At 39.5% G+C, this 140,117-nt stretch overlaps 2 protein-coding genes and 1 long non-coding RNA gene across 6 annotated transcripts; 2 read left to right on the forward strand and 1 right to left on the reverse strand.

Annotated features, from left to right (window-relative positions):
- Positions 1 to 894: 894 nt before the first annotated feature.
- SNX9 (sorting nexin 9) lies at positions 895 to 59,811 on the forward strand. 4 transcript variants are annotated; one of them, XM_068184685.1, is made up of 18 exons: positions 895 to 1,230; positions 19,449 to 19,535; positions 21,353 to 21,427; positions 22,537 to 22,659; positions 33,806 to 33,989; positions 34,763 to 34,916; positions 36,332 to 36,416; positions 37,135 to 37,260; positions 37,544 to 37,661; positions 40,493 to 40,623; positions 42,061 to 42,164; positions 44,456 to 44,559; positions 47,260 to 47,337; positions 52,486 to 52,562; positions 53,543 to 53,632; positions 55,018 to 55,132; positions 56,406 to 56,497; positions 57,792 to 59,811. In XM_068184685.1, exons 1-18 carry the CDS (start codon positions 1,219 to 1,221, stop codon positions 57,837 to 57,839), a joined length of 1,803 nt encoding a protein of 600 aa, XP_068040786.1. In that variant the 5' UTR covers positions 895 to 1,218; the 3' UTR covers positions 57,840 to 59,811. The 4 variants fall into 4 exon arrangements, with proteins under 4 accessions (XP_068040786.1, XP_068040784.1, XP_068040785.1 ...); XM_068184683.1 differs by lacking the exon at positions 895 to 1,230 and adding an exon at positions 7,997 to 8,050; XM_068184684.1 differs by lacking the exon at positions 895 to 1,230 and adding an exon at positions 7,997 to 8,050 and having other exon boundaries at positions 34,766 to 34,916.
- On the reverse strand, positions 37,777 to 39,552 carry LOC137469926 (uncharacterized). Its single transcript, XR_010996797.1, has 2 exons — positions 39,092 to 39,552; positions 37,777 to 39,024 (listed from the first exon to the last, which is right to left on the reverse strand). It is a non-coding gene; the product is annotated as an uncharacterized lncRNA (long non-coding RNA).
- A 13,944-nt stretch (positions 59,812 to 73,755) lies between the features above and the next one.
- SYNJ2 (synaptojanin 2) lies at positions 73,756 to 139,248 on the forward strand. Its single transcript, XM_068184702.1, has 27 exons — positions 73,756 to 74,301; positions 83,399 to 83,485; positions 91,570 to 91,840; positions 94,237 to 94,462; positions 102,745 to 102,828; positions 104,609 to 104,670; positions 107,425 to 107,521; positions 110,518 to 110,690; positions 111,125 to 111,206; positions 111,435 to 111,584; positions 111,679 to 111,844; positions 113,658 to 113,849; positions 115,940 to 116,024; positions 117,250 to 117,390; positions 120,355 to 120,547; positions 122,223 to 122,381; positions 122,598 to 122,754; positions 124,691 to 124,808; positions 126,595 to 126,813; positions 128,030 to 128,108; positions 129,472 to 129,640; positions 130,045 to 130,194; positions 132,788 to 132,922; positions 133,934 to 134,046; positions 134,758 to 134,866; positions 136,140 to 136,342; positions 138,099 to 139,248. Exons 1-27 carry the CDS (start codon positions 74,181 to 74,183, stop codon positions 138,879 to 138,881), a joined length of 4,524 nt encoding a protein of 1,507 aa, XP_068040803.1. The 5' UTR covers positions 73,756 to 74,180; the 3' UTR covers positions 138,882 to 139,248.
- The last annotated feature ends 869 nt before the right edge of the window (positions 139,249 to 140,117 follow it).

A 140,117-nucleotide genomic window follows, 5' to 3' on the forward strand; every position in this document is an offset into this window, starting at 1 on the left:
AGCCAGCTTCCTCTTATTTCCTCATCCTCACTTTCCATGGAAACTATTTCACAGGTCCAACTAGGAAAATGTTTTCCAATGTAAAAAACCCAACCCAACATGTGAATGTATTTTTCTCTTTTAATAAAGCTCTCACCGAGAAACTATACCAATAGCAGAAAAAAAGCTTGTAATTCTATGGGCAAGGAAATATAGATGTAGACTTCTATGCAGTTTCCCTACAGCTCATCTGGCTCCTAGGGCCCTCCCTGGCATCCCTGGTGATTACACTGTGTATTTCCTTCCACAGAAAGGAAGTCTCCTGATTGCAGGCCAACCACTAGAAATGGTGGTGCAGCTAAAGAAGCTGCACTTTTTGGATGGTGCAGTACCTTGCATGATCGCTGCCACCTTATTTCCAAATTCCCTTTGTTTTAGCCTCCCATCTCATCTCTCCTGCAGGCTGGAAGTCAAGTGAGGTCGCAGGTATTTTTTATGAGATAGTCATGGAGTGCCCAACAGGAACACTACCGACCTTGAGCAGCTAGATCCTTGGTGCTTTTTGCTGCTGCTGCTAACTGCTGTACACCAAGGCCCGGTGTACAGGTCAGGGACGACGTACACCGGCCTGGCAGCCGTGGATGGAGCCTGGCCGAGGGAAAAATTGCCTTCCTTGCTGTATGGTTGCTTTGAAATTTCCGTTCAAAGGCACCCGAGGGGCACATAACGCCTTCCTGAAGGCTCTCTCCCCCACGAGCGAGAATTTGAGGCCAAACTGACTACAAATCAAAGCCCTTGAGGGCATGGGGGGTGGGCGAGGTCGGCCCGCCCGCCCGTCCCCCCTATCGCCCCCGGGACCGGCCGGGGCGGCTTCCCCGGGGATCACCGCAGCGCAGCGGGTGCCTCCCTCCCCCGGCCCTGACGGAAAGGCTGCGGGCAAACAGCCCCGCCAGTGCCCCCGGGTGCCGAGCCGAGCCGGCGGAAAGGGCGGCCGAGGCGGGGGCATCGCGGCGCGGCCACATCAGCCCCCGCCTGCCCAGCGCCGGCGCTTGGCTGCTGAGCCGCGCAGCGGCCCCCAGGAGGCGGCGGCGGCCGGGGACGCTGAGGAGGAGCTGCCTGCGCGGCCCAGCGGCTGCGGCGGGCGGGCCGGGCACACCGACCGACCGACCGACCGAGCAGCCGCGGCACGGAGAGAGGAAGAGAGGGCAGAGCGGCAGCGCAGCCCGCGCCGGCAGCGCCATGGCCACCAAGGTGAGCAGCGCCCGGGGGTCGGGAGGCGGCGCCGGGGCGCTCTCTGCGCCAGCGGGCCCGGCTGGGCGGGCGGGGGTCCCGGGCGGACGGGCTGCGTGCCGGGGGTCGGGGGGGCCGGTCCCTCCCCGGACCCGGCCGCCGGCCGCGGGACGGACGGAGAGAGCGCCGCGCTCGGGCCTCGGCGCCGCTGCTCGGCTCCTGCACGGGGCTCGCGGGGCAGCGGCGACTCCGGGGCGGGGGAAAGTTGTTTTTCTGCTGTGTCTGTGCCCCTCCGTCCCCACTCCTCGGCGGAGCGATCGTAGGGTCGAAGAGCCGCCAGAGGCCGAGGGTACTGCTCCTGCAGCCCGGGCGCCCCTTGCCCCGCTTCCACCGAGCCCGGGAGCGGCGGGGCGCTGGGACAGGCCTCGGCCACCGGCGGGCCCGGCCGTCCCAGCCCGGCTGTCCCGGCCCGCTCAGCCCCCGCCGCCCCGGCGCGTCAGGGCAGCTGATGCTGACCCCCTCGGTGGCATCCGGGGGCGGCTGTGCCGTGACTCTGGTGGGAGCCCAGAGTCTGCACTGCGCGACCTCTTAATAAGTAAGCTGTGATTTTACACGCGAAAAAAAAAAAAAAAAAAAAAAAAAACAAACCAAAACCAACAGCAACAAAAAAAAGAAAGACAGGAAGTTAAATTGTTTTGTTCAGTTCTTCAACAGTATCTGCTGCTAATACAACTGTCAAAATTAGCTCATCCTATCTGAAAGCGTCCTCTTTCTAAATAAGCAATATTTGTTTACTATACTGGTTGATGAAAGCATCTCTGCTTGTGTAGGTGTGAGTTAACATGCACCAGCAACTCATCTGTGACTTGTCTAAGTATCTCAGGAAGACTTTTTTGGTATTTGAAGTATTACTTTGAGTCACCTGATTCCATTAGCTTGGCCAGCAGTTGAAAAAACTTCCTTTCACTGAGGCGGTTCTCATACAGTGCACTATTTATGTTGCTCTTCTCAGCGCTGAAGAAATTCCGCATCTTGAATGTGTCAGATTTAATGTATAAGTAGCTGTCTCTGTAACTATGTAAATTCATGGTGGTTCATGTTTGGATAAACTTTTTCCGAAGAACCGAGAACTTGATTTTAGGTGTCAAAATCACTTAGGCAGTTTAAAAATACAGTGAATATAGTCAATATAGTGAAATTTATGTTTCTGTTGAGCTTTTAGAATATTGTTGATAAACTTGGTTTTTACATTGGTGGGTTCCAGTAATTCATGGGATGTGTGTATGAATATTTTTTACTCAATCTAATGATTGTAGGTGGCAAGAAAATTACTTCTGGTGTGCATATACTACATAATACACAGTATGTTAGGCAGATACTATACTAAACCAGTGTACTGTTTCTCAGCTCACTTTGACGTGCGGTGTCCTCATGGGATCCTGTGTTCTGTGCCGAACATACGATCCATTTTATTCATACATTTGGAAACTGTCACTTTGTTTTTCTTTAAATATTTTTTGGAAACATTATGGCCTCAGATGGAAGGGCGTATAATTTCTGACTTCCTAATCCAGACTGGCTTAAAATCAGGTGGTGCAATTTTTTCATTCTACACATTGCAAGTTATGGTAATGTACTTTGACTTGAAGGCTAAAATTGGTAAGTGGTAGTCAGGAAAGAGTTGGTATTTTATTGCTATTATTTTGTTATGCTGGTAACTCTGAGCAGTTCTGAAGAGAAGCTTACTTTTTTTTCTGTGAGCTCTACCCACGAGATGGGTCCCTCTCTGCAAACTGCCCTATTTTGGATTGAGCTTTGTTCACGATGTGCGAACATCACCTATGGTAAAGGATATATTGTCTTTTTGAGCAGTGTAAGGGAGTAACTGGCTGAAAAAACAGTTTTTAGGAGCTCAGCCAACTAACCAGTCACCATTTCATTTGGAAAGTAAATTTCGTTTTTTAAATTGTAAACAAATTTCTCACCTTCTGCTTGTGCTCCTTCACAAATTGCCTTTTTTGAAAGAAATATGCAAGGTGTATTTGTATTTTATGTGAAATGTTAACAAAACTAAAATGTAGTTGTCTGGAGTATGAATTTTTGAACTTCAATGGTGTCAAATCCTATATAGCTGCTAAGGGTGACTGACAGTCTGGCCCGGCCTGTGCTGCATGGGCTGTTAGCACTTCCTGAATTGATTCCTGTTTAAACTAGGATATACTTTCCAAGGAAATCTGGGAGCAAATTCAGTCTTGATTTGAATGCTTTCAATGATGGAAAATCTAGTCTGTCTTTTTTGTTGTTTTTAAACCATATCTCTTGCTGTTGATGCTGCTTTCTTTTGAGTCTGAACTTGCTCAGCATCTGCTTTCAGATTTATCATTTTCTCTACAAGATTTACAAGTGCTTGAATCAAGGTGTTAGATTTCGTGAGGATGGAGGACGCAAATAGGGGTTTCTTCCAGAGTTAGCTTGTGATCCTTGGCCAGTTTTCTTCCTCCCACTTTGATGAACCACAGCAATTAAATTCCTAGAGTTTTCATGTATGAAGATGTAGTAAACCATTGTGTAATGTACTGGCTCTTCTCTGTATCATCCAAAATCAATACATTTCTTATTGAAGCAATAAAAGCTTTTAGGAGAAAGGACTACTATTTTCATACCAAGAAGCCTTTACTGATGCTTTCCTAGCATATTTGTTAGCTGGCAACTTGGTAGGGAGTGTTTTGTCCGAACAGGTGGGGTGGCTGTCGGCCTTAAGCACTCTGAAGGCTGTGGAGGCTGTGTCTGATGAGAGCTAAATTAGCAGTGGCCATTGCTCCTTGTCCTTTCTTGCTCCTCATCCCATGCTGTATGTACATCCCAGGAGTCTACTCCAACACTTGTCAGGCCTGTTTTTAAGATACAATAAGTTGCTGAAATAGCAAAAATATTCACTGAATGGATACAGTGGCATCATTTCTTCAGTTCTAGGTAGTTGCAGTAGTTGAAAGTTTGCTCAGGGCTGATACAGAAGGTTGGGTGGGGTGGTATGGTTGGGAGCGGGAGACTTTCATGGAGAAGGGTGAAAATATAAATGGGAAATGGAAGATCTGAGGCTTCTAGAGGCAGTTCTTCTGTTGGCTAGGTCCTTACTGTAGCTTGGCTGTGGATTTTGTAGGTTGCTCAAGGTTATGTGCTCTAAAAACTGAAACAAATGTTAAACCCTATCAAAATAAGAAAAAAAAGAAGGTTGTTTAGGAGACTTCTAGAGTTTCACAGCAATTTAACTGAACCTGACTTTAGAGGTAAAACAATTTCACATTAAGAACAGGTGATATAAGCTAGATACTTTTATTTTGTATGTTTCCTTCTGAAACAGAGTTAACCTTACTAATTCCTTGTTTTTAACTGTGTAACAAATGATGTCAGAAAGTGCCTGAGCCTAAAAAATTTTGAAAACTTAATCACAAGGAAGATGCAGTTTGGTAAATGTTTCTGTCTTAGGTGCTTACAAAAGCCACAGATGAGATTGTTATTCTTCTGTTTGTTCCTTCGTGGTTTCTTTGGCCTTTCCTATTCTTTCCCCACTAGAGTTTGCCAAGTCCCAGCTTTACTCATGTCCTTTCTTTTGTTTTTGAGCTTCATTGAATAGGGAGAGCTAGAAATGTCAGGAAGCACTATGCTGGCTTTTAAACAACATTCTCCCTACCTTAGTCTATTTTTAAACTTATTTATTATTTTAAAATGCAGGCAAGTCCTTTTCAAGAAAAGGCTGATGTTTTGCCATTTGTTAAGCCCTGATTTCAGAAGGAAGTGAGAGAACTGGATAGGCTATGGGCAAGACAGTTCTTCCAGTTCTTCTGGAACCTGTGCTGCTAACATGTGGTGAGAGTTTTAATTTAGAAGTTGAAACTAGCAGCTGATTTACTGGTGTAACATTGTTGATATTGGACATTGCTTTCCCAAGAGAGGTTTTTCATAAGGCAGTTGTTGATAAGCTTTGTGAAGTTTGGTCCCTCTTGCTGTCAATACCAAAAGGTTTTTTTCATTGTAACTTTTTTTCTTTATAGCTTTAGGGTCACTTATATCCCACCATTATGTTCTTGATTGTTCAATGGTTTGTGTACTTTGAGGACGCATTTATCTGGTTCTGTTTTCAGGACTGGGCCTTTTTTTGTGGGAGGAAGTCCTTTAAGATGAAAGCTTAGACTAAATATTCTGTACTTTAAAGAAGATACAACTTAACAGTACTTCTAAACAAGGAAATGCTTCAAGGCTTTCTGGTCCATCTAATCATGTTGGATTTTCTCTTTTAATCTCACTGGCCAGGTATAGTTGAATTCAGCATGGTTCTTGTAGTTGTGGTGAGGGAAGGTCATGATTTACATACGAAAATTTCAGGTAGGGAAAGGTAACAACACATTAGACTTAAAGATTATTATCCTTAAGTGTGTGTCCTTCCTCTCATCTTTCTTTTTCATTCTCTATTACTCTCAGGAGTGTAAGGCTTCCCAAAGAAATCCCACATTTTCCTTTATACTACCACTTGAGTTTGTTGGAAACAATTCTTTGTTCTGATTTGCAGCTGGGAATTGAAGCACTCCTCTGTCTTAAACCCTCCAAAATACCCAGACTTTGTGTTCTGTTAATTTACATTCTGCATTGTCCCAGCTTTGGAAGTAGACTCCTTTCGTAAATCTCATCTTAAGGGAAGATTCAGTTAAAAAAATCTTAACACATCTGTGAGCTGGGATGATCCTCTTCTATGCAGATCATGTCATAATCCATTCAACATGTTCCATTATTTAAATTCAGCAAAACAAGACATAATACAAAACATGAGATCACAGAAGATCTGTGTATGTAGGTTGTGATGGAACCAAATTATTAGGTGAAGTAATGATTTTGATTTTACAGTCTAATGATGTGAAATGTTGTTTGGGTCTTTTAGGCTAGTATTAACTAGATGTGGGGATACTTCCTGGGGCTTTTTGATTATTTTAGTTTGGTGATTTGTTTTTTAAGGTGCAACAAGATGACTAGAGAAGGGCAAAATGTTTGGTGATACAGATTCCTGACCTATTGGAGGAATGAGGTGTTAGGATGAGCATAAGAACTGATACAGTTATTTTATGAAGACACAGGTTTTCTGTTCTTTTGTCTTTCTGTCCAGACTTATGGTCCTTTAAAGGTTCAATGATGTTACATTGCTGCAATTGCCAGTTCAAGGTTTCTCATTTCTGTGCTGGAGAGCTGGTAAGTTTCTGTGTGATGCTGTGCTTGAGTAATGAGTCCTCTGACTCAGTTTTTCAAAGTTATTTTGAGCACCTAGGCAGAGTCATCAGAGACACATTACCAGAGGTCATCATTTAAAAAACATGATTACAGCAGCCAAAGAGAAGGAAGTCTGGTATCAGATGTCATAAGCTACACCTGGTTTATAGATTCAGAGTTTCAGGTTTTCACTCTGAAAAATACCAATATATTTGTAATACCAGTATATTCCTCCGTATATTGGTATTACTTCAGCAATAAGGCTTTACAGTTAACTGTAGCTTCGTAAGAAGGTTTATTTTACTGCATTCTTTCAAGGTTTTCCTCTGACTTATCTTCCTCCTCAGATTTTCAGGTCTTGAAAAAAGTCCTAGAAGAGTGTGAATATTCAGTAAACCTCTCCTTATTTGATTAGGGCATCTCGCAAATTTCAGAGTTGACAGAGATCACCAAGGCAAAAATAATTTGAGAATTTTGGGGTTCAAATATGTGGGTTCCCTCCTGTATTAAATTTACAAGCATTTGTAACATTTACGGTGTTGGAAACAGTCTTGCAAAACATTTTAAAAGCAGGTAATGGTGAAGAGACTGTAAAATAGTGGGAGTGATTTGTTTCAACCAGCCCTGCAGTAGGACAAATGAGCATTTAGATATCTAGAATTATTTTAAGTAAATATCTATTGCAGTGTTCAGCATTTAAAGCTAAACCTCTTCTATTTCAAAGTGTGTTTCACAATTACAATTTCTCAGAATTCACTTTACACTTCTTGGAGGGCTGAAAATCAGAGCATGTGCTTTTATTTTCTTTAGTTGTATTCCTGCTTTCTCAGCAGTTTATGACTGGAAAGGAGCTTCCCAAGTAACAGAAAGTTCAAACAACAGAGCAATCTTGTAGTAGTCCAATGAGCAAAACTCAAGTGCTTCTGAAGAAAGAGGAAAAAAAATCATATTGCTTACTGGAAAATTTAACGTAAATTATGAGCATTATCACTTTCTTTCCGAAACATTATTTATCTTTGAGCTTTGTATGAATAAGAAACCTCTGTCAACAATATAAAAAAAGAAGATATTTAAGACCAGAATCATTTAACTTTGGCAGATAGTCCTCTGTGAGACCCACAGTAAGGGGAGAAGGGCACAAGGAACAGCTCTTCCTGTAGAGAGCTGCTGTTATGCAGCCTGGCCCAGCTGGTGTGTAGTTGTGAGGAGACATTTGGGACATGGTATGGTATGAAGGGCACATGAGCCATCCTGGGCACTGCTGGTAACAGGATGTGTGCTCATGAAGTGTGCTGGGTGAAGTCAAACCAGCGACTCTGTGTGTGAACATGTTTTTTGTGGGTAAAAGCTCTATTTCCTCCTGTATTTTAGAGCAGCTCTTCCCCCAGGCCCTGCCCTTTAAAGGAAGCCACTGTATAGGAGGGGTTTCCAATGTGCAAAATAGGTGGCTGGAAGGAGGAGGAGGTGGTGAGAAGAGGGGCAGTGCAGCTTGTGGAAGGTCTCTGGGGAATCCAAGCAAAACAGCTGCTTCTGGGGAGAGGCAGCCATGTCTGGCCTGGGGTTTCTGCAAGTGGGACTTGCTCAGGTGAAATCGTTCAGTCCACTCCTGTAAAAAAGTAGGGACTGGTGAAGAACTGGTTGATGGGTCTTATTTCTTATGACTTGCTATTGAGTTACTGACTTCTGCTCTGAGTTGCCATCTGCTCCTCCTTGGCAAGGGAACTGTTGTGCTTTTATTTTGTGTATTCATATGGTATCTCTGTTTAAACACAGTAGGTTTTGGACTTGCTTTTCTTTTCCCAGCCTTCTGAGACTGCAGTTCTCAATGTTCAGAGCAAAAATTAGTTGTCATCTCAATTCAAGCAAAGTGTTTGCTTTCCTGTTGATAGAACAAAAGGGCTAATTTGCAAGAACAGCTATAAAAATTCTCTTAGAGTAGCTTTAAACTGTATGTCCCTTCTGTGTGATGAGCTTGGGTTTTTTTTTTTTCCTCTATGGCGATTATGTAAGTGGTTTCCAGACGAAAGACAATCGATAGAAGGCTATTACATTTATTGTTTTTTCTGGTTCTTATTTAAATTCAAGTATTGCCTGAAGAGCCTATACAATGCATCTTTCTGCAGCAGTAAGGCGATGACTGATGAGGTGCTTCACTTCACCTTATAGCTTCATCAGATTTGAGAGTGAAGCTTAAATGTTTTATTTCCTCCTCTTTTTTGAGGGGGTCAAGGTTTAATTCAGTAACTGAATATTGCAATTACATATGATAATATAACATAATTAGTGCTTACCTAGTGACAGCACACTTCTTTCAGCAGTACTGTAATTTCCTTCCTTAATAACCCTATATTTTTCTTCTGAAAATGATTGCTTGTGGAGTACAAAATTAAACATCTTCCTTGCTGCAAATAACTAGACCACAGTCTTGGATGTTTGTATGAAGGTTGTTGAATTACAATTTTTTTATCAACAGCTCTGTCACATTCTGTCAAGCTGCCAAATTTTCTAGTAATTCATAAGGAAGCAGAAATTCTAACTTTCTTTTCAGACTTCTTTGATGCTTTCTGTCACTGTAAATATTGCTGGTACAAGAAAAATTTGTGAGGTGTTCTGTCAAATTTTTAATGTTGCATGACTTAATCCAGTTCTGTAATTAATTGCATCTCTTGGTGGTTTTTTTGTTTTTTTTTTTTGTTTTTTTTTTTTTTTATTAAATGCATCTGTCCAGGCATTCTTTTTCTTCTTTTTTTAACTCTTTGTCTTCAAGTGGGATATGCCTACACTGCTAGTGTGCACATTGCATTATATTGCAGGTCATTAATGTCCAGTTCAAATTCTGAGTGTTCTCTGGCCAGGTCTAATCACTCAGCTTTGCTTATTTGAGCTGCCATTTATCATGAAATAAAGTTTGTAACCTTACAGGGTCTTGTACTTTTCTGCACTACCAATAGAAAAGCCTAAAGTAGCTGTAGGCTTGGATACTTTAGAATCCAAAAAATGTGAACCTTGCCCATTTCTCGAGTAAAGAAGCTTTACCTGATAAAATGGCATTTTTGTTGGTGTAACAGTTTCCTCACTTGTGTTCATAAAATAAAAATAAAGATAGGCTTTTACAAAGTAGTGTTTCTAATAAGAACTAAGAGATAACAAAACATTAGCATATTGATTAATGTTGGTTACTCAAGTAATAGAGAACTTAGCAGAATTCCATGTGGAGAGCTAATCCTGCTGCGTTTCAGATTCCTTCCCAACTGCTTGCCGTGAGCATGCTATTCAGCACGTGTTTTCCTATTAATATTTACCAGTATTTGGGACTTCAGAGTAGTACAGCTATTCCATTCTGTATTTTACAGATGAAGTTTATTTGAAGTAGCATCATTTTAACATTCACTTGGTTTGCTTTGCCAGTTATTCATTTGCTTCTAGAGAGGCCTGTGCATGTGGTACATTGCAATCCACAATGTGTAATAGTGTGCTGAGTCTGAAAGGGCTTGAAGTTTGCTAGATAACCTTAGCAAAACTTTGTGCCTCTCCAATTATTAGGTAATTACAATTTTTTTCTAATCTCTGCTCTCTTAGAGGCAGCACTATTGTGTGACTACAAGCTGTCTTAATGAGTAGGTCACAATGTGGCAATTTTTCTGATGAATGCTGCTGTTTTTTTCTGAAGCCTTCACATCTAACTGGCTTTGTTCTTTGGGGACAGAACTGTGAGGGAGCAACAGTTATGGCCCTAAAATTTCAGGCAAACATCAGGGGACTTGGCACAGCAGGCTTCTGAAACATGCCATTAAATATTGGTTCAGCAAACAGTTGCAAGTTTTGCAGTTTGATTTCAGGGATACAGCAATGATTAATCTAAGCAGAGATTTTAATCACACTTGAGATAAATGCATCCTGCCTGACATCCATAAATACAAACCCATGCTGTACTTGCTGCATTTATTACTTGCTGTAGTCGTGGTAAAACTGGAATTAATGTTCTCAAATGCGGAATTGTTGAGTCCCCAGTTTATCCGAAGATCTGGAAAAGGTTGGTATTCAGAAAGGAAAACATAGGGAAGGCTGGGCACTTGGAACAGTGCGGTAAATTGATTCTGAAAAAGGTCTGATATCACTGGAGCTCCTCACTCATGGTAGAAGTTGCAGTACATTTTTAACTGAAAACTAGTTTATAAGTAATGTTTTAAACAAGAAAAAAGCTTTTCAGCTTTACCCAACTGAAATCTCAGATGTGATTCAGGGGAGTATCTGAGTCAGTGTTTGGAAATATCTCTAAATCACATGGGTGTCTTGAATGTATTTCTGCAACTGAATTTCCCTTGCTTTAGTATTGCTTGGGTGCATGGAGATCCTATTCTTGGGTCTGACAATACTCCATAAATATGTCAGTATGAACACACTAAAATGTAACCAAGCACTTCTTTTAGTAGCGCATGGTAGTTATTCTGAAAATATGCTGCTTTTTTAAACTGCTGAACTGCTTATAGATAATTCTCAGACTTTAATATTTTTAAGCACTGCTATAAATCTGGAAAACCTCATAGTTTTTCTTTACTTTTTTCATGCTCTGTGGTACAGTTATCTACCCACCTGGCTTATAACTGCATGGAAAGAAGCTGTAAGTTGTTTTAACGCCTTATGATTTTAATATCTGTTTTACTCTAACACTTTTAAGAGATCTTAGTCATATAACCATTTTAGACCTTGTTCTGCATTAATGACTTTTAGTCCCAGATGCTTGATTTGAACAAGAAGTTTCCTGTGTAGGAATTCACTTGAATGAAAGTTCTTGGTGTGCATTCTGTCTGTAATGCAGGCCAGGAGCGCATTTCTCTGGGCTTTGGGATGTGACGATGTTTGCTGACAGGTAGACAGCTGTAAAGAAGCTCATGTTCTGTGAATCAAAAGTAAAATATGTAATGAGTGGGACTAGCCTGAACTGAGTTCAGGTGGTCTTTCATGACCAAAAAATTATTTTCAGCAAGACAGTGAAGTCTTGTGTGGTAGATCTGAGGAGTTAATCTGTCCTCACTGAGGAGAGCCCAAGTTGCTGAAGTGGCTAGTAAGCTGTTGTCTTTATTACTACAGGAAACATTTCCAAGTCTCTTTAAAATTTGCCTAGACACTTCTTTCTTACTTCCATTCTAATTCTAGAAGTGCCAGTGGTTTAAACCACATGCATGTTGCTGGGAATTGAGTATTGCCTTCCAGTCCCTTACCCCATAAATGTTTCAGACTTCGTGTTTTGTACATTTTGTAAACTCTTCATATTTTGTTGTCAATTCCAGTATAAGATAGACCTTTTAATCCAGTATTAAACACCTGCCTGAAATATTGTGGGCACATGCAGTTTTGCATCTGTCTGCAAGCATGTTTTACTAGTGGGAAGAAATTACACAAGTCCTTGTTTCTTAGATTTTGTCTGTGTTTAATTTACTTCTAATATGCTTACAGTCAGTACTGTTGACTTCAAATTATTAGCTGCGGGCTAGTGAACTTATTTTAGAGTTGAAAAATTGCCCAGAGGAAAGTGAGCTAGCGAGTCAAGAGACATTTTTAATGTGAATTTAAAGAGTAATGTGAGGATCCAGAAGTTAGAGCTGGTGAGGTAACTTGGACTAATGATACCTGAATATTGTGACCTCTCTTCATCCAGAAGTGGAGTTCTTTGCTGAACTTAGTTTTACTTTTTGGATGAGTTTGCTTTAACTCTGATGTTGCTAAAAGCAAAAAAATCGTATTGAAAAGAAATGTAATACTAAAGGGACGTTTTAATTAAACAAGTGAATTTAATTTTTTGCTTATAGTTTAACAAAATCATCATATAAAATGTTCCAGTTTCTTCAAGCTAGTTTTCTAGGCAGATGTTGAGCACATACACAAGAAGTGATGCCTAGCACAATACAAGCAATATACATTTTCTCCAGTTACTCTATATTAGTTAAAAAGATAAATATTGGTATCTTCTTCACAATAAATCTTTATCACTTTAAAGGCAGTTGCTAGTATAATGGATAATCTCTTGAATTCCTAAGGTACTGTTTCTGTAGGAGACAGTGTCCCTTGTGTCCTCTTATTCTTCTATTGCCAATTTTTTGTTTGTTTCTTGTCTCTTAAGAAAGCCTGTGAGAGGAACATGTAGACATTTCTTTACCACAGGCAGGACAGAGAGTAGCTGCTTCTCCAGGCTGAGAGTCATAGCACTTGAGGAGCCACTTGATATTTCTGCATAGGCTATCCATATGCACACTTTGCCTTGCAGTCTCATAGAGTTTGACAGAGGGACTAAAATGAAAAGGCATTTTTTGTCAAATCATAGCCCCAGATGTTTTCTTTATTTGTAGTGTAAATGTTTTTTATATTTTCAAGGCCAGGATGGATGGGGCTTTGAGCAGCCTGGTCTAGTGGAAGGTGTCCCTGCCCATGGCAGGGTTGTTGAAACAAGATGATCTTTAAGTTTAGTCTGACCCAAACCATTCTATGATTCTGTGATTCAATGCTGCAGATGATGCAGTGAAAATCTCTTCGGACTTGGAGCACTTAGCCTTTGAACAAGCTTAGATTTCAGGCTAAAGGGTAGGGAAATTATTAAATCTACTAAATGTTAGGCACTGTTGGAAGAAAAGGGGTGTCCTCAGTCCTCTGAGGTGGGAAAGACATGAAGGGCTCCTGTCTGTATTCCTGTATTCTCACTGTTTTTCTCAGCATTTTGGACACCAGCCCTTTTTTAAATTTCTTGCAGAATTCCCTATAATATCCACAGAGGGATTTAGCATGTGTTTTGATCTATGGAGAGTTTTTTCAAAGATACATTGATTAAAACATGGCAGCTTAAGTAGTCTGTTTGTGAATGGTGACACTAAACAATGGCTAAGCTGTCATTTAGATCCATGCCTACCCTGTGTCTTCTCCAGAGATTCACTGGCACAGTGAAGACAGCAAGGGGTTTAAGGCTTCTGCTTCAGCTGATAACAAGTCAGATGGCTTGCACTTATTCTAAGCAGTAAAATACCTAAAAACCAGTAGTCTTTTACAGACAGTAATCACGGGGCCAGTTGCTGTGAAATACTAGTACAGGAAAGAAAATGTAAAAATAGTTTTAAGTTAATTGTTTTTTGTGTGGAAGAATATTGCCACTCTTTAGATTAAATGCTTCATTTTAAACCATTCTTTAGGAAGCAATCAAAATATACCGCTAATTTCTTAAGTGATGTATTTGCAGCTAGGTTTTTGTCTTTATTATTTTCTTTCTGCTTTCTTAATTTCTCCAGTCCTGAGATCCCAACCTGTATCCCAGCTATGCTATTTCTGTTTTGTTCTCTTAGAACTTCCCTTTAGAATGAATATTTTATTTCTAAAAACAATATATGTGGGGAAAAGTAATTCTGAAAAAAAAAAAAAACTAATGAAAGAAACCTCACAAAAAATGTACTAAAAACCAAAAACCAAGCTCACATCCAAAAAGCTTTTAGAAGATAACTAATAAAATGAAGTCTGATAAGAAATAAATGCATTTTCCTCTTCTGTGCTTCCAGGTGTGAGCAACATACTGTTTATCAGTATTTCACAAGCAGTGGATTTCAAAGGCTTACTAGACCTACTGAAGAATATTTGTACTAACTGAAGCAGTTTTTGTAGCAAGCTGTTCTGAAATTTATTCATACCAGATGTGTTACTGGAGTTACTTGAGGTGATCAAAAGCCCTTTGTTGTTCATCCCAGCTAAAAGCTTAGGCTGCTGTCCTAGAAGAAAAGTTCAAGTCTTCTCACTGGCACGGGCATTTAAAATGTGAGGACTTTGACTTGTTTAGAGCCAATATTAATGATTAACTTCTCTTTATTAAAAAAAAAAAAAAAAAAAAAAAAAAAAAAAAACCAAACAAACAAAAAACAAACTTTTTTTTGGCATTCTGCCAGGCTTCCCAAATTATGGTTTCTGCTCTTCCAGTGGATGCATGTTTCAGAGAAACCCGCACTTATCTGCCTCATATACTTCCCAAAAGAGAAATCCAGAATTTGATCCTCTTTCTGTCAATATGGGAACTGCTGCCACCAGCATGAGATGTTGCCATCTTGCTGCTGTGATACAGCAGTTGTATTTCTGACACTGGCACCAAGCAATTTAAACCTGTGAATCCCTGTCTCTTGACAAGAGCAGTGCAGGGTGGCTGAAGCCCTGAACTGCTGAAGCGCCAACTGTGAAGAGAAATGTGTGCAGTCATGGGAATTTCATGCTATGAAACGTCTATGGGTATTTCCGTTGTGCTATCTGCCACTGCCAGCTGACCAAGAAAAGCAGTTGTGGTACAAGTTTCCTAAATTGTAACACATGGTTGAAACAGATGAATCTACGGTGTAACACTAGATCTCCTAATACAAATGAAGCCCTATGCGTAGGGAAAGTGTTTTCAAAGCTGTGTCCAATTTTTTGGTGCTTCTCTAATTTTTGTGCTATAAAGCATACTTAGATGCAGAACTGTTGCATCGCAGTCAGGAAGTCCAGCATTACAAAAACATTTTGTTTCAGAAGTATGAACTTAAAGAAAAAACAGTAGTCATTCTATGTGGGTAGTTGATCATTCATCTCAAGGAAGGCTGAGCCAGGGAAGATGTTGTAAAAGCTGCTCTGAGCACAGCTGATGTGCATTAGCTGTTAGCCTGTCTGCTTATGGCTGGTGAGGAATACACAGGGGCTTTCACTGTCCTTCTCCATGACAGAGCTACCCTGCTGCAGCTGAGCTGTAATGCAGGCAAGTTTGGCACTGCGCACATCAGGATTATTCAGTTCCGGGGTAAGGTGCTTTTCCATCTGAGCCTAGGCTTGAATGAAATATCTTGGAAAAGGCAGAAAGATCCTTCTCATGACAAATAGGGGTTTCTGTTGCTTTATCATCTCTTTCAAGATTTTGGGGGGCATCCAGCAGGAGCCAATGGATCAGAATATCTGCAGAGATCTTGGATATTCATCTAGTAATTTAGTGAAACAACAGTGCAACCTTTCATTGGAAACTTATTTTAATGACTTTTCCTAGTCAACTTCCTTCTCACTTCATTTATGCTAAAGAGTCTTAACCCTGACAGGTAAAGTTGCATAGTCTTAGGTTTGCTTTTAGAAATAAATTGGCAAATACTCTCAGTTTTTTTGTTGTTGGGTTTCTTTTCCTTTTGGTTTTTAATATTATGGAAAGAAGAGGGAAGCACTCAACTCAAAAGTAATGGAAGAAAGTGAAGTCTGCTCCAGGCCTGCAGAGGAATAATATTTCACGAATCTAGATACTGCTTTTCAGTGGGGGAATCTTTGGTGTTTTAATATTCCTAGGCATGATTTTATCATAATTCTAAAAAGGCAGTAATAATTATTGATTGCAATTGCTCAATGTTGGGAGGCTTCACACTGTAGTAAGTCAGTAAATCTATAAATTGGGAAACTACAGTCCAGTTGTGTATCTACAGCAGGTAGAACAAGCTCCAAAAAATGCTGATATAACACTGAGAATTGCCAGTTTCCTTTTTATTTCCTTTATTACAATCTAAATTTCTACATCCATACTGCAGAAAAGCTAATTTTCCTTTAACTCTTACTGGTTTCCCCCATCTTGGACTTGTAGACAAAACTGCTGGCTCCCTGTCATTCTGGAGAAACTGCAGTATCTGCCAGAGGTGCAGACATGCAGGGGATCAGAGACACCTTTCCCTCTTGCCATGGGCTGTGGCAAGGTTCTGCTTAATCTGTGCCAGGCTTTCCTCACATGAAGGGAGCATGAGATGAAGGTCAGGATCCAAACTCCCAGTGGAGATGCTCTGTTGCCACCTGAGCAAAGGGAAGCAGTAGCTTACAGTACAAGACCCAGGCCTGCTCTCAGGTCAATGAAATCAGTTAAAGCTTTTTGGATTAGCAGGTTGTTTTTTTTTTTTTTTTTCAAAGCAGGGTTGTTTTTTTTTTTTGACAAAATAACTTCAGGATCCAGAACCATTTGTATCTTGGAGCAGAGGTGGTGGTGGGAGAGGGGAGATATACATACAACCAGTAGATGAAATTAATTTTCTTATAGCTAATAGATTTGTTAATGGTTCTTTCTTCTTTTGCATGTTTGCAGTAATCTGTAAATTGAAGCAGTGGCCTTGATTCCACTAACAAAATATTTTAATTTCTGAAGTTCCTGTAGTTCTTGGACTGTTTGATCCTTTTGTATATGATCAGAAGTAAATATGAAACACAACGGTTACTGTAAGAATTTTTTTTTTTTTCTAAGCTGTGTTTTGAAAAAGTTCTCTTTGTGGTGTTCATTAATCTGGACTGATCCAGATTAATGATCTGGAATTCATCAGACATTCCCATTTTATGAATATTCAGAATGTCCCTAAGCTTAGCTCTAATATTCAGTGTGTGTATTGGAGTGCCAAGAAGCTAAAATCCTTTTCTTGTGAAATGCTTTTGTTCCATGCCCACTTGCAATTTTGCATGAGTTGCAAAGGTAGATAGAACTTTTAAGTTGTATCTGCTACTTGGACACAATATTTATGGTCAGTAAGAAGGAAAAAGCTTATTGAAAAGTCAAACCATTTTCCATTTTGTAGTATTTTGGAACTGATTGTCAGAAGTTTAAATAAGTTGGGGCTGATGTGTCTGCCCAGGGAAAGCCTAGGGGGTTTTCCATTGTTAACTGTACACTTAGTAGTTGGGGCAAAAACATTTAGTCACTTAGTTTTAATTTGGAATTGGTTGAGTTTATAAACTCAACAGTAGGAGGGTAGTGTTAAAGCTTACTTGCCAGAACTTCTTAAGGTCTCCATTTCCAGCCTAGGCAAGTGAGCCTAGAAATGCCAGTGAAATGGAGAGTACTGGCAGAAAAAGATGAGGAATGTATTTGAAATGTCAATATACAGACCAGATTTCAGATGTACCTCAAATTATTAATGCTCTATAATAATCCAGTTCTGTAGCATTGCATTTTTTTAAAAATTTGTTTTTCAGTTTCTTCAACCGTAGTTAGCAAGGTTTGTTTGTAATTTTTTCCCCTGTTTTCTACTTTTTCTAACTTTTGAAACAGGCATCCAGAGCAGGCCAATAAGTGGACTTCAGCATAATGACTTTATTAAATTCTATGTATTTCTTGTTTTTTCTTTCTCTCCAAGCTGAATACTTCCATTTTTTTTTTCTGAATAACTTTAATTTCACTGCTGTATCTGGCGAATCTAGTATTTGCATCTGTTCTTTTATTAGACAGAAATACATTTTATCTTTCCAGTCTAGTCATCACTGGGGATGTTTTGCTAGTTTGTCTGAAGGCTGATAAAATCTGTCTGTTGCCTTTTTTTCTGGGAAATTCTCATCATTCCTGTGAATAGAAGCAAGAATTTAATACTATGGTGTATTACTTGAAAAAGGCTAAGAATACTCCCTGGTTAAGGAAGCTCCTTTCCCCATGATTCAGATGCCCAGCATCTGAGTGCTGTTAAATTGACTTGCAGAAAGTGGATAAATTTTGGCAACCTGCTGTAAAAAGGACATGTTCAACACTTCTAGCTACTACTGCTGAGGGAAGAGCTCTGGAGAGTGGTGCTTTTTATACCCCTGCTTAAAATGTTCTTGTATTTCTAAAGGTGTGCTGCTTCTCTTCAGTTCATTTTTCATGAAAGTGAGGCAGCTTATTCTTATATTTCCATGGAGGCCAGATGTGCTGCTGGAAAGAAAGCAGACAGTGTTATTATTGAACACAGTTTTTGCCTCTTTATCTCTGTTTTGCATGGCATAGTCTGAAAGTGCTGAAAGGCTTCATTCTAAGGAAAAGGTTTTCATGCAAGGGAGCATTCAGAGTGCTTAGGACACATGGTTTTCTGCAATGTTGTGATGATCTAGTGGAGAAGACCAAGTGTTTGATTTGTTGTGCACATGGTTTGGGATTAGATTTGACAGCTGAACAGCTGAAACTTGTGTGTTTTTTCTCAGCTCTGTTTTTATTTACACTGAAGTAAAGTATCTTTTGACCAGCCAGAAGTATTTCCACATGATACTCATGAAATTAAAATGTGGGGGTGGGAAGTTCTGTTTTCCTCTGGTTTTCTGTAAGAAGTTGTGTCTGGGTGAGGATTATAACAACCTGCAGTTTTGAGACAGGCAAGACTTGGCGGTGAATGTCTGTCTTTCAGTATTTTTTTTCCTATCACATGGCTTACTTTCAACAGAAATTATTTTATTGTCTCCTTTGACAGACAATTTTACTTTTTGTTTAGTTTTTTTTTCTTCCCCTCGCCCTCCCAAGTACAAGAAGGAAATCATTGCTCTATATTGAATGATGTTATTAGTAAAACCAAACGTTTCAAAAATTTATTTATGTAGTGTAATAGCAGTCAGTGCACAGCAAAGCCTTTGACATCTAAACACTTAAAACTTAAATTTTTTTTGGTTTTCCCTCCCTCCTCATGCCAGATATAACAAACCTAGTCTCACTGCTTGTTTCTGCATTTGCATAGTTCTTCCCATATAGTCTCAAAACATAATTTTACGTATTACATTTTATGCACAGCAGTGGTTACTTACATCTGCAGTTACCTGCTTTCCTTTTTCTGAATTGCTTGCTCTGTGAACTACTTCCCTTTATACAAATTGGAGTTGGAATATGTCTTGTATAAAACAAATAAAAAAAAAATTTTTGCTAAAGTTAGAAACCTTACCTTCTTCCCCTGGAAAACATTGTACGTATAGTTCTGGACATGACAGAGAACAACCAGTCTTAAATCCTTGTGGTAGATTACCTCCAATAAGCTCCACATGAGAATTTTATCTTTTAAAGTTGTTGTTACTGTTGAGTTTGCAGTTCAAATCTAGGAGATGTCAGCTTCCTATGTGCTGAGTTGCTCTTTGTACATTCAGCCTTACCCCGTTTGCTGTTTCTGTAAGTTAATTTGTGCTGATGCTTTCTTATTGAAACCTTCTACATAAGCTGGAAACCTCACTGTTACATTCTTTTCCACATACAGGCTCGTGTTATGTATGATTTTGCTGCTGAGCCTGGAAACAATGAGCTGACGGTCAGTGAAGGTGAGATCATCACAATCACCAACCCGGTAAGAAAACTGAGATGGAATTTGCTTCAGTGCACTTTCCTGACCTAGTTCTATCAACAGATGGAAGGAAAATGGTGCTGGTGACAGCTGAAAGCCCTGGCTACCCTTCCCTGAAGAATAAGCAAAAAAGCAGAATACAAAGAATTTTCTAATAATCTTTTGGAAACCAATGTAGTGTTTTGGAGGATGGGGCCTTCTCAAACTGTGCCCACACACTTAAGAATGTGCTCAGCTTTGTTTTCTTCCAAACAGAGCTGAGAGACAAGTAAGAGGAAGGACCTAATGGTGGTGATTGCCTTTACATCTGAATGCTTTGTCTATTTTTGTGTGCCGAATAGTGCACATTTTGTGCGTATGTAATCTTTCAGGTGCTTGCCACTTGCATTTAAATGTGACATCCAGCTCACGTCTAGGTTTTGAGTTTCTTAATCAATGACTTCAGCATTCCAAGTTTGGTAAAGAACTCACAACAAAAATTTTTTACTGAATTTTTGTGTCCTTTCATAATTCAAGAAATATGGACAAGGTGTAGGGAAGAAGTGGTGACAATACTATCACAATGCTATCAGGGCGTTGTTAAATGAATAGAACTTTTTGGCACTGACATTTGATTTATGTCCACATTTTGAATTTCAGTGTACTTTAATTGTCCTATGTAATTCTTACCCTTGGTAACAAGGTATTAATTGATTCTGCTTTGAATTTTGTGTAATGATATGGCTTAGTGAATAGACTTGCCTTGTAAAACAAACAAAAACCACCTGATCATGAAGCAAGGTCTTATTTATCCATTTGTATAAAACACATGGATTCTGTAGAATAAACTTAATTCTTTGAAGATCCTAGTCATGTGTAATCCTGATAATTTTTAGTTCCACTGATCTTAAATACTTGAGGCAAATATTTAATATCATCAATTAAAAAGCAAATTAAGAAAACCTAAAATTTAACAATCTCTGTCTAGCCTATGTGTCTCAAATTTTCATCTATGAGCTAGCTTGACATGTAGCTATGTATTCCCTAAACAGGTTGATTTAAAACAGAGCTGGCTTATTCCAGATAATGTTTCCTGGAATTAACTTAGCTTAACTGCAGATGTCTACAGAGCTTATGTAGTGTATGTAGAATGTGTGTTTAAAAAACCCCAAACATTATCATGATGTCCCACTGAGATCAGAGCTGAACTGTTGCTAGTTCTTTCTAAATTAATAGTGTAAGACTGCTTCTGAAAAGAAATGTGAAGTGGAAAGAATGAGTCCAGTTCTTACATGGCATGTGGCTCTTTTAATCTTGAGAATAGCCTTAGCATTTCTGTGGGTGATAGCTCTCACTCATCACATGTCTCTGCACCTTCAATAAATGAAGTAGAGATTTTACAGATATCACCAACAGTTTTATTCTTTGAGTCTTGTTTCTTTATAGTCTGCCGATTAAAATTAATTCATTGAAACAGACATACTAATAGCTGTGTTTATATGCAGTCTGTGGCCAGGCAGTTGATTGTGGTTTCATAAATGATCAAAAGTGCTGAAAAATTAATTATTTTCCCCTTCATGCTTGTTAAAATCTGAAGTCCAGAGTAGCTGTGTAAAACCAGCACAGTCTGCATTGTGTTTAAATGGGTATCTGCTGGTTCAGCAGCTTTGAGCGAGTTTGTTCAGTTTCACAGTCATAGCTGTGTTTTGAGCATTGACAGCAAGACAGTGCTTCCTGCTGAGCATTTGACATTTGACAGCAAGACAGTGCTTCCTGCTGAGCTATATGAAGCATGTTGTAGGATCCATCTAGCAAAATTATTTCTATATTATTTCTTTTAGGATGTTGGTGGAGGCTGGTTAGAAGGAAAAAACAGCCAAGGCGAGAGAGGACTTGTTCCAACAGATTATGTTGAGGTAAGTGACTACACTGTTCAGCACTAAGAAAGCAGAACTGCTGAAAAGGCCATCCTCTGGTTTGCTGACCAGACTGAAATACTCAAACAGAAAGCTTGGAATATATAATCTTGTTTTAGCTGGCTTTGGACACCAGTACAAAAATGCCATCCAAAACTCCTGAGCTTCTTAGTGGTTTACCAAGAAATGCAACAGTAAGCTGTCTATAGTAAATACAGCTGATCTGCAGAACATGAGTTGTTTTGAATCCGCTTTGGTTTCGGGGGTCTCATAATCCAAGAATTGGGGCTTTTTTTCTGTCTGAAGATAGAAATATGGAAGTGAAATGAGTAATGCAAGTTTGCACTAGTGTTGCTGTGGCAGACTTGATGCATGCTCATAAATCTGGAATGGAGCCACATTTCTGGGGCTCAGGATGTGGGTTACCAAATCCAGGGACTACTCAGCTTTTCTTCTTACTGAGACCCTCTGTTGTCTCTTCAGTGTGTGTTGTTCTGATTGTTGTTTAAAGACCAGTGGTATAGTTTTGGGGGTGGCATGGGATCGCAGTACAAAGACTGCAATCTCATTCACTCTTGGATGGCCCAGTGTCTGCATGTGTGCAGGTTGCTGCTTAGGTGGGTGAATACCTTGGCTGTAATTCCTGCAGCCTCTTACGGCATGTGTCTCTCTTCCTTCAGCAGTGCTGTATTTATTTAAAAAAAAAAAAAAATGGGGAGGAGGGGAAGGAAAAGCGGGATCATGCTGGCTCACATGACCTTCTGTTTTTGCTTTAGTTGGTTAGGTCCTGGTCTGGTAGCTTTTGGCTTTCTCCAGGTACTTACATTAACAACCTTTAATCTCTAAGCAATTTATAGATAGGTGTTCACTGCCACAACAGTCTTGTATGTTGTAGTTGTAAGGCAACCTAGTTCCATCTGGTGTGGAAGTAAATGCTCCAGAGTATCATGTCAGTTTCTTGTAAAAAATTCAAGTGAATTTGAATTTAAAAAGGTTATATGCAAACATCTTAAAGTGTAGTGATATGAGTGTTAGGGTGATTGTATATGACAAAGCATAATTTGGATAATTGAAGAATGAAAAATTATTCTCAACCTTTTCCATTTCAGATTATAACCGAAGGTGCAAAAGATGGCGTTAGCTGTGGTAACTCATTAGCTGATCAGGCCTTTTTTGATTCCCTTTCTTCAAATACAGCTCAGACCAACTCTGGTGCCAAAAGCAGTAATCAGGTATGTCTTGTGGTTTTTCAGGCACTGTGGGCATGGAAACTTTTATTGACATAATTGCTTGCTGTACTTTTTTGGTGAACTTTCATGAAAGTACTAATTAAAGTAACTGTGTTTTCATTAGGGAACACTTTTGTTGAATATTAATGATGTGTGTGACTGCTCAGATACTGTCACTGCTGGAAAATTTAGTAGTCTTAACCCTTTCAGAAATGGAGCATTTTTATTCTTTCCAGTCTGCAATGATATAAATCCCTAACTACTTCAGTCTCTGTAAGTGTAAATGCACTCTTAGCAAATTTATTTTATTTTCAAGCTACTTCTTTTAGTATGCTAACTTTATTAAGGAATGAGAGTTTTCTTTTTTGATATCTTATACAATTAGGGGATCTATACATCAGCAGCCAGAGTGAATGGATATATTTCGTTCTTCGAATTTGAATAAGAGTAGTTTCTTGGATTAAAAACGATGAAGCAAATTCATGCATTGTCAGCTGGAGAAGAGGCTGACTTTGGGTTTGCTGCAAAAATATTTTTGTTCCACTATTCATAGCTTTTTGTCTGGTGCACCAGTTCATTAAGCAGCAAATACTTAGTTCCAGGTTAGGTATCTGAGGACACATTATCTTAAACACAAGCAGTTTATTATGGTCTGCAGACCGGCGCATGTAGGAAGTTAAACAATTTGAAGTCCATAGGTCAACAAAAGAACAAAATCTGCTTTTTTTCCAACAGCAGCATGCAAAGGTCTTTTGTGTTGAAAAGTAAATGCTTTACTTATGGTAACAGCTGGGGGGACACACCTGGTTTGTAGGTCAGTTAAATAGCAGTTATTAGTTTTCTTAATTGCACCACAGGACTTTGACATGAAGTGAGTTATTTTGAAAAGTCTACATGAGACATTTTTGCATGACAGTGAACGTAACTATTCATTGACTATAGTGTGTTTGATTTGGGCTCCCTTGTAGTCAGCTGGATAATGCCAAGATTGTTATTCCGCGATTGTGTGTCCTCACTAGAGGACTCCAAACCTCACTGTGACTGTCTCAAATGTTTCAATGTTTATTTTTTTAATTGATACCCAGTTAATATGTGAGGCTAAAAGCAGAACTCATTAAATGCCTCATGAGTTTTTCATGTCAGACTGAGCCAAAAGTTTTGATTATAGGTTAGTTTTGCCTCAGTAAAAATTGCAGTAGTTTGAGTGCAAAATGGGGAACCTCTTTTCTTCCTTGCTGTCTGTTACCCTTGCCCCATGTTTTTCCTGCTGTAGTGTTTCTAGCAAAACTTTGTGTCTGAGAAGGCTTGAGATATTTGCAGCAGCTATTTGCTGCCAAATCAGAGAATACTGTTTCTCAGAGGAGAAACAAAACTTAATTTGATCTAGGAAGAATTACTTACTAATCTAATACACAGAATATTTTGAATGGGAATAGAGGTATCTGTCAGATCTTGTTCTGTTCTTAACACATAGTGCTTGTGCTTCGAGAAGAGAAGAAAAAAGGTCTTGACTGTGCAGAGGGAAAGATTAAAATAAAGTTATCTGCTATATTCTAAATAATAGAGAATTACTCTGGCAATCTAGTCTTGGAAGTTGCATTTCTAGAGGAGTGAAAAGCTTGAAAATGTAGTCACTTTACACTGTAGTTTACACAAGGTCAACAGTGTACTGTCCCTGTATACAGATTGCAGGGTTTTTCATAGATTTTGGAAAAGAGTAACTTCATGAAAACAGCTTGTCACATTTGCATCAGTGTCCTACTCTTAGAAGTATCCTGTTCCTCTCAGTTATCCTTCAAATGCTGTGTGAGATAGATGGGAGGACCACTGTACTGTAGTGCATTATGGTAAAACTATACTACTGGCATGGAGAGAGAGAGAGAGAGGAGGACAGTGTGCACCTGGACGTAGTCAAGGCCATGCAAGATGCAGAGGAAGCATATTTCATCAGGCTGGTGTCTTTAGGTCCTCAGTTTTTATGGTTTTTTCATAGGAGGAACCATTCTGTTGTGTGTTCAGGGTTTTATATCAAAAGTTATTTTCATTTTCTCAAGTCTTATTTTTCTTGAACTGAGTTCAATAACTCCTAGTTGGTTATATGCATTTTCTAGAAAACTGCAGATCTTGATTTCTTCTGACATATATCTGGTAGTTTTTTCTAGTGGATTATTGCTAATGGGATTTTAATTTGTATACTAAGCAGTCTGGAAGCAGTTCTGGCTTCCACTTTTGACTGTTAGGCCTTTCTCCCAGATCAGAGACCTCTCTAGTGCAGGCATTTTCTCCTTACAAAAATCCTATGGCTAATTGTCTTCTTAATTAAGAAATTCTGTCTGTTCATTCTTAGATTGGTTAGAGTTGCATGCATATATATATCTATAGATCTATCTATATATACATATATATCTTAAAGTAAGTTACCTGTAGACTCTATTGGTATTGGAATAATAATGGCACTGAAATGAATATAAATTTTGTCAGGTTAAGCCAAGTGAACCTAAAAAATAGAGTGAACAAAAAGATCATCATTTTTGATGTAAAATGCATCATGTGTTTTTCTTTTATAGTATTTCTTTGATGCTGAGTTTATTCCAGAGGCTGTAGCAGTAGAGGATATTCTCTTTCACACTTCTAGATAGTGCTTCTTAGTGCAGTTGACAAAGAGGTTATTATCTTGGTGGCATTTGGAGCCTTCATAATTTACGTATGTATGGAAATACAATCATTAATGTAAAATTCATTCTGAGTTGTCTCTTCCAGCTGGGTTGATTTGGGGTTTTTTGTGGTGGTCAAGATTAGTGCTTTTCTAGTTAAGGATGTATTTGCCTTTATTTTGTTGGTGTTTCAGGTTCAGAGACTGCTGTTTTAACACCAATGATCTCTCTTCCCCTATTCGCAACCACAGCTTGTGGTATTTTTTCATTTCTCTAACCTAAAATGCTTTGAAAGTTGTGAACAAGCAGCAGCTCTCTGTTAATTATAGTGTTTATCTGAATTATTTAGATTTTGTTACAACTGTATTGGCCCAAGCTAGTTCTTTCTGTTGAGAAGTTAAAACACTCTCTGTACAGTAATTTCATTAGTGGTCCATAAGCAGACTGTATGTACAACTTGCCATAATCTAGTCCAGCTGTTTATAGCCTTTGTAACCTGCAGCCTTGAACATAGGATAGAAATGCTATAAATGTTAGTATCCTGTACATTTTAGTTTGTATGGTTTCTCCTCCCTTCCTTCTAGAGCTCAGTGTAGCCTTTTTTCTTTCTTCTCCCTTCCCTGCAGAATAGAAAGCTAGTATTAGAAATGTAAAAATGAAAATAAATTGGACTACTGCCTGTCTGTTTCAGGGTGGAAGTGGATCACAGCTACATTGACGTAAGAGCTGTAGATGTGGCTTCCCTATATTGAAGATACAAAAATAGTTCTTGTACCAAACTGTATGTTGCGTTTGTAGAGGAGTTTGTTCCCTTTTCTTGACACTGATTCTCTAATCACTGCCATAGTTCTTGATGAAGATGACTGTACAGTTCTTCTTAGTTTGGGGTAGAATAAGTATCCTGAGAGTTCGCATTTTTGTGAATTGCACATTGTTCCATTGATTCGTATTGACCCTAGAGAATCTTCATGTTTTGTGTCTCCAGTAGAGCAGCAAGGCCTCATGAATAGGTACAGGAAACATTTAACAGAACCTCTCATGTTTGTATTGCTTTATCCAGTGGTAAGAGTGCCATCAGTTGGGATAGTTTCTCTCGCAGAAGAAAAGTGAGATAAATGGACTCTTATGCGTGCAAAACCCTTCCCTTCCGAAAGCTGTGGGACTTATGTGTAGGCAGGATGAATAAGAAGTTAGTGAAAACACTTAGTTTGATATCCAGGAGCTAAGGCAACTCAAGTTACCTGGTATGTAGACATAAGTTGTTGAACATGCCTAAGGAGACCACTAAAAAAGCTATTTCCAAAGTTTTACTTCATATCTTTCAGGCTTTTTGCAATGAAGTGCTGGAAAGGCAAATTGTCATGCTAAATTTGCATACCATAACTCTCACTTCCCCTCCCTGAATTGCTGTGAGATGCAATAAATGCTAAGATTGAAGAAAATAAATATAGTGCTTTTATTAAGAGTGCAGTATTCTACTTATGTGGAAATTCTGACATGCATGTTATTAAATTCTTGTAACAGCATTTCTGTTCTCTGATGAATCTGTGTGTGTAGTGAAGGAGAAGTATCATCACAGGAAATGTAACTCACTTGTACTTGACTGGGTCCAGTTTGTCTTGTTAAACCAGTATGCTAAATTATCATATAAAATATGCAGATAGGTTCACCAAGGGAGTTACAATTACAATTGTAACTTCTAGTTCCTGTTACAGATAATGACACTATAAAATCCACTATTGCTGCATGTGAATTGAAAGCAGCTTTATCCCCTCCACCACCTCAGTCACAATATTGCATTCAGACTGGTAACAGGAATTTGTGACCAGCTCTCATTTAAGCAAAGTACAAGGCAATGGCTTCTCTGCAGTACTGAAAACAGTGGCTTGCTTGCTTTGAAATGAATCACATTTACATATTAAAAAATAACCATCAACATATAACAGTGATTTTATCAATTCCAATTATAGAGTTGTGTTGAGCTTTTTTGTGGATGACCCAGTGGAATGCAAAGGTTTAGGCAGGAAGTTGTTAAACTGCTGTAATACTGTGATCACTCATCTCCTTCATCTACACCTGTACCCTCAGGCAAAATATTACTATTGAAATATTTTTCCACAATTTACAGTGTTGGTATGATTTTTTCCTTGTCCAATTCACAGAATTTTGGAATGGGTCAGGTTGGAAGGGACCTCCCAGCTCAAGCAGGGTCATCTTAGAGCACATGGTACTGCATTGCGTTCAGTTGTTGGCTATCTCCAGTGATGAAAACTCCACAACCTCTCTGGGCAGCCTGTTCCGGTGCATGGTCACTCACACAGTAAAGAAATTTTTCCTGATACTCAGGTGGAACTTCCTGTGCATCAGTTTCTGTCTGTTGCTCCTTGCCCTATTGCCTGGCACCACTGAACAGAGCCTGGACCCATCCTCTTGACAACCTCCCTTCAGATACTTATGGACATTGATGAGGTCCCCTCAGTCATCTCTTCTCAAGGCTGAACAGGTCAAGCTCCCTCAGCCTTTCTTCATAAGAGAGATGCTCCAGTCCCTTAATCAGCTTTGTAGCCCTCCTTTGTATCTCCTCCAAGGGCTCCATGTCTCTCTTTTGCGGAGAAGCCCAGAGATGGACACAGCTCTCCAGATGAGGCCTCACCAGGGCTGAGCAGAGGGGCAGGATCACCTCCCTCAACCTGCTGGCAACGCTCTTCCTAAAGCACCCAGGATGCCATTGACCACCTTGGCCACTAGGACCCACTGCTGGCTCATGGACAGCTTGTTGTCCACCAGGACCTCCAGGTCCCTCTCTGCAGAGCTGCTTCCCACCAGGTCAATCCCCAGCCTGTAATGGTGTCTGGGTTTCTGCTAACCTGCACACTTACAGTGCCATGTGGCACACATGTGTTGCACAGTCCCCTGCACCACAGCAGGGGGCTTACTGCAATATGCAGTTTCCTTCCTGAGTTGTTTTTTAATTATTATTTGGGGTTTTTTGGTTTGGGTGTTTTTGTTTTGTTTTGTTTTTGGGTTTTTTTGCTCACCAAGCTCTTCTTTTAAAGTAGAATCATGGGCATTTGTAATTGAAAGTGATAAAATGAAAATACCCAGTAATACTCTTCAATTCCTCAAAAAAAAAAAAAAAAAGACAACTAAGGATGCCCCTCTCCTCTGTTTCCAAACAAAAATAGAGTGCTTTTCCCAAAAAGGAAGGATAAAACCTTGTTTAATCTTTGTAGCCGGATCCTGGGATGTCTAGATGACACTAGACAACATCAAAGAGGAACAGGGAGTCTTTCTTCTCTTTCTGGCATTGCTGTGATTACTACTTAGAAGACTATCTGAAATTTCTCATCTGTGTTTCAATAAGAAACCATTAAGAATTGAAATCAGCTTAAGAGAAGACAAGGATATAAAGAAGTGACTTGATTGCCATTTACCTGTGCAGGTGTGAGTAACAAAAACAGAAGCCCAAGAGAGCTCCATTGAATAAATTATACTGGATTTTTGGTGTCTGAAAGTTGAAACTTTAATTAAAAAAAATAATTTCCTTGAAGCATTCAGGGTGACAATAGATGTGTTTTCCCTCCCCTCATCCTATCACTCAGTATTCTTTGCTCAAGTCTAGATTATGTATCTTTCTAAAACATCATTCCATACTTCAAAGATGGATTTTTTTGTGCTGAATCAGGAGATGATAGACGGAAATCCTGTGCCTGCACTGTGTACAAGCAATGTAGCCCCTAGTCCAGTTTGGTTGTGAATAACCTTGTAGGTAAGGAAATGGGATTTGAAACAGGAAAAAAACAAATAACAAATGGCTCTGCTCACGGTACTATCTCAGTTTGTCCACTGGTGGTTTGGATTTATTTCCTGCTGACAACACCGAGTGTCCAGTGGGTGTGTCTGGGCTTTGTCTTGTTTGTGGGCTGGCAAAGCCCAGCTCTGCTGCAGTTATGCAGGGGGCAGTGGGATTGGTAGTGGAGGTGTTGGACGATGGTTTCCTCAGGAAGGAAGTGAGAAGACAGGAGTGGCTGAGGGACAAATGGGTTCCTAGGACAGCATTACTACAGCTTCCTTGCCAGCTGCTTTTGGAGGTCATGTTGCTTTCAAGTATTTATCTGTGGGAACATTCTAGTATCTAAGTCCATAAAGTTGGTTATTCCTTAAAATCTAGCCTATCTTCATTTTTGCTTTTCCTAGAGTATTTCTTTAAGGATGTTTATGTTGTGCTATAGAAACGAGGCCTTCCTTCAGAAGTGGAAGAAATGCCCTGGACTACAATGCTCTACCAAGAAGAAAGCTTAGCCATAAAATATTGTAGGTATGGCAGCTGCTTCAGTTATCTGCTAATATGCACACTTCTTCTGTCTTAAACAGCACAAAGAATGCAGTTCTGTGATTGCTGCAGAGTAGGCTTTTAGCCCTGCATCTTTCTTCATGGAGAAAACACTTAATTTTTAAGGTATCTGTTTATATACTCAGGTGTTTGGGTTTTTTTTTTAATGTATCTATCAGAGACTGTTATCCAAAGAACTTAGGTTTAGTCTAATGTCTGAGTATGTTTAAGACTTTGTTTCCATGCAGGTAACTAAGGCAGCTATAAAACTGGAGAGGTATGTTCATTCCTGTGAGCTATTCAGCTGAGTCACCTTGACTTTTCTTCTTTCTTCTGCCATTGCTTCTGTGCTATCTGTCTCTTTTAAACTCCTCTTCAAGAGCATAACACTTCTCATTGCAGCTTTGGCTGTCCTGAACTTCCCTTGATCTGATCAGGCTTACTTTTGCTACTCACTGCTCCAGCATGGCTTCTGTCTGAGTAGATTTCAAGATGTATTTCTTACAGTTGGAGGTCTTTATTTTTGATGGCACAGTTAACCTAGGTCTTTGTGGGGACTTAAATTAGTCTTACAATCTGAACATTGTGTTTATTTTGGCTTTTGTCCTTTCAGCAGTAGAATGGATCTATTTGTCCATCAGGGGCATGCATTAATATGATGAAGGAGTCTGCCAGAAACAAATTAGATGGCCAGGAGATGAAATAAAGATTTTTAGCCAGGGCAGAGAGACACCTCAGTGCCTTATCTGAGCTTTACTGTCTATAGCTTGGAATTCTCTGGAAAATAGCAAATATGTCACTTCTCCCATTTAATTCATGATTCATTTGGTAAAGATACTGACATTCCACTTCCAAGCTGAGGATTTTTCTGTTGTGGTGGAATTTTTTTCTCATTCAACTATTATAAGACCTTTAAAAACATACTAGGCTTCTCTCCCCATCCTCCAGGCCCCACCAGGAATGATCTGTTTCTGTAGTGAGTTTCAGTCTGCCCTTAGTGGAATCCTCTTAGAGCATTCAGTAAAGGTTCCCTCTGTTGTCAGTTCCTAACATAGCCCTTTTGTCTTGTTTTTGTCCTAGGACAGTAGGAGTGAGTAAGTCCCTATTAGTCTACAAAAGGGTGAATCAGCTGCCTTTTAGGAGTTTATCCTTGAATTTAATCTCAGTGTACTTGTTTGATGTTACCTTGGGGAGCAAGGAGATGGAATGTTTCATTTGAAGGCTGATCAATTTCTTAGTTGGGGGGTGTGGCATTTATTTTTGTGTACATTTGGGAAGGCTTGAATACTTGGATATTAGGTGTATTGTATCAAATTATATTGACTAAATATCAGTTTCTTGCAAGGGCTCTTTACCTTTCGTGTGATGACTAAGGAGATCAGAGGATTATCAATTTCAGTTATGGAAAACTAAAGCTGTAAGAACATGGCTTGATGCAAAATACTTGAGGTTTAATTATGGTTTATTCAACCAGAGCTAGGCCACAGAAATGGCTTCTTGTATGAAGATTGTCAGCTGTGAGATCCACAGAACTGCTCACTAGGGCTGAGATGACCTTTTTAATAACTGCTATGTCTTTAGTTGGTCCTCCATGATGCTCTAGGACCTTGAGGATGGCAGACCTGATTCCTGAGCCCTTCTCCAGGTTTATTGGTTGTTGACTGCCACTTAGGAACGTCCACAGTGTGTGTACATTCAGGAAAACATTTCAAGAAAGTTGAAGAGAGTCCTGTAAGTGCTCTTTGAAATTTGTTTTATCTATAGATTGCTAAGCCATCTCTTACTCTCTTCCCCGTGCTTCAGAAAGAAATGGGGACCCTTTGACTGAAAGGAACAGAGGGAAGAATACCATATTCCACCCCTTTTATAGCATATAGGTGATACACCTAGGGGTAAGAGCTTACCCCACACCTTTCTTGGACACTTCAGAAGTAGATTTTTCTGGTTTGAAGAGTGGTTTCTTGTAGGTACATGGAGATAAGACATCTGGGAGCACAATTTAAGTAATACATTTCCCTCTGCCGTACAGCATCTTTGTATATCAGCATTTGTCTGTGATTGTGATGATTGCTCTTGACAGTCATTCTTTAGTAGTGTCAATATTATTGCCTTCCTCTTTTTTACAGCAGATTTTAAGGTTTCTTCACCATTTACTCATGTACCAGATTTCTTATGAACTACTACAGAAAAGAGGAAAACTTTACTCAGTCTTTTGGTGATCATGCCACTTCTGGACTTTCATTTGCTAGTGATCAGCAAAACATATATTGCAGAAGTGTAGGAATATTAATATTATGCAAACTAGTCTTTTCTAGGTGCTCCAAGTTATGTTTGAAGCAAGCATGTTTTCCCATGTGGTTGCGCCCCAGCCCTGTGTGTTTTCATTTAGCCAGGAATGAACTCTGGCTAATGCAGTGCGTGGTTATTGCTCTTTACATAAACTCATACCAGGTGAAGATAGGAAGAGAGCAGACTGGTATAAGTTATCTTTGCAATTTGCTCAAAGTAGCACTGGGTATCAGCTATCCAAGACTATTGGTCCCCCAGGGAGTAATGTTCTTGCATCAGTTTCATCCTCAAAAACAAAAAAAGTTCCCAAGCTATCACTATACAAGCTTTCCACGTAATCTCTCTACCTCTCTCAATTCCTGGAGACCCACTGACACTTGTGAGTCTTGTGAATGGTGATTTTTCTCCCCAGCCTGGGGACTTAGTCTTAATTTCCAGATCCTGTAAGAAATTGTGAACCTAAATATATAAAGGTGTTATGTAATAACATAATTTTTGAGTCTTTATGATTTGATAGTGTCTATGAAATCTGACTGCCAGATGACTTTATTTGAGGAAAAATTGAAGGGAGACTTTTTAAGTAGAATGTCAAAATTAAAATGGGAGGAGAGAATATTTAGTGGAGAAAATTGGGATGTGGAGTAGCTGTACCTTTTTTGTGTAAGACATTATGCAACATTTTTGCAGATAATAATTTAGTTTTTAGTGGGAGTTTTATTAATTTTCCTGTATTGGCAAGTGTTCTAAGATACATGTAAATGTTGTAGTCTAATAGTAATTAATTTATATAAGGCACTTCTTTTATTTGCTTCTTCATGGTAAAAATCATGCTCTAGCATCAGTAGGATTTGAGACTTCTTTTTACAAAACTCAGTTTCTCCCTCTGCTGAACAAGACAAGCCTTCTCAGCTTTGTTTACTTTCCTTCCTCTTCTCTTTCTTCCTCCTACACTTCGGGTGTGTGGGTTTCGATATGTGTGTGGTTTTTTTCTTTCTGCAGCAAGTCTCTGCACTAAGTGTCTGGAGTAGACTACACTTAACTAGTCACTGCTTTTTCAAAGTGTACTGTTAAAATCAAGGAGATGAGCAGGATGCTAAGCTATTAAGCCAAGAAGAACTTGCCAAATGCAGCAGTTAGAGACGTCTGCTCCACACTCTTTCCCTGAGGTTTCCTCCTCCACAACAGCATTAGCAGAAGGGGGTGTGTGAGTGCCTTCACCACAAGCTTATACTGAGAAAGTGAGTCTACAGGGAGATACCAGACTATTCCCTGGCAGATGTCTGTTTTCTTCCCTCATCTTCACTGTGAATGAGTTAAACTCTGACAGGGAAGCTCATCAGGTTAGGCTTTAACTCCCCACCACTCCCTGCCACTGGTGTGGGTGGGCAATTTATTATTTGCTTTTAGTAAAGCCACTAATATGAGTTTGATAAAATAAGTATTTGCAAAAACCTAATTCTTGACTTCCGAGTTCTGGTTTTAAATGTGCTAATTAGCACATGGCTTTAGGTAATTGATAGTTCACAAGTACCATACTTAATAAGGTGTCAGTGCAAAATAATTACCATGGGTGAGATTGCTTCCTAATGCTGTTGCAACAAATAATTTAGTTACCCTGAGGAGAAGCAGTCTTATTAGTATGTATTGGTGTCACATTGCTGGAAAGCTGATCAGTTCTTCCAAGTGCTTGCTGCATGCAAGAGCTGTGTAGCTGGAAATGCAAGATTTGGCAGCTGCTTCTAAATCAAACAAGTGAAGTGCTGAATGCAAACTCAGCCTACCAGCAGGAGAGGAAAGACTTCAAGATGAAAGTACGTGGTTGTTGTTAATTTCTTCAGCAATCCTTCTTTACTTTTGTCTTCATACAATGTAGGCAAGCATTGCCAATGATCCTTGGTCCAGCTGGAATGTTGGGAAGTCTGGGAACTGGGATAATGGAAATGCTGTTGACAGCTGGGCAATGAAACCAGAAAGTGCACCTGGCCAGAGAAACAGCGCTTCAAATAACTGGGAGGCAGCAGCAGCATTTGGTCATCCACAGGCATATCAAGGACCAGGTGTGCTAATAATGCTTTTTTCCTTAATAAATTAGAGTAGGTGGACAGTAGAGGTAAGAATTATTTAATATTTCATAACTATAGACCAAAGCTTGTTTAAAAAACAAAACCAAACCAGTTTCCTAATAGCACATTGCCATGTGGGTAAGCTGGACACTAAAATAATAGGGTTTTAAAAATTAAATAAATTTTTAAAAAAATTGGTTCCACGGTAACAAACACCTCAAACTTTTATGGAAATCCGACAAACCAAAGTCTTGTGCGCACGTGATCTATTCTCAGGCATGTTGTTCAGCTTGCATAACTGGAACTTTTAAAACCCCTTGAATTTGTGCTTTCAGGCCTTTGAAGGAATAGTCTCTTAAATCCTTATTTTTAAGAATTGACTACCTTTTCAGAATGCTTCTCTACCTTTTTGTAGTAACAGCCTAAATTAAGGGGAGAACCCATAACTGGGGAATGCTAATTTGGAGTCTATAAATATAGAACACAGTTAAGTTCATCTTAACACACCATCATCTCTTCTTTAATTTTTATTTTCTTTTTTATTTCCCATCTCCCTCAGTGGATTTCTAGTGCACTGCTTTGCAGGTTGTATTTGATGGAGATAGTGCTAATTGAGGAGGAATCGTAAAATAGAAGGCTGAAAGAGATTTTAATATATTTACCTGGTTGATTATTTATATGTGAATGCTGAAGTACCTGCTTCTGCCTTTGAAGAGAAATTATGTAACTTTCTCCTTTCCTGTCTCCTGATCCCTCCTGTACTTCAGCAGCTGCTGATGACGATGACTGGGATGATGACTGGGATGACCCAAAATCAACTTCACCATCTTACCTTGGTTACAAGGAGACTGAGGCATCAGAGGCTGGGGGGGTCCAGCGTGGAAATTCTCGTGCAGCTGCTATGAAGTTACCACTTAACAAGTAATGGAAAATGCAGGGGAAATGTGTATATATTGAAGAAATTTGTCAAGATGTGTAAATTCAACATCCTTGAAATAAGCAATGTAAATATTACAGTTTTGGGGCAGAAGAGAAGGTGGATTTGTAGTTCAGCATACTCCTTAAGCAAGCAGAGGACACAGATCCCTGAAAGCTTGAAAGTACATGACAAAGCCATATAATTTTTTGAGGTGTCATACAGACAGATGACATTATCATGTGCCTGAGCTTCAAGTCTTTAAAATTTGACTATGTTTGACAGTTTGTTCTTAATGAAATTCAAAGGTGGTGGATGACTTGTCCAGACAGTAGAAACTGATCAGAGATGCTGCCCCAGAGTTCTTGAGCAATCTGAGTTTCTAGTGGGGAAAAGTTCTGTTCTACTGTGTTTGTGAATCATCCAAGTTGATTCTTGACCCACAGAAAGTTTGATTTTATAGATAAAAATCTTACAGTAGCATCAAGCTTTGTCAGGGTTATACTAGCATTGTCTCAGGTTGCAGCTTAATGTTTGTTTATTCTAAAACTGCTGTTATTCTGAGAGTTAGTGTGTGATAATCTCTGAGTGGATGAAAGAAGAGTGGAAAAGGATTGTAGAATAATGGTTCCTTAGGTATCTAACTAAAATCACCTGTCTCTGCATGACTAGTTAATTTTGTTCATCAGTGGGTTTTTATGTCCAGTGTTGCATGAATACCTGTACATCATTGTTTACTTGTTGCAAACTCACAAAAATACCTTTTTAAGAGATTTTTTTTGTCTGTGGTGTAAGTCCTGCTATATTTCTCATGTTTCTGCAAGCAGGCTGGCAATACTGCAAGGGCTAATTATCTTCCTAATTAGAAAGAGGACCACTATTTGCTTTTTATAAAATACAAGGCATTTTGTAAGACTTTTAGAATATTATAGTGATTGATTGGCTTTCCTTTAATTGGTGGATAAATTATTTAAGATAACATGTTTAGAAGCACTTGATAGATCTTCTGTTTATCATTCTTTCAGATGATTGAATTCTTGTAATTTGAAATCTTAGTTGCATGAGCATCTGTGTGTGTGTGGTGTTTCCAGAGAGGGTGGGGCTGCAGAGGAGTGATAGATGTTACTTTGTGTCCTCCTGTTATGTTTGCTATGATGGTCAGCAGAGCAGGAATAGCCACTTTGCTCTGCAAGAAGGAGCCTATTGCACATACAGACACACAAGACATACACAAAAAACCTGGATGTCAGCAACCAAAACTTTTCTGCTTTTTTCAGTGCAAAATGGTGATTGTTACAGTAATTCACATAAACTATTTTCTATACTTGAGAAATACTTAGGGTTTTTTCCCTGTAATGGCAGGTAGTTCTGCATATGTCAAAGGAAGGAGAATTAACTTATCACTTCATTTTATTGTTAGGTTTCCTGGATTTGCAAAACCTGGAATGGAACAGTATCTGTTGGCAAAGCAGCTAGCAAAACCCAAAGAAAAAATTCCCATAATTGTAAGTTGGGGTTGTGTATAATTTTTCTGTGTGGGTGGTAGGGTTTTTATTGGTTTTCTTTTTTCGGTTGCTTGGGGTTGGTTGGTTGGTTGGCTGGGTTTTATAATCCTCTTCACCTTTCCCTTTTTTCTCAATTGAACTTTTATCCTCAAGGTTGTTGTATATATTTGGGTCAGAAGAAACTGGTAGTGAACACATAATTAGAAATAGAACTGTCATAATAAAAATCATAAGTATGATGATGATTATTATTTTCAGTACTTTTTTCCTCATACTGTATCTGCATTACTTGTGATGAACATATGCCTTTTTGGGATTGGGATGCAGAGCAAATGCATTACATTGCCTATTCGTTAGCTAGATAGTTACATGTAGGAGCTACATTTGTAGAGGTTTGCAATATTCAGTCCTGATGGTCAGGTAATTTTCTGATCTGAAAACCAAACTCTTCTGTCTATGTGCTGTTCTAGCAAAATGTGGTTGAAACAGCCCTAGAATTCACCATTCCTTTGTTATTTTGGAAAAATTGTAAAATACACAAGATAAAGTCAACTGTGGCCTTTTGTCCCTGATTGCAAGAAGCGTCTCTGTTTCCAGACTCTCAGCCTCTCACTGAAATCAATGGAAGCTCTCAAGTGAAGAGAGAAGATATTTGTCTCCTTGTTTGCAACTGGTGCAAGATGATGTATTTAAAGATAATATTTGCAATTTCTTACAGATTGGTGATTATGGCCCAATGTGGGTATATCCTACCTCTACATTTGACTGTGTGGTGGCAGATCCCAAAAAAGGTTCTAAAATGTATGGTCTCAAGAGCTACATTGAGTATCAGCTGACCTGCACTGTAAGTTTATCTGAAATAGGATCTTTTGTCTCGCAAATATGTGTCATTTGTACATATAAATAGAAATTGTGTGACTTGGTAAGAGCATTGTAAGAGTAAGTGGTTGTTGTCATATTTTTATACCCCAAAGATTTGCTTTTTCTAGAATTTCAAGCTCTTCTGTATTAAGGCTCTAATTAATAAATTTTATTTACATTCCATGTGGTTACCATTCTGATCATGCTTGTTTCATGTGACTGTGTGTGGATGCCTGTCGAAGTTCAGAGTTGTGTTTCTCTTACAGAACACTAATCGGTCTGTCAACCACAGATACAAGCACTTTGATTGGTTGTATGAGCGGCTCCTGGTTAAATTTGGATTAGCCATTCCAATCCCTTCTCTTCCAGACAAGCAAGTAACAGGTAATTATTCCCAGTTCTGAATTCATGGAATGGGAAATAAGGAATCAGATTTTTATAAAGTTCAGGTGTTTCTTACTGTTTGTTTTTCCCATTATTTTTAAAGAAGGTGACAAAGAAACCCCAAACTTTCTCAACTCATAACTTATGATGGGTTATTATGACTGATTGCTAATAACAGATCAATACTAGGAGAATCACTTCAAAACTCAGGTTCAATTATCTAGTCTAGTGATTTAAAAAAAGGTAATTAAAAGCAAAACAAATCCCCCTAGTTACTACGTGACATAATAATTACTATTGGAGAGAAGAGATAGCTACTTATATTCTGTATTTGCTGATTGGCTGGGCAAATGTTTTTGCATGGAGTTTTTTTTGAGGGTTGGGGAGGGACGTGCATTGTGTTTGGTTTTGTTTGGGTTTTTGTCTTTTGCATTTGATATGTTATGTTGCAGGAGCTTTGACACAAAGTTCCCAGAGGAAAGGGAGCATCCCCTGACTGGTTGGGATGGGGATTTTTTGCTTCCAAGTGAAATGTTGCAGCTGTTTCTCCTCTTGCTTGATTTCACACTTGATTTAGAAAGCATCTTTCATTCAAATAGTGTTCTGCTCTGTTGATGTTAGTTCAGCTTGACCAAACTTTCTGAAGCTTGTGGAAATCTTTTGTTCTGACTTCAAGAAAAGTGGGATTAGGTCCTTTAAATGCATTTAAGTTTAGTCATTGAAACAGAGTATGACAATGCATATGCATTTTCAGTAGTCTCTGGCTTCTTTTCTACAAGTATAGGCTAAGAGTGCATGTGGAGGAAAGAATGGACACCTGTATAGGAGGAAAATGCATTACTTTAGCCCATTTCCACTTGTATGTTTTCTGGTAAGATTATGCAAGCATTTAAGATAAATAGCCAAAACCAAACATACAAGCATCGGCATGTTGCCAACCACGTGGCCGTGGGCATCACTCAAAATGCAGCAGCTCTGCTGTGTTTGAAGAAAGCTAAGCATTGATGAAGTTGCTGGGATAAATGCCGAGGAAACTGAAAAGTGAGGAAGTGACTTCTTCCCCTTAGCCTCGTGTTTAGAATTGACCAGCATTTTTATTAAATGTGTGCATGTCTGTTAACAGGAAACCAGAAGACATGATGGGGTCCCTAGATTTCATTGCAACTATATCTTAAAAGACCCAAGAGTCTGGCATCACATCTTGGCAAAATCCATTGCCTGTGAATTTCTGTCTTCTGGAATCTGTGGGATAGAATACCTTGCCCCATGCAAAAAAATAATAATTAAAAAAAAAGCGTGTCTCTTTTTGTGAAACATGAAAAAACTGGAAAAAGGGTGCTTATCTTTCACTGTGTTTAGGAGACTTCTTTCTGAAGACTGTCTGCAAAAGCATTTCTGTCAATTTGTCTTGACAGAACAAGACTGTGGACTGACTTTGTCAGGATCCTGGTTTTAATGATATACTGGTTATGATATGCTTAATGATCACCATGTAACTTCCAGCTGCTGCTGTTCTGGTGTTCTGCACTCCTTGCAGGAATGCTGTGGAGATTTCTGTATGGATTAAAAATGAAGCAAAGGATTACTGAAGGATATAGAATGTCTCTTCCATAGTGTTTGATTTTTTTTTTTTGCTAATTTGCAGGAAAAATACCCATACACACAGTTCATTTTTCATTAGTTCTGTTACTTACCTGCTAGTTTTGCTAGTTTCCATATTTGTAAAAAAACTAAAAACCCAAAAAAACCAAAACCCAAACCACAAAAACCTCAACTTTGTAGATCTGCTGCCATAGTAACTATGCAGTAGAATTATTTTGAAACACTACATGCGTTCAAGGCTTGTCATCTGCGCTGCTATGGAAATCAGAAGAGTTGGGTGCTGGAGGAATCTCTCTTTCCTTACTAATCCCGTTTACTGTATGCAATAGAAGTCTGATGTCATGTATTTTTTTTTAAATTAGAAAGGATTCTCTCAAAAAGACAGTTTCTACTAGAACTAAAAGGTTCTTATGAATACGCAGTGATGATGCATGACTGGTTTAAGAAAAAATGGTTACTTATTTAGTTTGTATTAAAAATATCTTAAATACCAAAAAAATCAGTTACAGTCTTACGTTTGTGTATATTCTAACCAGTTTATATATATGATGTATTGCTATTTTTTGATTATTTTTTCCCAGTTTACCTATATGGAAGAATGTTTAAAGGAGGGACTGCTTTTTAAATCTGTGATTTGTATTTGAGTAATTTCAAATATTTTTGAGCAATCCAATTTCAATGTTTTTTGACCAGTTTAATTTCAGTGCTTTGTTAGCTTGTACAAGGCAACTTGGAAGGTACTTCCTTTTTCTTTAATGTTTTTGAACCTCATATTAACCAAGACTTTACTAAACTGTACCAGAATAATACTTGCCTTCCAAGCCTGTGCCTGGCTTTTCTCTTGGGTCATCTGAATACCTAATTTTTCGGTCCAAAAGTATATTAGTTTTTTCAAAAGAAAAGTTTTTGAATTGTGAGTGGGTATTAGGTTTTTTTAGTATTTTGGATGTATCTTAAAAAGGATGAGAAGTCTTGATCAGTAATCAATATACTGTAATTTAAGGTTCTTTTGGTTTGTTAGCATAATGGGCCATTTATTTACAAGTTGGACTCAGTAATTCTTGTGAGTCCATTCCAACTCAGGATTCTGTGATTGTTGTAAGTTCTGAGTCATTAAATTGTTAATAACTCACCAGATGAATCACAGGTTGTTTCAATTTAAATTTTAACAAAAGGAATTTGAAGGTACTAGCCTGTAAATGTAACAATTGTTGTTCAATGTGTAACAGGGCGCTTTGAAGAAGAATTTATCAAAATGCGCATGGAGAGGCTGCAAGCTTGGATGACGAGAATGTGTCGCCATCCTGTTGTCTCAGAAAGTGAAGTTTTCCAGCAATTTCTCAATTTCCGAGATGAGAAGGTAGGAAATGAAATAAAGTTCACACACAGGCTGAGACTGAGGAATTGCTGTCCCCCCACACTTCCCCTTCAAACCAAGAGTTCAGCGCTGTAGCTGCCCCACTGTGGGCAGTAGTGCCAGGCTGGAAACTGCTGGGATTCCTAGCTCAGCTGATTGATCAAAACAAGGCATAAAATTGTTCTGGTAAAATGCTACACACCATTCCCACACAGTTGTGCTCTTCAAAGTAACCTTGATACCTGTCTTTCAACGGACAGATTTTATCCTCCAGCAGAATAGGAGCATATATAAAACTCTTTTGGCTGTTGCCCTGCTCTGTCTCTGCTGGATTTAGTAATCACTGTGATTATCTGAGTGGTGCTGCTCTGCTAATAAAAGCTACTTCATAGCAGATCTAGGTTGTGCCTGATCCTGTATTATATTTAAAAACATCCCCCTGCCCCCATCCCCATCCCTCAAAACCACAGTTTTTCACTGAAATGGGTTGTAATAGCACTATGTTGCAGCCTTACCTGATATAAGCAGTCATTTTTTATTCACACACACTTTATTATGCTTTTTTAAAAAGAGGTTTTAACATCTTCAGTAAATGATAAATAAAGTAAGTAAACCTTTAGTAAATAATGGTTTCTTCATGATTGAGCTCCAGTTCTGATACTAATTAGGAAATAAACAGAAAAACTCTGCTACTTTCTCCTCAAGATATTCATACTTCTAAATACACATAGAATTTGCTGAAAAAGTAAATTATCCGGTCTGGTCTTAAAAGTTTCCAGGGTTCAAGTCTGCTGTAACTAAGGTCACAGCTGACCAGTTTTGAGTCAGAGCTTGAACTACCAACATACTTCTAACCAGAATTATTCTGTGATTCCTAACCAGAATTATTCTGTATAAGTAGAGGCTTAATAACACAGTAAATACTAGTCCTGGTGAAATGCTAGTTGGATGGTTAGTGGAGAGTTGTATAATTCTGCCAGCTAGTCAGCACTTCTTAGTTTCTTATTTATAGATGTGTAAACAGAACAGATGTTGCAATACCTAGGGAATTTTTAACCACTAAGAACGTAGTATGATAATTGCATTGTAGTTTCATGATCTTCTTGAGTAGCTTCTGATATGAGACTTATCCTATGTGTGCAGACAGCTGAATATAATTGTTCTTACACTGTATGTCAGTAATACACAAGAAGGGTCTGTTGACCCCAGAATTTAGATAACAAAGTGCACAAAGGAGGAGAGGGAGAACTTTGGGAAACTGCAAAAAGCCTTGGCTCTTCTGAAGATTTAATTTCTTAATGAAAGGTTTTAATTCAGGGGTGGTGTGTTGATTAACAGTTCTAAACATTTAATTCACTCCTTAAGCACATGCCTTTAAAGATGGATGAGTGGTGGTCAAATGTTGTGTCTCTCTTTTATTTTTTTTTTTTCCTTTTTAAGGAGTGGAAAACTGGAAAGAGGAAGGCAGAAAAAGATGAAACTGTAGGAGTCATGATCTTTTCTACAATGGAACCAGAAGCTCCTGACTTGGACATGGTAGAAATGTAAGGTGATTTTTTTTTTTGTATGGGCATTATGCATCTGAGTATAGAACAGATGCTGAGATAATCCAAAACTCAGATACTAAATATGCACGTATATTCATGGATTTGAAGAGGTATTCATCAAGGCAGAGCTGAAAATTTGTTTAAATAATGAGATTTTGTATCAACCCCTCCAGTGGTGGAACTCTGTGTGAAGTCTTTTTGACTTCAGCGGCTGAATGCTGATCCTAAAACAATTTATGTAAAACTAGTTGATGGGATAGAGTACTGTCAGATCCTATGGAGTTATGTTTTATACTGCTGTGGAAGTATGTTTTGATCTTTAATCTTTCAACACCTCCAAAACATGCTAAACTTACCAAGTAGCTTAGAATAATTGTAGATGGACCAATAAGCAGAACAATGTTTCTGTAAAATAATGTATGTAATGTACACACAGTATGATTTGAATATCTGTAATGATTGAATATCTGTAATGGAAAGCTATTAAAAATTAAAATGATTTAAATTATTACATTTCATTCTGGAAGTACAAATGAATATATTTATTTTATATCTGTGTATATTACATATACATGCATTTTTTAGTGTACATTCTGTAGGTGATAAACCTTTGGGTTTCACAGAGTTAAAGACTGAATTTACTATGCAGCCTTTATTTCAGTCCTTTAGGCTTAGTAATTTTTCTTAGCAGATGTAGTATGTATGACATGCTTTTCTTACTGTTCTGGAACACAGAAACCTGGATTATGTTTTGTGTGTATGTGTGGATAAACTGGATAGAAGTGTTTTTAGTAGCAAAGCAGTAGTGTATCTACACCCTATACAGGCTTTATGCAAGTGATGCAGTGCATGTTGAGTGGGTATAATGGCTGTGTGGTAGCAGTTCTGTACCAGCAGAAAAGCATGCACATTTTTAGGTCACTTACACTTCAACCATGGGGATTTCAACCTTGACTACTTGGCTTTAGTGATGTGGTTTCTGTATATCCCAGTGGTGTAAAAGCTGAAGGGGTGAATGCGAGGGAGGATTCTCTACCCAGAGCACATACACACCCCTGGCAGAGGGCACACCAGCCCAAAGAGAATGCTTGCCAGGGGGATGGGTTCCTGGGCTGGGGCTGGCAGCCTGCAGTAGTGCTGGGGACCTATTTCCAAGCAGTTGCAGGAGTGGCTGTAACATCTCAGATGTCCACATGTTCTAGTGCATGGGAGTGCTGTTAAAAGTGTGTGTGAGCCTTGAAAGCCATTACTCCACTTAAAACATGGACAAAGCAGCTTGTTCAATAACTCTTAGGTTCTTCAGTGTGAAGATGTTCTTTACTGAAAAATTTTGCTAGTATTTTTAGAGTCCTGCACAGGTTCATAAGCATTTTTAGTGATCTTGAGACCATAAAGTATGAAGTTTAGAAAATTACAGGAAGTTTTGCCCCCTGAGTTAAGGGGAGTAAAGCAAGAGCCTCTTAAAAAGCCCAGGTGCTGGTTTTGTGCAAATAACTACTATGTGTGTATGGTTTTCAGCTGAGGAACGAAGTGCTGGTGGGGAAGTAGGAATCTCTAGGTTGTTGGGGCACAGCTGGAGCTGCTACCCTGGCTCTGGGGAGTCACTCAGTGTTCCCTTGCTGTTACAGCTGTCACATGCAGGCTTTGGCTGAGATAATTTGAAAGATTGGATGCAGTTTAAATAAATCTTGTTAGAAATTATAAAATATACGTTTAGTTTTCTTCTGTAGAGTTCACAAATCACTGCTGTATATGCAGTGCTGTATTAATGGAAAACTCTGATAGCTGCATGCAAACATGCTTTAAGAGGAGTACAAAGACACTTACTAATTCAGAATTATCTTTTTTTGCTCCCTATAATCCAACTCAGCACAATGATATTGACAATATAATATGAAAGTATGCATATATATTTCCCTAGGAGAGTTGCTATATTACTTTTTATTCACCTGTTGGACGTCTATAAAAATATCTGACACAGTTATTTTCTTTTTATTTTTTCACTGTTGTATGAATTTCACTACTTCTATTACACTGTAATAAGAGTGCTAATCCAGTGCCATGTATCTACGAGTCTAACAGAGGAGGAAAAATGGAACAAATAATGCCTGTATATAAAGAGGGGAATTCTGAATTCAGCGAAATGGCAGAAATTTCAAGGAATGGGTTTATATCTGATACTTACTGAGACAGAGTTGACATTGCTTAACATTTCAGTATTGCGTTTAAAGTTAACATTATGCATCTATTAAACTGCTTTTTGTTTTTGCTTTTTCAAAATGCCGCAGAGAACAGAAATGTGATGCAGTGGGTAGGTTCACCAAAGCAATGGATGATGGAGTTAAAGAGCTGCTGACAGTGGGACAAGAGCACTGGAAGAGGTGTACAGGGCGTAAGTGTCCTTCTGAACTCAGCACTCATTCCTGTGGTGCCTTTCTCTCTTCTTTTTTTCAATGTGTATAATTCAAGGCACATCTTGAAAGAAACTCCTAAATTATCATGGGAATTGTATGACATTCTGGCTATTTTTAGTCTACGAGTGTAAATTGTGCAAGTTTTTTGTTAGTACGTTTGATGTGGGGCTTTTTGTTGGGTTGTTTGGGGTTTTTTCCTTTATCTCAGAAATATTTATTCCCTGCCCATAGGTTTTAAAATACTTAAAGTTAAATAATTCTAGTGATGCAGCTAAAGCCCTTGTTGGACATGTTCTCATGGACATGTTACCATGGGCAAAATAGACCTGTTTATTTGATGAAATCATATTTTCAAATACTTGCATCTTATTAACCCCTTATTTAGGATCCTTGCATGCTAGGAGGAGTGATTTAAAGATGAAATGAATTTAAGAGAAAAAGAAAAGAAAAATCAACTTGATTCTAACTTAATCTTTAGCCCAATTCTTTTTTTTTTCCTATCTTGTCTCTTCCTTCCCACAGATATTTAGGGTTGCAGAACTTCACACCAAGTCCCTATGACTCTGCCTGGGCTCTAATTTCCTAGTCCACAGCAGTGTTCAGTGTTTGTGGCCACCACAAGGCAGCTTTTGAAAGGAAGCAGGTACTACAGCTGAGGATCATAATAAGAAACACTTCAGGGCAGGCTGTAGTGTCTGGCAACCAAAGACCTGTCACATAAATCTCCTTGAACCACCTTAATTTTTTTTTACTCTCCTTTTAATTCCCACAAAAAAACCCAAAACGTTGTCCCCAGAACGTGAAGTATATCTCCTGAGTTATGTTTTTGCCTCTTACTAATCAAACACTACAGCTGAATATTTGGGACTGACCAGAGAGAATGGGTAGTGTAGAAGCTCCATCTCTCATGGAAGTGATTACATTAGACTTTCATATCTATAGGATGTTAACTTTAAATTATTTACATTTCTCAGCTTTGAATGAGTTTCCTTCTACACACCACTGACCCTCCTGCTGGACAAAAATAGTCTAACTCATGACAGAGCTCTAACAGATCTTGCTTCACTAGCAAATTATACTGAGGGGAAAGTAGAGAACAGGGGAAGGAATAACGTTCCTCAGATGAGACTAGAAAAACAGCATTGCTTTGCAGTTACAGAAGTAATGATAAAACCAAGGGCTGGCTGTGACTTGTGCTTACACTAGAAATTCAGTATTTTTTTATGCTAAGTTGAGTGTTCCTAAACTTACAACACTAGTGCTTTAGATACTGAATGACTCTTCTAATACTTACAACTATTAATTCGTTAGCATAGATGCAGCAATACAATTTGTTTTTCTTAAAATCTTAAAATTTAATTTTTTTTAAAATTTTTAATTTTCCAGACATTGATACTGAATACAAGAAAAAGAGACTGGTAAACTGGAACATGCAAAATTTTAATAGTCTCTTAGGTTTTAAGTTCCCTGTCAGCTCTAGACTTGACTCTTAATCAGAAGTAGTTTTGGTACTTCCTGAGCAATAGTTACATGCCTTCCATTCAGTGAGATTTAAAATAACTGATAGTGGAAACTTCTTAAATACCTGTGAAAAGAAACCAAAGAGTCTTCCCTAAAGTTTCCACTGGAGATTCAATATCTGGAGATTCAGAGTGTAATGGCTGATAACAGAACTCTAGTAGTCTAAATTGTACTCATAGTGTAAGACAGACCAGTTATCATAAATAGTCTGACTTGTGGAGAAGAGCTTGATCAAAGATAATCAATAAAATCAGGTGGTTGGGGTGGAAGGATGATTTGGGGGTTTTGTGGTGTTTTTTTATACCACACAAAGGTGTTCTTCTGTAAAAATCAGATACTGTGGGATGCTAGAACAGCTAAAAACCTTCTATTTGCCTGGGCAGTGTACCCTCTGAATACAAATATTTGATAACAAAACCCATATCTACTTGGAGTTTTTTTTCTGCTAGTATAGGCAGCATATAAAAAATTGCTTTTGCTTTTCAGATTGCTTTTTAGGCCTCTGGAGTGGTGCTGTTCGAAGTGTTAATAATGAATGCACTCATAAATCACAGCTGATTGATGTAATTGTGATGGAGTAATTTATGCATGCATGTTCAATAAATAGATTATAAAAAACAATATTATTATTTAGATACTTGCATAATTTTTATGACTAGATAATCTTGGTTTCTAGTGCCTTTAAATATAAAATTCATTATTTGAGGTGAGTTTAGGTATTATGGGTCTGTATAATAATCTCCTCTCTTAAAATATTAAATTAAATTAAAATATTCTTGATATCACACTGCAGCACTTCCCCCTCTACCTTCCCCCATAAGGGGGAGGGGAAAAAAATCTCACTGTATACATAGGAGGTCTGAGATAGAAATGCAATGAGATTGCATATTTTTTTAATAGCATTCACACGCTGTTTCCCTGTTTGTACCTTTTAAGAATCCAGATTGCAATTGCTTTATCCAGTTTTGGAACATGCATAGCAGAGGAGGGGGTAAAGAATATGATTGTAAATGTGTCACTAGAGAAAATGTAAAATCTAGTTGTTTTTGACATCTGCTTCATCAAGTTTTGGAAATGCTGCAGATTTAGTCTCACTTACCCATGTTGGTTTTTTGCTTTTGTTTCCCCTCATTTCCTCATGCTTTTCCCACTTTCAGCACTACCCAAGGAATACCAGAAGATAGGAAAAGCATTGCAGAGCCTAGCACTGGTCTTCAGCACTAGTGGATACCAAGGTATTTCTATAGCTTCATTTGTACTTTGCTTAAAAAGAGGTATTTAAATTACATCATGCTACATTTTTTTCTGAAGATCTTAATGCTTTCCTCTTTAAGGTTTAGATGTCAAACATGGTTCTGGAAAAAAATCTGAAACTTTTCTTTTGTGTATGTTATGGGTTTTTTATGTTCTAGTCTGCAATCTTGTCTTCTCTCACTGTATAATCCTGTGGTGGGTTGGTGGTGGTGGAAGAGTTTAGTTTGATCTCTTAATATATAATCTGGTGACTGACCTAACTGACCAAACATGCTGTAGCATTTTTGTGGTTTCAAAGGGAAAGGAGAGAAAATGGGGCCTTGAAAATAGCTGTCACAGAACTATTGTGTGACTTCATGATACAACAACTCCACATGGTGATGGAGAACTTACTACAATGTTTTATAATCCATTATGTGGGCTGGAGGATTGGCTACTGTAGCTTTTTCTTGTCCTTCACCTTTGCTTCTCCTTCAAGAGCCCTAAAAAGGAGCCTGTCGTGTTAGGTATGAAAGTTGTGGGAGGGAAAAGAAGGTAATAAATTGCTCAATGTTTTCCTAAAATATCATCTTTAGACCAAATTTAAAATATGTTACGCTCTATTGAAGTTTTCCAGACAACTGGAAAATATTTCCTCATATATAGAGGGTGCCTGTTGAGTCAGTTTTCCCTGAGATTCTCCTTTCAAAGGTGTCTGAGGTTTTGGGGTTTTTTCTTTCTATACTTGATAGCAAAATTACTGTGTTCTAAAACCTTAAATGCTATAGCATAGAAGCTTCCTGAAATGTTTCCTTAGAAACAATCTTAGAAATTTTACTTGACCAGTACGTACTCTGACTACTCATCTATCTCTTGCTTTATAATCTTAAAACATTTTGCCCCATGAATGATGTAGTAAAATGCAACCTTCTGAAACACAGATTCTCTGTTGCTGGAAGTATTGGAAATAGGCATTGTCCCCATAGCTTCTTTTCATCTGTGTCCTGTACTTCAGCAGGATGACTGCTTAGTTAGAATTGAGCATAGCATATTGCCTGAAATGTCACTTTTGGATGTGAGAATGAAATAGGGGATTTGCATGATTATGTATTCTTAGCATGGGTTAGAAAACTGTAAATCCTGCCTGGATAAAATCTGTAGCAGGAAGTCTCTGGAAAGGTCTGAAAATTCATTGGGCTCTAGCACATTCTTTTGCCATGGTAAAGGGAAAATAGTATGTCATAAAACTAGAGTAGAAAATTGCAAATCAGCCTTAGAAAGGAGAGCTTTGATTTGATTTCCAGCATCTTTGAATGGTATGAAAAATTGATCCTATGATAGTTTGGGAGCAAGGCAAGTGTATCTCTCTGCTTTTTGCCCAGTCATAGCTGGTTGCACCTGTATCTTGTTGAGATAAGTACCCTTCCTACAGATGCCTTTGCCTTGATTATGCGTTTTCCTTTTTTCAATAACTTGTGCCCTTATATTATTTCCAAATTAATAATATATGGGATTCTTTGCTTTTTAATTTGAGTTCCCAGGAAGAGAAAGCAAGTAAGATGCAGATGTGGCTTTAAATGGCTTCATCACTGCTTCTCTTACTCTATCTTGCCTGCTGCTCATGTATGGATTCTCCTGATCATTCCATCAGGTACAGGTCTGTGGATTAAGCAGACTCTCTGCAAGAGATGTAAGCACCTGGATTTAAACTGATAGGGCACAGCTTTCCAGATCTCAGTATATAAAAGACATTGCTTCCAAAGAAGAAGTAGTAGCTAGGCTGAGTATGATGCATGATTTTTCTCAACTGTCAGTAAATAGGAATGGCTCATTCTGCCATGCTTAAGGACACCCTGTTCAGTTTCTGTTGGGAGCTGAATCTCTCCATCCTTGTTTTTTTTTTTTTTTTTTTTTTGGTTGGGTTGGTTTTATGGATTTTTTGTAATACTAGTGTTCTGAAAGTTTAAGCATATAGGCCTCTGATGATTGCAATGACTGATTTGATGACAGAAACATTTCCAGCTACTGGTAGCTGACTTCTGACATACTGCATTTACTGTTAGTTGGTTCATTTGCATAGTTAGGATGGGATGTATCTATTGCCTGTACCACTTTCTTCAGTGATGCCTGCTTGCTCTGCAAAGCTTTATATGTAGTAATGTCTACTGCCTTCTCTCCTAATTTCTAGCCTAAAATATTTAAGATTGCACCAGGCAAGATACACTTGTTAATCTGATTCACTCTAGTTCTTTTTCTCATGGTACAGAATGAGCCTTATCTATTCATTGCCAGCCCCAGTGTGTGTTAGAGAGTATTTGCAGAGGCAAGGGTACCTTTAAAACTACTAAGAACACACTGAGAGGTTCTGATTTAACTTTGCTATGGGCTTATGTACTGTCTAGTTGGTTCCAAGAATGTGCCCTTTGCAAACATGATCCTGGTCCAAAAATGCATATTGGACAGTACCAGAACATGCCTGGAAGTGTCCTGCAGCTTGGCAATGTGTTGCCTATGTTACTGTGTCATAGGATACTCTAAGGTTAACACAGCCTCGAATAGCATGGCTTCTCTTTTGCGGCACCAAATCTGGAGGATTCTTTCTCCTATATTAAGAAAATGTGAATGACTGGTATGCCATTCAACCATAGTAAGATCTCCTAATCCTACATCACCCCTCAGGAATTCTGTTAGGCAGTTACACACAAGTTTCGCTATCCTGTCAGCTAGCAACAGGCAAATCCTGCTTTACAAGCTGCTTGTGTGCTGAACGTATCAGTTTGAGGTGTACTTATCAAGAAAAGCTTTGCTGCAAGTATTTGCTGCTAGTAAACCAAACTTTGTGATTTTCCCTACTAAATTATATTAAAATGTACTTTGAAATGAAAACAAAAGTACTTCTTGACAAAAAAAATTCATGTGTCCCAGTCAAGACTTAGAGTTTTAGTTCTCCCAGTATGTCTGGTGTATTCCTTCTGAAATGATTATCACTGGCATTTACCAAGCAGTTGAACTGCTAAGAGATGTTCTATTAAACATCTACAAAAGACTCCTCAATAGTTTTACATCTTTCTTCATCTCCTTATAACAGTATGCAGCCTGCAAATCAATGAAAATATCTGTTTCTCCTTGTGGTTGGGTTGAAATGTCTGTGGAATATTACTGGCCATTTTAACTGCTCTTTTTATAGCTACCTTCAGTCAATGCTTTTAGGGCCTCTCTTTTTCTTCTGGGGATATATGTACTCAAATCTAACATAATTTTGTTATAAATGTCAGCAACATTTGGGGCTTTCTGCTATTCCATTGATTAAAGAACCCCTGACATCCTGATGTATCCTTGCACTGGGATCCAACTCAGCTTTCACAGACTGAGTTAAGAAGGCAATTTCCAGCTTTGCATTGGTTCAGAAGCTGAGAATACTGAAAATAAAAGATGATTGTTTTTGGGAGAGTTTGTCTAGATCCTTTGAACCTCTATGAAGGTTCCTTGAGTAAGTACAGAAAGGGAGGGTTTTGTTGTTCAAATTACATATACATACATACTCTTCCTTTTTTTTTTTTTTTTTTTTTTCCCTCAGATAGGGAAAATTACCATATTTTATGGCATTATAAAATGAACAGCAACATCTAGACCAACCTGGCTTCTGACTCTGAAGCCACACCATGTTTTGTCCCAAAATCTAGAGTCAGTTGCCTAAGCAGCAATTACTTCAAGGTTACTTCTGAGCAGATAAAAGAATTCTGATATACTGAAAATACTTAAGCCTTAAGCCTGAAATAATAAAATTGATCACCTTCCAATTTTTAAAATTGTTTTACAAAAAGGTGAAGATATGTTATGAATTGTGTACCTCTTGAGTCTCACAATGGGAATTAGTGTTGGTTTTATTTTTATTTTATCCTAACAGGTCCTAATAGGAGAAAAATAATTATTTGTTTAGCAGTGTTTGTGTTACTGTGTTACTGGACTGATTAGTTCTTAGGATTGGTCACTTTGCCTCACAGTTTTTTGACTTTATGAAACCAGTCTAATGGAAAGTAGGAATCGATTGATAGAACTGAAGCAGCATTCAGTCATTACCTTGTTTCCTTTAGGACATGCTAAAATGAAGGAATCCTAGGTAATAAATCTCTAATGTAGATTAGACCATATGTTGTAATAAAACAAGATACTTTAATGCTCAGATTAATAATTAATGAAATCTATGGTACTTTTCAATTAAGTCACTGATTAATATCTACAGAGTAAAATCAAAAAGTTCATAAAAGACTAACCACTGCCTAATATCAAGACATCTCTGAAAGCATAAGAAAACCTTATTTTCTTAAACTGAAGTTTGACATCTGCAAACTATACCTTCGCCTTTCTACTCTCTACCTCAATTTGCTTTCTGTACTGTTGACTACGTGCTTTGGACAAGCTAACATGGATGGGAAGGTGAAGTGGCATGAAACATACAAGAATGTAAGGCTTGTTTCCATCTTTGTCCCACTTAGCCTGTCCTGTTAGTAATACAGTGTTATGAGTGCTTGTGGTGTTGTCTAGCTTAGGATTTATAGTGATGTCTGTATTGTTAAGCATAGATTGTAGGGCCCTTTGATCTGTTTCATATGAGGATGAAAGTTAGAAACTCACTCTGAAAACCAGTGATTTTTACAGAGCTTGAAAATATTATCTAAGAGTTCCCTAAAGGATCGGAAGTCTTGTTGTCAAGGAAAAAAGTTACTTGAGCCTCCTTTTGCTTCTCTGACCTTTGAACAGTTATGGTCCAGGACTGTCAGAGAGCTCAGGACTAGTAGCACATCAGCTTTGTCAATCCATCTTTTGTAGCCCTCCTCATTCTTCCTTCCTTTCCATCCTGGTAGACTTCCTGTTGCCCCATGTGGAGGAGTACCAGTGTATTTAAACTGCATAAAACTATTAAATGTGGAAGTAAGTAGTGCTAATACTGTGGTAGAACATTAATTTTCTACAAGACCTCCAGTTTTCCTCCTTTAATGTTTTTTTAAATTCTCTATTTCTGCTGGTTATGAAAGGATGGCTAGCCATTTATTATTGTAAATAGGCTATTTTATAAATTTGCTTGAATCAAGGCAAGTTTCTTGTTGTAATTGACTTACTGTAATTTGCACACTGATGTTTACTTCTAGGAGAATCTGATCTCAATGGAGCAATAACAGAAGCAGGGAAAACTTACGAAGAAATTGCCAGTCTTGTAGCAGATCAGGTAGGAGTATTACGAATGCAATGGCGTAGTGTGTACAAACATATCACCAATTTGGATTACTTCTGAATTTTCTTTTTTACTCTTAGATTAAAACATAGCTGCTAGTGCTATAGACCAATTAAATTGCTATTAACACTTTTAAATGCATTTTCATCTCCTTTTCTACTCTGTGTCAGCTCAGGGGGAATGTGATGAGAGGGCATTTCTGTTGGTCAGAAAGCCCACTTTCTGGTTTCTAAAGTACTAAAATGATTGTTTCGTCTTTAAACGTGTTCATTTTTTGATGTCTGTGAACTGTCTTCATTACTGATACAAAAGAATGATATTTAATCAAGGACAGAGCTTCTGCCTTCCCTCTGCATTCCCCACATCTGGTCTACAGGATCCAGATTTTGCTGTTGCTCCATATGGGGGAATACCTGTGTACGGAAAGTGCTTCATTGCCTTGACATGCAGTTGCCTGCTTCAGTGAAAATCTGGCTTAAATAAACCTAGATTGGTATTGGAGACACATTGATGTTTAGCATATTACACTTAAAGTCTGCAAAATGCAGATCCTCTTTATCTCAAAGTTGAGTCTGAAATTTCTTAAAACATCTTTCCACATTGACAGCTAAGGAGATGCACCTGTGCATTTACATATTTGTATATGTAATGAGAGACTGTACAGGAAACTCTTCTTGGGTGAAAAGGCAAAACCCCATCACTTCATGAGCTAGTGTTAAATGAAACAAAGAACAGAGGCATCTGCACAATGATGCTCAGTGAGTTGCTCTAAAAAGCTAATAAAGCTTCTATTTTTTAAAAAAACTCTTTTCATATGTGAAAAACTTGCATAAACAATTAATATTTTGGTTTGGGTTTTCTCAATTGTTTCCTTCCCTTTTTTCCCCTTTGCCCTTTCTTGACATCATAGTTTCTTTTCTGTGGTGTTAATTTGCCACAGGTACTTTTACTTACGCTTATGCTTTGTTTATTAGCCAAAGAAAGATCTTCACTTTTTGATGGAAACAAATCATGAATATAAGGGATTTCTTGGTTGCTTCCCTGACATCATAGCAGCGCATAAGGTATGTGAAGAGCCTTTCTTTTTAAGGGCTGGGCAGTGGGGACAGCAGTAAAATTGGTGGTATGGTACCCTGCATTTGTGCAGCAGACTGGCCCCTGCTGCTGAAACACTGGAAGTTTCTGTGAAACTGGTGTGTTGATTTTTAAAATGAGAAGTACTTAGAGGGAAGAAAAACAAGAAATTCTTTCAAGAATATCACAACTTTCTGCTATAGTAGAGCATTAGAAGGTTCATGATTTTCTTCAGGTTGACTTCATGTCCCAGTGGGGTGAATAGCAGTAGTGTAAATTTGTAATATTTGAGCCTTATGTGATGGTTGATAATAAAACCATATGAGTATTGTAGGAAAACTTGTGTACACTTGCGTGGCTGACTTGCTGATATATGATAAATAATCATGCACTGCGTTGAAGTTTCTTTAATATCAAAAACCAGAGACCAGAGCTAAGCTCTCACATTTCTGGGGAAAAAAAAAAACCAAACAAAACCCAACCATTTTGTTCTCTGTAGTACAAAAGCTATGGTGTGTAGTTTTGGATATTCTGCCCTTTTTTTTGGTCATAGATTTTTCTTATGATCTTGTGTCTGCTGCAATGTATTTAAGGAAACTAAATATTGTGAAGTATTAAAACAAGTGCACAAATATGTGGGGTTGGGGTTTTTTTGATCACTTGAAGTATTAACTGTATAAAACAAGAATATTAGAATATACTTCTGAGAGCAACAAAGATAAAAGCGTATCAAATTTGTGTATTCTTTCTTCAGGACATTTTCAGTCCCTCATCCCACAGAATCATTGGGGGGAAATATCATAAAAGGAGAAGAAATGTTTTTAAAACTTGAAACATAAGCCTACTGCCAAGAGACATGTAAATAGATTCTCATGCATGTTGTTTGGCACAAATACATTGTGTAGGAGAGGCATATCTTTTTATGCTTGTTATTTATGTGACTCGAGGATTTTCCTGAATCAATAGCTATACATTGCAATGAGTTGTAGTCTCTTGAAAAACAGTGTTCTCTTGTAAAATGTACAAAGAAGGTTCTACAAGCTTTTGGATGTCAGTTATGTTGGTCATCTGTAATTTGAAGCTTGGCCCATTTGTCCTTTTTGTATATATCCTTGTGTATTACTGCCTGTACCAAACTCAATTTGCTGATAACTCTGATCATGCCTGTGTTCGAAGTCACTTTTTGAAAGGACTCTTGGAATCAATAAAGTGAAATAACAACCTTTGGATGAAAATGTGAGAAGGCAGAATCGATCATTTTGTGTACATATGTGTACTGAATGCAAACTCAAAATGTAGCTAGTGGCATTTTAGATTACTATGAACACCCCTAAGTTGACTACTCTTTTAATCTTTCTGCATTTGGTTTCTACAGGGAGCAATAGAAAGAGTGAAGGAAAGTGACAAGTTAGTTGCAACCAGTAAAATAACACCACAAGACAAACAGAACATGGTGAAACGTGTGAGCACCATGGCTTATGCACTACAAGGTAAACCACATTTTGAGCTAAATGGCAGTTTTGTAGACCTCTGAAGGACTTCTGTGTTTTTCTAAATTGGAGTTATTTTGCATCTCCCTTTTTTTTAATCTCACATTGCTATTGCAAAAGACACATGTGATAATGTCTCAAATTAAAAGCATAGACCCTGGTGCATGAAGCAGGTCATAATTAGCAGAAGTGTTTTTCTCTGTCTTTTAGTTTAGTCAGACATAATCCATCTCCCAGCTGAGATTCATGTTCTTTTGGATAAGATCTTTATTTCCTGGATGTGTTTTGAATGATCTTTTTCCTCTTTAGGTTAGAGGTGTTGTAAATAGAAGGTGCAGCACACTGCACTAGAAAAACTGGCGAAGTGAGGAGTCAGGGCTCAATCCTGCAGGATATAAAGCCATTAAGTGCACCGTTACTGAATTCAATAAAATTACTCATTATTGAGGGGGTTGCATCATTTGTAGATGATTTAAAGCCAAGAGTACTCGATATATTACGTGATGAAGTCAGAGCAGCACACAAAATTGATTTTAAAAACAACCAGGAAAACTCCCCATCTCCTTCCTCTTAGTCACCGTGATGCAAGAGGATTGTGTTCTATGTGTGGTAATTGTGGAAGAGACCTCTAGGATGACTTTTACAATCTAGCATATTTCTTCTCCCTCCATTGATATCCTAAAATATATTTAACAACTTCTTTCAGCCATAAGCTGTGATCTGAGAAGAGATGTAGAAATTGGTGTAAGGTGTTACAAATTCAGTAATGCTGTTTCTCAGGTATCTATTGAAACAGCGTAAGTCAAGAAGGAGTCACACTCTACTGGTTGTATCTTTTTTGTTCTTTTTTGTTGAACTAAGTATTTACAGTTGTGGCTTACATCTTGATATCTATACCCTTAGAAATCTGAATGTCCAAGCCAAAATCCTGTTGGAAACCCTTCAGAAAGGAACAGTTACCTCAGTAGAAGAAAATCCTGCTTGTATTTTTTATTGAATCTTTGTGCACCTGAGTATTGTAACACAAGAACCTGGCTTTGTCCAGGAAGTGCCCGGGTTGGTGTGTAATTGACCCCCTACCAATCTGACAAACAGTTCCACTATAACTTGAGTGCTGCAGGCAGAACAGGTTGTGGAAGCGTGAGAACAGTCCTCCCCTGCTGGCAGGGCTGGACGCTGAGCTTGCTGCAGAGTAACTAACTTGAACTGAGTGAAACTGTTCCTAATTATAAATGCTTCTGTTAAATGATTTGTCTCCTGGGTCTTATTGCAGCTGAGATGAATCACTTCCACAGTAACCGGATCTATGACTACAACAGCGTCATTCGTCTCTATCTGGAGCAGCAGGCACAGTTCTATGAAACGGTAAGGGACAGGGCTTCAGCACTGTTTGCTTGGCATGTACTGTGCTGTTACTTTTATAGGAAATACATGCTCCCACAGAGCAGATATCTGAAGAATCGTATAAAACTTGTAAAAGGAATTGAAAAAACCCTGAAAACTGAAGGAGTGAGTTAAAATAATATTTTCCTATAGATACTCTCCTAGGTACATGATTGTTACAATAAACCCATTAGAACTAAGAACCACTGTTCAGAAACCACATTGTTGATAGCTTGACTTTTTTCTTCCTCCCAAACGCCGGTACTAGGGTTACAAAGAATTTTAGTTCTCTGATGTGTAGTAAGCAAGGCCTGCTGCACTGAACAGAACAATGAAACATTTCAACAAAACTTTCCTCCCATAGGATGGGAGTGAGAAGGGAAGCTTTTGTGATTTAAAGCCTGATGTATACAAGTGTGGGGCAGGAGGGACAGGAACATTTCAGGTGACATTAAATATTTTAAATCTGAGCACTCTCTCTACCACTGTAGTTCTCATTTAACAGTGTTCTAATGCATGTATCCTTGTGATTTTTTTAAAAATAAACCAAGAACAAGGCTTCTAATGTGATATGCTGGTAAAACATTAGAGTTTGAATGTGCTGCAGCCTGACTTCTATCACTAAAAATAGTCTCATAAGTAACTGGTGCCCCTTCACAGCTGTAAAAATTGCCAGTGGAGCTTCAGAGTTATCTTTAGTAGGTGACAACTGTAGGTCCCCCACCAGGTCACTTTGCTTACTTTGCTTGACACATCTGGTGAGGTTAGGCTTAGGTTGCCCCTTACCATCACTCAGCCTCTTGTCCAGTCTATTTCAATCCTTCTGGTTGCAGCCTCACCAGTTTTCTTCTACCAATGCTTTCTCCCCCAGTACATGTTCACATGTGGGGTCATGGCTACCATGAGAACTGTGGTGAGTGCACAGTGCATCCGTTTTGATGTTTCAGCCTTGCTTCAGCAGGGAGGTGGGCTTCCTAGAAATTCTGTTCCTGTAGCTCTCTGGTGCAGTGCAGTGCTAGACAGGCAGAATAACAGCCCTGCCTCCAATGTTTTCTCCAAAACAACTGGAGCAGTGAAAGTACCAAATTAACAAGGCAGAAAGTGTATATATGAGAAGTCTTTATAATGGAATGTTTTGAGAGTCCTGCATACACAAAATCTGCAGTAATGCTTGCAGTTTTTCATCACATGAGGGAACACCTAATTTCTTAGCCTGCAATCATATTTCTGCACAGTGTAAAGTGACTACATATTAACTATCTTCTCTTTGTTTCAGATTGCACAGAAGCTGAGGCAGGCACTCAGCCGCTTTCCTGTGATGTAGAGAATAAGGAGTATTCAACAATATAGACCAACTCCAAAGTGCTTTTCTGATGTGGGGGCAATGCTAATAAAAACTTGTTAGCCTTTGCAAAAAAAAAAAAAAAAAATCCCAAAAAAACCCCAAACCAACAAGAATCAGTTGCAAAAGAAAGTATTATTTCAAATTTTACTTTATCAGCCTAAATCATACAATAAGGCTGTCCTGTCTTGAAAGCTTTCCCATTTGTTATATCATTATTTAAATAAAACCAGCTAGGTAATGCTGTCAGTTATAGGGATCTAAATTATCAAACTGATATATTGCCATGGACTTCATGAAGAGTTGTTTGTCAGATGTTCTTCCAAAAACTGTGGATCAACACCAGAGTGATGCATTAGTAGCTTTTTTTTTTAAATGGGAAAGCAGACAAACTTAAGAAAATGACCCAATACTCATTATATTCAATTGAGCTCTCCAGCAATTCAGTAACCAGAATGAATTATATTCCTGTATGTTTCTGGCACATGTTTGTGATAATCTCCTGAATGAATGCTTTGTTCTTAAGTTTTGCTTCCCATATGCAGCCATGGCATCCTGCTCTCAGTATGACTTCTGGTAAATATAAATCATCCTTCCCTCTCTTCTTTTTCCTTCTAACTAAATCTTATTCTTGTGGCACACCACCTCAGAGCTTATGTCAGGCTCACTTTTTCACTATGCACTGTGTAAGAAGACGAAGTCCAAACAAGGAACGAGCCATTCAGGAAAGTGTGAAAAACAGTTTTCCACACCAGCACTTTGACACCCCCAATGTCATGCCATAAGGCACTGATGTTTCTCAGTGCTGTACAGGGCCAGCTTCCCCTCTGACAGTTTGTAGTGTTTCAGCAGAGGGGACAATGCCACATCTAACCCCAACTAGTAGACATCCCCAAATTCCAATTAAGCTCAGGTCTTCGTGTAGTAGTATGGTGTGCTATTGGTTTGGGTTAACTTTTTGTTGCCTTCTAATGCAAACTCAAAGGTGACAAAAGTACTGAATAACATCATTAGTTATTACACAAACTCTGTTCTTTGATCATCATCTTGTATCAAGTGACTCAGTATCCTCTTCCATACTACTGAAATACCATTTGAGGCCTTGGCTTTTCACAGAATCAAACCAAAAAAGCCACCATCAACTGTGTTCACAATGGGCACCAAGTACAGTAATTCATTTCTTGCCATAGGCAAGCAGGAAAGCCAAAATGCAGTTTCTACTAGAATGTGCCTAGAAAATAAATATTTTAGTTTAAAAAAACAAAAACACAACTAAAATGGCATTTTACCAATAAGCCATTCTAAGTGACGGGTACAGTCTGCCAGTTCAATAGTTGCCTTACTCTGTTTTGCATTGGTGTTACTTTTCTGTGCTAGAAGGAAAATCTGGGTCTGTCTGACTAAGCTGAAACCAAACCAAACCAGACTAAGCCTAAGTCTAGATGCTTCTCAGTGTCACAAGTTTTGTTCACCTTTTATAAACCTTGTCTTTTTCTCCTCCCAATTTTAGTTTGCTTCCAAAATTCCATAGTGCAGTGTTGTTTGATACAGCCATTTAAATATGTACAAATTGTAAAGAATGTGTATAAATGGTTTACACCAAATGTAAGATCTGCTTGCATGTAGAAGCAGCTTATATAATAAATTGTTACAATGTGTACAGTAAATTCTGAAATCACTTTTTCAAGCCAGCATTTTTTTAGCATTTGTATATTCACTTTTTGGTAATGAAATATCTTTGTAACAGACTCTTCATTTGGGATGGGGAAGGGGGTTCTTTTTACCAATCCTTAAATAGCTCCATATGCACTAAAGTTGAAAGCTCTTTATCTTGAATAGATTGTTTTGGAATCTTAAGTGTAAGCTCTGCATTCCCAGTGCAGGGAAGCTATGACAGTAGCAACTGTGTCAAATGCAACATTATGGCAAAAAAAAAAAAAAAAAAAAAGAAAAACTGTTTAAAGATTTCTAGTAAAATGAAGTTAAACTGATAATAAATATTTATGTATATCCACCAGACTATTCTATCTTTTTTTTTTGAAATCATCATGTTGGTTTTTAACAGGGTGAGTGCAGTATGAGGCAAATCCTCCCTGTAGCTTTTCACCAGCTTACACACGGGCCAGCTGAGGAATGAGGAAGCATCCATGTGTCTTCCATAAAGCAGGCATCCCAACTGGATGGCATAATAGTGCTAGTGACTGCAAACCAGCAAAGGCTATGCATATGTTGTAAGCTTTCTTTATTCAGGTCAGTCCAGCTTGTGGTTGATGGAACCCTCCTGACTGCAAATAAGTAGTAAAGCACAGTGCTACTGTGTATTCCTGGCTTTGTGTCAGCATGGTGTTTATCCAGAATAGAAATTTGATTGTCTTTGATATTTGTTTTTTAAATTAGACATGAATAGTGGCATCGTTTAATAGCATGAGTTGGGGGCAACAGAAAATGTGCGCACTAAAGATGTAGTCACAAAACAGAAATAGCAAGTTAGAGCAAGGTTTGAGCAGTGCTCTCCTGTGTTTTGTTTGTCATAGCTGAATAATTAGTGTCTGCAGCATCAAGTCTTACTACTATTTCCTGGCTTATGTTTTCCTTCCAGGGAGAGCCAAACACTGGCATTAGCCCAGTGACTTCATAAAAGCTATCAACTGCCCAAGCTGTTGGGTTTAACTTTATACTTTAATTGCTTATTCCATTACTGCAACTACATCCATTTTTTAAAAATAAAAATGTAGCTGTACAGAGAGGAAGGATACCTGCATTTCTTGTTTGCAATCCAACATGAGATTGGACTGCAGCAGCAGACTCTGTTACAGGTTACAGGGTGTGGTTTTGGAGGTGTACTGTTGACTGCAATTAGAGAGTTCTTCAATAAGTCCTAACTTTACATGAGTATGGAAATTTTTACACTCCTGAGCAATTCCTGTTTTCTGTGACAAGATAATTGAGAAAGTTCTACCATAACATACACTCAATTCTGTAAATCTTGATTAAATAATACATCAATTTTACTGTTACCAAAATTAGCCTAGTTCAGGCTCTTAGAAGGAAATCAGACTAACAGCCTTGTAAAGAAAACTCTCACAAAGGAAAACATGCATCTCTTCTACTGTGGCTGAGTTTGACATACACCAGACACTCTGCCAGTCTGGATTGGCCAAAATTACTCCCTTCACAGCCTCAGGAAGTGCAGTCCAGCAGCAAGGAAAGCATTCACTAGGCAAGTGTCTTGCCACTGCTGCTTCTGCCTTTTGTAGGGCTTCCCATGAAGGCGTGTGCATGTTAGTTGGCAAGGGGCCAGGGGCATCCTTGGTCAGTGGTTGTTTTCACATATTTTCCCATAACTCTTCTGATAAAATTAATGCTAACACCAAAGGTAACCACTTGAGCAGAAATAAAACTTTTTTCCTTTCTAAACAACCCTAACAAAAACAGCCTTATAGAATTAGAAATATATTGGTTGGCTGGTGACCAATCCGCCCATTCTGTCGCGTGGCAATGTCAGTTACACCCATGCTGTTTTAAAGAACATCTGAGTCACAACTTGGATTAGCTGTTTTGCCCTTTTTTTTCCCCTCCCATGGCTCTTTGCACATGAGTTGTGACTCTAAGATTTTGCAGTATCTTTGGGATACTGAATTTAAACTGGCTTAATTTCCTTGTCCTATAAAGAATGTGTTTGCCTATTTTTAATCTTCTGGGCCTTTTAATCTTTCCTGATTGGCCAGATTTTTTTAAACTATCCTAAATTGTTTGTGTTCCTTCAGATTCCAGCTAGTATTCTTACTGCCTTCCTGCTGAACTTTCTGAGCTCTAGGTTCTTCTCATTTACAGATTTAAAAACTGTTTGCTTCACAGTAGTATTTATTAGTTTCTTTGAACTGATGCTATCTGAAGCCAGCTTTCTCATTTTTACTAAATATTGTTCTTCCCTTATTCTAACCTGTGGCTGTATTCTGTTAAAATACATTTTTGTATGTCACAGTTTTCTGTCAGGGCTGAAGCAAGACTGCATGTAATACTTGTTATTTTCTGTTAACAACAGATTTCTGCTACCCTTAGTTTTCCTTTTCCACCTACCATCTTCAACAACTATTCATTTTTTAAATATATTTGCTAATAAACTTGTCATAGCACACATTTGTCAATTCAAGGTCACTTTTAATTCACATTGCCTTCTGTTGCAATTAAATCTCAGTAGATCTCGATCTAAAACTGTTACTCTTCAGTGGTTTTTAGTTTTGTGAAATGTCATTCCCAAAAACCCCAAATATTTGATTAACTGTTTTCCTAAAAATTATGTAATTCTAAAGATGTAATTAAGTTGCTAGCTCCAAGAGGTTTGTTAGAGGTTATCTTAGAAGAATAACAAACAATACAATTTAAAAAATAATAAAAAATATAGAAATATTGTGGAGACTTTTTAAAAAGAAGTTTTAAATAGTTTGCTTTCTTCTGAATTGTATTTTAGTTATTTGACCTTAGTTATTGAAATGTTCCTAGTAAATTGCTTGTCAGAGCATCCCCTCACACCCACCTGTGTGATTATGTGATGCCTCAATGACTAATGAGCTTGGTCACTCACAGAACACACAAAAATAGTGGGACAGCAGACTGAAGTTTATAGAATGAGGACTGTAAATAACATGCTCTCTTCCTTTTGATACCATAGGAGAGGATAAAGGAGTTGAAAACAGGGCAGTAATAAATTGGAAGACAAGACAAGCCTTTTATTTGTGACCATTTATAACAGCATATCTGAAGAAAATCCGTCTGTTTAAAAAAACAAAACAAAAACAGTTGTGGATGAAACTGGATACTAAATATAACAGTACTTCCAATGACAAAGCTAAATATTTATCAGCCTTCATTCAATCTGTAATTATATCAATATTTAGGTTTGTAAGGTATTAGCTGTTGTATTCTATAGCCCTTGATATAAGGAGTAGTAGCAGTTTCTAGGATTATTAATTATTTGGAACAATAATTATGTAAAATAATTTGCAAATAATATTGTCATTTCAGATACAGTTCAAGAAATACAAACTCTTTGTAATATATGTAAATCTAGAGAGAAGTTGATCTCTTAATCCTATTAAATGAAAAGATTAAATGTATCACCTCATCGTGTTCAGTTTTCTGCTTCATATTTTGGAGGAAGGGTATCTCCCTGTTCCCATATGATCCTTGTGCATTGCCTGCTCATCAATACCTTTTTGGACCCATCAAAATTTATTGCACTTCTGACATACATTGCACTACATTCACTTTGTTGGCATCTCTGAGACCCTGTATCTGCTGTAGGGCAGGAGGGGGTCATTGCTGCTATGTTCTTGTAATTTTATAAGACTCTTGTGAGGGCTTTGGTAAGCACAGCACCCCTGTCAATACTATCAGCACTCACAGCAGTACTACAAATCTGAAATATCCACTGGCATTTCTTAAAGTCCCTTAAAATTCTTATATAAGAATCCAAACTTTGTGTTTGGTTGAGGTTTTTAAGCATGTCACTATAATGTCCAACGACAAGCTGGAAACAAAGCCCAAAATGAGAGAGTGATGCTGTTTATCCAAAGTTCCTCTATCTGTATTTTATTATCTTTAATCAAATTGCACACCAAACACAGAATCTTGCCATGTTTAGTATATCCAGTAACTCATCAAGTTAAACTCTTGCTAAAGGAAAAGCTGCCTCAAAAGTAAGGGCCAGACAGGGGTGAGGGTCATTTTTCTAACTGTTGACTAGTTCCTGACTAGTTGAGTCGTATTTTTAAGCTCAGTAAAGATTTTGTTTAAAAATTCAACAGCTGGGATAGAAGTGAAAACTTAAACATAGCATCTGTTGCAATATAGTAGGAAAATATAAACCAGGCTGCTTGCTGCTGGGATGGATTTGCTGAGCTTGACACACTGCCCCAGAAAATTCCCATCTGACTGCACTCACCAGGACTGCACCATTCCAGACTGGTTATGCCAGCAGAGAAAACCAAGGAGTAAGAAAACTCTTCATGTGTCTTTCCTGTTAAGTAGTGTCATTTTTCTACTTGGTTACAAATTGGACCTACCAAATTTAAAGCAAGGACTTTTTTCCAAACATTTGGGAAGGAGGTAGGTCTAGAACACTTCTTCCCTACTTTGAGCATGTTTATGCTTTATTTTATTTATGTTTTATTGCTCTTTGGCAATAGATAAACTTTACTGGGATAACAACTAGTGCCAGTCTATCTTCTGCTTACAGCCACAGTCTTAATACTTGGCAAGAAGGAAACAACATCCAAAAAAGCCTCCCAAACAAGTAAATCCATAAAGCAACTGTTCATGAAAGTCTTCTAAATTTAAACCAAATTCACAATCAGTAAGAAGATGTTGCTATCCCCAGACTGCTATACTACAAAATAAGTCTTCAGGATGGCTGCAGAATTTGGGATCTATTGGAATGTGCTGTAAAATTATCACTGAAAAAGGGCAACTTGCAGGGACTGCAGTGGTTTCACAGGGGATTGAGGGGCTGCTCCTAGAGTAAGAGTGTTGTTCAGGAAAGTTGTTTGTAGGTGCTGTCTGGCACAGCTCCCCTCTGAGTAAGGAGTTCATATTGTAATTATCTAGTGTTAGAATCTAATAAAAATGACTAGTGGTCTTAAGCCATTTTTAAATGGTAAAATAAAACAGCCCTTCCTGAAAGGGATTTTTTGTTACATGGAAAAAAAACCCCAAAACCCAACCCACAAGTGAACATTGTATTGGGTGTTCGCAAGGGAGCTGGAGCAGACACCTGCAGCTAGGCCCTGGGCTGTTTCTCACTGCTGTGGAGCCAGAGAACAGGAATCAGCTCAGGTCCACTGCTGAACCCTGGCTGGGTCTGTGTGCGTGTGTGGCACACAGGTCTGGTGATGAACTCTGCAGCAAGGAGAAAGACAGGACAGATGTGCACTGTCACTGGTTCCGGCTCAGGCCCAGCTGACCCTCTGCAGCCAGCTAAGATCTTACAAAGCAAAGTGGTTCTGCCCTGTGCTTTGCCAAAGAGGCTGTGCTAGACAGCTGCTGGCCATGAGGGCAGAGAGGAGGTGTTGAGTGTGAGTGTACCTGACTTCTGGCATGGTAAGGAAACATTCTGAGAAATCTGTCTCAGGATACCTTTGGTTTTTCTCCTATGGGACTCCAGCCACCACTAAGTTAAACTCAATAGCCAGCATTAGGCTATTAGTTCAAGTGAAATTAAACAAAAAGTAATGTCATCACCCTTACCAGCATGCATAGATGTGCCTCTTAAAGCAGTAGGTTGCTTAAAAGTATTCGTAAAGACTTCTCTGAAATATGTTGTATCCTGACTCATCCATTCTGAGCAGCAGCTTCTAGAATTAAACTGAGATTAGTTAATCTGACTTCCCAGAGGCATTTTTAAACTCAGAGAACATCTCTGCTTTTATTCAGGCAGACTAAACTCTCTGCATCAGTGTTTCCATGTGGAAAGGATCTGCACTGATTCTGGTCCTTCCATGTAGTTTGCAATAAATCTCCAAGACCTAACAAAGTCTATTTCAAATTTCTGAAATAAGTAAAGAGAGAATTCTGCTGAATTCCCATGAAAATATGCAGGGAACATTATTCAAGATAGCTACTCTGTAAGAGCAGCACAGGAAATCTGTCACTGCACCCACCTTTTTAAAAGACAGGGGAAGTAATTGCAATAGCTCTAGGTATCAGGGTCACTAATTACAGAATCTAACCATCAGTGGACCAACTGGGCAAAAAGCATCAGAGAATAAAACAGGGAGTGACAGAGAAGAGGAAGGGTAATGGGAGGGCAGCAAGAAAATCAATCTAAAGAGCTACTAATGTAGAAGTAACAACAACAGCAGCAAACACATTGCACACTGTAGTGAATTGTAGTGGACAGGATCTGTGACAGAAGAATGGCTCTTACTCTTGGCTTCAGAGGGATGACGTGAGCTGGCTTTCTCCCAAACCCACAGCTTTGCTGAGCTTTTCCAGCCACACCTACACAAGGTCTTTCCACTACACGCCCCCTCCCCGCCAAACTGCTGATATTGTTTTGGCCTGCCCACACTCTGCTCACCACTTCCCACGCACACCAGCATTCCCGGGTTGCTGGTACTACTGGGGTGCCTGTAATGGTGGCTGAACGTGAGGAAATGTCCTAGGAATTGAGACTACAGACTACACAGAAAGATGGTTTCTCACCTCCCTTTCACCCAGGTAACTTTTGACAAACACACACAGAGACACATATTTGGAGTGGAAAAAAAGAACAGTAGTCTGCAAATGAGTTTAAAAATTATGTTTACTTGCACAAACACATAGTCTGTGGATTTAGCTGGTGCATTAGGAAAAACAAAACATACCAAAATGTTTGTTCAAATAACTTTGAACCTTGGAATATTCCCTCAATTCTCTTTTCTGGTCTGTTCCCCTCATTCACACACTGTGCTTTGTCAGCTACCCCTTTACAGCAGCACTGACAGAGGTAACACCTCATTCTGCAGTCCTCCTTTCCTTTCAAGAAAAACATATGCTATTCACTCTGCCTTCACCATAAGTGGGGCTGTGAAATAGCTTGGCTCCTTAGCCAGTTTGCTCTATTTTACCGTTTTAGTTTTTATTTAACCTTCTCCAGTTCAACAGTGCTGGTATAGTGAGGAACTCCATTAACTACTCTGATTTGAACTAGTTCACATTCACTGTCTTTTCAAACTATTCAGACTAAGTTATCTTGCCATAAAGCTGCTGAGAAGCAGAGGAATACCTGAGATTTATTGCCCAATGCCATTCAAACTTTACAAAAAGCAGTTGAAAAACAACCCAACCCCCCAGTCTTTCAGGTAAACAAATATGTTCTCTTCCTTCATAGGAATATGTTATTACACTGCCTCTCGCTCCCCTTGCTCTTTGGTCTGAAACCCCTGATAAATCTGGAAATTAATGGACAGGGCTTTCTAAAGCATGGAGAGGCATAATACCACAAAGCATCTGTTTATAAAATGAAACAAGAGAAAGAAGCCTAACTTCATTTTAAAAGCATCACATATGCTGGACTGGAAACAACGCAAATGGAAAAAATGTTGAACATTTGATCACAGAAGAGCAAATCTATGCATGCAAGACATTTTGTGTTCCTTTTAGACAGTGACTGAATGACTCTCTTTGCTATGTGGGTTAGTATCTGGCATGCAACCAGTAGTCCATTATCAAAGGCATGAACTAGAAAGTCTCTGTCTTAAGATAGATGCAGCAAACAAAATCCCAAACCTTAAACCTGGGGAATGTTTCCCACTGAATTTTGATGTACCAACTGACATTCTGGATTGTATTTCAGATTTTTGAGAAATTAACCTACTCATTCCAGAGATGTAAGGCTTTTCTCAGTAGTTCTAGGATGGTGGTACTGGTTGTGAGGTGGTTGATTTGATTGTATTAAAGAAAACTATTTTTAACCCTTTTTTTTTCATTCATACTTGAATAAATCTGAAACTTTTAGATGCACAGTTTATGTCCAATATTCACTTTTGTTCACCAAGAAAAAACAAACAAACAAACAAAAAAAAACAAAAAAACCCCCTTAGTTTTACTTTCACTTTAGCTTTGTGTTTTATATGAAAGAAAAAAACAGAACTGGAATGTGAGAGAACTTTAAGATATAAGCCTCCACTGGGTTTATATATACATTTCTGTTAACACAGAACATGTGTTCATCTCATTAATAAAATCCTATTATATAATACTACAATTGTAAATAGCCAGTACTGAACATAAACTCAGTTAACGTGTCCTATTATGGTCAATCAACTCCCACCAATGTTTACACACAGAAAATTCATAAAAGATACTCTCCCTTGAATGTCTGATCCCACTGAGGGCAAACTAGAGTTAAATAAACTTTAAATGAATTAACATTCATTAGTTATGAATGGAACATGGAAATGCCATTCTCTTTGCCCTCTCTTCCCACCCTCCCCCATTTCTAAATGCCTCATTATAGGTCTCATCTACTTTGTATGCTCCTTTGTTTTTTCAAGTATATTCTGTGTTACCAAATATGACAAAATAACTAAAGATTTTTATATTAACATAATTAATTTATAAATTAATCATAGTAAGAGGGATCAAAAGTTAACATTTTCCTCAATAAATAGAGTGTACCCATAGAAATTATCCAGAAAAATATGGAGTCCTGCTGTCACTTGCCTGACTGCATTTTGTCCTCAACTTTCCTGATTTTTGTATGATCTGTTTACTCTATAAATACAAGGTGGGGGGGTTATTATTTTAAATTATTTAGCTTTCAGGTTCATTGTCTGAATCATAATCAGCTTTCTGTTGTGTTCTTGCATTGTCCACTCTTGTATTCATCTGTTTCTCTCTGTCTAGTTACATCTCAACAGACAATGAAACTTAAGGGTTTTGAACAACCATGAAAACTCTGTTTTTCCTTCTTACAGATATGGAGCATCAACAGAATAGTGAAATTCTTATTTAAGAATGAAATTAGGAATCACTTTGTTGCAGGCGGTCTCTTCCAATAGTCCAGTGTCACACCATCTGTGACAATGATGGCCACTATGTATTGCTGAAATGCCATAACTGGCAATATGGGATTGCCTCTCTGTGGAGTTTTCTTCATAGCTGATTCATGGACAAAAGGAAGGCGTTTCTTTTCCCTCATCAAATCTATATCCCTTGATATGGGGTAACCAATAAACTCTGCTTTCACTGTTGATAAGCAAGAGAGATGTGCACAATTTTTGATGATGAAGCATGAGGAAAACCTGAGGAAAACCTGCCAACATACTTACTGCAGCTCTTCCTGTGCAGATATTAAGAAGCCCACTTTAAATTCAAATTTTCTATTTTATTAAGCATTTTGGTTTTCCTATCAGGAGTTCCAGAAAATGAGGCAAGGAGCAGTGGAAAACTCTGTGGCTTCCTAGTCCTTTGAAGATGAGAAAGGGATACCTACAACTAATCATCAGCATGTCAGACTGGAAGAAAGAATAAAAATTTTATCTGGTTGTCTGGTCACTATTACTGCCTAAATAAACGCCATCTGACTAATGCTGCTCTTCTGCACATAGTTTTGGGATGAAGAATGTTAAGCTTTAAAACAGCTATGGTTACTGAAAATAGTCTCTTAGTAAGAAAAAGCTAGTGTCTGTGAATGCAGTCGATCTGCCTCTCTCGAGAGCCCTCTTTCACTTAGCACACACAGAGTTAAAGTATAGGTGGAAGAGGAGGTGAGAAATTCCACTGACCTCCCAGCAACATAGTTTTTTATTAGCAGCATTTCTAAAACTGTTAGTAACTGTTAGTGAGCATCTTTCAACCACTTCTGGTACACCTTCAGAGCTTGAATTCACAGCCCAATCTTCTGGCAATCTGGAGCTACAGACTGCAGCCAGATAGACCCTGACTCAGTCTGAGCCTAAAGCTAGTTTGCTTCTAGTCCAACCACCTTGAGCAGCCAAACCTGCACTGTTTATTCACTTAAGAAGGAAGTTTATTCACCCAAGCAAGGAGCTGTGAGATTTAGGCTACTGATATACTTAAAATCAGGCATATGTTTAGCTCCTGCTGAACCAGAAGCTCAGGTCTGAGCCCGTGCACCCACCCTCCCCTTCCAAATAATTGGTTAAAGAGTAATATGATACAGACAAACTAGCATTAAAAGTTTCTTTGTCCTGTTGTAAGGATCACAGACCCCAATGGCAAGGAATAAGGGGAGTTTGTCAGGAAAGGTTGTAACCAGGAACAGAAATTTGAAAATATTGTCACTAACTGAAGCAAAGAAAATGTCCCTGCGTCTCTCCTCTTATGCTCATGGCAAGGTCAAATGTACTTTGTCAAAATCTAAACAAAGCATACTAATTTATCACTCATGTTTCTCATGCTCTTCAGTTATTTTTGAGGAAATGCAGTTGATGTTGGTGAGTATGTAACAATGACCTAGCTCAAACTATATTGGATTGTAACAAAGTACCAGATGTCTTTTGCACACGAAGTTCTTTACTGGGCCGACTAGAATAGAAAGCTCTTCTCTCACCAATAGTGTTAAGAGTTGACATTAAAACCCCACAGTTACTTTCAGAGCAACATTTTGAACACTTTAACCTAGAAGTTATAAATGCTTCTCTGTGTCAAAGTCAGCTGTAAATAAAATTCATTCCAATGTTAGCTAGAAAGTGTGGAAATATAGTAGAAGTTTTTGCATATTAGCAGCAGTTACTTGTTTTGAATGCCATGTGCAGGAAAAAATTTGCTGAGATATTTCCCCTACTTCTTCTCTACTTGCTAAAGTCAGAAGTTTGTCATAAAAGGCAATACCCAAACTGTTTTCAACGACCTTGTAAACACGCACATTTCCTGAGGAATTTGTGACCACTGAGGCTATGTGCAAGTGGCCAAAAATCTTGAGGAAATGCCGTCATATATTTCATCTCGGAGCTTCAAAAAGTTACTGAAAAAGCTATTTCAGTAGCATTACATTGGACAAAGAAAAGTATCTTTTGTTTGTTTCTACAGTGTATCACCAAAGCTTTTTGTAGAGCCCCAGATTGCAAATTTCACTCAATAGTACATAAAGACGGACAAGTAATACTACAGGGACAACCATCCTGTACCCCGAAGTCCAGGATATGGGGTTCACACAGCTATTCCAGACAGAGATCAAACAGCTAAGCCAAATACTCCTTGCTCTATCCAGTTCTTCTAAACTCTGTGTTGCAACATCCCTGTTGTTCCTCTTCAGATGGTCTTCAGACAAACCAACAATGCCACCTGCTAAAAGCAGCATGCAGGACTCTTTTTCAGGGAGGCAGTTACCCAGACCCTGGAAACATCCATTACCAGGACCTAGAAGCAGGAGTCATTATAATGCATAGCAATACTTCCAAGGTAAACAATGGGCTGGGGAGGAGAAGGGGTTGGAAATTCAAGGCAAATGGAGTGACTTTGAAAAAGATAGAAGTGTTCAGACATTACACTGAGGTAGCAGCTGAATGCTTAAAAATATGCACAAACACAGTGTGGACATTGTCTTCAACATAATTTATGCCACAGGTGAGTTAACAGGAACTGAACTTGATTTAGTAGCTGAAGGCTGTGTCCTCCTACCATGGAGGCTGCCCCTAACATACCACTGCTGCAATTTTGTTTGAACTGCATTCCACATAGTTCCACAGTCAGCAAACATCAGACCTTAAGGATCCCTCCCCTTCTGATACAGAGGGAGAAGGATCTCCCTGCCCCTATGAAGACAGGAACTGGAAAAGGAGTTGGAAAGAGAAAAGGTAAGCAAAGGGACACTGCTACAGACAGGAGATATTCCACCCTCCAAAATATTACTATTCTATTCTATTACTATTCTACACATGCCAAATAGCAGAGCGAGCTCACGATGTATTACTTCTCCCAGCTGTAGGCTGTAGGGGCAGCAGCAGATCACCTCCCACTTTTTAGCTGTGGGAACATTCAGAAAGCAATGCAAAATATCTGTGACTGCTTAAAGGTAGAAAGAGTGATAAAGAAAAACAGATGGGTGAAGAGGGGCAAAGAAGCTAGGATGATGAAATTGTCAAGGCAGGAGATAAAAAGGAAGGAAAACTCCAAAGAGAAAGGAAGATGAAATGAAAAATTGCTGAGGAGTGTATGGCCTGGGTGAAAATAAGTGCTGTGCAAGAGGGAATGAGTTCACCTGAGGGACTCCTCAAATGACTGCAGGAATTAATGCTTCCATTATACTCACATACATAAGGTCCAGAGTAAGACAGCTCAACTCCAAATGTCTGCTAAAATATGTATGATCTGTCAATCTCAACACTTTCCCTTAAAATGGACTTCCATGCATTGAAACACAGAGAGTCTGGTTAGATGAAAAGATCTTATCAAAAGAACACTTCTGCACACATCCCCAATATATCGAGGAAGGTTCCCATGTGAGCCCTAAATTTGGATGTCATTCTTTGTGAAGGAGGTTTGTAAAATCAATGGTTTTATTTACTGCTACTCTTCACCATTTTCTGATTGTTGCTTTCTCAGGCTTGTGTTTCTAACACAAAGGCTAATTAACTGACTGCTTTTTGAGTGGATGTACTGCAACTGGAACACACTGAAGAGATCTGTTTGTAAGAGATTAGAACAGAGTCAGAGAGCCACCTATGAAGCAGTGTTTTGTCATACACACTGCTAAAGTTTTTCAGTTTGCCACCTTCATCTGAGTTTTTCCTCTCACATCCTTATCCCCTCATAATGATTTGAGGTGATTAAAAAATACTATCCCAGGTGCACCAATCCTTTCTTCAGTATTTTACCCAACAAATCTGTCAGTAAACTTTTTATTAACAATCCTAAATTGTGTGTTCTTGGAAATTGCAGTGAAAAAAACTAATGACAAAAATTATGAAGGAGTTAAAGCACAGGCTAGAGAGGGACATACCTGTGTCCTCCCAGTGAGAGTTTGTTCTCATGATGGAGTTTAAAGGGGACTGTGAAGAATAATTCCTCAAAGGCAAACACACACACACACACAAACAAACAAAAAGAAAGAACAGGGGTTTTTTTTCAGCTATTTTTAAACACCTAAGTATATGATCCAGGGCAACTTTTTAAAGTAATGTGATACAACTCTCTTGGGCAGCACTGATTAAGCAATACTTTAAGTATTTAATCTCAAATGAGCACTTTTCTCTAGGGAAAGAGTGAAAGATGTCAAAGACATAAACTAATTTTTGGTCTGCCATTCACATTGGGTAGCTGTTAGAAAGGCATCCCTTTTCTGTTTAAAATTGAGCATGGTTAATCTATGTTCTTACATCCTCTAAAACTCCCAAATGTTGAGCTACATGCTGTCTTGCTTTTTTCATCCTGGTCACTTAATTTCTACAGTTTCTGGGTAATTTATTTTGCTTTACCCAGTACTTTTAATCTCCCCCTACATACTATAATCAAAGTTTAGGAACCGGGGGGGGGGGGGGGGGGGGGCTGGGAAAAAGGCCCACGCAAACACCAATCCTACTTTCCATACCAGACCCTTTCAAAATGCTTTGTTAAGAAGGCACCATAAACAAACATAAAATCAATCTCCTTTCGAAATTACTGCTGGTTATAAAATAAATAAACCAGATGTGTGTGATAGAAAGACGGTATCTGCTTTTCAGTTTTTTCCACACGTTCAAAGAAGGCAGGGACTGTGACATTCCACCTGGCAGCGCACAGCCATGACTGACGTTCTCAACGTAAATGTGAGACAACAATAACAGATGGTAGTTTGGGCATTCTGAATTTTGCAGTTTTGTCTACATCTCAATTCAAGTTATAATTCGTGATGCTAAAAAAATAGAATTCTGCTTGGTTTACCCGTGTATGAATAGGTTCACCTTCTCGGTGAACACAGACTCACCAGGGAATTGTGATGGGAACCCTGCAACACCAGAACACGTGCACTGTGCCTTTGCCCGAAACTCTTATATCGCGGGCCAGCGCGCAGCGGGAGAGCAGCCCCGCGGGGAGCTCCCTGCCAGCGGGGAGCGGCCGCTCCCGCAGGAAGCGGGAAGGAGCGCGGCTTCTCCCCGGGCAGCAGCGGCAGCAGCCGCGCCGGCCGAGGAAACAACTCCGGCGCCCCAAGGCGCTGCTGGGCCGGCCGCGCCCCCGGCGGCTCGACGGCGACCTTCGCCACCCGCGGGGGTGGGGAGCGGCACCGCCGGCCCGGGGCCAGCAGGGCCGCGAACAGCTGGGCTGGGAACACCCTGGCCGGGCCGGGCAGGGGCCCACAGCGCCCCGCCGGGCTCGGCAGCGCGGCCGCCGCTCCTCCCCTCGCCCTCGGGCGGGGCGGGGGCAGCGCCCCGCCGGCGGCTCCTACCTGTGCCGGAGGAGGAGGAGCCGGAGCCGCGGAGCCAGAGGGACAAAGTTAACTCAGGAAAGTTTACCGTGGGTGGGAAGAGAAAGGCGCAGAGCAAAGGGGAAGGTCGCTCCCGCCCCGCCGGCCGCAGCCGGTGCTCCCCGAGGAGGCGGCCGCAGCGGCGGGTCCGCCCGCGGGGGACGCTCCGCTTCCTTCGCCCTGCGCCGGGCGCCCCCGCAGCGGAGGCACTCGAAGGCCTGCCGAGGTGACCGGCGAGCGGCAGCGGGGCACGGCCGCCCTCCTGGCCCGCCTCCCCGGGAGAAGCGGCCAGGACCGGGGACGGGCGGCCGGAGAGGCTCCCGCGGGGCTGCCGGCGGCCCCCGAGCGCCGCGCCGTGCGCCCGACGACAAGGAGGCTCCTTCGCCAGCCCCTCCAGCGGGACCCCTGCGCCCTCCTCCCCGCGGCCGGCGGCTCCCATGGCTCTGAGCAAAGGGCTGCGGCTGCTCTGGAAGCAGGAGCCGGGGCCGAGCGCCCTGCTGGAGGCGCGCAGCCGCCAGGACTGCCTGTTGCTGGAGGCCGGCACCGTGGCGGCGCTCAGTAAGTGTGTGCGGGGGCGGCCGTGGGGGAGGACACCGTGGGTGTCCGTGGGTGCGCACCTCTGCCTGTGAAGGGACACTGGGGTGCAGCAGGTGATGTCCAGGAGCATTGTGGCACTTTCCTCCGTGGCATGGAGAGAGGAAGGGGAGCGCGCAGACGCACGTCCAGTGGGATGCTGGCTGCGGAGAGCGTCTCGCCTCGCTTACACCCAGAGCTCTAGCACGGCCCTCCAGGCTTAAGCACCTGCTGGCGCATTTGGGTGACCCCCGGTACGTGCCGTGCATGGAGGGCTGGCCAGCATCTCCTCCCGATCCGTGTCCCATCGCTGCTCTGGGTGTCTTTAGCCTCCTCACCAGCAGCCGGGGTAGAAGAAGCAGGAGAGGCCACCCGGCTGCAGTGGGGCCTGGGCACAGGGCGCCTTTAATGTACAAGACTTATCCCCTACGGCCTTGATTGCGGAGGAGGGCCCAGGTAAAGGAATCGGGTCCGGTGCCTCTTGAGGAAGTTTCTACTTAGCTACATCAGGTGCTAACCAGCAGTGAAGACAGCCAGCTCACAACAGAGATGACTGACTTGAATTTTGTCTCCCATAAAAACTCCTGGCTTCCTGTTGTGGTGCCCCCGTGGTTTGAACGATATTTGGTTACTTGAGTGTCTGGCTCTTACTGGAGGAGTCTTGTAAAAGTTCTCAGGGTTGTCTCACCTTGTGCTTTTGGTACTTGTTACACCTGAATTAATGCAATGCTGATATTGCTAATGTTGAGGCAGACAGAAAAATGAGGTGACTGAGCATGCAAGGGGCAAAACGCAATGTAGGAGAACACACACTTGTGCTGTGTTCTTAAATCGTTTTCTGCATAATACCTGTGCCTGCAGCCATGCTGCTGTTCACAGCATTGTAGGAGTCCCTGTTCAAGCAGCTCAGACTGTTGTAGTAAGATCTGTGTGCACATTGGGATTTGCACAATGTCAGTCACAATGTCACCTCAGGATCTGGGTCCGCTGAGCTGAATCTTCCACAGTGTACACTGGCAGGACATGCAGACTAAAATGCTTGATTTTTAGGTATTGGGGACTTTAGGAATGATGAAAGCCAGAAAGGTCATCAAGGGGCAGCTGATTTTCTCAAGAATAGTTGTGATAGTGGGAAAATTTTGACCAGTCATGGAAAAGATGTTATTGCCACACTGTAGGGTTTTTGTTTGTTTTCTTTATTTAATTTTATTGGAGTTTTATATTGTGCAATATTTTGGGGGTTCCATTTCTTGCGAAATTCTTCAGTAATAGTGGACATAAATGTGTTACGTTTTTCTAGAGGGGGGTTTTTGTGTCAGTTTTCAGTGAATTGGCAGTGAAAAGTCAGTTAGGAGTGAGCAGCACTTTACTCACTTCCCCTGAAACCCTAAAACCTGTTGACATTAAAACTGTATATTACTATTAATGGGATTTGGTCTGTATTTTGATATTCTGATAAAAATCTAAAGCAGCTCCACTTCCTAAAGCCAATGCTCATGAATAAAATGGTGAGTCCAGTATTCACCTAGCCAGCCCTAAGCCACCTGTATGACCAGTGGTTGGAATGACTTGAAATCTCACTAATTAAAGGATTCATCAACATAGACTAGTTTTTTCTCCCCCAGTGTTGCCATCCCCCATCTGAATTGCTATGCCTGAAATGATTTAATGGCTGGAAAGTTGCCCAGCTGAAAAGGACCTGGTGGTGCTGCTCAGCATCCATCTGAACATAGATCCAGCAGTGTGCCCAGGTGAACAAAGAGGCCAGTGCCATCCTGGTCTATCTCAAAATAGGAGCATGTCCAGAGAAGGACAATGGAGCCAGTGAAGGATGTGGAGCACAAATCCTATGAGGAGCAGGTGAGGGATCTGGGGTTGTTCAGCCTGGAGAAAAGGAGGTTCAGGGGAGACCTTATCACTTTTTACAACTGCCTGAAAGGAGGGTGTAGCCAGGTGAGGGTTGTCCTCTTCTCCCTGGTAACAAAAGGACATAGCCTCAGCTTGCACCAGGGGAGGTTTAAACTGGATATTAGGAGAAATTTCTTCATGGAAAGGATGGTCAGGTATACAGAAACAGGTTGCCTAGGGAAGTGGTGGAACTACTATACCCGGAAGTGATCCAAAACTGTGTGGATGTGGAAGCTGGGAAACATGGTTTAAATGATGAACACAGTAGTACTAGTTTAATGGTTGGGCTCAATGATCTTAGACATCTTTTCTAATCTTAATGATTTTGTGATTCTATGATTATAGTATTTGTACAGTCTCTCTTAAAATGTGTTAGAAGAATTCTGAAGTAATGATTTGTATAGGGTAAAAAGCCTGTTTGCCATGCCTTTTGGAAGTCCAGCGTCATGTCTTGAGATAACTGCAATTGTGTCTGTGTTGGCATTCAGCCCACTCCATGGTAATAACTTAGTCTTTTTTTTTCATTTGATTCCTCTATTCCTTCCTGGGTTGGTTCCTGTATTGTAGGAAAAGCTAGTTTGTCCAGTGGAGCCTGTTTAGATAACTTCTGTTTATGCAGCAGAGGACCAGAAAAGGAGGGAAAACCAGTAGTAGGTATTGTGCTGGTGAATTTAGAAGAATTGTGAAGGGGAAGCTTCACAGCAGGGTGGTAACAGAAACAACATTAATTCTGTTTTGTTTGACTTGCCTTTAGGTTGTTACTAACCATGCAACATGACAGTGGGAGGTTAACATAAACTTTGTATATGTGTGGTTTCAGACATACTGGTCCTAGGATTTTGTTAGTTTTGGCCTGTCTAGTTTTCTGTTTCTAAAATAAAGTTCTTTAAAAATTTCATACCTGTGGTGAGGAGGAGTTATGCAACTGTGCCTTATGCAAATTTCTAAACTAAAAAAAAGCAGATTGGTATACCTGGAGCCCTTAAGTTGTACAACAGTTTATGTAGTTTTGCAGTTGCACCCTCACGTAAACAGAACTGTAGAGAGGAATAATCATAGATGGACAGTGAAGGCCTGAGAACAAATTTTAGTCATTGTTCATTTTTTCCCCCCCATAATTACCAAGTATCTCTGCCCTTGAACAGGCATGACACCTGCACTTACGTAAAATTTAATTGCTTCTATAATAATTTTGTACTGGAAGAAATTTAAATGTTGAATTTAACCTAGTTCAAGTGGCAGAAGGGAGTGAGAATTGTCCTAGAAGTGGTGTTACAAAAAAAGAAATCTGAAAAACCACACACTTGTACAGACACAGTATCAATACAGGCATAAACCTCTGGCAAATTCCTCATTAAAATAAACACTTCCAAGTGTGTAAGCTAACAATTTGTTGCTGTCTTGTGAGTGGATGACTTTATACTTTTTCTTCTCTTGATATGTTATAAAGAGAACTATGACAATTTTAGTCGCAAATTGATTATGTTTCACAATTTCCTTACTGCATACAGAGATTTAATACCTGAAAAATAGTGGAAAAGTACTGTAAAGATCTCTAATTGCCTGAATGTCAGAATTTATAAAATGAGAACACCTGTCCTGTAATGGAAACCTAAACGAAAAAACTTGGAAAAATCAAGAAATCAAAAATCATTGCAGGAAACCTATTTGCACATCCCTAAACCCCTTAATCTGTATAGTGCTGTGATAGCAACAGAACAGTTTTCTGTTCTACCATAAGTTAAATAGTATTTTTGAGGATGGGAGTTAGTTTTCCTTCTCTCATGAAGTCACTGTAGGGTGGAGGGTAAAATTCACTGTTTTGAATTAAATGACACATTTTGCTGGAGACTTTTTTTTCCCCTATCCACTGGCAATCCTAAAGCTTCAGTCATCTCCAGAAGGATGGGTGACAGCCTGAAACAATTCTTCCAGGAATTCTCTAAACTAGAAGATCAATATATTCTGTGGAAGAAACCTAGAGTCATAAAGGATGAAGAAAAATTGTCATTGATTTAGAAATTTTTGCTTAATACAACAGGGACTATAGATAGAGATGCTGTTCCTAGTTTAAACACATTACAGTTTCAGTGGTTTACTGATGAAGTGGACTGCACAAGGTAGTTCTGGACTGCTGTCAAGGCAGTTGCTAAATTAAGGCTACAGTGCTGAAAATATGGTGATTTAACTTTATTATGGCAGGTACTTTCAGTGAAAAACTGTCGACAGGAGTGCTCTGCTATTGAATTTCAGCATAATAACATGTTTTCTCAAGGGCAGAGCCAAAGGCTGCAGAGATTTTTTTTTTTTTTTGGGCTCTTTGATTCTGCAGCTGGTTTTATAAAGGATGTTACATCACCTGTTATATTAAATCCTAAATGACCATGATGTCTGGAAAGTACAGAAGTTCAAAGCTGATACAGTGTGGTTTTTTGCAAATATGTCTGAGGTTTTTCCTGACTTTTACACACAGATCTGGGAAGTTAGCCTTTACTGGAGACAAACTTTATATAGAGTTAAGGTGTGTGTACACTCTGTGGAGGAGCTCTGTGCCTCCTCTGCTGCTTCAGTTGCAGGTGTGTGCGTGTGTGTGTGGTTCTCTGATGCAGCAGAGTGAAATCAGGGTAAAGTCTTGCAAAACCAGGAAGTAGCAGTAATATACCTGTGCATCTTTTCCTTCTTTTGCACAGAAAGCAGTTTCTGTGCTGTAAGTTCATTCACTGTTTACAATTTGCTTTGGTTTTGTATTTATGTGAACCACTGTGCCACTGAGTGGGGTGTGGAAATCAAATACCAGTACTTGTGTAAGTACCGTGAATGCATTTCTAAGCACTCTATCCAAAACAGTGAGCCCTCCACCACGGCTCATTTCTACTCCTACACCAGAACATTCATACAGGTAGCGCAAACTTTTATGAAGTTTTCTGTAGTTTAGTGGTGTTCAAACTTCTCCATTTCTGGAAGCAGTCCACAGAGCAGAAGTCCTCTTTTCCTTGTTTATGCTGGCACTGGGCACTTGGAAGCTATGGTGTCTCAGGCTGAACATCACTGCTTTAGATTGTAAGAAAAAGTGTGTGTTGCAATTCTTTCACTATTGTCAAAATGCAAACTGGGTACAGAAAAGAGGGAAGATGTGTAAGTGTAGAGTGTTGATTACAAGGCTTGTTTTCTATGCTAGGAGACAAGTAGTGGTTGTGAGGGATGAATTCTTTGTAGTGGTTATGTCTGTCGTGACTGCTGCAAGTTTCTATGTAAATATGAGTCATCTATGGCAGAAACCACATAAAGATAATGGCCAAGCTTCAGAGAATTCACTTAGGGACTTCCCTTTTATTTTCTTGACTGCCTGCAGCAGCATGGATCTGGCCAGTAGAAACTTGGTGATTTCATTAATCCATTATTCTTTGATTGTGAATTAATATATTCATATGTGCACATCCATGTATGCAAACTTAATATCTCACTAGGAGCAGATTGTTCTCAATCTAATCTAGAAAAGCAGGGAACTGATTTTTCCAAAATGCCAATTTTCTGTTTTGTTAGAAAATTGGTAAATACATTGCTTAATGTTTTAAATATTTGGATTCTCTTAACTGTAACTGACCACAGACTTCTTCCCAACTCTGTACTGCTTGGCCTATACGGTGTTTCTAACTCATAATGCCTGTGTAGCTTGGATTGAATGTGAACAGGAAGATTTTAGTGGTGAAAGGTATCGAAAATACAACAAAGTACTTTAAATGTGTCTGCAGGTGACTGAAAGCACAATTTGGAGGTAATTGTCTAAACTTATATAATACCAAACATTGGACTTATTTCTAGGTCAGATGCTTATGGTAATGTATGTATGTGGGTTTTGGTATGAAATTTCTGTTTGATTATAGTTTTTCCCTGTTTCTGGAGAAAGTTCACACCTCTTTCCCCCAAATGCTAAATGACATGAATAAAGTCATCCCATGACACCAATCCTATGTTTCTTAAAGTACTTAGAAATATGCTTAAGATTACATTTTTATAGCAGTACCTACAGCAGGTGACTATTTCCAGAATCAGGCTGAAAAATCACAAGGGAGAAACAGAATCCATAACCCAGTCTCAGACTCCTTTTTTCCCAATAACTTTTACTTCATTTTTTAATTGAAGTTGCAGGTATTACTGTGTCTGTCCTTAGCGTTGAACCTAGAATTGCGGTACCTTTCTCTACCCTCTTAGTCCAGTCGCTGAACTTTCTGGGGTCCATATGCTTGAGAGTTGTGTTGATTCTTGCTGAAGTCTGGGGGTTCAGCCCTAAGGAGGGGTTGAATGAAGGAAACTGCATATGTTTGGCCAGTTCCTGTTAGCTGGTAAATTGAAATTGCAGGAAGTCACACTTGGTTGAGCCATATGGTGTTATGTAGTTGTATGTCTTTTCATGGTGTGGGTTTTTTAAAAACTGATTTTATTGCAGCTTGATTTAATTTAATTATTGCATGCCTCTTGTTTTACAAGGGTTAAAGTGTTTCATAGAAATATTTTCCTTTAACTCTCTTCATCCAACAAAGTAGCACATAAGTTTTTTTTCTCAGTGTAGCCACACTCTTTCTGATTCTGACTTGTGTCCAAGCAGTCCTTGAATCAGTCCCTGAATGCTCTGGGAGATGTTTTAGGTTTTGATGACAGTTATTTGAGATTTCAATAAGATTTTGAGATTTATAAATACTTCTTTTTAGTAACAGGATATGAACCTAGATCAAGCCCTCTACAATAATGTCCTTTGTGCAACACCAAGGAGTTTAATAGGACAGAAGACTTCAAATTCCATCGGTGTCTTTAACAAGGGGAATTTACACACACCAACCCCCCAAGTGTGGTCCATCGGCACCAAGACATTCTGGCCTCTCTGCATGACCCACAGGCATAGCTGTGTCTGTTGAGCATGTTCCTTTCCTGCTCCTTCCTTCCAGGCAGCTCTGCTGGTGCTGCTGTCCTGACTGATGCTGCTGTGCAGGCACAGGTTCTGAGAAGTGGCCTGCCCAGAACAGCGGCGTTTCTGCACCAGGACTGCCAAAACACAGCTGTTTGGCTGAGTGTTTGGAGAAATCCTGTGCCAGGAGCTGACGGGTGTGTGATACCACTGGCTTGACCTGGGAAACTCCAGTGGGTTCCATACATGCCAGTGGCAGGTACTTCTTGCCAGCAGTGGAATGAGCTATGTGTTGCCTAATTCTACGCTGAAATAAATTCCATTCTTTTGGATTGTGCTCTTACCAGACACTTTTAAGAGCCAACTTTCCAACTTGTAATTCTATTTTGAAGAGCATTGCCATGCTTTCAAAGTGACTTCTGGAATGCTTTCAGGTTGTGCCTGGCCTGCAGCTTTCTGAGCTCCTGCATCTGTCTCAGATCTGAATTTCTTGGTGCTTCCCTTGTATTAGATTTTTTTCTATAGCTGGAATATTTGGAGCAAGTATTTTGGTTTTGGTTTTCCCTTTTTATTTTAAAGTAGCCCAATTATTTTAATGCAGACAGCTTTTAAAGGAGGGAACAGATTTAAGAAAAAAATGTCAGTATATTGTTACTGCTCTTTGCTGCTTAGTAAAGTTGCCATGGAAAGTGAAACATCACCTTTTTTAACCTGCTTTTTTTAATGCATAAAAAAGTCTTGACAGGGATTTTTTTCCAAAGACTGAAATGTTGTTTTAGTCTATCTAAACTGGTTTTGTGAAATTGGTTTTCTTTAAGTGCCTGAGAACTGAACTTGCAAAGTCTCAGACCTTAAAATGTGCCATTACTGAGTGTTTAAGTCATTATTGTCCAGAGATTTATGTTACCCAATAAAAATCACTTTATCCTCTGTCTGCTGCTTACGCTTTACTTCACTGGTGTGTGTGGTATCGACATTTTGCTAGTTTCTCCTGTTTTACTCAGTATTCTAAGAAAGTAGAGTAAGTTGTGAAACTATGATAGTAAAAACAAAATTAAGAAAGAATTAAACAAGTCTTCTTTATTTGTCACAAGTGCAAAAATTGAGATAAACATGTTTTAATTTCTCTTGGGGGTTGCCTCTATTAAGGAATTTTGCAAGAGGCATTGTCTTTCATTTCACTTCAAAGTGTCAGCAATATATGGGATAATTATTTGTTTTCTCAATGTTTCTCACTGATCTCCTTGCCTTTTGAGATTTATAAAGAGAAGTTTCTTTCTTTGCTTTTCTATCATCCATTGCAAGCAGTTCAGTTTGTCCTTTTTATGCCCAGAGGTTTCAGGTTTTTACTGCTGAAATTAATTAGGAGCATAAGATTGCATATTATTAGCAAATCTCTGAAAGTACTATGTTGCTGTTTATCTGTAGTTCAAGAAGTAAAAGGACATTTGAGGGTTGCAGTCTATTTTCCTCATTTGGGAGATCAACCTTGCTCTTCATTGGGAAATATATACAAAATGCAGACTTACTCATTAAGGAAGTATGCTGGTTTATGTTAAAGTAGCCAGTGACAAGTTTGATCTGTGATCTGGCTTAATATCTAAATGTTCAATATGTGCCCATTGAATTTGCTTGTTGCAGAAATGCACAAATATAATATGAGCATCTGACCCTTTATTTGTTTAATTAAGTAATTCTTACTTCACTAAAATATGTGTAATTCCTCTTGTAATCAACATCTGGTGTTGTGTCTACATCAAATCATGTTATCTTGCATAAAAAAATTCCAGTTCTGTCTGGAATTAGACTGAGAGTCTGGAAGTATAAACTCTCCTTTTGTACATCAAGACATAGCAATATATTACCATCAAAATATTATATTTTAGCTTATGGCAAGACTGATTTATTCTTGTTCATATTTTACAACCGTGTAAATTTTACATGTGCTCATGTATTACTTTATTTATTCTGACACTAATGTGGCATCTTTACCGTAGAATAAAATTGTTGCTAATGATCCTGTTGATTTGAAAATAAAGCGAGTGCTCTATTTTCTTCTAGGGTGGTGTGTGGAGATGTGCATTCCTGTCCCATCATGTTTTAATCTCTATGGTTTTACAGCATTTTAACGCTACCTTTGCACTGTAGTCTTGTTGACTAAGAAAGAGCAACCTAGGTAGCACTGGTTCCTATGCAATAGGAATAATAGCAGTCTGAAAATTTTATGAAGACTGGATAACGAAGTTTCCTGCCTTTCTCTTTGTTCCTTAGCTCCAGAAGAAAAGGATGCAATTAAAGGACAGTATGAAAAACTCATGGATGCTTATGGCTGCTTAGGAGAGCTTCAGCTTAAATGTGGTAAGTCATCATCTGTATGACTGAGATTATAAAATGCCCAGAGAATGCTAAGTGGGAATAAGTGGCTAATGTTGTCTAATTCCTTAAACTGTGAAAGCTAGTTGTACTTTGTCATGTAGAGTCCGGAAAAGATCTGTTTCTTTTTCTATTTTGGGCCAAAACCATATCACTGAATGATGGATGGATTTTTTCATAATTTGTTTGTCTAACATTCTTAGCTGCCTGAAGATAATTGCCATTCTTCTTTCCCTGCAACATTTGTCCAAGGCAAGCTATGATTTCTTAATTCTTCTCTTCTTTAAGGATCATGTTTAGACACTAAGTATCATGGTCATCTGAGAGTACAGTACTGCCGATTGCCAGTTTTTGCTATAATGCCTAATTGTCTTTAATCATTCATATGGATAAGGATTTGCAGAAGAAGTCCTCTGGCTTCAATTAGTATAGCAAGGAATGTTTATTGTCATTGCTGTAAATTTTGGTACAGTTTGGGAGTCTTGATTTAGCAAAGGACTTGTTATTACACTGTCTGCAGGAATGTTAATGGAAATAACATGTTTTAAAAAGAGAACTGCAGTGATTGATTTGAAGATAATAGGACCTTACACAGTGCTTAAAATCATGGATGATTTAGATGCATAAATTAGAAAGCACTGTACGCGTTGTTCCCGGGTTGTTACAATGAGCCCTAATTTTCACTTGGAAATGACAAGACTTTTCCATATAACTTGATGCTTGGTCAAAGAGTCTACCAAGGGCAGTGGTGGTGTGAGCACTGGTGTATTTAGGCCAGTAGATATACTTGTGACTTTTTATACCCTGCTTACCATTTTGCAGCCTGAGAAATATGACTTGAAATTGACCTGAAGAGGCAACTGCAATCTGAAGCATTTTTGTGTCGTAATTTAAAACTGTAGGTCCATTTAGTCTTTTTTAATGAATGTGGACTTTTTGTTTGTTTTGTTTCTTGTGGAGTTAATTAGGCATTTCTCTGGAGATTTATATCAATTTGCTAATGTAATTTAAAGCAGAGGACTCGTAATTAGTTTTCTTGGCACTTGGGTCTGTTTTTCTTCATAGAAGTCTAATGAATCCTGTTGCAGTAATAAAGGAATATAGCTATTTAATTCAATCTCTTCAAGCTATGTATAAGGTTAGTTTTTGTATGTGGTGGGAACTAAATGTATCCAATTTTCATCTTCATGTTAAAAGGTGAATGGTTTCAAATGGGATGTGAAATATTTTCAGACTTACTTTTTCTCATGTCCTTATTTTTTCGCAAACAACATATGCTTAACTTCAGTGCTCTGAAAGTGTGAGGGTTTTTCCTTTTTGAGCTTTGTCACTGTACCTCTGCCTTGTTCTAGCATTAGATTACAAGTTCTGGTACAGGACTTGCTTTGGAAGGGATTGTTAAATTCAGTGAAAAGTCAGAGGGTCATGCTATAATGGTAAGTGAAGGTAAGCAAACATTTTCTGCTTCTGAACATGTTTTAAAAACCAAAGATGCATGTCTGCTATCTCACTATTCAAGACGTAGCCTAAGTTTTTGTCATAGTCTGGTTTAGACTTTCCATCTTACATGTAAGTTCCATCCCTTTAGCTGTTGCTTATGTAAAAGATTAACACTACAAAGGAATTGTACTGGGTTTGTGTAGCAAGGCTTTGGTAGCAGGAGGGGCTACAGGTGTGGCTCCTCTGAAAAGCTGCTGGAAGCTTCCCCTGTGTCCAGTGGAGCCAATGCCAGTGGGCTCCAAGACAGATGTGCTGCAGGTCAAGGCTGAACCCATCAGCAACAGTGGTAGTGCCTCTGGGATAACAGATTTAAGAAGAAGAAAAAACAACTGTACATCTGAAGCTGGAGAAGGGCAGAGTTAGAATATGTGAGAGAAACAGCTCTGCAGACACCAGGGCCAGTGAGGAAGGAGGGGCAGGAGGTGCTCCAGGTGCCTGAGCTCAGATTCCCCTGCAGCCCGTGGCGCAGACCATGGGGAAGCAGCTGTGCCTCTGCAGCCCATGGCGGTCCATGGTGGAGCAGAGATCCACCTGCAGCCCAGGGAGGACCCCACACTGGAGCAGGTGGATGCCTGTAGGTGGCTGTGACCCTTTGGGAGGCCCACTGTGGAGCAAGCTCCTGGCAGGACCTGTGGACACATGGAGAGAGGAGCCCACGCTGGAGCAGGTTTACTGGCCAGATTTGTAACCTTTTGGGGGATCCACCCTGGAGCAGTTTGTGAAGAACTGCAGCCCATGGGATGGAGTCATTCTGGAGAAGTTCAGAGACTGTCTTCCATGGGAGGGTCTCCATGCTGGAGCAGGGAAAGAGTGTGAGGAGTACTCACCCTGAGGAGAAAGGAGTGACACAATGTGTGATGAACCAATCACAGCCCCTATTTCCCATCCCCCTGTACCACTGGGGAAGAGAAAATTGGGAGTAAAGTGAAGCCTGGGGAAAAGGGAGGTGTGGAGGATGGTGTTTTGCTCATTGTCCTACTCTGTTTTGATTAGTGATAAATAAAACTAATTTCCCCAAGTTAAGTCTGTTTTGCCCATAACTGCTAAATGATCTCTCCCTGCTCTGATCTTGACCCATATGCCTTTCATTTTATTTTTCTCCCCTGCTCAGCTGAGGAGGGGAGTAACAGAACAGCTTTGGTGGGCACCTGGCATCCAGCCAGGGTGAGTCAAACGACCACAGGAATGCAATGTAACTTTTTCCTTTTTTGTATAATGTATTTTAGCAGCTGCAAACAAAGGCATAGTTGGCTAGCTCTTCACTGAGCTTCAGTGATCACATAGACTTTGTTCAGAAGTATCAGCATTTTTTCTAACTACTGCAAACATGCAGACGATAAGTATTAAATTAACTGAGAGTATTTGTGAAAATACATTCCACTGGGATATTAAGAGTATATTTGTAGAGCAGAAGGGGAAACTTTTTGCCAAGACATGAAAGATGTCTCTGAACATTTTAATTAATCTGTAAATATCGCTACTTAGAAATCCAAATAAATCACATTGTATGCCTGCCAAAGTAGATCATGCTTTTCACAAGAAAGTAGATGAAATATGTGAAACTGACTCACAAAGTTAATGTTTCCCACCAGTAATAACATTCACTTCTATGTACTTATGTCTGTTAACATGACTCACTAAGTTCTTCTGCTTTCTTTTGTGAGATAGATGGCAGCAGAATGAATTGTACAGTGTCTCTGAGCTGTACCTCAGCCAAAATTTTGCTGCCAAAGAAGATCTAGCAGTGACAAATACATCTTAAGCAAAGTGTTAAAAGAGCTGGCTTTACAATGTTTTTTTCAGATACTGTGATGTCAGGAAGAGATGCATACATAAGGGGATATTTTAACACCATCACCATATAGGTGGTTTGTTTTAATACAGCTGCTGTATTGGGGGAGGCCTTCTGAATTCACGTGATTGTGTATATACTCTCACTCTTGTACATATATACAGTGTATAGTTGAAGACATTTCAAAGGCAAAAAGGACAACTAAGTACCTGTTTTCTGTTCTTTTTGCACATATCCTAAAAATGTGGTTGTATTTAGAAGAAAGAGAAAGAGGAGTATCATTGAGACTAAAATGGTAGTTTGGAAAGTCTTGGCTCTTTTCATATTTCTGCTGTAGATATCCTCAGGAATTTTCAGCTAGGTGGTTAGAATGTACTGCTCTGCTGTGTTCTGTTGCAATTGTTGAAGACAGATGAGAGGCAAAATTGGTTTTTAGTGGACTATAAAATGGAGTGGAGATGGAAAAGTATGAGGGAACATAAGGCAATGGCATGAGTGTGATAGAATGGAGAAAGAGCAAAAATTGGAGAAAAATCCATTTTGGAAAGAAAAGGCAGTCTTGAGTGAAATAGTTACAGTAAAGAAGGACAAAATAAGAATTGAATATTGACTCCTTTTCTCTGTAGCTCAAAATAGGCAACATTGAAATCATCCCCTAAGCTGCAGGGGAAACAATTGCCTTGAGTCATGTAGACAGGTTAAATACAGAAACTGCAGCTTATTATTGTACAGTGTGACATACCAGAACTGCATTTCCTGTTCAGCTTGGATAAAGGCTGTTGGTTTCACAAGAGCATTTGAAAAAATTGATGGAAATTATTATTGTCTTCTGTGCTAAATATTCTTCATCCTGTGCCTCTCTTGTGCAACCTAATAAAAAGGCATTCAGCACACATTACTGTGAGCAAAACATTTCTTACACTTCTTCAAAAGTGTTTTTTTGCAGATTCTTGTAGTGGTTGATAGCTGTAATGGGGCAAAATAATGATCTTGGTCACAATGCATGAACATTTGTACCCATTTATCTGAGATCAAAGTTTGGCCCATAAGCTTTGAAATATTTTTTTCTTTAGTACTGTATGTGGGTCTTGCTTTTTCATAGATGTGTTGCTGTAGAAAGCATGACCAGTAAGGAACACTTCACTTTTTACTCTGAAATGGTTTCTGAGATTTCATTAAAACATTCCAGATTGCATCCCAAGGATGGGAAGGACATTTCTACAGTTCTGACCTTCAATTGCAGTTCTTAAATTCCTAAATCACTTTCCTCTATGTGTACAGTTTAGAAAGGCTAGTATGAATCAGGATTGTACATTAAACTACTTGTGTAAATTAAAGGAAAAATAAAAATATTTTTATTTATTAAGGTAGGGTATGGTAAAGAGTCTACAGCTGATGTATTTGGTGATTGGTACCAAGTGAAATTGACCTGATGAGGTAACTGCAGTCTGAAGGATTTTCATGTCATAATTTAAAAGTGTAGGCCCATCTAGATGTTGCTGGTAAAAAAAGGGAAGACAGGGAAAGCCTTCTCTGTGTGTAGCTGTATAGCTTAGTGGTGAGTAATTTCTTACACCTTAATGGAGATGTGACTAAAAGATGAATAGTGGAGCAGTGTTTTGGCTACATTAGTTCTGCTGTTTGAGGTTTTAAAAGGGTGAAAGGTTGACAGGAGCATTACCTCTGTTCAGAACCCCATGGCTACATCCGTGCTGTGAATGAAATGGACAGGACACAGGCACAGAGCACTGTCAATAGGATATTGTGATTAGCTTGTTCCCTGTGCCAAGAGGGCACGCACATCAAACAGGGATCTTCCTCCTGCAAACAGTGCACTGATAGCCCAGAGTTGGTTCCCAAGAACACTGTCCAAATACCACCTGGAATGAAAGTGCTGTCAGAGGATGGGGCTTGGGACCTTTTTTCAAGGTACAGAGTCAGAGAGATTTGTGTTAAGCTGGGGCTGTGCTGTTACAGGGTTTCTGCATTGTCTGTTTTGCAGTAAATCCTGAGTGATTTAAGCAAATAAGAGAAGTTAGAGCTGGTCTGAAGACCACCTCAGCTCACAGAGCAGCCTGGGAGGACCAAGTAGCAAAGCAGGCTAGCTTTAACATACCTTAAATCTCTCTTTTCATCTTTTTTCTCCAGTTTCTGGGCTGTAAGTGTGAGTTCCTTTGCCAGCCTGTCTCTGTTCAAAGGTATCATGAAAAGTGCGTGGTGGCTGCTCTGTAATTTGGAGTACTGTAGAGAGATTATTCTGTGTGTATAGAACTGTAGAATGGCTTGAGTCAGAGGACAACGTTATAGACCATCTACTTCCACTGCCCCTGTCGTGGGCAGGGACACCTACCTCTAGACCAGGTTGCTCAAAGCCCCTTTCAACCTGGCCTGGAATACTTCCCTGGGGTGAGGCACCCACAACTTCCCTGGAAAACCTGTTCCACTGTTTCACTATTCTCATTGTAAAAGACATCTTCCTTATATTCAATGTAAATTTGCCCTCTTTCAGTGGAAAACTGTTGCCACTTGTCCTATCGCTACAAGCCCTTGTGAAAAGTCTCTCTGCATCTTTCATTATAGGTCCCCCTTCAAATATTGAAAGTCTGTAATAAGGTTTTCCCCAAGCCTTCTTTTCTCCAGGCTGAACAACCCTGACTCTTTCCTGTGGAGTTACTGCCCAGTGGCAGAAAAGTATCACAGCTTTAGAAAACCAATCTCCTTATACTTTGGGGACAATGCAGTACCTTCTCAGACGTGATTACTTTTTTGGAGCTTTTTAGCTAGTGATTTAAGGGAGTAGAGATACTGGACCTTAGAATGTGTAGATGACTATCCTATTTGGGGTTGAGTGGAGGAGGTAGTAAAAAGAGTTTGTCGTCTCTGGTAAGCAAGAGCAAGTTTCTAGGTAAGGCAAATATTCCTACTCAATGCCTTCTTGAACTAGAGGATCATTCTGTTTAGATCCAGTGATTTTCCACTGGTTACAAGCTCCTCAAAGGACAGAACCACAGGTAACAAGCCCTGTATTATTAAGTTTCTGTTCTCTTTGGCTATTTTAATGTTGACTTTCTCATTTGATCTCTTCTGAACCATCTAGGAAAGCTTAAGGTCACTGAAGGCAAGGAAAGTACTTGTACTCTTTGTCTCAGCATCGCTCCCAGGCAGCTCTCCAAGTCCTTCACAACTGTTTTTTTGTGACTAACAAAGCTGACTGATATTCAGGCATGCTAATTGTGTTTCTATATATTGCTTCCAAAGTCTCGTGAATGAAGTTTACTTTGAGCCTATCAGTTTTGCATGGTTTCAGCTAAGTCACGGAAGCTTTTAGCTATCCTGAGACAGCTAACTCCTCCTAACCCTTTCTGGAGGCTGCAAGGCAGTATTTGGTCAGTTACGAGCTCTTGTGATAGCTGATGTGTCTCCTACTCTTATAATTACACAAAGTCATGTGCAAAGGAGGAATAAACTGTCAGCATTTCTAGCCCTCTGCTGCAATATCACAGGCACAGAAAACATACTTCTTGAAAGCACTCAAGGAGAACACGGCACAGCGTTGTTACAGAAAGAAATGTGATGAACAGAGCTTTTTAGTAAATACCACCTACACTGGCCTTTATACAAAACTGGAGTCAGCAGAACAGAATGAATAAGATCTAATCTCCCACCTTGTCCTGCCATTCCAGTCCCACGTGCCTACACAAATATTCTGGCCCTCCTGAAAACCACCCCTAAGTCTAGCTTCTGTAGCCAGCCTGTTATTTGAAAGCAAGGACTCCCCTACTGGTGTTTCAGAAAAAGAATAGGTGTTGTGTGAGAGCTGGTGTGCATTTTTAGACAGTGGGTCACCCTAGAGGGTTGAAAAGTGATCCTAAGAAGTGTTCCCTTTTGCTGTCTGAAGCCATGCTGTCCCAGATTGTTGCTATGCCCTTATAGCTAATTAACTTGCTCTTGACAGGTCAGCTGTTTGTTCTGCTGTGCCAAATTAATAAATTTTGGCTCATTTCCACTTTTTCTAACTAACTGGAATGACTAGAATGACATTGTCTCCATTACAGGCTAATTTAAGTGAATCAAGCAGTTTCTTTGTAGCAAAACCAGCATTTCCAGAAAAAATTGTTTTACTGTTTCTTAATTATAATTTCAGAGAGAATGAGCAGAGGTTGAGATGGTTCTGTATATGAGAGATCTGATTACAGTGATGTTCTCAAGCTCCAAATTTATCTTTTAATTTTGGGGCCCTGAAGTTCAGCTGCTTCGTGATTTCACAGTTATGGCAGCTGTAATTGTTTTAGTGATAACTGAGGTTGTTGTTAAATCATATACATGCTTTAGTGATATAAAAAGCAAAATCTCAAGAACTGGTAATACTGAAATTTTATAAATGGCTGAACATGACCAGCTTCAGCTGAAGCTGGTAAAGAATCTGAATGCTGTACGTTCTGTAGGGTGGTGAAATTGATTTTTTTTAAGTAGTGTTCCAATGGTAAGCAGATTTGCTCTTCATAAAGTCAGTGGGGAAAACACACTGTAGTGCAACAAAGGATGTAGATGGATAAGTGTTATGGAATATTATGCAATTGCAGTCACTTATCTGCAGTTAAGAGGAATTCAGAAAAGTGAAGAACGTGGCCTGCATGCCTGTTTTTCCTGTTTATTCCCTTGTGAAGCAGAGACGCTGGCCTCTGCTGGAGCCCTGTCGGCATTGCATGCGACAGGACTGATGAGGAGCCGTGTCCACCTGGAAGTAACCCTTTTGTAACTGTCTGTCACTTTCTAGGTAACATTCGGCTGCACTTTCTGGTCCTGGTGACAGGCTGTACGTCGGTGGGAAAAATCCTGGATGCTGAAGTTTACAAAATTACTGCAACAGATTTCTGTCCTCTCCAGGAAGAAACCAAGGAAGATGAGCGCATTACTGCCTTGAAGAAAATACTGAACTCTGGGATGTTCTATTTCTCCTGGCCTAATGCAGGCTCAAACTTTGACCTGACTGTGCGGGCTCAGAAGCAGGGTGATAACAACTATGAATCTGGTAACTCGTTCTTCTGGTGAGTACTGCATGTTATACCCGTCTTCTCTTGTCCCCACCCGTATCTCATTGGTCAGACATTCTCAGAGGGAAATGAACATGTGCATTTCAAGTCTACCTCTTTTCATTTCATTGACAGGTCCTTTTAGGGGTCAGGCGGCTTTAATGAATTCATGGTAATTTGTGTTTAATTAAAATTATTCTGATAGTGAAGTGCAATTATAAAATGACATTTTATGCTTCAAAGGGGGAAATGCAAGTATATATTGCTCATACTACAGAAACATCTCTCTATATGTCATGAATAATTTCCCTTGCAGTCCTTTTCAATAATTTTCTTTAAAGTTATCTAATGGAAACCTGCACTTGAACTGTTCATAAATCCCATCATTTGCACTGAAGTATCTTTTTTTTTAAGTATTGTTTAAATTCTGTAGTTTATTGTTTCAGTGATGTGCACTAGTTGTTTCAGTAATGTGCACTAGTTGAAAACATCAATATTAATATGTTTACAGCTCAGTGCAGACATAAGTTGCAAAAAAGAAAACTCCTGTGATACACTGCTCTGTGCTTTTTACTTTCTTGTGCTTATAAAGCAAAGAAAAATTATCTTGTATTGTGGTAAGTACTGGTTGAGGGAAAAGGAGAAAACACAATGCTGGGTTGATGTAATTCAGTTTTTTGCTTTGCAAGTTTTGGCATAATGCTTGCATTTCTATACCCTTCCCCACCCCCGCTCCCTTCTTTTTAAACAAAAAGTCACACAGCAGGCATAGCTGTTCTGGAAATAAATGAGGGTTTGATGTAAGTGGAAAATAACTGGCAGGGTTAAATGTGGATGTGCTGCTAGAATGTGCAGTGAGGCTTGTGGCCCAAAGTAGGTGAATACCAAATAGGCAAAAAAAGTTCATAATGGGTGATAAATTAACATGAGAGAGCAGTTCAGTTAGGCTAAATAATTGTTCCAGCTATGATGTGATTTTGACTGGTAAGATCTAGTGGTTTAAAATTGAAGAAAGATACATAATAAATACTTGCTTTCAACTGTGCTAATGATGCATCTCTCTCCAAATGCTCACCAAGCATTGTCAAGTCAGACACGACTTAGAAATGAGTTGTACTCATTGTACATTGTATGTTGGAGTTGTACTCCAGTGATGAGACTGCTAAGATGGCAATATCTCAACAACATTTAAAGCAACTCTTCTTTCCTCTACTGTCTTTTGAAACTTTTCCTCTTGGAAGATAAGTATATTTGAAACTTCCTTCTTTGCTACTTCTGGCTAATCTAGAAGTAAATTCTGAAGCGTTTCCATTCTCCAGTATGTTGTAGAACAGGGAGAAGTGGTGACACTATCACATTAATGACAAAAAGATGTTTCAAAGAAAATTTATCCTGAGGTATTTAGGTGACATGGGAAATTTCAGACAAACAATAGATGCTTGAGGAAAGTAAACAATGAGATAAATAGTTATACAATGAAAAGTGTAAGATGACCTTAGTTATAGGCCATACAAATGCCTGTTTAATGAACTGCAACAACAAAATATTCTACTGGAATATGCCTGAGTGAGGACTTCCTTTGCAAGTAGGACTGGGAGAAAGAGGTGGAACAGACAGCAAAAATTGTTTTAGAGCTGCTTTTTCTGTTTCATATTTAGATTTAAAATGTAACAATGCCTTGCACCTTTTCCAGTAAATGCTGTACTCTAAAAGAACAACTCTTCAGGGGTTTCACTCTCTTTTACAGATCTTCTGTTGAGCAATGCATGGTCATAAAAGATATTTTCCTGGCTCTCCTATGTGACTAAAACGTGAAATAAAGAAAAACATCATAATAGAAGAGACTAGTGTCATTGTTAACTAGACATGACAAGTTTCTTGAGTTGTTGATCTTGAGGGTTAGAACAAATGTTCTTCTTTGTTTTAGTAGTACTTTTTGCAGTATCTCCAGTGACTTACAGATCCAGTTGCTACTTGGATTTTTTTTTTCTGAAAATCCTGGTAGATTTTGAACCAGTTCTTTATCCCGTAGTGAATGCTAAGGTCCAGGCAGTATCCTTCCAAAAAAAGTAATTAGCTTGACGACACTGTACTTTATGAAAAGATTACTAAATGTAAATTTCTGTAGCTGAAAGAGGTGACATTTGCATCTGAATTTATGAGACAGGTACAAGATATAAAGACAGCAGCCTGATGGTAGCTGTGTGGTTAGAATTTGCCATGTTCAGTTCACTGTAGTAGTTCACAAGGGTTTCTTCCTGATATTTCCTGGGTTTGGGTAGAGATAAGGTACAGCAGAAAAGGGGTCATAAAACATTAATTGATTAAATTAGTGATTGTTGTCAGGTGGCACCCATGCCTGTCTGTTTGTTTTGTTCAGTAATTTGTCTGTATGTTGTTGAACCTTTTAGGAACCAGCTATTGCATGTGCCCTTCAAGCACTACCAGGTGAACTGCTCCGACTGGCTGCTGAAAGTGGTCTGTGGAATCGTGGACATTCGCACTGTTTATGCTTCCCACAAGAAGGCGAAAGCCTGCCTCATCTCTCGCATCAGCTGCGAGCGAGCTGGTGTCCGCTTCCATGTCCGAGGGGTCAATGATGATGGACATGTGTCTAACTTTGTTGAGACAGAGCAGGTAAGTGGATGTATCCAATGGCATTGCATAATTTAGTCCACTCGTATTTGATTGGGGCAGAATTTTCAATAAGAATTAAAGGAACTCAGCAAGTTTTTTTTTCAAGAATATTTAAAATATTATTGCATGGCAGATCTGTTTGTTCGTGTCCATTAAGCATTTCTTTGCAATCTTTTTCTCTGTTTCTGACTTTTTCATTCACATGGTTTTCACTAGCACTTTTCATCTTTTTTTTCCTGAGTGTGAAAGTCTGGCCATTTGATACTGTAGTGAAATGTAGACAAGGGTTTTTAAACCATTCAGGAAGGTGTCTAGCAAAGGTGCTGGAACCTCATCTTTGACTAGTAAAGTTCACTGTCAAATCATCTTTCTCTAGTAGAAAAAATGTTGAAAAAATAACATTTTCTCTGAGTCAGCCAAAATCCAGTTCAACTAATTTTGGAGAAAACTGCTTTTATATTCCCCGTTGGTTTGTGGGGGATTCTCTCCAATGTGAGGTGGTATGACAGTTTTTATACATACATGGTAAAAGCCTCATTTCCAGCTGATGCTGAGACAAATTACGTGTGTGAAATGCATTCAGCAGGCTCCCTTGATTAGCACAGCCAAACAAAACAACTGAATCACTTGGTTTTATTGCACATGGTTTAGCTTGCTCCCTTGAAAGTCAGTAAAAAGCACCGGACCATGGAGAATCTGAAGTTTTCTGTGCCAGCTGAAGTGAGTGCTTTCTTATGCAAGTACAATCACCTTTTCCTTTTTGAGCTGAAGTAGTAATTACTAGCAGTCAGAACATAAATCATACAGAAATGGATCACTGTATAAAGAGAATAGACAAATGGCTGGTAGTTTTCAACAAAGAACAGGGATTTGCTCCTAGAATTTGGTTGTTTTCAGCATCTTCTGGGCATATTTACAGAGCTACGTATGTGATACATATTGTTAATGTATCTGTCTATAGATGTAGGTGCATGTACAATGAAAGTAGATTGCTTATGTGATGCTCATAAGGGGAGCATGAAACAGTGAGGGCAGCATGGAGATACTTGAGCTGTGTCATTGAAAGCCTGTGCCTGATGGCTGAGGAAGGCACCCTCTCTCAAAGGTGCCCACACTTTTGTGGGCTGACAGTGCTAGTATTTCTTCATGGCAATGTGTGAATGTAGCAGCTTTCACTCAGTGAGCTCCTTCCTGTTATCCTACTGCATGAGCCAGGCATGCCTTCAGGCACCTGTTTGTCCAAAATCCAGCCATGTTTGGGTACTTTCCACATTTCCTCTAAGATGTTGTCTTCATAATACAGCTTTAACCTTTTTACCTGGATCTGCCTAAAGACACATATAGAGCTACCTTAGATTTGACAGTGCTTTGATCCTCAGGAGGATGCCTGGAGGAGTTGCAGACTGTTGTTCCCCAGCCTGCTGATGAGGTTTGATTCCCAAGAGGTGCTCAAAGCATGCCCAATGTTACACGTGTGACTTTCTGCTCAATGGTCAGAGTTCTCTCTGGGGATGTGGGTGGCTTTTTGCTCGTGTCCCTTCTTATCCTGGTTTGCCTGCATTTTCAGTTAGGCTGACAGTTTTCCACTTAGTGTTCAGGCTCCCACAAATTCTGCTTGTTGAATGTAAAGCTCTTCCCCTGCAGTGCTTGGGTCTCTAATGTCAGCCTCCAAATTCTCTGCTAATAATTTCTTGTGTGCCACTGCTCCAAAGCAATTGCAAGTCAAGTTGTCAAGTCTTGCAACATCTACACCTTTCTAGAAAGTCTGTCAGTGCATTGCGAGATACAGCTATGTCTGCTTACTGGAAAGTGGAATTTTCCTCTGGAACCTGGGGACAGAAGAAGGGAGATCAGCCATTTTAAGTGATACCTGGTACCTTCTGCTATTTTAGTTGAGTATCTTCTTATGAATATTAGTGCAAAGCACTACTCCTGTTACTCAGGATTTGAAGAATGTTCTCTTGCTGAAATGCAGGGGAAATAAAGTGTTAGAAAGGGTTGTCAGCTTTTTTTCAGTGAGTCTCACATTTGTGGCACTGCACTTAGCAGCTGACTTATTATGGGAAATACTTCTGCTATCCTGCTTACTAGGTGGATCAGAAGTAACTAATTTTATTTTGTTATATTCCTGGAGTACATTATGTTGCAAATTATTAGCACGAAAAATAAGGTGGCCTTTGCATTCCAGCAGAAAACCTGAGGATTGGCTCCTGATGAGTGGCAAAACAGTACTTGATTACTGATGCTTCCCTTCCCTGGTTCTGGGTCAGGCTCTTCATGGGAATTGCTGTGCTTTGCTCCAGTTCAGCCAGATGCTGAACTGGGGAGACTGAAGGCTTTTGAGTGTTATTTTCAACTGGATAAGCAAAAGTGCAAGAGTGAAATGGCTTTAGGGTGAAAGGCTTGTGCAGGTTCAAATTATAACAAGAGTTTGCAGTTTTAAAGGGTTGTGTGTTTTTGTTTGGTTTCAAAAACCAAAGAAAAGAAGGAAAAGAAGATTGCTGTTACTAATGGTGCTAAACACTAGTTTTACCAAGCTGCATGTCCTGAGAAAACAAAGTTGGGCTAACCACTAGGATGCCTGAGATCCAGTTCAAGCTGTCATCCCCTTGCCATTAGGAAGGAAGAGTCCAAGAATAAACTCTCTCCTACTTTCATAGTAAACGACTGACTAATCTCCTGTGAGGTAATATCTTGGCTGAATAACATTTTGTTTCCATTTGCTGGAGCCTGTACAGTATAATGGCATGTTGGCTATGTGCTTTTATGGACAAATAGCACGCTAGGATTCTGAAAACCCAGGACTTTTCCCCTCTTTGCAGGAATTGCTTCTAACATTTTTCTGTTTTTAGAAGAGGAAGAAACAATTAATCTTATCTCCAGGCAGCTCTTTTATGCATAGATGGTGTGCTTTTGTCTCCCACTGAGTTAGCCTTGTGGCATTTCAGCTCTGCAATGAGTCATTTTTTTGTGGGCTCACTTAACTTCTGTGACTCAGTGTTTGAAAAGAAGGGGGAAAAAAGTAAAATACCTTCACTTTTCCTTTAAAAAAAACCAAAACTTCTAATATATCTTTAAGCTTTTGGGTTATGTGGCTTGTGTCTTTATGAAGAAAGAAGAAAGAAAATATTATAGGAAACGCTTAAGGAAAAACAAAATGAAGGGAAAAGAAGGCAATCCCTTCAATGTATACTTTCAGATTTGCTGACAAATATTTTGTAATGGGATGGTAGCCCTTTCTACTTGCAGTGCTTTCAGTATTTCAGTTAATTCTCAAGCAACTTTTAAATCAGTCTCTCTTTCTCAGTTGTAGTTTAAATGTTTCCCTTCGCTTTTCTTCCACACCTAGTAATCTTTTGAAGTTGAGACTGTGTTGCATTTTTGTAATTCTTTTCTTCTGATAGCTTTGAGGAGCTAGAAATGCTTTCTTCATTTTGTTTGTGTGCCTGTTACTGTTTATATTTTAGCTCTTCTCCCAGTTATCCTCCGGAGTTATGCTAAAATCTTAGTTTGTGAATTACAAGGAATGATTCTAGTTAACCAAATACAAATAAATGGTTTCAGTTTTTTCCCCTTCATGGAATTGTTCAGTAAAGAAAATGGAAACCTTGAGAAAGCATTAAAAGGAAATGCCATGAATTTGAATTAACCTTCCCTTTCTTCCAGTTTCAGAAAAAATTGTCAGACATGGATTAAGGAAAATTATTCCTATTTCACAATACCTCCTAGACTGTGTTGGATAGCTCTCCAGGAGAGGAATGGATGCAATCATGTGGTTGATTTATTTTCTGGATCAAGTTTTAGTATGACCCCAGGCAAGGCAAAAGGGATTATTTTGGCACATATATCCTTGGGTCCCATGGTCTGAGCTAAAGGCACTCACAGAGAGGTATGTTTAGGCCATCTGCTGTCCGTGCTCTTTGTGTGGCAGTGCTGGGGATGCCCCAATAAGCCATCTGAGTATCCGTTTCATCAGGAACTGTGTCTCTGTGTACCCCTTGAGTCTGTAGTGGATTTTGTTGTTTGAAGTTGTGACTGGGTGATTATTATTTCTCATGAAGTTGAGTGATGGAGATTAGTGAATAAATTATTCCAAGCAATAAATGGGCACAGCATGCTGGGATTAGAGCACCAGTTCTAATGTTTGAATATTTGCTTCTTGCCCAGAAGCTTTCTAGCAGTACCTGTGCATGAAGCTTGTTTACCAGGAAAGATCCTTGGATTTCAGGTGCAAGGTCTGGCCCTATGCAACAGAAGAGAAAGATTGAAAAATGTCCCATGGAACTGTCAGTACTATCACCCTTGATCCTGAGTTGGAGAAAGAGACCACAAAGAGAGTCTAAGACCACAGAAACTGAAAGATAAACACGGCAAATTCTAACACCAGAGGTCAGCAAATAGGTCCTCCACATGGGTTAACTATCCCTTTGCTACAAATCTGTCTGATGGGAACCTGGTCTGAAAGTTCATGCAGTTCACTGGGTTGGATTGTAGTATGGGCCAGAACCCTTGAGATTAATGAAGGAGTCCTCAAGTGTTTTGAGGATTTGACAGGAATTAACATTCTCCCTGGGGTACATAGGCACCGCTTTGCTGTCATTTTGGATCTAATACAAGAGATAAGACTCCACAAAGACATAAATTTAGCAGTATATATGAATCCTAATGACCAAGTGTTGTCCAAAAAGTAACTGATTGTTGTTAAACTCATCGAGAAAAACCAGTATGATCTTCTTGTCCGTGAGAAAAAGAAAACAGAGGACAAGAAAATTTTGGACATAAGGCATTTCACTTTTATTTAAGTTTCTTTTCTTTTCTTTATTTAAGTTTTCTTTTCTTAAAGAACTTCATCTTTTGTCTAGTACCTTAGAATAAGGGAAATGGCTCTGCTAGAGGACAGGGTAATAAAGTCAAAACTAGAACAAAAAAGTGGCACAGTGCTCGCAGAAAACATAACATTGTGCACAAAAACTGATCAAGGCTGTGAAGAATATGAGAAAAGAAACTGTACTTGTCCATGCATAAGCAACGAAGTTGTCATCTTTTCTTTATGAGTGTAATTTCAATCTAAATATATTATCAATGCTTATTTAAGATTTTAGCAAATAGGATTTCTTACAGTGTATGTGGCTGCTAAGATTATGTGAATTCCTGATCTGGAAAATTGTTTTAGTCTTTAAATCTGCTTTCTTAAGAAGTCTTCTGGTAGGAAGTCTGTTGTCACTAATATTGTAAGATCAAGAGATGTGTACACTAAAAGGCAGTGTCAGGATAAAGGGTCGTGCTCCTTGGAGTGGTGAATGAAGGATAGTGGGTATTACTGAAATTGAGGGAAGATTTGCACAGTTATAATGCTTAATGAAATGGTTGGAGTCTGTTTAGGAAGGAATGACTGGCAGAAAAGTAATTTTAATAAGTCTCCCACTCATTAAAAAAATATTAGGTCTTTTTCCAACTCACTGGCGGCTTGGAAGAAAATAATTTTGGATTCATCTGGGTCATGAGAATGAGGTGAAAAGATTGTGAAAGACCAGAGAATTGCTCCAGAGAACAGAATGATGAGCCCTGTAAGCAAACAGGAAAAAAAAAAAGTACTTTCTTGTGAATGACTGTGTTGGAGAGGCTGTGCTCCCAGTTCAAAAACCTCATCTAATTTCTAAAAGCTACATGGCAACATACATAAAAAATGTCAGTTTCTTTAAAATGCTCTGCCATCATAGGAGAGTCCTGTATTAGACCTCAGCTTCACAGAGGATCACCCAGACCATCACATCAAGGTTTAGGCATCCTGTTTAGGTTACAGGAATGATCAAATAGTTTCAATATTTTGGTTGTTGTTCAGTTCTCCAAATGGACAGCTTAATAGAGCAGAAAACAGAAGAGGTAATGGGTTAAAACCAGTGAACAGAAAATATGAGTGGAACTGGTAACAAATATCTGTTAACTCACTAATAAGTGGAAAGAGAGGATCTGTTAATGAAGAAATAAATGTTTGGTCCGTATTTTTCTTCTGTGTTTGGCAGGAAGAAGGCAGGTTATATATTCATGGTCTGTAACTGAGGAAATACTTCTCAATTAAACTGTAACTCAGAAGGATGTTAAACTGCAGGTACTGAATTAGAATTACTATCTGTTAGTCAGTGGATCTAGAGATTTGCAGCTGGATGTCTGAAAGAGCTGGTCAAAGAAATACTTGAGTTGTCAGTTTTGCAGTTAGGTGTAGAAACAGGGAGTTCCCAGAATACTGTAAAGAAAATTGATCCTCTCAAGCAAGCTGTTTGAGTGGCCACCTTGTACTTCAGGTAAAGCTTTGTCTGTATTTTTCATCATTAGATGTTTCATTTCTACTCATTAATTGCTAAGATGATGATTGTTGTCAAAATTTTAAATAGGCCAGTCCTGAATCTTTTTTTGCACGGGTTCAGGTTCAGATATTCATTTAGTATTAGTCAGGATAATGCTGGGACTGTAGTAGTGGTATTAATTTGCTTTACCTTGGAGCGAGCTTCTTTGGGTCCATGGCTGTGAGTGAAAAGATGATTCAGTGTGTAGAAGTCTCTGACTCATCTTGGCACGACCTATCTCAGGGAGAATGTGATAAAGAGGAAGAAGGTGGGGCTGCTTATTCCTCTCGTAGTCCAGCTGCAGGAGGAATGATCTCTTCTGAGCACAAATGTACAAAAAGAAAAGGCACACAGTGTGTTGCTATGGAAATTAGCTCCTGCACTCAGGTGCCAATAATGTTCAGAAAACTTTACTGTGAGAACATGTTTTAGAGCCATATTGCTCAAACTGTGACACAGGCCTTGCAAGAAAGCTTATCTGAGCAGCCCCTCTCTTGCAGGGAGTTGTGCTACAATGAAATGTAACAGAGAAAAGGGTTCTTAATGCTTTGGTGAGAAGTTAAAAAGGTAGAAACATTGTTTTGCACTAGCTCTGGGCTGGCTATCCTTCTAGCACTGACATTGTGTCCATGGTGAAGCCACTTAAATCATCTTAGTGAAATGGGGACAGTTTCAAGTGCTCTGCAAAAATATGGTAAATATTAAATGTTTTGTCACCAATTTTATCTGAATACCTCTTCTTTTTTCACACATGTAGCTCTAAAAACTGTACATTGATAATGCTTATGAAGATGAGAGGTCAAGGTCAGGCACTTTCCCTGAGCCAGCCATTGGCCACATCTAGTGGCAAATCCAAAAAGACAAAACACTTTAAAGCTGTAGAGAAATCCATTTTAATGTTCTATTCTATTTTCAGAGCTACTAGCCAGCTGGCAGCAGCTGTGCCAATTGATATGGTGTGGTGAGTGCAGCTACCTGGATAACCTGGATACCATTTCTCCCCAGGGCTGCAGAGCGGTCATTGTCATGCATGAGATAACAGAGATGTGTATCATGTGTATCATGTATCTTCTGTGGAGAGCAGCCAGGATTCCACTGCTAAGTATAGGCCAGACGAGTGAGCTGGGCTTTGCACAGTTGCTCTGTGGTCATATTCAATCTGAAGATAGTACCTTTTATGCTAAGTTAACATAATGTAACACTTTGACTGGGGACTGTGGACGGGGGAAGGCAAAAGGGGAAATCAGTCTTTGTTCTTCATATGGATTTGACCCAAATTTAGCTTGTTAACAGTGATCCTGAGAACACATAAAGGGAGAGTTTGAGGTCTGGTTGGGAAAGGAAGTAGAGAATTTGGAACCTCTTGCTGTAAGCCCTCTGGAAAATAAATAGATCACATTGCTGTTCACTGTACCACAGAATGGGAGTGGCAAAGCTACTGGTTTCACAGAGTTTTATTTGGATTCTCTGACAAGGCACAGCATGCTGTGAAATAAGAAATGGTAAGTACAGCAGGAGATAAGCTTATCCCCCACCTGACGTTACCCATCATCAGTCACAAGGAGCAATGACATTTTGCACAGTTAAGTTTTGTGAGAGGGACAGCAGGAGAGTATATGCTTGGTCTTTCTGAGTGTCTCCACCAGTAGATCAAATCCATCTTGACTGTGAGTGAAAAATGTGGTGGTGTTTTAAGTTTTCTGTTGTTTCTGGTGAGAAGTGAGTTGAATCTGCTGTGATGACGTGAAAGCAAATACCTTGTGCTTTGTTCCACTGCCTGTGAGACTATGGAAAAGAGGCCGAGCGGTAAGCGGATACAGGGAGATACATGGTTTACTTTTTTTACCCTTTGAGTTCAGTGTCTTTAACTGTCACCTGATGAAGGGACCACAGGCTGATCTAACTGCAGAACTACTTTCCTTTATTTTGTTTTTGCAGACAATTTACTTGGATGATGATGTCTCTTCCTTTGTGCAGATCAGAGGTTCTGTTCCACTGTTTTGGGAGCAAACAGGGCTTCAGGTAAACAAATAATCAGAAAGCCTGTCTTGCTTCTCTCTCTTGTTACTTATAATTTAGAATTAACTTTTTTTTTTTTTTTTTTTTTTTTTAATATGAGCTTCAAAGCTCATTCTGTGAAAGTGCTGAGCTCTTTCATTTAAGGTTTACCTTGTAGGAAATGTTGTGTGTTTAGATAGACAGAACTATACCAGACAAATGGCTACAGGTGACTGAAGTTTAACATTTTTGTGCATTTGAATGCCTCTACAGGGAACTGTTTGTAAGGGACTGTGTCCTAATGTTATAAAATGAAGCTTATAGTTATATCTTTATAACATTTTCAGTTTTTTTCCTCTGAAATGCCTGGTTAGCTTGACGATATTGACCTTCACATTATAACTGGAGTATCTAGGGATACCAGTGCTCTATAGGAGCATGCTACCATGAAACAAAGTAAAATGTCTGGATGGTGTGTTTTTGGGATTTCAGTCAAAAGGGTGATAATGATCTAATCTGATCTTTTGTGAGGCAGAGATGTAGGATTTTATAATGAGATTATTGCATCAAATTTAGTGGGTTACATATGGTCTGTGACTTGCAGTTTATATACAGTTGTAAGGCCAAATAAGAATCTTCCTAAGGACACTTTGCATTCTCTTAACAGAGGCATAAGCAACTGAAATTAGAATGCACATATATTTGTGCGTTTGGTAGAGAAAGTACATTGCCTAACTGGTTTTTAAAGATACTTTAAAGGTTACATGATACTTTTTTTGATCATTAAACTAGAACCTATGTACTATTCAGAGGCACTGGTTTAGCAGAAAAGGAAATGACTGAAGGATCCCTGTTGTCTTTTAACACCATCCAGTGCAATACTTGCTTATTTTTATAAAGCAAGTCTGTCCATGTGATTGTGCATGTCCTGCCCATGGTGTAGCTGTATCCAGCACTTTTGTTCTGTATGTTACAGAGCCATTGAGCATCCCCTCAAGTAATTTTGGCTAGTGGGTAATATCTCTAGTTAAACAGATTTTTTTATTTTTTTAGTAGGCCTGGTTTTTTTTGCCTAATCTGGATTAGATTATTTACTCTTACTCCTTGGGTGTGAATGTACTGGCACTGGTGTTAGAAAGAATTGCAGAAACCAACCTCATGGAAAACAAATAAAGGTGATGAAGTATAGGAAGTAATGCATGATCCTATACATATTTAGGAGTGTCATTTTTGGAGAGGAAAGAAGCCCTCTGTAATAATTTTGTAAAAGTAGCTACCATTCAAAAGGAACTTGAGTCTACTGTTGTTGACATCCATATCAAAAGACCTGTTAGTTTGATGGTACAGAATTTCATCCTTCATATTTCTGAATCACTGTTCTGATACTTCTGAAAGAATTCAGAATACACAACCCATGGAACTGGCATAAATGCATCCCTCTCTACCAAGACAAGGGCAGTAAGAATGCTAGGCTCATAGAATACTCATGTGAGGCAGTGTGTGCTATTTGCAAGAGGAAGCTGGCAAAGAGATGTGATTTGTTTGGCCATAAAAAGATGTGTAGGTATCCCTTTTCTTAATGGTAATTGTGTTTTCACTTGTAATTGTAAATGTTGTCTAATAAAAGCTGGGGCTTTTGTGTTAAGGATATTATGTGTGGGGGTGGTTGGAGTCTGTTGGAGATGTCTGGTGCTGTTAAAAAATGTTTTTCTCTGAAGGAAAAAGGGAGACATCTAGTGACTTAGGACTCTAGCAGTTTAAGAAGTTTTTTTCTATTTCTTGGTCTTCTAATATTTTATTTTAGGTTGGTTCCCGCCATTTAAGGCTTAACAGAGGTCTGGAAGCCAATGCACCTGCCTTTGACAGGTAAGTTTCATTCCACTTTGGCATCAACACAGCAGATTGGCAAGTATCCAAGGTTCCAAGACATCTTTGTCTTCCTAGAAAATCTTGAGATGTGAAACATATCTCAGATGATGAGGCAAATTTCCCAGGTGTGGCAGATTATTAAACTGGTTTACTTAATTTGGTCACTTTTTTGGGTGCTTTTTTCCTTCTTGTTTTCGTGGTAATTGAATTAATTGGGTCTTCTGGCTCGTTTCTGTAAAAGTTTATGAATACTGAGTGATATGCAAAAGAAGCGTTTGTGCAAACCTTTGTGAGCCAACAGATGTGAGTTTACACTTATGGTACACAGAGTATGTGTGCTTTACCACTCTAAGAGAAGTGGTTAAAGAGTAAACACTGCTTTCACTCCATTCTGGATTTGGTCTTCTCTTCATTGTTTTACTCCTACACAGAAATAGCAATGCCTTATTCTGTGACCAGTGTTCTATGATACTATTATGCTGATGTTTTCTATTTTATGCAAAGACTGGCTTGTAAACATTTTTAAACCATTAATACTCTGTTTGTCAGCTGGAAACTGTAGAGAAAGACATACATTAGCTTGATCCCTTTGAATGTCTGACTAGGAAATGCTGTCCTCTAAGGGTGTATTTCTACTGATATCCATGGGAGCAGTACCTGAAAAGCACATGAAGAATTTGGTCTGTGGGAAGTTTTCACCTTGTAAGTGCAGGTCACGTGATTAATTTCTGTTTTGGTTTGGTTTTGGCAGATCAGGTTGTATGTTGATTTTGTGTAAGGCCTCTTTATTACCGCAACTGCTAGTACACAGGACATTGTTGGCAGTTAATGGTTTTGCAACACTGAAGACCCCAAACAGGGATTAGAATCTAAAGGGACTATGCACCATAAAGTTTCTGCTCTAGAGGTCCTTGGCCTACATTCTCCAAGTTTTTAAGGCTCTTAAATCCTACTGAATTCAATGGCCTTTGAGACTTTTGGTCTCACGGCCATCTGGTGATAACTTGCCCTGCCAGTGTCCATGAAGCTCCATCCATAGAGATTTGCATTCCACAACAGAGATATTTCATATGAGAAGAAAACAGTAACTTATTCAGCATCCTCATGTACTGCCCATGGAATTGAGAGTACCTCAGGAAGGAACAACCTTTTAGTCCTGACCCTAATACAACTGGTGAATAGCTTTCTCCTAAGAAAGGTGAATATAAGGATAAACTCGCACTATTCCTTCTTTCCCTTGTGCCAGTAAGTTAGATGAACTTAGGGATCTCTCTGCTTACCGATCTGCAAAAGACAGTCCTTTGAAAATGGGCAAGGAATAAGTGACTGCTTATATGGAAAAGTACACTGGAATTTAACAACCTGCTACAGCTTTTTCGAGATGTTAATTTGCCCTGTTACATTTAACCATGTGAGAAATGGATAGTAATCTTGTTAAGATATTTTTTCATCCTCTGTCTCTCTCCCTGAGCTCCACAGGGAGCTTTGCTTACAGTATTCAAACAGGTGACTTGAGCTTCAGTAGTTTTGTTGTAAGGAAGCAACACTGGCAGAGAGGCAGGATTTTGATGCTGGTATCAGAAGGGTGCAACTATATGGGATGAGTTGGCATATAGAGAACTGGCTGCAGAATCAAGAATGCACCAGAAAATATATTTAACTGTGTTTCCTGAAGGCAATGCTGGTGACTTCTTTCTTTTCTCCCCTTCCATGGTTTTCTGTGTAACTTATTTCTGGTTAAAGGATTTAAAGAGTAATGCCAGAAGATGTATGCTTGCTGGTTTTCGCACACTTTGCTATTACACGCTATTTTGCAGCATGTAATAACTTCTCATTTTTGTGAGTTTATTTTTCTTGTCTGTTTCTATCCAGCTTCCTCTTAAGTACTACTACAGTGTTGTCTGTACAAGATGGAAATCAACTTTAAAATCTAATTATGTCTTGATGAGCCAGCACAGCTTCTGCAGACCATGCATTCCAACTTGAAAAAGATATTTTGAGGGGAGAATGGATGTTTCGGCATCTGGCTAAAAGCTCTTAACTTGAGAGTCCCTAAATATCAGGCTTTGAGTTTTTAGTGACATAGACCAAAAAATCCAGCCCATTTTATACTTGTCCTATTTTGTGCTTTTGCTGCAGAATCTAAGCCAGACAACTTGGCTAAAAGGACCTTTGTTCTGATCCAGTGCAGCAGTTCTTAGGATTACTCATCTCGATTTGAGTTCAGAGTGAAAGTCTCCATGTTGCAGTAGCTACGGGATGTTTGAACCCTGTCACCTGTGACATGTGTTTGGACCTCTCTGGCCTTGGCACTGGAGTTGTAGGCCTCATTGCTGCTGCTGACTCTTCGTAGTCTCAGCTCTGCAAGATGCCAGACAATTCCTGTTGAAGTGTAATACATTTTCCTCTCTTCTTGTCTTTCCTGTGTAGTTCCTGGGCTAAGAACCAAGAGGTAGGAGCATGAGGGGCAATGTCAGAGCTAACAGTGACATAAAAGATTTGGGGCCTATTTTCTAAGACACTTCTTTCTTTAATTTCAGTACAGAACACTGTATCTATTAATTGTGTACTTTCACAATTTTTACTTTAATAATTGATTGCAAGGAAACTGAGAAAGATATCTGCAGATGGTATGGCTAAGACTTTCTGCTGAATGAAACAACCAGTGATCTCTACTTTGTATTTTGAAAATGGCAGTAGGCAACATAACTTAGTTTTGTTTAGTACCTATTATGGTTGCTTTTGCTGTAGGCATATGATGCTTCTGAAAGAGCAGTATGGAAAACAAGTGATCGTTAACCTATTGGGAAGCAGAGGAGGAGAGGAGGTGCTCAACAGAGCTTTTAAGGTAAAAGCAATGATTTTAATTTTAACCACTGATTTCCCTTGAGCCTCCATGTTCTTAGTTTTTCCTTCTAGCCCAGGAGGTGATGAATAGTATTTCTAAAGAAATTACGTTAACTCCTAACTACATGTTACATACTGATAATAGTGCTTCTTGGCTTCATGGCTTAGTTTCCAGCACTACCTTTCTGCTTACTTCTTCATACATTTGCGCACATTCTCTTGAACCAAACTTAAAAAGAAATACCTGAATATTCCTAAGGATAGTTCACATTTGCAAAAGTGAACCATAGCCAGCTTTGACATTGTATGAAGCCACCTATGCAGTCAGGGACCCCTGGGATTGCCAGAGCTGCCTGAGGGCCAGGTCCTGAGCCTGGATCACTAAGCATGGTGACTTAGCATCACTGAGCTGCCTTGCTCTGATAGTAATGGGAAATAGCTATCTAGCACTGATTGTGTTGGGAATTGGCTGCCTGAGCACCAGATGACAGTTTGGTATAAAGAGAGAGATTTTCCTGGCCTCTAAGTGTCTGCAGGCACAACTACTACCTGAAAGCAAGGATGTCAGGCATTGTAGAACTAAAGCTGTGCTGCTTTCTAGTGTGGTATCTTTTTAAAACTAGTGTGAACTTAAAGCCACATATTGGCACGGAGTGGGATTTGCAGCAGTGCAATAGCTGCCTGAATCTGGCTGGGCATTGATGGAAGTCTGCCTCCTTAAGTGCCTATTGCTTTAGCAAACTGACATAGATACTTCAGAGGTTATGTCCCTAAAACTAAGGATAGGATGATTTAAGTACACACCTGTAGTAAGTGCCATGTATATATCATTGGTAAAGAATGATACCAGTAGTTCTGAGCTGAAACGTTTACTATGTGAAACTAAGCAAAATAAAAATTATGGTTAAATAATAGTGCCTAATTTCTTTCCCTCTCTGTTGCAATAGTGAACTTACAGGGAGTGTCAAGTTTTTTGTCAGTTTTTCTGTGTGACCATTTCCTCCTCCTGCAAAAGAGCTGGGAAGGACTATCTACTTCCCCAGCAGAAAATGATGAAGTGAAGGTCTCCCCTTGTACAGAATGTGGCCAAAGAAAGTAATTAATGACTAAAACTTGCAAGGCAGTGAGGAAGGCACAGGAGTGGAGTCTGGTCCTGATTTTTGTTTTCAGCTTCTGACTGAATTTCTGCATGACATGGCTAAGCCTCTGTAATGTTTTGGTTCCCCTCTCTTTAAAATAGTTTTCCTAGTTTGTTTTGCAAACCCCACTGAAATTTAAAGGTAAAATATAACAAATTATGAAATGCTGAAATCATTTACATGGATAAAAATATGACATTTGTTGATAATTTGATACTGATATTTTCTCAAACTCTCACATTCTTGAAGATCATGTTCTAGCCAATATCATGCAAACAGACCTTAAGTCAGAAACTGGGCATCTCTAGAATAAAGACCTTGCATTTGTTAATTTAATTTAAATAAATTTTATTTTGCTTAAATTGTTACTTTTTTTGCCTATATTAAAAATAAATAAACTCTGAAAATACCCTGTGAGCTCAAAGAATTTAGACTGACATCACTAAAAACCAAAGTTTTGTATTCATTCAGAATGACTCCTTGGTCATTTCTTTACCTTTGTGTTTTAAGAAATGGATGTTAGGAAAGACTACAGAGTTAATTTTACTTTGATGATTTTAAAGGGCTTGAATTAGAGTAATTCATAGGAGTGTGATTAGGGTTGCAAGCTTGTCTCCTGTCACTAGTTTCTCCATCTTTTTTTTGCTTTTATTTCTTTCTCTTCACTCTTGCTTCAACCTTAGTAATGCTTATCAGCTTTGGTTCAAATTATTGCTGTAATTACTGCTGCTGGGCTCTCTTGATCAGAATGTCACGGTTACCGTTCATTTACCATTCAGTATGCATTACTTGAATCAGACCAGACCAAAAATCAATACTGTTCCCAGGAAATGCTGTTCCTTCCGTAAGCATTCTCTGTAACAGATGTAATTATGTTTACAGTAAAAGCAGGACTGTAGTGTAGAGTTGCAAATACTCTGACAATAATTTACACTGCAGCAGTGGGTAAATGCCATCCTCAAGTGCATTACTAGTGCCAGCATCTGTCAGGGCAGATTGGGGTGTCAACAGTAACAGTCTAATGGAATACATTTTACAGGTCTCTTTCCAAGCACTGCCTTTACGTTTCTTTCTGCAGGAAAGGCTTAATGGCTTACTCAATACAATTATGCTGGTGTAACTGCTACATGTACACTTTTAATGTAATATCAGATTTATTTTGTCCAGTGTGTGTCACAATGTAAGTGGAGAAAAGCATCCATCTCTTGGGGTGAGAATGTGCAAGAGGGAAGAAAATAGGCAAAGGCTTGCATAGTTTGAGTTAATGGAATGGTTCTCTCTGCCTTTCTTGTGGAGAACGGGATGTGTTACTGTTGCAGCTACCTTAATGATGTAGATGTGCTGCTGCAGATACCTTAATGAAATTTGTGGTGATTACGGAAATGCATGTGAGGTCATTGAAATTGGAGATGAAATACTGAGGCTATTTGTGCCTTTCATTCACTTCTGCAGTTTAACACAAACACTTTATAGTACGTTTCCTGGGGTGTAATTGCTTACTTACTTCCTCCCCCTGAGCCTGTCTAGAGCATTGCTAGTGCTGTCCACCCTCATGCACAGAGATAGCAGCAGCCCATTGCTGCAGGGCTGCCACTAGCTAAGGCACAATTCTAATGTATATTTTGCAGTTACAGTTTGAGTTCCCCTGCAGGAAAATTGGGTTCTAACAGTCAAGTTGACTTCTGTGAAGAAAACAAACAGGGAACTTCAGTGGCTTTTTTCATGTCTGGCCTTTCAAAATTCCCTATGAACTATATGATTAACAGTCAAGGCTTATTAATGATAAAAGCATGCTGGTATCAATCCGTACATGTGAATTGAGCAGGATTTGTTTTCCTTCATTCTCTTATCTATACAGAAACTGCTATGGGCCTCTTCCCATGCGGAAGACAGTCCCATGATAAACTTTGACTACCACCAATTTGCAAAAGGTGGGAAAACTGAGAAACTGGAAAATTTGCTGAGGCCTCAGCTGAAGTTGCACTGGGAAGACTTTGGAATCTTCACAAAGGGCGAGCATGTAAGTCCACGGTGAGTGTCTCTGCCCCTCTGTCCCAGTGTAGCTGGGCACAGCTTGTCCTGGCCTTCCCAGGTTTCTTGCTGGGACCATGACCATAAATTGACCATGTTTGGACCATGACCATAAATTGACCATCTTGAAATAAAATTTTGAGACAAAGCGTAGTCTTGGTGCTAAATCAATGATTTGGCTTAATTGTGTCTCCACAGTTTCAAATCTGCAAATTTACTAGTGCATGGATTTGCTAATATAGTGTTGCAGATGTAATCAAGTAATTAGATGTGTTAATGGAATATATTGTGTGCACAGTGTGCTTGCACCGTCAAAATGTGGGTGGGTGCATTCAGGCTGAACATTTGATGATCTTGTTCAATCAGCTCATGATTAGATGTTATTTTAAAATGCACCATTTTCTCCTCCCTCCTCTTGTGTTTGGTTACCAAAGTCTGCAGACAGGTACTTTTCGAATGAATTGTTTGGACTGCCTGGATCGTTCTAATAGTGTACAGTCCTTCGTTGCACAGGAGGTGAGTTTGCCAGAGGACCTTCCATGGGATACCTGTAATACATACATTGTCTGTTTCATGGGAAAGACAGGAAAGAGGCTGTAAGTCTCAGTTATGCAGGTCAGTCTTGCCACTCCATGGTACAAAATGGTGCTGGCTGAAGTACTGAGGATAAAAAGCAAAAATACATTTATAAACAATGTTGCTTTCTTTTTTGTGTTTTTTTTTCTCCTTCTGCGCCTAATCCAGATACTGTTTGCTCAATTAGAGAGCCTTAATTTGAACTCTAAACCTATAATTGAGCGCTTTGTGGAATCCTACAAGGAGATGTGGACTCTCAATGGTCAAAATCTGAGCAGAGTATTTAGTGGCAGTCGTGCCCTTGAGGGGAAGAACAAGGTAAAGAAAAATGGCAAACTTTATTTACAAGTAAAGAAAGATGTCCTATTTATGCTTCAGTGTCACTTGCATTCGTAATTCCTGTCTGCTGTAGGTTGGGAAGCTCAAGGATGGTGCCCGCTCTGTGTCTCGTACCATCCAGTCAAATTTCTTTGATACAGTAAAGCAGGAAGCCATTGAGTTGCTGCTCATGGGTGACTTCTACCGAGAGGAATATGCAGACAAAGGCAAGATGCTCATGGACCAGACTGCACTGCTGGGTAAAGCCAGTCTAAACCCTTCCCTTTGTTTTTGCATCTGCTTTTAGCTGTCAGATATAGGCAATTGTACCCTTTTGAAAAAAAAAAATCAATATGTAAGCTGCTTTTGCACAGATGTGTTGTTTAAAGCACTACTTTCAAGTGACCATAGCACAACTCATGCTTATTTCTCATATTTTGTTTTGAACTTTTGAGTATGTTTTTCTGCTCTTTGATGGTGATATTCTCTGACAGTTTAGAGTTGGACCAGAGGGAAGGATTTTAGGGTTATATTCCCAGTCTGTCCTGAGTTTGTCTTGAGGAAGTCTCTTAAGCTCAGTCTTTTTATCTGTTTAGTTGTGTCCTTGCTGTTTGCACATGCTTTTAGCCATTTGGATCTTTAAAAGCACATCTCTGTTATTTTAGTTCATTTCCCGTTTTATTCCAGGCCCCTAATAATCCACAGCATAGACACATTTGTTTGCACCCATCTAGAATAAACTCAACTCTCTCTGAGAAGATATTTACAGGATAATTTCACCCACAACAAGTATTGGGTGGTCAGTTTACTCCAGAGAACCATTCAGCACCACTTCAGTCAGATTGGCCACTGCTTATTCCCTGATGTTGCCCACAAGGAAAATATAGATTAATTCTCTATGCCTGACTGCAAGTCGAGCAATTAAAGATTAACTCTGGTTCATTTGCTTAGATAGCAAAAGCACACTGCTAATTTTCTATACTCAGCAAAATAAGTGAATATAGCAGCGGTTTTTTTTTTTTGAGGAGTTCTTACCCAGCTAGAAAAGCATGGCAGTGCTGGATTTACAGATGTGAGACTGTGCTGCTCTCCATCTTTTCTTCCACATTCTAAACCTCTAAGGGCTTCAGTTTAAGTTGTAACTTCTGACATGCTTGATTGCTTGTCCTGGTTTCAGGAATAGAGTTCATTGGCTTCCTAGTGTGTGGTATAATGTTGTGTTTTCGATTTAATATGAGACTAATGAATGAGTGAGTGCTTGTGTGTTGTATTTGGTTGCCAGCTGGATTTAAACCACAGTAGACTGGTAACACACTGAGGATTTTAGTTTTTGCTATATAGTGTTTATACTAAGTCGAGGACTTTCCACTTCTCATGCTCTCCCATTCAGAAGGCTGGAGGGCTACAAGAAGCTGGGAGGGGACACAGCCAGGACAGTTGACTCCAAATGGCCAGAGGAATGTGCCATACTACATGATGCCATTCTTAGCATATAAACTGAGAGGGGGGAAAGCTGACTGAGGGCTGCTGCTTTGGAACTGGCTGGGCACTGTGTCACACTGGTTTTGTATATTCTAATTCTATCCCCTTTTCTGTCCCATTAAACTGTCTCTGTCTCAATCTATGAGTTTTCTCACTCTTACTCTTGTGATTCTCTCCTGCATTTTGCCACGGGGCAGGGAGTGAGCTGGGATAAGTGCTACTAAGCACTGGTTGCCCAGTGGGTTTAAATCATGACAGTGCTGTAGACTAAACTGAAAAGATTACGGGAGATAAAAGAATTTTTATCTTATCGCTTGAAGAAGTACAGAAAAATGTAAGCTGAAAGTGAATGACCAGCTATTCCCAAGCTTTCAGAGTGCCTGGTTTCTGTTGCTGACATCAACCCCAGTTATCTTGTAGATACTGCCATTGCCATAGGGGTTATTCCCCGTACTTTTTATATTCTTGCTGCTAGGGTAGGTAATGTTATTATTTCAGAGTGATTTTGCTGCTGCAGTGTGGATGGTTTCTGTCCTTTTACAGCACATTCTTCTTTTAAACACCATCTTTCTCTCTCCCCTCTTCTGTCAGTAACTCCAAGTATTTTGAAGGCCATGTCAGAACGTCAGTTTGAATTCACAAGCTCCAGGCGTGTTCGTGTTGCCACGGGGACCTGGAATGTGAATGGGGGAAAGCAGTTTCGAAGCAACATCCTTGGTACCAGTGAGCTGACAGACTGGCTGCTGGATTCTCCCAAGCTCTCAGGAGTTTCAGAATTTCAAGGTAAGACTTCACAGGCAAAATGTGCAAGCAGTACTTGCTGGCATCTCTAGAGACACAAGATTTGACCAGCCTTTCAAAGGCAGTACATTTTGGAGGGCATTTTCTGTCATTTCTTAGGGGTGTATTCAGCTTCTCCTTGCTTTTGCTGCTGCCTTGCAGAAGTGGAATGGTGTGTGAAGAGCTTCTGACAGACAGAGTTCTTTGAACACTTTGAAAACAGTCCATGTGACTGTTTCAAACCTTCAGCAGGTCAGAATTCAGAGCTCTCTTTCATGCCATCGTGGGATGTATCTGGCTATTCTGCACCCTGTATTTAATTTTCTTCTTCCGTATCTCTGTTCTTTGTTCTCTATCATGAGCAGGAGCTGCGTGCTTACGTGGCATCAGGGCATCTCCTTGGTCTCTCATCTGGAGCTAAACATATCTATACAATCTGGACTATGAGCTTGTCTGGAAATGTTACTATCAAAGCCTTCAAACAAAAAGATTTACTTCATTGAAGGCTACATTTCCTTTCTTTAGCAGTGTAGAAAATTCTTATGCTTGTGGCTTGATGAAATTGGCTGCTGAATTTCTTATTTATGGAACAAGGTCAGGTATTGCAATTGATTTACAGATTTTTTAATTGAGGTAAATGAAAAGGGAACATTCTGTCATTTAAAAATTGAGGGGTTGCAAAACCCATGCTTTTGTTGTTACAGTGGAACATTTAGTTTCCTGCAGGCATCACATGCATAGTCCTGTACCTAACAGGAATACATTCCGCAAATCCTTGGCTGCCTTATACAAGTTGTCTCATTTGAACCCTTAATTCCTGAGTGGTATGTGATTAGGTGCAGACCACTGTATTCTGAGCAGCCTAGGTAAGTGATTAGTCCAGTCTAATCTGTTTCAGAAACACTTTAGATGTGTTAGCACATGACTGTGCCCATAATACTAAAATTTGCTGAGAGACTGTCATGTGTTAGCCTTGCCAGACCATCCCCTGAAAGAACCAGAGGAGCAGGGCTACATGGAACAGGCAGCTGTGACATGGTAGGTCTGAGCAACTTCTGGAAGAGAGCTGAGTTATGTGAATGGGCAGGGCTGAGTGCGACCATGCAAATGGCTGAATCTGTGTTAATGTCAGTGCAGTGCCTACACAAATGGGCAAGTGTTCAAAGACAGATGTCCAAAATTTATTAATGGGAAATACATGTGACAGTGCCTGTCTGGTTAAGCTAGTAAAGGGGGCTCACTGTCATGCTAGTTTCACCCTTCTGTCTGCACAAGTTGCTGCATATTTTACTTTTTATTTGTGATTTCTGAGTCAGATTTTATTTAGGTTCCTATGTTTGTCTATATTTAGATCTTCATGTTGAATTAAGTTACTGTCACTGTGGTCATATGACACTTTAAAGAAATTTAAAACTCTTTAGGCAATGGACAGATTTACTAATGGGTTAACAGATTTGCTTCACACTATTTTATGACGGTATCTGACCTTTGCTGTTTCCTCAGAGTAATATCAACAGAGCCAGGGAAAGAGGGGGTGGGGGTCACTGTGCTCTAGGATGATCTAACCTTAAATACAGGTGATCCAAGAAGGACTTGGAAGAAAGAAGGCAAGAAGAAACTTAAAAAGCATCCTTAAACTAGATAAATTTTCTAAAGGCATTGAGATGGAGGTGGCATACTGGTGTGAGGACAATTAAGTTCAGTTATATAGGAATCTGTGTCAGAAAGGAAGAGCACATTGGGTAAAATGACAAGCGGGTAAGAGATAGTGAGTAGTGAGGTGTTGTAGCTTTAGTGATGAGTAGGGTGTGGGAGAGAGAGCTTAACACTGCTACAGTATAATGTTCTTTTCCGAACTGCTTCTTGCAAGAGAGATGGAGACCAACTGGTGGGAGAAAAGCAGGAAAAAATTCAGAGGAACTGCAGGGGATGTATTATGAGATTAGATTAAAGGAGCTATGAATATGTATAGCTTGGCAGGGGATACACAAGATAGAACTACAGGAAGGATCTCTGACAGAAATTAGAATACCAATCATTAGAAGAAACAACAAAATAGTCATTCTGGTATGACTTTTCCTTCCTGCCAACAGATGATGATAACTGCCCTCCTGACATATTTGCAGTGGGATTTGAAGAGATGGTTGAATTAAGTGCAGGGAACATTGTGAATGCCAGGTACGTAAAAAAAAACAAAAACAAAAACAAACAAAACCAACAACAAAACTCCCTAATCAACCAACCAAAAAAAACTCAGCAACTATATACAAACCAACCCGACCAAACAAACAAAACCCCAACAAAAAGAACATATTCTTCCCCAAAGGAACTGGCCGTGTTCATTTTTATGATCACTTGTATTGAATATTCCGTTCCAAGTCTGTTGTTTGCAACCATAGCTAGAAATATGTTTCCCATTAACAAATGTCGCTGGGATGATGTTGAAGTACTCGGTTTCCTAAGTCTCTTAAATCGTTATGTTGTCAGAGAAGAATTCTGATGGTTGAGGTTGATCTAACACTTGTCCTTAAAGCCCTGTCCGATGTTGGAAAAATGTGCTTAATGACTACAAACCTAATTGCCATTCATGTGGGAATTCTAAAATTGTCTAAAAATATCTCCGTGACTAATTGCATTTGTGAAAATTGTGGCTATACAAGAGTTAAATGCAAAGCCTAAGGTTGGCATATCAGCATGTGCAGTAGGCTGTTGTGTTTACTGGTCCTTGTGAATCTGAATGGAGGTGGAGCCTTGAAGATCATGTTTCTAATGCTCATTCATTAGGCTGACCACTTAGTTGTCTGTTTTGGGAATGGCAAGTTACAGTAGTACTTAGTGTGGCTGCTGGGCTGGTGGTAGTATCTGCATGGATATGTTGACTTTGGAGAAAAGAAAAAGCTAGATCCACTGACGTGAAGGTATATGCAGCTATTCACAAACCTTTGCTAAGAACAGCCAACAGCTGTGAGTAGCCAGTCACCTTCCAGTCAGGAAATCCTGAGAAGATCTCTCCACTGTGAGTATAGGGAACCTTACAAGTCATGAGACTGATTTGGAAATTTGTTTTTACGGTTATGATTGCTGTTATCAGCTTCCAGTTATCCCCAGTGAATGGGTGTATCCAATGTCATGTGAGTGTGGATGTTTCCAAGCATAGTAGACAAAACCCCTCACACATCCAGAAGCAGGATAACTGTATTTGTATGCTGTGCCTGGATTCACTGACCCTGCTAACTCTAGGCTGGCTTACAAGGAGGCGTTATCGGTCTCTGCCATGCATTCTACAGCACTTCAAGTTCTACAGCCTAATGGGATGTCTGTAAACCTAAGGCACAGTTAATCTGTTCACTTTATTGACCATGGTTTGTTTTGATTCCATTAAATGATTTTATGTTTGTTCCAGTACAACGAATAGAAAAATGTGGGGAGAGCAGCTTCAAAAAGCTATTTCCAGGACTCATCGCTACATTCAGCTGACATCAGCACAGCTTGTTGGTGTTTGTCTTTTCATCTTTGTACGACCATATCATGTCCCCTTTATCAGGTAAAAAAAAAAAAACAAACCAAACAAAATAACAACAAAAAAGCAACAACAAAACAAAAAGCCCAGCAAACCAAACCAAAAACAAAACAAAACAAAAAAAACACCCCAAAATAAAACTAACCTAACAACAAACTCCAAACCAACCAAACAAAAAATCCCCAGAACTCAACCTTTGTCCTCAGTGACATCTAGTGTTGGAGTGTGGCCAGAGAACATGGAGAGGCATTGCTCATCTTGGTGGGAGTCATGCAAACCTGGGTTCTGGTCTCTGCTCAGCATGGAGAAGAGGCTGCCAGACAGCAACAGGCTGGAGTCCATCTCCTGGGGTAGCAGAAAGACCAGGCAGCCTCAGTGTCTTCCTCCAGGTAGCTGAAAATCCAGGCATGCTCCAGGTGGGCAGTCAGGGTGGAACATCTTGTTTGGGTGCTACCTTCCTGGGAAAGAAATTACCTGGGCTAGTAAGTCCAAGAGTGTTTGATGCACTGATTGAAGGCAAGTGCCTGCCTCTGCCTGAAGGACAGGTTTTACTTCTAGCCCTGTCCATACTTATGGATTCCTTATGGAAACAGGGGTACTTCTAGACCTGAAAAGAATGGGGGAAAGAGACTTAATTTTGCCCCTTGACATTTTATAGAGGTAAGAGAACCTATGAAGTGTTTGTCTTTCCCAGATGTCATGAGAACCAGAATTGTGTGCCCAGTCAGGAGGGTGTAGAGATATGTATCTTCTGCTTGCTAGCTCAGCTGTCCCTGGAGAGTGATCAAACTCCTCCTAGAAAATTACCAACCCATGGAGATACTTGCATTAAAATGCCTTTGCTATGGGCAAGAATTATGCAGGCTAAGTGTAAAAGAATTATGCAGGCTAAATGTAAATGGTTAGGAAGTGAATAATTAGCCAAAACTATCTTTGGGCATCTGTCTGACCTTAAAGCACCAAGATCCAAACACTCCTTTCTAACCCCATATTAGAGCACTGATTGGCCACTGCATTTTGTGATTAAAATATCAAAAGCTGCCTCTTTCTTCCCTGTGATCTCATATCTACTGAAAACCTCAGAACAGAGCTTGTGCAAAGTCAGGTGCTGTAGGCCAGACAAAGCAATACAATGTAGGTTACTCTGATGGCCTTGCATTGCTGCTTTCCAGTAATCTATTCACCAAAATTATTTTATTTTAAAGAATTTTTTTTTTGCTGCTATGAAGCAGTCCAGAGGAGAAATGTTGCTCTCAGTTTGTGACTTTTCACCTGGCTTACAAAAAATGTGAGTAATCCAGTAGGAAATTCGTGGTTTAAATGGAAATAAGAAGCAGAATAGCACAGTGGTTCTCTTGCAGTTGTCAAACTGCTAGAAATTGGATATAGCCCTTTGAAACTCAAGAGAAAAAGGGAAGGGTTTGATTTTAGTGACCAAGTTTCATCATTTAATAAAATGTGCTGCTATGTGCTATGTGAGCATAATCAAACCTAACCTGTATGCTTGCGTATTTTTTCTCATGTCTAGAAAAGGAAAGGAAAAATGATCAGAAGTGCAAAAAAATGGTTCCGTGCTTACAGAGATTGAAGAGATTTAGACAGAAGACAGAAAATAGAGAAATAATGAGACAATAGCTGGTTTATACATCAGTGAAAGGATTAATGAAATACAAGCAGTTGAATTTACAGTGGGTTATCTCATCATAACCTTTGCCATGAAAGAAAATCAGTTGAATACCAGTCGGGAGATGGGTAGGCAGGCAGCAGGAAGGGAGAACTTTAGAGTGAAAATACTGAACACATGCTTCTGTAGAGTGCTAAAAACCCATTGTTTCATAGAAAACTTTGATGTTCCTCCTTTGCCTCCCTGAGGGTGTCTTCTGGTGGTGTCCTGCTGTCAGGAAAAGACAGGAAATTAAAGAGAAAGAAAAAAGGTACAAAAGATGGGGGAGGAAGAGAGAAGAAAATGAAGGGGGTGGGGAAAGGAGACCTGTAAACATCTTGCATCATTTACATCTCAAATTTCTGAGAGTAACTCAAATAAGACTTAGCAGTTTTCTTCACATCCCTTTTTAACATCAGTAATATTCTTGTCAGATCTGCTTGATGTGTTCTCTGGAAAGAAGAATTTTCTCACTGGGAAAGACATGCATGGTACTGGGGTTGGCTAAAACAATGATCTCATCATTTACTTATCTGATCAGACAGCCATGCTTTGTTCTTGGAGTAGTCTGGCTATTTGGGAGAAATTACCCTGAGAGCAGGTGGTCTGCTTTACCAAGTTATCTTTCTGTAGTGAAGTGTGTGCTAACCATCACATTGAAATACTAAGTGATTAGCAACATGGAGACCTTAAGCAGTTTGTCATCAGTACAGAACTCATTTGAGAAGTTACATATAAATAGTTGTATCCAGTAATCTCTGCTTTTATCACATCTCATTTAATGAAGTATGGGTTATGATCTGTTGCTCTTTAATTAAATGGAAAATCCATCATGAATTGTGAAGTTGGATTTCAATACATATGATCAGTAAATAGTTAACTGTCTGAAAAGCAGATTCCCATATGTTCAAAAATAAAGGGAAGTATAGTAGTAAATGTAGTTATTGTCAATATTTTAAGGATCATAGTAGAGGTAAACTTGAAAAGTATGTTCTATAGAAATTCCCAGTATTTCAGAAATAAGGTCTTGCTGGTCTGTTTGGAAGGGACAGAAAAAGGAGAAAAATATTTTCAAATAGTTTTATTTCTGTAGTATTGTATTATGCTTAATTTCAAACACAAGAACATGAATATCAAGAAACTAAAAGATGCACCTAAAAGCAGCAGGCTTTCTAGAGGGGAGAAGACACGGCATTGTAAACTGGCTTTTCCCTTTATGTTGCAGTCAAAGTTAATTGAATGATTGAATGTTTGTCCCTGAAGCCCTTTACTCTGTTCTCTTTTTGTTTTTGTTTTTGGCTTTTTTTTTTTTTTTGTTAATACAGAGATGTAGCAATAGATACCGTGAAGACAGGAATGGGAGGAAAAGCTGGGAATAAAGGGGCAGTGAGCATTCGTTTTCAGTTCTACAGTACCAGTTTCTGCTTTATATGCAGTCACTTGACTGCTGGGCAGACTCAGGTGAAAGAGAGGAATGAAGATTATAAAGAAATCACACAGAAACTGAGTTTCCCAATGGTAAGTGTAGATGTATGTGTGCTAAAAATATTGGAGATAAAGGTGGTATCTTTACATCATGAAAGCTGGTCTCAGTCTGCCTTTGATGACAGGTCATCAAAGAAGGCATCTCAGTACCATGTAAGAAAATGTTAAAGAAAATGTTAGCAAATAAATAAATAAATAAATATGGAAGCATGTTTAACAGAAGACTGGATACTACCCAATATAACACTTGCTTTACAAAAGTACTAATCCTTTCAAAAAACAGAGTTGCTCCAGTGCTTGAAAAGTCCTTGGCTTTGTGCAGTTAAGCTCTAGATAACTGATGTTAGAACTGGAGAGCATGATATTGATAGCTCTTGCTGGCTCTAATAAGTGAGAATTCCTGAAAGATCATCCATACCATTCAGTGCAGCAGTGCCTTGGCTGCTTCTGGTCGGGTATGATAGATCAGTTCTTGGTCACTGACATGGTACCCTCTGTTCCCTTCTTTTCATCCTCGTGAATGTGTCACTCTCAAGGAACTGCTGGCTTCTCTCAGAGCATGGCAAATAGTCTCCACTGGTCTGCATGAATAACTTTTCCCCTAAATTGTGTCAAATCAATCACCCTAGTGTTTTAATTCCAACTTGTCTCCTCAGGCCAGTAGATAACACATGAGATCTGGTAGCAGGGCTCCTTTGCTTCCCTTAATGTTGATTGCTTTAATTTCCACAGTACCTTATTTCTTGGGCCTCTCTGGAAAGGCCTAAGCCAGGAAGGGATTGGGCCAGTTAGTGTATTCTGGTTAGTCAGCAAAAAATGGCGTTTAGGATGCAAAACATAAAATTTTACCTTCCTGTTGTTTGTAAGGTTTAGAGGCTTGGCACGTGCAGCATATCAATCAGTTGGTTTATGTAGGAGCTAATACTGACAGACTGGATGTCCTGCAAAGAAGATCTGTTCAAAATGGCCATAAAGTTGTGCTTATGGTAGTTTTTCCCTTCTAATACCTCATTAACTATTTGATGTCCTTTACAGTTAAAACAGCTAGAGATACCTTGTGTGTATAATGCATATAAAGAGTGCCCTCTAGTGCTGTGACAGCCAGAGTCTGAAACGTTTCCCTTATGAATCTTGGGGGTTTAGAGGCTTATAGCTGAACTGGGAAGTAAAAAAAAAAAAAAGACTGGTTAGAGGATAGGATGCTAAATTTAGAACTGGAGTGAATTTTCATTGACGTTTGATTTCAATACCTTTACAAAACTGGGACATGCACATAAGATCGAATTTGGAGGTTGTTCTTATTCAGGAGCTTGTTGCTAAATTTGCTTTGGTACCAGAAGTACATTTTGTGTTATATTTAGAATATGCAAATATCTGCATGTGAAATGTGTTAGGGAAACAAACATATATTTTGAATATTCATGACAGACAAAGTGTGAATATAAAGCTAGGATCTAGCTTAGACATACCTTCAGGAAAGATGGGTCAGAGTCTGACATTCTTGTTTACAAAATTCAGCTCAATGGGGGGCTAAAGCCAGTGAAGAAACCATTCTATTTTAGCACAAATTAATTTTGACAAATAAATTGTGATGAGTAGGTCCAGTATTTATTAATTTGGAGAGACTGAGTGCTGCATTTCAGTGCATTTTAAAGGTGTTTTCATGAATGTGATTAAACATTAACAGTATTCTGTACCTCAAAACTAGGGGCAGAACATGTTCTCCCATGATTATGTCTTCTGGTGTGGTGATTTTAACTATCGCATTGATCTGACATATGAAGAAGTCTTTTATTTTCTCAAACGTCAAGACTGGAAGACACTTTTGGAATTTGATCAACTACAGCAGCAAAAATCCAGTGGAAAAGTAAGGCAGCGTGTCTCATTTTCTTGAGTAACTGCATGTTGGCTGGGTCTTTCTTGTTCCTTGAGAGAGTGAAGAGGTTGCATTTTCAGACACTTGTTGTAGCACTTGAATGCAGCAATTGGTTTAAAAATCAGAGCATTGTTTGCAAGGAAGTTGGTACGTCACAGTGGCACCTTCCTCGCCTGTAACTTAAAGAGATGTTCTTTATTTAATTAGATTTTTAAAGACTTCCATGAAGGCACTATTAATTTTGGACCAACATATAAATACGACGTTGGCTCGGAGGCTTATGATACAAGTGATAAGTGCAGAACCCCAGCATGGACTGACAGAGTGCTTTGGTGGAGAAAGAAACTACCCTTTGAAAAAACAGGTGCGTAGAATCCTTCTTTATCTGAAAGTTGTTTTAGAATTCATCTAGAACCCACTTAAGTGGATTTAATCTACTGAATGGTGCTTTACTCAAGAAGATGTTCTTTCAGCTTCACTGGATTAAGTGTCAGAGATAGAGGAGGCCCTTTCTTCTTGTGTGTGTGAACAAAGGCTTTATGCTACAGGTGCTGGGAGCTCACTGAGGAACTGAAAACAGCCCAGCTGTAGTAGTACAGAAATAATTCTGTTGTTTTTCTACAGAATCATTAGTCCACATAAAGTTTGTGTTATAATGGCTAGATTGTTAAAACTGCTCTTCTCAGTGGATGTAGAAACAGATTTTTGTAATTTCTTTTGTACTGGTAATTCTTAGAAATATTTCTGCTAGTTTATAGAATTGGGGGAGGTTTCATTAATTAGTGCTTATAAAGTACTTTGAATTCATGAGTGGCCAACACAACACGAAGGCCATTTTCACTTGTTATTAAAAAATTGCTGTTAAGAAATAAAAAGTATTTCTTTGCATATCAAGAGATAGTTCTCATAATCATTCTTTCAATCTGCAGGAATATCTATCCCCCCGTGTTTCTAAAATTTGAATAAATTCATATTAGATGTGTAATTGCTAGATAATTAATTTGGTCTGTGCCTGCAGATGTGGTTTTTCACATGCCTGGAAATTTCTGCTTGGAATCTAAATCATACCATGACTATGTTAAGCGTAAAAACTACAAAGCAAAACTAGGGCAATGAGAGAGTACATGTCATCATGATACAGTTATTCACTCTTATCTGAGGAATGAAAAACAAAGTAAAATGAGGAGCTTAAACCATTGATAGAGATGCAGTCCAGGAAAGAAAAGCTGTATGATACATAATAAGGAAGTTAAAACAGCCCTCTTGTGCTGTTTTCATTTTAGGAGAAAGAACTCCCTTCAGCATTTCTAATGCATATTCCTTATTTTGCGTGGCAAAACTTGCCCCTGGGGAGCTTTAGCAGTTGGAGTATATACAGCTCATAGGACCTACCTAGCTGGCTGGTCTGCAAGAGTCAAGGCAGGTCCCTTTCCTTAGAGTTTGTAGGCCTCCCACAGCTGGCTCATGTGGGTCCATAACTGAGTGGTACATTCCCAGCCCTGCAAAGCTTTCTTAGTTTGCTGCCAGAGTTCCTCTCCTTTACTGCTGGTGGCAAGGCTCTTCTGTCTCTCAGCTCTTACTGTGTTGCATCTTGTTGTTGTTATAGGCTAAATGACTGCTCGCTTTACGAGAAGAAAGGGTAGCCCCAGTGTGAGTGATTAGAAAGAAATGCCATGTTCCATATTAACTCATTTCAGCTTCACAGGAAAGAGGGACAGAGCTATCCATTCATTCAAACAGTGACCCAAAAACTTGCTTGTTACTAATAACACTAGGGTACCTCACTCTAGCGTAATGTCGGGAGCACTTTCTGTCACCTTAAGGGTTGCAATTGAATTATTTGGAGGTTGGATTTACATGGGTTTGGTTTCTCCTGTCTCTTGTGTATTATTTCTCCAATCCCTGTCTAATATTCAGATTTACAAAATAATTTCCAAGTACAGTCTCTGCTTTTATGCTCAGTGTTGAGGCAGGAGGTAAAGTACTAATATGACTCTAACAACCCCTGTTGCACAGATAATTAATTGGGTGATATTCTGGTCAACAATTTTGCAGGTGTCTTACTCTGCTTATCAGCTGTCTTAGTTGTGCTCCCAGTCCTTTCTCTTTTTTTTCTTTCTAGTCCCTAATTTGTAAATCTTTTAGGATATAAGCTCTTCTTTGAATGATATATATACAAGAACAAAAAAAGCCCCACCTCCCACTACTAGGGTCTGTGGAGAGCTTCCCAATAAAATAATGTTTAACTGTTAGTGAAAGTAGATGTGAGTGAGTTTTAAATCATGTTTTGTGCTGCATAGCTGGAGAGATCAATCTTCTGGACAGTGATCTGAGTGCTGATACTAAAATCAGGCACACTTGGACCCCTGGAGCCTTGATGTACTATGGGAGAGCAGAGCTGCAAGCATCTGACCACAGGTAACTAAACAATCAGAGAGAGTTTAAAATGTGCCAGGTTACAGTGTGTCATGCTGAATTACACCTTCAGAGTGAGGGACCAAGTCTGATTAAAATAGGAATTACACTCTTATTCCATGTTCAGTATCTGCTTGGTGGGTCTTTTCCTCTCTTGGTGAGTTTTACACCAGAGTGGCAAGTATCTACAGTCATGTATTTATTTTTCCTGCACAGCAATTGCAGCAAGGGTTGGATAAGTTGCAGCAAGAGGTATAGAAAACAAAGCTTTCTGCTGCTTGGTTTTGGAAAAGCTCTGATACCTAAGGAAGCTGCTCTGATGGATTTCCACTCAGCTTGCTGCAGGAGAGGAGGAGGTTGGGACTGTGTGGCCTGAAGAGATGTAAACCAGGCCACATCAGGTCAAGTTTGGCCTCTTCACAGCACTCAAGTGTGGGGCTTTTGTGCCTCATTTAAAAATGGAAATGGGAGAAGGCAGAAAAATCAAAGGCCAGTGTTTCTGGTTCGTCTATATCATTGACTTCTCTTTAGGGATATGAATGACCTATCTTTGATAAACTTGTTCTCTGCTTCACTTCTGAGAAACAAATTCTGTGATAAATACACTTTGAAAGGTCCCTTTTATTCAGAATATTTGTCTCACCCCTTGTATGCTTTGTGGAAATGCTACAATATTGCTCCTCCTAGCAGCACTCAGTGACCCCCAGTAGCTGTCTATGTGCTTCTGGTGGTGCTCTTGCATGCCAGGACTGTTCTGTATTCCTCTAGCAGTGAAAGAACATGCCTCTTGCAATCAATTTCTTTGTGTCAAGGCTCTGACATTGCTGTGTTCTGCAAAGCACAGCGGAGCTGCTGCTCTCATTATATAGGACCCTGAGGATGCGATCTGTGAAACATGACTGTTATACACGGTTTTCTATTTCAGCAAACTTGACTCCAAAAGCTGCTTTTTAATTACAGTCAGCAGCTTTGCTTTACCAAGGTTTGTGCTAGAAAAAGGGCATAGCTGTATCTTTGTGACATATGGAAATGAATTATGATTCACAATGCTTACGGAAATAGTTAATGCTTTCTATACATTTTTCCCCTCTGTTATCCCTCTCTAGCCCTTCTTTCATATGTTCTGGTAATGTGTATTCAAGAGTCAGGACTATTGCAAGTAGAAGGCAGCAATTTTGACACAATTACAAAAGAAGCTGTCCCAGTCACTGGTCTGTGTGTATGTGCAGGTGAAAATCTGAGAATGTGGATTGCACCCACTGAGATGAGTTCTACTCTTTCAGACAGCTCTCTCAATTTTATTCAGATCTAACACAGGGAGAAGTAATTTGTAAGAAATGGCTCAAGAAGCAAGTTTGCAGTGTTGGCTGCTTATAGTGTAATGGATTGGTACATATTTGCTACATGACAACATACATCTAGAATACCTTGTCCTTTGTTTTTGGAAGAAGAAATGTGGCCTTGTCTAACAGAAAACAATATATTTCCATCCTGATTTATAGATGTTTGGGGCCACAACTGTTTGATAATGAGTGAAGTATCCTGATATTTTGGTCTGTAGGTTTGCCATAAGTGTTTCATACAATCGTTATTTCAATTCACTTATGGTATGTCTTCAATTATGTTCAGCTAATGCAGGACTGGGAAATATAATTAATAGTGCTCAAGGCATGATGTTGACCACTGCAAAAAAAAATGAAGCTTACTTGTCCTCCTTCTTAATATAGATTTTAATTTTATATAAGCAGTTCTTATTTTTAAATAAGTATTTTTCCTTCATTTTGTGTAGGCCAGTGTTAGCTATTGTAGAAGTGGAAGTTCAGGAAGTTAATGAAGCTGCCCGAGACAGTGTTTTCCGAGAAGTATCATCTTTCCAGGGACCACTGGATGCCACAGTAGTGGTAAATCTGCTATCACCAACACCTGAAGAGAAAAATGAATTTCCTGAAGACTTGCGTACAGAGCTTATGCAGATGTTTGAGGATTATGGCACTGTTGTTCTGGTCAGGTGAGTTTGGGATCTGGAATAGCATGGCATCTATTAAAACCACAGACTAGAAGATCCCTATTGTACTGACAGAGTTAACTTTGTATTGGAAAATTAAGTATGAAAGTACACTTTCAATTCTTCATTAGAAATTGAATGCAAGTGTTTTGAATATCTTAGACCTCTCCATAACCTTATAAAGAAATAATCCAACAGCTCTCTTGTCTGACTGGAAGAGAATTTTATTCAGTACAATGCCATAAAGCAGTGACTTTGATGTAAATCATCATCTTTAGATTCTGGCCTCACTTCCAAGCATTGCTGCTTCTGGTGGATCCTCGGGCCCTGCTTCACCTCCTCTGGGGGGGTCTGCTCTTTTCCACCATCTTTCACACTTGGCAGGAATTCCTGGCTGGCTCTCCTTCCTGTTGGGGGTCATTTTGCTTGTTTGTTAACAGTACAGCTTCTCACAGAGCTATCACACTGGGTTTGAGAGGGAGTGTGATACCTTCTGGCAGAGCAGCTTAATTTCATTCTGATTGATTCTCTACAGGGCTCCAGCACAGCTGTGAGACTTCTGTTTTGAGAAATACAGGCAAAAGACCTAACAGTTGACCTCTGGGAAGCACTGCCAAAAACTTGTTCATGTTTATTTGATCCATTTGTTAGTGGAGAAAGCTGATGACCTGTTATTGTGTAGTTTTATGAAGTACCAATATAAGCTGAGGGTTCAAAAGAAGCTGTGCAGGAAAAGCAGCACCACCTTGCTTGTAAAGAAAAGGAGCAAGAAAAGAACATGTTTTGGTGGATTGTTCTTGGTTTATTTTGTTTTTAATTGCTTTAGATCTTGGTGGAATACTACTCTGGGGACATCACATGTCATCTGAGGTGAAGGATATGCAGAACCATGGAAGTTAGTCCAGAAGGAGTTGTAGATATTGAACTCAACAACAGCCAGTCAACAGCTACTGAGATGTTTGTCCTGCTATTCCAGGGGTGATCCAGAGAAGGGCAGGGTGCTGGGGTCACACATGGGAGGATTGCAGAGATAGGGAGCCCAGCTGCTTCTCCTCAAAAAATAGAATTGTGAAGGAAAATACAACTAAAACCAAATGCATAGTACTGCATATGTATCCTGTATATAGATCTATATGGTAGTGTTCTATCATGCTAGCCTTCAAAGGGTTTTTTTCAATGGTGAATAAAATGGTTTTTCTCTTCTGCCTTTTTTCACTAGGATCTGTGGAGGTCAAATGCTGGTGACATTTGCAGACAGCAAGTCAGCTCTTCGTGTTATGGATATAGATGGTGCCAAAGTAAGACTTTCTCAAACCTATAATAATAATTTCATAACAAATTTCTCAAAAGTGGTTGCTCAGAATGAGGTACTTGAATGTCTACCTAAATGAAGTAGCTTTATTTCAAAGAGAGTTAGTGCTTGTGAAATCCTTAACTTTCACATCTGCTGAGGCTATTAATGCAGTACTTTAGTTTCAGGATGGCATGAAGGGACTTTTCATGGATCCCAAGCAGCGCCTAGGATCTGGCCTCTGGCACCTCTGCAGAGCTCATGGACTTGTTTGATGGCTGCTTGAAGCAGTTCTTCTGATATTCTGTGTGACTTTTTACTGTTGCCAAAGCATCCTCATGATTGTGGTTTGGAGATTTTTTGTTTCTCCAGTGTATCAAATAGGCTCCTTCTGCTAAGCTGTAACAACATGATTCATTGGCTTCCATGGCAAATCCAGCATTAGCAGTAGGCGTTTACCTTTGCATCCCCGGCTTTTCCTTCCCACACACATACTCTGCAAATCATCAATGCCCTGTTGAAAAAACTGTTTGTGCCGCTGCCCTGTAAACTTAATCCCGAAGTAATGGATTTAACACTCATTCTTCTTTTATATTTGCAGTTTTATCTTCTAATTTGACTCTTGCTATTGATGTAATTATAGCACAGACTGAAACACAGTTGTATGCACACAGTATGTGAAGGTGCTGGGAATCTGAGTTGGGAACTTTTAAACTGATTTCCCTGTCAAAGCTGCTGGCTTGTCTGCCTTTCACCCCAAATGTTATAGAGCAACACACATAAGCAGCTGAAGTCCTAACGTGTTGAAAATATACCTTCCATGTACATCACATATGAGATTTTCTGGTCAGAGTCTCCTTACAGGTAGCAGCAGATACAAAACTCTTGTGTGTTTTAAAGCTGTTGACTCAAAAATGGCACCCTCTCATGCCAGTATTGCTATTCCAGTGTTGTTTTCACAATATTTGATGTTTCACCCATTTCTCCAGTATTTCCCAAATGCAGCAGCAGTGCTTTTGAGCTGTGAAGCTCATTTTCTTTCAAGAATATTTTTACAGTCTGAAAACTTGGTCGTGGGGGTAAGAAGAGTATTTCCTTTCTATTTAGCTTCTGAAGTGAAGCTTTAGTTGCATCAATTTCTGAAACAGTTGTACAGCTTGGTCAGAGCATGGTGCTAATAACATCAGGATCCTGGGTTCAATGGGCCATTCCTTTAATAGTTGGACTTGCTGATCCTTCTGGGTCCCTTCCAACTCACAGTCTTTGATCTGTGTGATTCTGAACAGGCTGGCAACACTTGATTGTTCTGTTCAAGCATTCTCATTTTTTGAAGGTGCTTGGCAAAGGGAAACAATTCTTTCTGTGCTTAGGTTAGAGGCAGAATAGTGAAGATCCAGCCCAAGACTAAGGACTGGCTAAAGGGCCTTCAGGAGGAAATTGCTCGAAAACGAGACAGCGTTGTCCCCATGTCCCCCACGGCAAACTCCCACCTTCTGGAAGAAAATTTTGACTTCTCAAGTTTGGACTATGAGTCAGAAGGTAAGCTACATGTTTCTAAGCTAAGTAGCGAGAAATTGCTTTGCTGACTTTGGTTGCAGAGTCAGTGCAGTACGGTATGAGTGTCAGTAGCACCTTAATTTGTAATGAAGCCACGCTTCTTAAAAAGACAACTGTAATTAAAGCCATGACCTGACTCTGTGCCTGGGCATAGAACTGCTGCTTAGATCATCCTATCAATTCAGTGTCATATGTTAGCGAAGTCAATGTATGGTACAGCTGTTTTTAGAGACACACTGTAATGAAACACATGGTGTGGTTACACAAGAATTTTGCCCAGCCTATATATTAAATTAATTGATAGTATAGATTAATTAATTGGGAGTGTAGAGAGACAGAGAATGAATTTTCTCATTAATTCTTTGTTATCTAATATTTTAATCCAGGTGATATAGAGGATGAAGAGGATTATTTAGAGGATGCTCTGTGTCAACACCTAGCAGTAGACACAGTAGAAGACACGTCGGAGCACCCTGGACACTGTGCATCCATAGCTTTTTCAAACAAATCTGGACAAACCCCTCGCCTGTATAAAGGTAAAGTATCCACCTTCCTTAAGGTAAGACCTGAAGGATTGTTTGTTCTCCTGTTGCATGTATTTCCCTGTTCATTTATATTTTCATTCTAGGTTCTCCTGCAATACCTATTCATGCTCAACTCCCCTGAGTTAGTGACTGTAGCTGAGGTCCTCAGGCATAACAGCAATACAAATGATGAAACTCATGATGATTCTCCTTCTCTCTAGGCTAGGGCAAGGCTGGAAAGCTGAAAATCCTGGTTTTCCTTTTCTAGCCAGAGGAAATGAAATCTTTTTATCCATTTGATGTTGTTTGGCACGAGAACATAAACAAAAAAATTGCATGCTATTTTCTTATTGGTGAGGGCCAAAGCAAAATCAAACCAGAATAATCCTGTTGATTCAGTGATGGGCTCAACTCTGTCCTTTGAGCAGTAGCAGTGGCAGAAGAGTTAGCTGTTAGCTGGGAGGTTGCTGTGTTCAAATTACTTCAGAGGCCTGAAGTTTTTCCTTTGTTCCCATTTGATTTATTCCTGAAGGAGTCAAGGTTCATAGAATATATATATACATATAATCATTTATTAGGTTCTTCATGAATGTGTAACCTTTTTCCTCGGTTGCCTGGCTTGTTTGCACATTATTGTGAAGTGACTTGGTAAAAAGAAGATAAAGATGTGGAGAGAAAACTGATAAAAACTGAGGCAAGAACTAGCCAAGCCAGTCTTACAATGGGATGTGATCAGGATGTGCTTGAGTGGCCAAGCATTGACAGGCTGGGATATGTATTAAACACCTGATTGTGACAGCAAGTGATTCAGTAGCTGTCATTCTGCACTCTCTCAGAAGTGCTTTGTCTTCTGACATAAAAGTGAAAACTTTTAATACCATCAAAGGTTGAGTCAGAAGTAGAGTTCAAAAAGATTAAATGAAATTCGTACACTTACACAGACAGATTTTCCAAACAGAGTGATTTATGGCTTTCTTGCCCACCTTGAGTCATAGGCTGGGTTCAGTGTGGCCAGACCCAAAAGCCTATCCCCGAGTAGAGGAGTAATCATTCATTATTAAATACTGTGAAGTCAATCACTTTGTATTATAGGGTGCCTTGCCCTCAAACCACCTCTGGCCTATTGTGTGATGATTCATTAAGCCACAGAGAATTGCAGTGAATCTTGTCACTCACACTAACTCTTCGCCACAAAAAATATCACAAAGTAAATAGAGGTAATGGAGTATAGTTTGAAGGAGGTCAAGGTGGGGTCATGATCTCACATAACTCAAAATATTATATATTCAATTAACCTTAAAGTGCCTGCAATTTCAGATTCCTCCATAAACTCCCAATTCTGCCTGAATATCTTCTAATTGAAGGTATGATGACTCTGTAGCTGGTGGTAGACACAGATGGAAAACAGTGACAGGCACAATAGTGTGTGTATTTCTGAGGTCAGGGAATGGCACAGCTTCACTAAACCGATGTCCCTGCCAGCAGCCTTTCAGGGATGGACTTGAGTGGTAATGGCTGGCTTTTGTTGTGTTCAGTTTTACTGCCAAAACTTCAAACCGTGTCTCCAGGTGCCTGCATGACTCCTTGGGTCCTACTGATGAGCCCATATCTGCAGCTTAGAAGTACTGAAAATGCAGAGAGCACAGGGAGGGTGGGTTGAGCAGACCACAGGCTCTATCTCTGTGTCTGCCATCTGCTGCTGAGTGGGAGCAGGAAGCTGTGAGGCAGCTCATGATTCCCTGCAGAGCACAGCTTTCCAAAAAACAAGAATTTGTTTACAAATGCCTGAAGTACAAGAGACTGCTGCTGCATAATTCCTTCTCCATCTCTCCAAAACACAGGGACAAAACTAAGTCCAGTGAATCTTGGGGCTCTAAAGAACAAGAGCTGCATAGCTGGGCAGCCATGGCAGGGTGAGAGGATTGAAATGAAAGTCTTCACTATAGCAGATGGGGGGAGAATAAAGCAATCCATACTTTTCCCCTCTCCAGCTGTCAGAAAGGCTTAGATGGGATAAAAGACTTAGTAATTAGTTAGTGATGTAAGGTGCAGCCAAGAGCTAGCAGACTGAGGCAGCTGCACCTTTTAGGAGATGTTGCTGGAAAACAGAGATGTCATGATTGAGCCATTCATACAGATTTTTCTCTGGTATAAAAACACTTCTCCTGTGCAAGAAAAGGCGTCTAATCCTCAAATGGAATTCGTGTGTTTGGGATGGAAAGCAAGGAATTCACCATGACTAGCCATGACAGTTTGAATGGGAGCAGGTTGACACTTAGTCTGGCTGTGAAAATCTCAGAATCTAACAAGGTGCCCAGTAACCCTGGAAGCAGACGCAGGCATTCTTTGTGTTGGTGCAAACAGCTAATAAATGGTGGAAAAGGAGAGAGAGAGAAAGAAGCATTTGACAAAAAGGTAGATGTTTCCTGCAGTGGGAGCAGGCAGACGCTGGGGGAGAGCAAAAAATGTGAACGGAGCTGTCGTGTTGCTGAGAGGCCTGGCTGAGGCTTGCCACTCATAGTCACCTCTCTCCTGATCTCAGATCTGGTGTGCCTCGCCTCACCCAGTGTGTATCTAATACAGACGCTTCCTAAAATGTCCCTAGATGACGCAGACCTCGCTGATTTGAAGAGGGAGCTGGAGGCAAGTGGGGAACACAGCCGCCGCATTCCAAGCAGATCTCTGTCCATTCCTACCAGGCCTCGGCCACTTCAGCCACCACAGAGGCCTCCCCCTCCTGGTGAGTTGAACTTTCTTTAGTGTGGTGTTGGCCCCAGCTGAACAGCTTTTGCCTGCCATGTCTGGGTGACAAAGAAAGGCATACCTTGTTCTGAAATGTCAGGTTGTCGAGGGACTTGTACTTGCTTCCCAGCCCGTTTCAGCCTGAGTATTACTGCCATTAGTAGTGGGAGAAGTTTGTCTTCAGGACGACAGATGCTCCACAAAAAGAAATGTCTTTAGTAAGGATAGAATAGCCAATATGTTTCATACTGGCTCACCACTCAGGTTAGCGAGTTGAGCAGCCAGTTTGTGGCAATAAAGATATTGGTATTTATGCCTGCTGACTTCTGAAGTCACTGAGTGTTTTCTTGCAGGTTTTGGATTCTGAATTAATTGTAATCAGAATTTCAAAAACCTTTGACAAAATACTTATTCTGGACAGTTTTTGTCCTTCTCTTCTTTGTAAACAATTCTTGTGTTTATGAAAGAAATGCAAAGTGGATTATGATTTTCAGTGAGGCACAAAGGGAAGTGATTCTTTTTACCTAAGCTCTGCCCCCCTGAGATGCCATCCTGAGCTATGCTGCTCCTGGTTTTATGGCTACTTCTGGATGAAAGCTGATTGCTAGATGTGCATAATCATCTTTGCCTCCTATATTAGACAAGCTATACATTATGTTTTTCTTTGCAGCCCAGAAGTCTCTCTTTTTATAGTTTCCAGACTCAAATTAGAAGTTCTGTGATGCTCGCCTGATAGAAAATGAGCTTTTTAGGATTATTCCCATTCATTTTTGAGTCTGTTGCACAGAAGTGCCAACACTGGTATCTGTATTTCTGTGCCTAGAATGCAATGTTATTGCTCAGCTGAGGTTATCTAATTAATTAAATGAAAGACTAACTACAAAACTGCTTGCTGAAACAGTTCAAGATTTTGAGAGGGTGATGGAATGCACATTGGTTTTGCTCCATTGCAGATAAAATTTTGTACCAGCTCTTGAATGTAAAAAGATATTTTTTATTCCTCTTCCAGCCGGAACATCAGGCAAAAAGTCCCCCTCAGATGGTTCCCTCTCTCCAGGAAGCCATTCCACCTGCTCCATCCTGGCAACGGCAAAGCTGCTTCCCGGAGCCCCTCAGCAGCCAGTGAGTCCTGCTGCTCAGCATGGCCCCTTGGCACTGTCCTGTTCCCTCCCATCCACACTGAGAATCACGTACAGGATGCACCTGTCATACAAGGAAGGAAGTCCATCACATGTCTGAGCTGAAAATGCCAAGATAACTTCTTGTACTGTAATACTAAACTGTAGGCCCTGTTAAGCAGCACAAAAATGTTAATAAGTTTACAGGAGTTAGGAAGGCCAAAGAGGGAAAGAGAGAATGAGTGGTGTGAGACCAGAGCACTGCTGCTGCTTTCTGACAGATGGTAACTTGTATTTTTAACACTATCATCATATGGTTTAATTCTTTACTCACCTCTGTTTTGGTGGGCCATGCTAGTGCCCAGAATGCAGGAAAAATCTTGACCACTGCCAGCAAGGCTGTTAGTCCACTGAGGATACCAAGACCAGAATGTGGAAATGCCTCCTGACTCCTGTCTTGCTGGATGAGGACCCGAATGCATTGAACAAGGGATAGCTAAGGCATTAGCTGTGGCACTCAGGCACTGGCCTTCTGTCAGCTGGCAGCAAAGATGTACAATTTGCTGAAAGATTCCCATTTCTTAAGTATTTATAGATCACTGAATAGTCACTTGCAAGAACAGAATTTTACAGTGTATGAGCTTAGCTGCAAACTTAGAGGTGTACAAGAAAAATCAGTTCTCTCAAGATGGCTCACTCTCCTATTTTTTTAAAGCCCAAAGTCCGGACTGGAATAAGCAAACCTTACAATGTCAAGCAGATCAAAACCACCACAGCTGAGGAAGCAGAAGAAGCTATTAGATGTCTTATGGAGGCCAAAGGAGGTAAACACAGCTTTCTAAGTGACTTCTAAAAATCTTTAAATAAAGAAAACTGTAGGTGTATTCATCTCACCATAGGCCAGATGCACATATTCCTATTCAGGATTTCACCTGAACACACCCTTGCAAAATTGTATGTGGTATTCTCTGTCAGTTCTGATATTAACCTTTTTTTCAAGACTATTAAAATTTTTTATTTTGTTGTAGAACCTGCTACTAGTAGAACCTTGGGTTATTTATGCCCAGATTTAGTTGGAAAAATTAAAATATAAAGATGGGATTTTACTAAACTGATGGTGCCTGTGTTAGTTCAGAGTTGCATAAAGGATATTTGCTGCTCTATTTACTGAATGCTCACTATTCCAAGCAGAACTACAGAGCAAATGCAGCTCTAGGAGAAATAACCTGGATTCTGTTCACATTTGGACAGCAAGTACAGCTGTAACCTAGATAAAAGCTTGCGCTACTTCAGCTTGAATAGCTAAGCTAAAAGGACTACTCTGTGTTTAGGCTCTCTGTGTAGTCCCTGGAGAAGAGAGCTTCCTGAAAGTGCAAGTCAGGGCACAAAACTAGCTTAGGTACTGTGAATGTACCCCCCAGGGTTGCATGCAGTCTTTCTGCTGATGGTCTATGAACGAAAATGGCTACCTGAGTTTGTAAAGCTCTCAGTTTAGGAGAAAACCATCCCTTTTCATTTATACCTAGAATGAATACAGTCTGGAATAATCCCATTTATTCAGAAATATCACAAAGGCATCTTGATGTTTGTTCCTCAGTGCTGTTCATTTCATTTTGAAATTAGATTTACTCTCTATTGATTTTGAAATTCACATTCACTTGGTGTGGGTAAGAAAACTAGTCTGGTCAGCATCACTTCCAGTCCCTTGTACTCTATCACCAGTTAGCATTTACAGTTCTTTCTAAAACACTCTACAAGATGCACTTGGTATCATAAACTTGGTTTCCAGATAATGGCAAAAGGACGCTCAGAGCTTGAGCCCAGTACTCCTGAAGCCCCAGCCAGTGTTTTTTCCACTTGACCAAATGGTGGCACAGCACTGCTGGTTTGGCATGAAATTATTTCAGACAGGGAAGTTTTCTTCTAACAGCCTCTTACAGATGTTACAGGATTGCAAAGGTCTGTGCTTAGTTCTAAAACCTACCTTCTTGGCCTGAGTTGGCCCTATAGGCATTTGGGAAACATGGCTGGGAAAGAAATTATCTTGAATCTATGTTCTGATCAGGCCAAGATGCCATATTTGGTTTTGCTTTTCAGGAGTACAGGAAGATGCAGTAAAGCCTGTTCCAACCAGAAACCAAACTTCCTCCAAACCCGAGGCTCTTCCCAGCATTGCAAAGTCAGCTTCATTTCAAGGGTCGCAGGCAGGAGCAGTGCCTGTGCCTCATCGTCCACCACCCAAAGTTCCAACTCCAAAGAAGCCAGTGCCCCTGCAAAGGAGCGGAGTCAAGGTGGAAAATGTAAGAGAGTTGCAGCAAAATGCATCCAGCCTCCATTACACTGTGTGAATGATGGAGGGGTGGGCTGGTTGTTTTTTGCAGGAAGTCCTGTCATGTCAGCAGGTGCTGGAATCATTTTGTGTATTACAGTCACCAAGGCATAAAAATGGAAGAAAGATTGGAAAGAGAGCCATATTCAGCTTTACTATTTGTCAGTCCATTCTCTTGTTTTTCTTCTAGTTTGTCTAAACCTTGTCAGGATTTGAGACTCATTTGTTCTTTATCACAGTCTCTAATTTTGACCATGAGTGGTCTGATCTGTAACGATTTGAGGCAGCTTCTTCAGCAGTTCTGTGTCCTTTCTTGCTTTTCTTACACACCTTGTAATGGGATTCAGCTTTTCAGTTTGAATTCTGAAGTCTACTCAAGAGTTTATGTTCTCAAAAATACAAAGCTGTTCAGGTTTTAATATATGCCAGGTCTCTATGATTGGGACAATAGTTGACCTCTAGAGCTGCTATAAAATTATTACCTAATTTGTAAAGCAGTTTGAGTACAAGAGGAAAGACAAATATAGCCTTTTATATTCTTCCTCTGACAGAATCTCTGCTAAAGAAGCTATTTTCTAAATTGTTAGGGCTCCTGCCTTACCTTCCTTCGGTAAAGACATTCACCCCTTCTCTATAATGGACTTTGTGCTATCTTTACTTAGCAGATTCACCAAATAACCCAACCCAGGCAGCACAGTCTATGCCGGGGATGGTCAGTTTGTTTCGTTTAAGTTGTCACCATTCCCAAGTCACTCTTGAAAGGTGCTGAGAGGGATTGCTATTTTGGTGTTCGTTATGTGAGAGCTTCTGCAGGAATAGATCTATTTCAGATTGACTGCCCTGGATTTCCACTCCTTCCTCCATTTGAGGGAGGTCAGAAAGACCTCCCTTTCAAGTTTCAAGTTGTATACTTGAAAACCTCTACCCAATCCTCCTCTACCACAGTCAAATGCAGGCAACTTAACAGCGCATAGGAAGAAGTGGCAAGGGATATATCCAGCATGAGATACTGACTAAATATTTTGCCTGCATGAAAAAGCCTGTACATTATCTTTTAACACAATGCAAGAGTAATAAAGAATTTAAATGCTTTCATTCAGTCACACAAAGTGTAAGAAATCTGAAGCAGTCCTTGCTCTCCTAGACTGAGCTGGGCTTGTTATTTATATACTTTTAAATGGTGGATGTATGCTAGACTGGACTTTGAGAGCTTATTTTTATCTTTAGTTGCCAGAATCAGTGAGACAGGACAGAGTCCTTAATGCATTTATTGGGTTAGCTTAAAGCTAATTCTCTTTCAACCTTATCTATCTAAATAAGCTACACCTAAAGGCATGGGCCTCCCTATGCAATCTTGCTTAAGTAGTATTAGTCAGCAGAGAGATGTAAAAAATAAATGACTCCTCAGAACTGTGTTAATTTGGCCAGAGCAAAAATCCTAACCTAAAAAGGGAGATGGTCAGAAAGAGCTGTGACTGAACAGGCTGTAGGGTCCTGGTTCTTCATCAGCTCTCTGAAGGTGAGTGCAAGGCACAACGCATGAGCCCAGAGCCCAGCAGGTACAGTGGAGAACTGTGCTGTCAAGCCTCCTCTTTGTAGTTCTTTTTTTTTCCTTCCAGGACTGTCAGCTTTTCTTAGTAATGCTGTCAATTAGACTTGCACCAGTAGTGACTCAGAGTTTAAGGTCCCTTTTTGTTCTCACATTTCTTCTTCCATTTTGTCTGCAGGCCATGTCTCCAGAAGACCAATTCGACCAACAGACAGCACAGTCTCCTTTTGGCTTGCTAGAGCCCCATCTAGAAGCTGGAGCTATTCTTAGACCAACCAAGATCACTCCAGTCCCTAAACCCAGAATACAAGCTGGGAAGCCTCAAGAGAGCAGGGGGAGCAATGAAAGGCAGCCCCTGTCAGCAAGCACAGCTGAGGCCATTGTACTGCCTCCCCAGAATGCTCCCTTTGCCCCTAAGGTGCCACCACGAAGAAAGAAGTCGGCTCCTGCAGCTTTTCATCTCCAAGTTCTCCAGAGCAGTGACAGCACCCTTTTTAGTGGGTCACTGTTCAACTCCAACAACAACAACAAGCCTGGGTCCTGCCCCCAGGTTCATGTCCCTGCTCACTCAGGTCCCACAGCTTCTGCCTGCCCAGAAAACAGCACAACTCAGCCCTTGGCACCAAGTGCTGCAGAACTGATGGTGAAGCTCCAGGGCCCTTCTGCACCAGTAGGCCAGCATCCACAACAACTGGATACCAGCTCCCTTCCAGAGAACACCAATCTTCTGGACCTGGACAGTCATTCTTCCTTCCCTCTTTCCACACAGGCACCGCCAGCTACTTCTCCAGCACACACTTCAGAAAACTTAAATCACCCCAATCTGAAAGATTTCAGTCACTGGGTTACATTTAGTGATGATGAAGACAGCAGTGCAATGGCAGAAGGGTTCAACAAACTGCTCGTCTTAGAACAAAACAAAAATACCTTAATGAAAAGAAATACTGATTTAGAGTTATAAAATTTTGCCCCCTCAGTAAAGAAATCATAATTATGATGCAAAAAAAAAATCTTTTTTTATTTAATGAAATAGATCATCTGTCCATGCTACATTTCATGTTCATGTTTAAAGATACAGCCCCTGGAGGGAAGTATATATAAAGTACATACAACCTAACATTACCTACACTTCATTTGAAAACCTCCTTATTCTAAGTTATTTCTTTTTATTAATCCATCTTAAGATGTTTTATTTCATTTCAGGTACAAATCATATGTAAGAACATGTAATGATGTAAGGAAAAAAAGACATTAAGAAAATTATTTTCCTTTCAAATGTATATTTTAATCAATTTCTGTTGTTTGAAATAAAGCATCCTTACTTCGAAGAGTTAGGCTGCCACAGTTATTCTGGAACAAACATCCCAAGCGGGAACGTACATCAGTGTAACAACAGCAGTTACACTGGTCTTGCTCTGCTGCAAGTCTCCAAAACTCATCCTGATTTTTGTTCCCAAGCCCATGTCCAACAGCATACTTTGAAAAGGGTCTGTAGTTTTCCACATGCTGTTTCACTGCAAAGAAATGCTATAGCATTGTCTGTGCAGATCCTGAGGAAACACAGGGAAGGGTTGAGACCAGCTGATGCCACAGGTATTGGCTTGGGCATGTCTTACGCTAAAGGCAGTTTAGCATTTCAGTAGTTGTGTCCCTGTTCAAATGCCATGTCAGTCTTCTCTTTCCACAGTGCAGATGAGGAACAAGCTGGTCCGTTTTGCCTTGCCTGTGGGGTAGAACTGCGCACGATAGATGCCATTTGTGCAAAGCAGGCAGTTAATAACCAGATTGCAACTTGTCATGGTAACTTGTTAAGAGAAGCATCAAGATCTTTCATTATTAAAGGAAAGAGAACATTTTTAAGCAGGTGGTGAAGCTGAAAAAACAACTAATTACCAAGAAAAATTAAGATGTATTAAAAAAGTTAAGAAGGTATTTTTACTTTTTCCACAGGAAAATTAATTGTCTTGTTCTGAGTTTCCCAAACACTGGGAATGCAGCCATTTTCTTCCTCACAATGCCTACCTGTTTCTCTGCCACTGCCAAATTTTGAACACAAGAGATCCTGTAAGAGAAGATGCTGCCTTTGAGCACCTGTCATCCTCCTCTGCTCTCTCATTTGCCAGACACTTCAAAAAAACCCCCGGAACCTTCAAAGGCCAAGGCCATAAAGCCCAGTGCTAAGCTTCTTGTGTGAGTG

This window comes from Anomalospiza imberbis, chromosome 3, assembly GCF_031753505.1.
Source record: "Anomalospiza imberbis isolate Cuckoo-Finch-1a 21T00152 chromosome 3, ASM3175350v1, whole genome shotgun sequence".
Taxonomy (NCBI): domain Eukaryota; kingdom Metazoa; phylum Chordata; class Aves; order Passeriformes; family Viduidae; genus Anomalospiza; species Anomalospiza imberbis.

Excerpts from the sequence above, each read along its gene's own strand:
- SYNJ2 (XM_068184702.1), top strand. The coding sequence starts at position 74,181 with ATGGCTCTGAGCAAAGGGCTGCGGCTGCTCTGGAAGCAGGAGCCGGGG. Across the intron at positions 116,025-117,249 it reads GGGAACATTGTGAATGCCAG|TACAACGAATAGAAAAATGT; the intron begins GTACGTAAAAAA and ends TGTTTGTTCCAG. Across the intron at positions 130,195-132,787 it reads AACCCCTCGCCTGTATAAAG|ATGACGCAGACCTCGCTGAT; the intron begins GTAAAGTATCCA and ends AAATGTCCCTAG.
- SNX9 (XM_068184683.1), top strand. The coding sequence starts at position 8,012 with ATGTCTGGCCTGGGGTTTCTGCAAGTGGGACTTGCTCAG. Across the intron at positions 42,165-44,455 it reads GACTTGGACATGGTAGAAAT|AGAACAGAAATGTGATGCAG; the intron begins GTAAGGTGATTT and ends AAAATGCCGCAG. Across the intron at positions 44,560-47,259 it reads CTGGAAGAGGTGTACAGGGC|CACTACCCAAGGAATACCAG; the intron begins GTAAGTGTCCTT and ends TCCCACTTTCAG.